The sequence below is a fragment of the Gavia stellata genome, chromosome 17 (genome assembly GCF_030936135.1).
Source record: "Gavia stellata isolate bGavSte3 chromosome 17, bGavSte3.hap2, whole genome shotgun sequence".
Lineage (NCBI taxonomy): Eukaryota > Metazoa > Chordata > Aves > Gaviiformes > Gaviidae > Gavia > Gavia stellata.
Window position 1 is genome coordinate 9,896,895 of NC_082610.1, and position 144,179 is coordinate 10,041,073.

The following is a 144,179-nucleotide window of genomic DNA, read 5'->3' on the forward strand; positions in this document are numbered from 1 at the left end:
AGAATAAAATTTTCACATGTCCTTTTTATCAGTTTCACTCTTAAGCGTTGCTAACCCAGATGATCTGAATAATGAAATGGAAGTCATGACAACAGAAATCTTCTGTGGTTGAAGATACCTTTGAGTTTATCTTTCGTAATGGCTCAAAAGTGGCAAAACAGTATTTCTCATCTGGCACGACAGTGTGAGGGAAGCTCTGGACAGTCATTTAGTTTCCTTCAGAAGAGTTGTAGACTGTTATTCAGTTGAGGTTCTCAAACTTTTTTTTAGCCTTTTTGTGGAGGGGAACGCTTGAATCCTGACTGGGTTTTTTTAATTGAGTTGGAGCTGAATTAATTTTGTGAGCATGTTAACAAACAGATACTCATCTATCCTGATAGAAGCTCTGCTGTTGGGGTCCTTCAGGCTTCTCTGTGGCTGCTCCTCTCGCTGGTTGGCCAGACAAGAGAGTACGTGCTGTGGCATCCACAGAATGCTCATGTTGCTCATTATAGATCTTCGCCTTCTTACGGCATAAAGCAAACAGGACCATGGTTTCAAATATCAGCAGCACACATAAGCAATTTGATCTCTTCATATACTGCACTGGTGCAGCCCCACCTCATGTACTGTGTGCAGTTTTGGGCACCTCAATGTAAGAAGGACGTCAAACTATTGGAGTGTGTCCAGAGGAGGGTGACAAAGATGGTGAAAGGGCAAGAGGGCAAGACTTGCCCTTGAAGGCAAGGCTTACCAGGAGTGGCTGAGGTCATTTGTCGTCTTCAGCTTGGAGAAGCGAAGGCTGAGGTGTGACCTTGTTGCAGTTTACAACTTCCTCAGGGGGACAGTAGCGGGGGGGGGAGGTGTGCTGATCTTTCTCTGGTGACCAGTGATAGGACGCGAGGAAATGGAATAAAGCTGCATTAGAGGAAGTTCAGACTGGACATTAGGAAAAGGTTCTTCACTGGGAGGTTGGTTGGCCAGTGGAACAGGCTCCCCAGGGAAGTGATCATGGCACCAAGCCTGGCAGAGTTTAAGGAGCGTCTGGATGACGCTCTTAGTTTATGGTTTAGTTCAGGTAGTCCTGCTAGGAGCAGGTATTTGGTCTCAATGTTCCTTATGGGTCCCTTCCAACTTGAGATATTCTATAATTCTATGAAATACAGATCTTCTGGGCATGGCAAATAGACAGGTATTTTTAATTGGCCACTACTTTTTCCAGGGGAGATTTGCTTGCTAACTAATTGTCTCACTAGAAAGAACCAAACCTGTGTGAAGAATAACATGCAACTGTGGTGTCTCAGGAGCAGTGGCAGAAGTTGGACAATAACTGAGACCTCTTGCTCCAGAGGTGCATAACTTCATCATCTTTATTTACTGTCAGATATTAGTTAGATGTATGCATCATCTTCAATCTTTGGACAGGCACAGGGTGCATATGCTAATGTGCTCCCCATTGCTATTGCTTTTACTTTAGTAGGAGGGGGTGGGAGGAGATGTTGGTCTTCCTCTTGGTCACCTCTGTGCTCTTCTTTAGTCCCTATTACTCCTTTAGGCATGGACAAGAGGGCTCAGAAATGATAAAGCCATGACTTTCTCTAAACTGGATCAATTTTTAACTTCCTGCTGTGGTGTATTGGAAGCGTTTCTCATTATTGCAAATGGAAAGATCCCTAATCAGTGACGGTTGTTGTAATTAGGTTACTGCTAAATGGGTTTTAGGATTGTTGGAGGTGATGGTTACTCAATAGCCTCAAGTATGAAAGAATAACAGATAATCTCGAGACATGAGAAACAGCTACCGGTATGTACAAGCAATGGCTCAGTGCACAATGCATGTGGGACGGAGTTCTCATTGTGACTTTCATGTTGGTTTGAATTGGTTGTCTTCTCCTTTCATCAAGTTTTTTCAGCTGTTGATAGATGTAGAAGTGAAATATTTCTCCATGTCTGCCCTTTTTCCATGATATAGTCTTTGTTTGCACAGTATTTGATAAAGATCTGTAGTTGTTAATATCATCCTACTAATTATCAAGTAAAGAGTATGTACTTCAGTTTAAACTCCATGTATTGGGAAGATAATTTCGCCTTTTGCATGCTGTGTCCAGTCACTACCAGGATGTTGAATTTATGGCGGAAGTTTGAAATAGATACTGATAGTCAGTATCTTTCCGTAAAGGTAGAGTCAAAGAAAACTTGCTGCAGTGGAATGCCAGCATTGTATACCAGTTGCAGAATGTATAATTTTTTTAACTCCTCAGTAAATAGAGCTTTACTTCATTAATGGACGTAAACAGGAAAGTTGCCAGTTGGTATGGAATGGAAGAAACAAGAACTGAAGGACTAGCATTAAGCAGTGGTTAGGGGACATTTTTAGTCAATGTTTTATCTTTGTGTTATTTGAGCTTTTTTTTTACTTCTTGTCAAAATGTGGTAATGTCGATTCAACACTTTTTTTTAGGTTTATATTGTCTCTCTGCTCGTAATCATTCTCGTTAAACCAAAGTGTGAAGAAATATGAGGAATGGTGCAGACTGTGTGTGGATTGACATTGACAGGTTTTGCTAATTTAGAAAGCAAGAAAACATTGACTTGTTTAATTCCCCTTTAGGACTCGTGTTTGCTAAGTGCTAGATGAAATCCCACGTGAAGGCTTTACATTCCCTTTTCAGCTCAGAGGTGAAACAAGACAGTCTGAGATGTAAAAGATTGGGTAAAGATGACTTCATCAGCAGAGATGACCTCACAGAAATTTAAACTGCAGGTTGCCTAAGGCCTGATTTTGCAAAGCAAATCATCTACCTCTTAATTTCAAGCATATGTTTGAATCCATTCTAGTTGAGCAAAATGACATGTCATCTTCTTTCCTACCTTCTGTTACAAAGCTGCCTGTCTGTAACAGGGAAGGAAAAGCCACCAAAACACAGCATAAATCACAATGTGCCTCCCAACATATGGTGGAACATGTAGAATATCAGAAATCGGGCCACACCAGTCATTTAAGTCTCCTGTCCCCCAATGACAGGTCAGCAGCCACAGCACAAATACAAAAGCATTACTTTTTTCCTGCAAACCTCTCCCAGTGGGTCAGGTTCCCCAGTGGAGTCTGCAGCCTCCTCTCCAACCTGCTGATCATCTGGTGCAGCTTCATAAAGGCTGATTGGGTTTCCCCTTAGCCTGCTTATCTCTCATTGCTGTAGGTAGCCCTGTGTCTGTCTACCTTTGCTTTTCTTCAAAATACTAGTCTGCAAGCTATCACATGTTAAAAGAAAGGTCTGAGGACTTTTGTAGTTGCTAGAATGGCAGAGCTCTGTTCTGTTACCCATCCTGGAGCTGCTCCCCTAAAACAACTTGTTTCTGGATTCTGTATCCATTCTTGCGTTTCAGTGGAAAGATTCTTCGCCATGCCTTAATAACGCTCTTAAAAACAGGGATAAATGGGAAGATCTGTGGTTTATTTGTCTGCGGTTTTTTTTGTGGGTTATTTTTGTTTATAGAGTGAAAATGCCACACTAAACATAATTCCAGCACGTTCCTGTTGAATGCACACAGGAGCCCGAAGGAGCTAGTCTAATCATCTACTTTGGCCTGCGCATATGGATGATAGGCGGTATAGCACAAGGGCATCACAAGACAGAAACTTAGCTTTAAATAGGTGCAGTATGACCCATTTTCCTCTCTTACACTGTATGGTGTTCTGCTGCTGGCTCCTGTTTGTGCGGGCTGATCCCCTTCGGTGGTGTTGGCTCTGTTGACCTGTGGGTTTGTTGGTGGCTGGAACTAACGTCCAGTCTGTTTTATAACCATGTATCTTAAGGTCTGCCCTTCCTTACTCTTCCATGCCATTACGGGTATGGAGGAGGTTGTCATCCTCTGTGTCTGATCCAGATGCGCTGGAGTTGGAGGGCAGGGACCGGCTCCGTATTGTGCCTCTGTTTAGCTATGCAAGGGGCGCAGCTTGGCATGGTAGCAAGTGCCAGTACTGAGTTTTCATCTATTATCTTGGCTGTGGGGAGGGGGAAAAAAAACTCCTTAAAGTTTACTCTTAAGTGAATATTAATCTTTTAATTAGTAGGAATGTGTGATTTCCCATGCTACGCTTTTAGAATAACTGTAATAATGTTCCTAGGCTTTGTTTTTTTAAGATTATGGTGATAAACGTAGAGTAAACTGGTGTTTGAAATGCTGCATTGTACATCTGCACATATCAAAAAAGGAGTTTAATTTCCTAATTTATTTTGGATCTTACTCCCCTTTCCTCGTGTTCATCCCTGTTTTATTTTCTTCCTTTTGTGTCTATAATTGCATGCACTATTAGAACTGGCAAGATGAGCACCTCCAGATGCATCCTACAGGAACCCAGCCAATGCTGACTCTATTCCCATGTCAGACTGCATGCCAAGTCATTGAAGCTTGGTTGTCAAAATCTATTCCCTTTCTACACTGCTTCTAAACCCATCTTCTCACATAATATTTTGACACAGTGTGACTGATGATAACCTCAAGAATTGTCCCAGGCTTAAGAAGGTGTCTTTTAGTATGTTGAACCATCCTAGATAAATGTAGTATTTTGAAATAGTATGGTCTAGGAAGCTTTCCTTCTTCTTCTGTCAGATGAAACGACTTGAGGGGTTTATAATCTGTCACACTGTACCTTTCACTGGTTTTTGTGGTGTTTTTTTAACTTTCTCTGAATTTTTATGCCCTTTGAATTAAAAAAAAGTTCACTAATTTTAGTAAATACAATGCATTTTGTGTTGTGATTTGTTGCAACAAGGCAACAACTCTTCCTTTTGGGGAAAAATATATTCATTTTACTTATTATTTTACAGGTATCAGGCAACAGCATATCAATGTTGCTCCTTCTACAGGATCTTTTCCTAATTGGAGATCTATACTATCACCAACACGGCCTTCCACAGAAACGAAGACTTCCTCAGTAGCTGATGTTTCTATGGGACAGACTTTGGAGAATGCAAACTTGCTTCAGATGATAAAAACGACACTGACTGGCACACGTAGCAGGGCTTTGGATCAAACCCATCTGTCGCCCACCCTTTATCAAGGGAGTGGGAACAGTGCGTCCCAGGAACCTGCTGAAGTTTCAGCTGAGTTGCCTCTGAGGACATCATCTCAAGATGCGGATGAAACAGCTGCTGTATCAGGTTTGCCTCACCTTGGTATGTTTGCCACATTGTCCACTACACCATCAGAGACACATTCGAGTACAGCTGTGCCATTTCAGCTAATACTGTTAGAAACACCCTCCATTTCAAAAGAAATCACATCAGGATCAGACATGCTTGCTGCTGTTCCATCACCATCATTCTCATTGGTAATTCAGTCACCTCATACCATTAACTTTTCTAAACCAGCTGTACTGCCCATCAAAGTGCCTTTGTCTGCAGATCCTGAAGGTTTCTTCAACACAGATTCAGCCAGCTTGCAGTTTAGTGAAAGCAGAAATAGTCCTCTAAGCATGGTCACTGTAGTGCATTCTAGTACGGTGAATCACAGAAAGGGTTCCCAGTTGTTTACAGGTACCGTGCCTGTCAATCTCTTTGGATCGACAACAGTGCATTTCACAGAAATAGTGGGAAAAGGGTCTCCTTCAGGAAGGACGTCTCTTTTGTCTGTGTACTCTGATAATCCTGTGTCAAAACCATATCAGTCTTCCCTGCCAGTAACTTCTAGAAGCCTGTCACGGTTTCCTAATGAGAGGATGTATAATGTATCTTCTACTGGAGTAAAACCACACAGTCTGCCATTTAAGGCAGCACTGACTGATGGAAACAGTGATATCACTTCTCTGTCATCACCAGCTTTTCAAGATAAAGCAGAGGTTACTACATCAGTCTTCTATCCTGTGGGTACTCCACATCTAATAGCCCAAATGAGTCATCCTCAGTCTTCCACAGCACTGACTAATTGCACTACAGGATCTACCAGTGCATCTTTCATGTCATCAGCTTCTGAGAGCCTGGCTGAGGTCTCCAGCTCAACAGAGAGCACGTCTTCCCTTTCATTGCCAAAATCACTTACTCCAGATGCAGAGCACACTCGCAATGCATTGCTGCCAATACAAGCATTTAGAAGTGAAACAGATTTTCTCTTTAGAAATGCAACACACTCCTCTTCAACAAGCACAAGGCCTCCCTTGCTAACTGAGACAAATGACACCTTTATTAGGATAGTACACACAAAGAGTCCCAGTGCAGCAGCAGCTGATGAGGATACTTTGCGAATCCCTTTGACTGTTTCCTCGCAGCACTCGGTGGTGGCTCTGAATCAGACTTTTGCAGAAGACCTGACCGATGGAGCTTATCAGGCAAACGGCATGCGATGGCCAACTGCTTCTGCACGTACTCTCCCAACTTCTGATGGCTTTCCCGTAGCAAGAACAGCTCAACAGCCTTTCACAAGAGGGGTGACAGCAAAGATGTCCATGAACTTTAATGCCAATAGTGTTCTTCCTTATGGATCTCAGCTTTCCGAAGTTTCTCCAGATACCCGTACTCGTAAACTCCCCAAAGGATCAAAGATACTAGGCACTGTTTTGGAAACAGCCATGACTAGTCCTGATCTAGCTGCAGTGCCATTAATTACTTTCACTACAGGCCTTTCAACACCTGAACCTGCTATCACAAATGCATCTGATACTAATATCTTTGTGACTGCACATCTTCCACCTGGAGATGAAAAAGGTCCAGACGTGACTGCATATGAAGACAGAAGTCTGAGAGTACCTACTGTTGTGACCCCACATGCAGAATATTCACCTCCAAGAGCTTTAAATCCTATTACCTCTGACCAGACTTCACGTTCAGTTGCTATAAAGCCGCTCGCCTCTGTTGTGCCTCCAGTGTGGGGTACACTGCCATCACTTGTTTCCATGACAACGGTGACGGACAGCCACGGCTCTGGCTTTTCTGGGATTTCGAATGAGGACTCTGAAAGCAATTTAGATCCTGTCAGCTCTCCTGAAGTCACAACTTCAGCTTCTACATGGACCAATACAGCATTGCTGTCTTCAGCTGGCATTAGTATTCCTTCTGTAAAACCTTCAGTCAAAACAGCAGTAAGAGAAGTTCCTCCAAGTATTTCTTCATTGGAAACTGAGTACCATGCACCATACTTGGTAGTTTCAACTCTGCAAAAGAAAATTAATACAAATAAGCAGCCACACTTCTCCACCCCTTCAGCAAACTATATGTATGCAAACTCTAGTCAAAACGTTTCAAATTCACCCTTTGCTGGAACGAAGTCAAACAGTTTTCAAGAATTTGATGTAGATGCATTTGCACTGAAAATATCTCCTGTTCAGTATTCATCCCTTGCTACCACTTTGACAGTGCCTGACCCCCTGCAAAAAAAGCACGGAAGCACAGCTGAAAACGTTGCTAACTTCTCTACTGTTGGAGAGGTTAATATCAGCATACGCTATGAAGCACCTCTCCGTTTACATGTGCCTTTTGTTAATGATGCAGGTGCTTTCCCTACCTCTTTAGAACCACAAACAACGGATGCTGGAAAGATTACTTTACCGAGAAAAACCTTAGGCACACCACCAACGTTGGCTTTTCAGCTCGCTGACAACTTGACGTTTACGGCCAGCTATGAAAACGGTGCCATCCACAGCATACTGCCAACCGAGTCCCCCTTTCCCATAACCAAGCCTTCTAGCTCAACTTCCTTGCATAGTTTTATTACAGAAGAAGACATTGGTTCTGGAAATTTGCCAGCATTTGCAGATGACCAAGTAGAGCCCTCTGGTTATTTGGTTACAGCTGATAAAAATCCAGCTACATTTAGTGTGGAGGAGTGGGACACAAGTGCTACAAGACATAGTCTAGTTCCCAGTAATATACCTGATAAAGCTACCAGGGGCATCCCATTGCAAACCCCTACCACCAGTGCTCTGCAGTCAGTCATCATAACTTCTGTCCATGCATCACCGACACCACTAACTTCTCATTTTTTGTCAACAACCAACTTTACCCATTCTGTCATTACAGTGTTATCTGGAGTATCTTCTGGTGCAATACCTACAGTAGGAACTTCAGAAGCAAAACCACTAACAAGAAAATCATCTCCAGCTTCACCAGTGCCAGCTGCTTCTTTCTTTTCTCTGGGCACTGAAAACACACCTTTGCCATCTGTGATGGCTTTAAGCACACCCATACTGACACTAACAAAAAATAACACTGCCACGAAATTGGCATCAGATCTAAGCTCAGTAGGAACACACACAGATTTTCCTTTTGCAACAAGAAACACAACTGCATCACCTGTGGACGTGACAGCTATGCTCATAACCCCTAAAAGCAGCACGGTCACAGCTTCCACACTTGCACCCACAGCACACGTACCAAGGCAGATAGAAACAACAGTAACTGACACCCAGAAGTTCCCAAGCTCAGAAATCACCAAAACGTCAACTCCGTATCCACTGACAATTACAGCAGCTTTGACATCTATTACAGCATCAGCGAAAACAACTAGGCTTCCCCCTACTCCAGTGGAAAACACCTCTGCTTCTCCCGAAACCACGGCAGCAGCCGCTTTCGCTAACATGACAGCAGCTCCTACCCTGGATTGCCGGCTCTCCAGGAACCTTATGGTTAAAACAGGTACGTGGGGCCACTGAATTTGCTGAAAGGACCTTGCTTGTCTGTGAGGGGCAGCTGGTGATGAGTAGGAAATGCACTCAAGTGTCAAAGAACGTAGGGGCATTAGTGACTAATCTGGGGACGAGGCTGCTGCGCTGACAAACCAGACAGATAAGAGCAGGGTTGCTAGTATAGGGGTGGCATTGGCTTTATTTGTAGCTTGGATTTTACAATGAACGTGTCGAATGAAGTAGTGAGATCAGGTGCTCTGAAGTTCAGTGGGGCGCTGCAGGGATCTAGCACAACCACCTATGTGGAGGGGCAACCCCGTATGACATGGTGGTTTGGCCTCTGCTTTGCAAAGGAGTCTGTCTCAGTGAAGAAGACAGTGCAGTAACCTGCCTCAGCCTTTGGCCCTGTTTACATACCAGTACCTAATTCTGTTTTTATATGAACACCTAATTCTATCACTAAAGATTCATTTGGAAATAACGTTTAGTAGAGTTGTACATTTCAAAATGGGAGGATTTTGAGCTTTCTACGTAAACAGTACCACTTCTGGCTCTAGCTGGTTTTTTCACAGACAGCTTTTCCTTAGCTGTGAGAACTCTGAACTAAAGGGGTCTGGAGGGGTCCCTTGCCCAGGCTTCATGTGGACTCCTTTTGGTAGCATAGCGCAGCACCAGAAGATGTGTGTATCTTGGTGATCTCAGCAAAGAAGAATAGCTATGTAAAAGGGTTTATGACCTTGTATAGACCTGAATGATACTCGGGACAATGAAAGAAACAGCTTTTGGACCTAATGTGTGTTTAGTAGCTGCTAAATATCTACATTGGTAGCATGATGAGCACAACAACTATTTCTAAAGATAGAAGTAGCTTGTACACAGTATAAGATTGAAAGGACTTAAGTGCGGCTATAAAACTTTCTGCAAATTATAAGAGAAAAAGAAAAAGCTGGTGATAATGTTAATAAAGAAAATGTACAGACACTTCTTAAATGGAAAATAATTGTAGCAGCGGAGTAACACATCTTTGCTTATTTAACTCTGGCCATGAAGGTATGAAGCACACGCCCTTTACGTAGGCCTGCCTGTGCAGCACCAGCTCAGTCCCCTGGGACTGCCGCACCAGTCTGTCCGCAGGCACTCGAGTGGCGTCATGCCTCGCTCGGAACGGCAGCGTGGCAAAGACTTTTTGTTGTTGCTAAAGAAATTGTATTTGTTAGACCTCACTCTGGAAACAATGGGCTATTGCCATGGGATGAATAGGGAACTCAGGGACACTGCTGAGTCCCTGCAATTCTCGCTGCCTTTGGAGCTGCTGCAAATCCTAGCTCCTTTGATGATCTCCACCCAGCTAGCCCAACGAAAAACAATGAAAAAAGCAAACAGTAGCGTGGTAATGTCTCAAACCAACATGTGGCTTTTGTTGTTCCACAGTTTTGTTTCTGAACACGAGGAGGATGCTGATCAGCAATCCCTTCAAGGAGAGCGTGAGAAAAGGACTCAATCAAGTGCTGAGACAAGCTTTCAACCAAAATGTCAGTGCTCAGGTAAGCACGCTCGGCTTGCCCGTGTGATCTCCCCGAAACAGCTCTCCCACCAAGAGAGTCCCAGCTGGCTGCAGCTCCAGTGGTGTCTCTGGATGCAGGAAGCCTCTCGGAGGGGAGCACCGAGCCTTTCCTATGGAAAGCAGGCATAGGTGGCACCCACTCTGGGCTTTGGAAATAGAAAGGATGGCTCCAAAGCTTTTACCACTTTGTTTGATGAAGCAGAAGGGAGAAATGCTAATCTCTTTTTGGTTCTGGGAACCGACTGCCGACAGCAGTTTCCTTCTCCCCCCGCAGCTCAGGAATGACTCCTCTTCTCCGTCAGCCAGGTGCTGCCGTGCTCAGCCTGGATCAATTGCAAGAGCAGGGCTGGTAAATGGGGTGTCACTGCTGTCAGCCCGCTCCTGGTTGGAAAACCCAGTACCTGACAAGTGCAATTCCACAGGGACAAAAATCCCAAGCAGGGAGAAAGCTCGTTTTATTGAAAATAAATGAGGGAGATGTGTTCATCAATTTGCAGTGAAATTGCACAAGCCTCTGCATTGCTGCGTGTAAGAGCAGGCTTAGGTGGATGGCTGGGGCACTCTTCTCTGCAACGCAGGTGCCCGTGCACTTAGGCAGGGGTTTGTGCGGAGTCCAAGGCTGTTATGAGTTATACTCACCAAGCCACTGGGAAGGAAAAAAAGTAATTTTGCCCCAAATAGAGGGCATCAGGTTGACTTTTGTCCCCATGCTCTGTTACTGCAAGTTTGGATGATGTTAGTCAGTTAGGGAACTGTATGTGTCTGAGTCTTAGCAGCAGCAGTAAAAACTGTCGGGTTTAGTCCCCCACCTTCTTGTAAACCTGAGAGCAGCTGCCTTTTTCTAACAGAGGAAACCAGCTAAAACTTAGGGTGGAGGACCAGTTCCAGGGCTTAAACTTTTTTGACAATACAGAATTTTGAGGTAAAACTCAACTCATGTTTTAGCTCACAGTGTGTTCATTCTTGTGGTTTGTCATTTCTACTCATATAGGTGATAGCTTAACCATCTGGGAGAATATAAGAAAATAGTATAAAAGAGGCAGTTGAGGTTGAAGAATCAAATATTGGAAACTTTTGTCTTTCAAAAAATCTGTCTCCAAAGTTGCAATGACAGACACATGCACAGTCAGTGAACTTCAGGTATGAAGTAGGAGCTGGAAGTTCTCTGGTTTCTCTGTATTTTTACATTCGTAAGTAAAATGTCCCAGTATCTATAAGTGAATGAGGCCCCAGCCTAAATTAGAGGTGTGTGAGCTGTGGTAGCAATACTGCACTGCTTCGATTTGGAGCACATGCTGCATGGGCTGTGTCTAAAGCTCTCTGAGCAGTTCTGCTAATACCATATCTGATGTGACATTAACTGATCCTGTAGGTTTTATAGGGGATTACAGGATAAAAACCCTGCAAGGGAGCCATAGTCAGGATGGGAAGTCCCATCAAATAATGGTTGAACTGCAAACAAAATAAAATGTTTCCCTGCATGTTTTAGGTTGAAATCCTGGAGCAATCAAATAACCTAACAGTTGGTTACTACGTTACACTGGGGAGACTGGTTTTTATGCCAGCTGCTGTAATTGAAAGGCTTCTTGCGTACGGCATTAGCAACGCCACAGCAGACATAAAGCAGCATGTACCACATCTCCAGTCCGTGGCGGCCCTGGCCTTGCCGTGGAAGCCCCTTCCCGCGTACCACTTCCAGCTGAAAACAGGTGAGTGAGGTCCTGCCTGTCCCCGCCCGGGGCTCTGTGTGTGTGTGTGTGTGTGTGTGTGTGTGTGTTAAGGGTTCGGTGCAGAGGGACGATGCTCCTCCTCCCTTTGCTGTCCTGCCTCAGCCCTGCTCTCCGGCGCGGCAGCAGGACAAGCTGTGGTTTCAGCGATGGTGTTCCTGGCGCAGGCGGGACGGCTGGTGTGTACCTCCCTGTCCTGCGTGGTGCTCTGCTGTCACCCCGCTGGCACCGCTGTGAAATGAAGTGGCATTGCATTGGGGCTGAGTCACGCCTATATGCTTGACTAAGACTTGGCGTTTGATTTAAATGGACTTTAATTGATGGCTTGTGCAGCAACCTGTGCATTCTTCTGAGGACGATCAGATGAGAAACGTGACTGTATGATAGATGTATATATTGTTCTGGCTGGACCCATTGGATTTGACTTAGGTCCCAGCCATCCGACCCAGGGTCGCTGTGTAACCCCTCTGTACAAGCACTGGTGCAGAGCATGTGCAGTGCAGCAGAACAGTATAAGCTACGAGAGGGCAGAGTGTGCTGTAAAACAATGTATTCAGCTGTAAAAAGATCTCTTATGTGTGTGCTTACATGTTTATATACACGTACTTGTTGCAATTACCCAGTTAAGTATATTTTTCCTAGCACAAACAGAATGAGAATCAATATTATGATTGATTATGTTTTGCAAGAGCAAATGACCTGCAAGATTTAAGAGTGTAACTTGTGTTTTAGAATGATTTCACTTACTGCCTGGCTCTGAGTAAGTATTTGTACAGTGAACTGGTCTTACCATTTCATATATCACTGCAGAACAATCTCCATTTGTTTGTAGAGAGTATCAGAGTATCTAATAATGCAATTTATTTCTTACATTTTGTCTTAATTAAGGCTAGTTTAGTGCAATACTTGAATGACATAAACAGATCTTATGTGGCATTATTTTCACCTGCTTAATTTGTAAAATTGATCACCTTGTCGGACATTACAAGAATTATGCAACCAAGAATATTTTTCCACATACAAATTTGTTGTTTCTTTTCCAGAGCTGCAGTTTGTGGGTCAAACAGACAACATACAGTCATGCAAATTTGTTCAGACCATGGAGCAACGGTTACAGAGAGCGTTTCAGGATGCTGAAAGAAAGGTCTTAAACACCAGCAACAACTTAACAGTTCAGGTACAACTTTGTGTGCTTTGCCAGTGCCTGTTGCCAAACTCTCTGGGTTATTTCCTATGTGTCTGCTTGTATTGCAACATAATGTCTTTGACAGCCACTATGGAAGTAAGTTTATGCTTTCATCTGAAATAAGATTGTTTTATTTATTGCAGGAAAACTTATAAATGCATGATTTATAGAAGACTGTTACTGCTATTTTAATGAATTTGAATTTTACTGTTTGCAGTTAAGTAATTTAAGTGAAATTCAAATAAAAATAAATATATAAAAATATTCTTCCAAATTTGTATTTTTACTGAATATGTTATTCTGACACATTAGCTGCTCTTAGTGAGGCTATTCAGGTATAAAGATAATGTTACGGATAGCTGTTTGTAAGATCTAAGCTACTGGAATATATTTCTTTCTTTTTTTTGTGTGCATTCCAGTTCTACACTCAGACCCAAATTCACTATTAAGGGTCTGATTTTTGCAGAACTTCGTATGTTTAGTGGGCCAACACCCTTATGTGCTGTGCCATACTTCAGGAATAAATAAATTATCCTCTGGGTGATATCATAATATGTATTTGATGTGTGATAAAACTCTGTGCATTGACTTGCAATCTGCAGAATAGTTTGCATGTAGCTTACCAGAAGGAGAAAATTGGTCATCAGAGCTCTGCTTAGCTACTTTGGTACTGTCTCTTGTGAACTTGTGGTCAAACTGGAGGAGCTCAGAGAGGCAGAAAAGTGCATGCCAAGAGATGGCCTACAGCAGTAGGTAAAGTGAATATCAAGCTTTTCAATAGTTGGACCCGTGATGCTGAGGGGACCTTCATGGTGGCTAATTTGCCCACAGAAGAAGTCGTAGATCTTACAAAGCACTGAGGCAATTTTTAAAAAAGCCCTGGTGGTAGTTGTGGTTTTTGTGGATATTGCCAACTTAGGAAGTGATAGGACGGAGGTCTTGGAGGCAAGATACAAACTGGGAAGTAAGAGGCTCAAGGGTGTGATCTTCATAATAATTTTTTCTGAAATTATTCCAGTACCATGCAAAGGACTAAGTCAGTGCAACAGAAAATATACGAGGGTTTTACTTTAATTACAAACTGAGGAAGAGTTCTGGAGCAGGGACGATTCAGAAAAGGTGTTGCTGCACTACGAGAGTAGAGAGAATGGCAGCAACTCGCGTAAAAGGCATGAAACAACTTCCATGCAAGGAGAAATTAAATCGGCCATGGCTCTCCAAGCATGATTGGTGTAGTGAATCAGGAGTGATCATTTAGAGTTTCCCATAACTGAACTACTCAGGTTTAAAAAAAAAGAAAAATCCTTTCACACAGTGGGTAATAAGATCGTGAAGATGGCTGGATGTAACTGGAGAAAAAGTATGGAAGATAGTTACAAAAAGCAACTGGCCAAACATATAGAATAAAAAATCATCAACCCTTTTTAAACCCAGGCATATAATTTATGGCTCAGGCCATAGCTGTGGGCTAACCTTATGCTGCGGAAAAGAGTCCTCTCCTCTTGCCCTGTGCTCTTTCTCCAACCATCTGCTCCCGGCCATTTGTAAGTGGACGTCAGCTGGGCAGGCCTTTGGTCTGACCTCGAACTCTTCTTCTGATGCTTTTGTCATGCCATATTTTATGTTTTTACTTAGTGATCCAAATCATAAAAATGGGGGATTTAAATAACATTCATGAATGCTGAATGCTGTTGGCCCTACCTTACAGTATCAGTAGCCAAAAACCCAACCCTCTTGTCCTAGGGCATGAGTTTTCTAAGAAAACATGTGTTTTCCATTCCTGCCCCACCTTCCCCTCTCTGCTTCCTGCATAAACCTGGTGGTTCGGGATCTGATCCAGTACTCACTGAATAGAATTGGTACTTAAATGCAGACATCAGGTTTGGGCTCAGAAAGAGACTGGCATAGAGCTAAAAGTGGGAAGGAGAGCCGGTAATTGTGTGACGCTAGGAACAGAAGAGACACGGTGCCCCTTAATTTCATATGGAAAAGGTGTACGTCTAGATGGCTGCACTAGCAGGGCAGCAAAGAGAGCAAGACATACAGGCCTAATTCCTCTGGTAATTTCCTGGTAAAAAACAGGGAAAAATATTTTCAGTCCTGACTACACCTTTTCTGCCTGCTGCCGTCCTCCAGTAACTCTGCGTGTGCTAAAGTAGGAACTAAAGTATCGCAAACTTTTTTACACAGTCATGTTGAGTGAGCTGTATCTAATCAAGTTAACTTCTTCCCAGTTTGCACTGGTTTTGGGGGGGGGGTGTTGTTTTTTTCTTTTTTCCAACTGAGCTGAAGCACAGCTGCACATTATTTCTTTACCTCTGTTTCAGATTTTGAACACCTCCAATGTCTCCCAAGCTGTCACTCTGTTTTATGTAGTGAACAATCAAAGCACAACTCTAAATGGCACTATTTCCAGCAACCTTCTTAATCAGCTGTCCGCTGAGCTGGTGGGTTTCTATCTAACCTACCCGCCTCTCACCATTGCAGAATGTAAGTATGTGCTTCCCAGCACACAGCTCCTTAAGGTTAGCCGGTGTTGGGCTTTTGCTTTGCAAGCACCATCAGCTTTGTCATCAAGCTCACAGATTGTAGGTGGTTTTGCTCACTGCTTTTTAAACTTTTTTTTAATAAAAAAAAATAGCGGGGGGGACTAGGGGGGATGGGGTGGTTCTGAGTTCAGTGTTTACTTCAGCTGTTAGAAACATTAGCAGATAATTAAGAAAAACACATATATGCTGAAATAAATTAAAAAATGCCTGTGCCAGGTTCCAAACAAAATAAAAATGTAGTTTTATATAAAACAAACCACAGAATTTCCCCAGTTCTCCACCTCAGGAAAACTTAGCGCAGCACATAAGGTTCATCTTCAGCATAGCTCTTCCTCCAGTATAGCTCTTCCCCTTCAGTGGAAGCCTCAGCCCCCGGTGCTTGCTGCAGTCGCAGGGCTGGGCTGCACGCTTTGAGGGTCTGTTTGAGTAGTGGGTGAGCTCTGTCTGTGCTTCTCCGTTTAAAAAGTTGTTGGTGTATTTGCTGAACGTCACCCTCAGTTTAAAATGTGGTTTAAGCACTTCAGCATCAGTAATTTGCTTGCATTTCAATTGTTATGAAGAGTCAGAGGTACAGAGAGCGGAAGTTGTGTTTCTGGGCAGCCTGTGCGGCATATACGCTCTCTGACTCTGCGTGCTGATTTCTCAAAAATGAATAAAGGGACAAGACATTTGGTTATGGGGATTTCTGTTTAATCTGCTTGTTCAACTTGGTATGTGAAATTAAGCTCACTGTCGAGCCGGGTTATCCGCTCACTGGAGGAGATCGGTGTTCACTGGAAGTCAGAGGAGATGGGGACACGCTGGGTACGTCAGCGCACGGTAATGGGCTCTGGTTAAGGAAGGGCAGGTTTCAGCTGGTCTCACCATGTGTAACTCTTAGAGATGCTTGTTTAATTTGAAATACTGTGCTCAAATACCAGTAAAGATCTGGTTAAGATTCTGGTAGCTATCAAACTCAGTGGTAAAGCTAAACCAGTGATGCAGTAGTTTGTAATTCTTCATTTCACAAGTATTGAAATAATGGGGCACGTAAGGATAGAGCCAAATATATCTTTATGATCAGAACACTGAACTGAGTGGATTCGTGGCTTAAGGTAAAATTATTAAGGTGCTTGTTCATTTTCTGATTCTAAGAAAAAGCAGAACCAGGCTGCTGGAAAGTGAGCACTGGGGAAAACACAAGTTACTTTTTTTGTCAGTCCATTTGATTTGCAAACAGCCCAACAGCAGAGTGATTATCTTGTGCACTTCTTCAGTTACTTGCACAACAAGCGCTCTGCTGTCTGTGGGGTGAGTGGTCGCTCTCCGGTGCGAGGCAGTCAGGAATCACAGCCAACTCTGGTGATTGTGCAAAGCCTTGAAAAAGAAGGAGCGTATATTATTCTTGAGGCATTACCTATATAAATCAGGTATTTGCAAACAAATAGGTGAAAGTGCCCAACGACGAGTTCTTGCACTGCGTTGGTGCGCTTTTGAATCAGACTTTCCATCACAGGGTGAGAGACGTGTCTCAGGGTAGGCTTGCATTTTCATCAAGTCTTCCCCCAGGGAAGGGGAAGTGGCGGGAGGCTGTTGACAAAAGGTGTGCCTGGGGACCTGGAAAGGGTCATTCATCGTGAGACAGGCTCCTTCCTTGTCCTGGCTGGTGGGCGAGCCTGTCCAGAGTGCCCTGTGTGCAGGGCTTGTCTCCACGGGGCATCTGGGAGCGCAAGGAGAAAGCCTGAGGAAGTTTTGATGATGGCTGTGCTCAGTTCAAGTGTTTGGCCTCCAAAACAGGCCTGTTGCGTAGAAAAAGGATTATGGTGCTTCTCACAAAGGCAATACAGGCGTACGCTTGGTATTCAGGAGCTGTGAAAGCCATTTGTCACACAGTAAGAGTCTCATGTGGTATTGCAGTTCTCTGCTGATCCCTGCACATGATGAACTGACCCGATAAAGTCTTTAGCTAGTGCTCCTTTAACAACTAATGGCTTATAATTCATTTTGGAGTTCTTGGTTTTATTCCCAGCACAGCAGGTATACAGCAAACTCACGAACTTAATGCGCACATAGTGTTTATTGCTTCAGATTGATAGCGTGTCTTGTGAAAATGTTTACTTTGAAAAGTGTTTGATGCTTATTCATGTGGCAGTGCAGTTGTTTCAGTTTATGAAACAAATACTGCTGCTGTTCTCAGAGTGTGTTATTTCCCAGTAGACTCCGGCGGCTCCTCCAGAGCCTTCGCAGTCTGTCATGGAAATGCATAGCTCAAGACAGGCCATGAAATCCCTCCTCAAAAGCAGTTACTGTGTGTAATCAGATGCTTTACAATGTTTACTATTTCAAGCCACTGTGGAGTTTAAATATCAAGGTAACTCAACAGCAGTGCATCAACATGCAAGGCATGGATATTTTCTGAATTAAGTTCCAAGTGTTAATGCTCTCCATGTTGCATAAATCTATTGAAAAAATGCTAAGCTGTATAATGAATTAACAGCGTACTGAACTTCACAGCCTAATGCACTTTGGAGATGGAAAAGCTAACAAAAGGCATCAAAATGGCAAACATCAGTTTCTCACAGATGTAAGCACATATGGTATTAATACCTTAAATGGTGCAGAGTGAGAGTACCACACTCTAAGGTGTGTTCCCGGTTTTATTAGTCTCGTTTGTAATTCATGTGGAACTGCACGCTATGAATGGTGCAATCCGATCCTTGTTAATTTTGATATTATTTTAGGTTAAAATTGTGGTCCGGGTTAAGTAAGGATTAAATCATAGAATCTCATCTTGTTTTCCCAAGGGGATTACTCACAGAGAGAAGGCAGCAGAAATGTATAGAACAGACACATGCATATTACCTATCATTCTTAGTAATGGGCAATCCTGGGCTTTGCCCCAGCCAATGTACCAGCCAGTATTTTGGCAACAGAAGATGTATGCTCCACTTCGTATGGCAGCGCTCGTACTGTTTGCACTTGATGTCCTTTTTAAGCAGAAGAGAAATTGTCACCCTAAAAACTTTGACTCTAGATCTCTTCCTGGGCCATAGTTCAATTCTATTTATCACTGTGTGGTTACCCAAATAGTTTTGGGACATATAGTGTGTAGGATGTTGGAATACTATGACATAATTTCAACTTTTATTTTAAAGCTTTGGAGTATCCAAACCTTGATGTCTCAGAGTCAACTAGAGACTACTGGGTGATAACAGGTACTTTTTAATTTCCTTCCCTCCCCCATGCATTCCAGATAATAATTTTTAGTGCTTGATTATATAAACACATTGGTGCAGTAATTTTACACAGAAATAAGTGGCTGCCCACTGAACCTGCCTCTTGCATTCAACTGCACAAATATATTTAACGCTACTCTGGGGCATAACTGTGATTTGTCATCTTGAACAGAGATGTCTCCTGCATCCAACGCTCACCTCAGAATTTATGCCACTTTGGTTTAAGCACTTCTGAGAGCAGCATTATCTTCTCAGAGTTTAAAAACACAAATAGGCTTCTCTTTTTTTTTTCTTTTTTTTTTTTTCTCCCGGGACTTGGAATTAAACCTGAAATCAAAAGAGGCTTGTAGACATAACCCGGGAAGAAAGGTGATCTGTTAAAGCAAAGAAGTTTGTTATGATTTGCTGACTCTGTCTGGGTCCAGGAACTTTTGCATCTTTCACCTGAAGCATTAAGCACATAACCTTCTGCTCGTGGAAAAGAAGGGGCAGAGAAGGCTATTAGGCTTCAAAATACTTGTTTTATCACAGACATTTCACTGGTATCACATTCTCATTCACAATCATTTTGACTTTAGAAGTGATTACCGGGCAAGAAGAGACCCTTTCCCCCAGACATCTTTGAGTGAGTAGATACCAAAGCCTTTCTAATCGGTGTGTCTGTAGCTGGAATTGTTTGATGCTCAGGAGAGCAAGAGAAAAGGACCCTGACATGAAATGGATTAAATTCTACACTTTGCTTCCAAAAGGCGGTGTGGTTTGGTGCCTGTTATATCTAGTCATAATTTTGAGAGAAAAAATAAGTTTATGTAGAGATTACGATCCTCTGAAGGGAGTGGTATGGTTCGTCCCCATCTGGATCCCATGTACCTGAAACTCCATTTCTTGCCTTTGTGCACTTACTGCAATGGAGTATTATTGATATTACAATGGAAATGCTGTTTTCAAAAAAATCATGACAGTCCCAAAAGATTTTTTTCAAAATAATATTGAAAAAACATACATTTGTATGAATTAAATTAGCATACTATATCATTTATTTGAACTTTACGTAAATTCAGTGTGTTTTTAACTTTGCATTAATTTTTACTTAGGAAATGTTTATTCAGTTTTCAGTGCTCTCAAACATATAGTGTTTTGTTTCGAACAGGGTGGTACAAATTTCTAACTTCAGATTTCAAAACTGCTGGGGAAAAAAGTCTTTTAGTTAACAGGAGCATCTGGTAATAAGCATAAAAACCGGCAGCTCTTGAACAGGTTTTCACTTTTTACATTGAAGATTGTAGATCAGGTGTGCTTCCCAGAGCCATTTTGGTCAACTGAAGGCCTAAGAAAGTTTTTGGAGGTTTTTATTCTCTGAAAGGTCATTGACATTATCTGAGAAGAACAGTGCAGGGGCTGAAACAGAAGCACATTATATCCCTATTGGGAATCATTGAGAGGGTGTAACAGTGGCCAGTTATTTTTCTTCTAAGCTAGGTAGTACTCCCCTGTCCCAAACTGCCCTGCAGACCACGTGTTTCTTAATCTGTCCATCTAAAATGTGCTGATATGTGATTTTCTCCATTCCCACAGTTATTCAAGGGGTTGATATTGCATTACTGGGACTGAACAATCAGAGCTTTGCAAGATTAATGGAGCAGCGTTTGGCCCCACTGTTTATGATGTCCCATCAGCAAGGAAGACGATTCAAACGTGCCACTACTGTGGGCAGCTACACTGTGCAGGTGGTCAATGCCACACCGGTTGCGCCTAGTTATGTGTTGAAAAAAGGGCTTTGTTTGCGTGTGTACTGCCTCAATTTGTGTGAAAAAGTGTTTAACTGGATTGAGATGTCCTGTCTTGTTTCATGAATACCAAAGCAGCGAGCGCAATATGCATGGCATTACCGATGGGTTTCTTTTTCTGCAGTCAGCCGTGTTTGCATGCCTCGCATCTTCTAGCAGTTGTCATTAGTTGATAAACTTTTTCTCTTTGGTTGCTATGAGGGTTGGTACAAAGTACATATTTTAGTGTAAAGTCTCGTGTTCAGCATAATGAAGAGTTCCAGGCTTTTGTTCTTAAATTAAAAAAAAAGTTTCCTAGGTTTTCTTTTCCTAGGTAACTCAATAAAGCTAGAACTTTTTTTTCTTTTTGTTGAAAAAAAAAAAAAAAACCAACCACAAACCCATATGAAGCAGTCTTTATACAGTTAGTCATCAAATCTTGTAGCCACAGATCATGTTACGAAATGGTGATTTCAGTCCTGACTAATTTATTAATCATCTTTCTCTTATTTAGCAACATTTCCCATTCAGTTTTTTGAAATTATCTTATTTTGTTTTCTCAGTAATTTAGCCAACTGATGCTGGTTGTTGGGGATTCAAAGATGATCTGTCCTCAAAAATTGCATGACAAGTTATTGCTTTTTTTTAATTATAAGTTCCTCAAGAATTGCTTGTTGTGAGAGATAAAAACAAATTACTACTTTTCTCATTTGCCCACAATTCTGTGTGTTTTCCCACTGAAAGAATTTAAAAGGAGGAACATGTTTTTACTTGCCGAAAGTGTGAACCTTTGTAAAATTTTCCATGAAGACATGACGTATTTTAAACCAAAACATAATAGAGAAGAACCACAAAACTCCTTTTTCCTCTCATCTTTAGAGGTGTTTGACACTTCCTCTGCTCTCAGGAAAGACAAAGGTACAATGTAAAAAGTCTGCCAGTGTTCTGCGGAATAAAATGGAAAAATGGTTCTCTTTACTGTCAGCCTGGAATCAGAAATAATGAGTATGGAAGTAAAATGTGAGGGAATTTTTCAACTGCAATACGCCAGCAAAGTATAATTTTCAATATTAGGACAGATTTTAAGAATTCCCTCTTTACAGAGTAATGTAATGTCCAAACATTTGATCCTTTCCTCCTTTTTTACTGCAATCTTTTCTTAGTATAGGGTTTTACCTTAGGATTATCTTTAAAAAATGTTAAGAAGGCAGTCAGTCCTTGCTAATCTTAATAGCCTAGGCTATGAAGAGGGGAAGTCCTGATCCTATGAGAATATTTGCATGGAGCTTATGCTTATATGGGGTCTTGGAGGGGTTCCTTCTGTGCACTGCCTTCAAGTAGCTTCTGGCAGGTTTTGCAATGGAATAACACAAACACAGTTTATTTCTCTTTCTCTCATTTTCTTTTTTTTTTTTTTTCCTGAAAGATGGTAAAAATCCAACGTATTCCAGGACCCAAGGAGCCAGCTGAACTGACATACTATACTTTATACAACGGGAAACCTTTGCTGGGCACTGCAGCTGCCAAAATTTTGAGTACCGTTGACTCCCAGCGGATGGCCTTGACACTAGGTTATGTTATTCAAGTTCAAGCTGATCGTAAGAGTTCTTTTCAAAATTCTCTGGTTTAGTCCTTTTTTCTTTTTTTCTTTCTTTGTGAAAACACTGGTGTAGGTTTGGGGAGCCTCCATTGATCACAGAAATTTCAGCTGCACCTTTCTGAGCAGCTGCTTAAGTCAGGCTGCTCTTTTTCATATGGAAGACAGACTAATCTTTTATTGTAGAAAATCAAAGCTATATACTGACTGTTATCTAGCCAATCACTGTAAACTCTACTGTACAACTAATCTTACATATAGTTCTATGAACTGAACGACTTTATGGAACTGTGAAGTCAGAACTAATTCTGATGCTAATGAAAACATGACACCACAAGCTAATGACTGCTACGGCTAAAGTGCTATTCAAATAACTTGGCCCAAAGTAAAATGTGGGGGCTGTCAAGACGCCCCTTATTTTTGACTTGTTTAAAATGTAGATTATTTCTATCTCAAAGGGATTATTTTTTTCAAATAATTTTCACCAAGAACTTTGTAAAGTGCACCCCATGGTTGTTAAAGATATTGTTTAGACATGATCAGAAAAGTGAAGTTGGATGGAACTACTTACATGTATGGGCAATTTTCAGATTCAAGATATGGTAGCATCATTCAGAACAGTGTGGCCAAAAAAGTGTTTTCGAATTTCTCTTTTAAGACTTGCATCAGTTACTGAGTGATTTTTGGGCACAGGTGTTTCCTTAAAATTTTTTTTTTTATATTCCTGTATAGTTGACCCACAGTCATAAACCTGTGGTGGAGCTCAGAGGGTTTTTTGTGCAATAAAAGCTTAATGTATGAATTGATGCCTTTTAGCTAACTAATCTCTTCACTTTGCCAAGGTTCTTTATCCAGCTGGAATTAAAATTATATAGTGAACTTCTGTACTGGATCTCCTTACTGGCTAAAGAGCATATAAAATGGGACTCCCTGGTGCCATTATTTTTGCCTGAAGGAGCAGTGATATTGAAATAATGACATGTAATGGTGATAGGAAAAGAAGGAACCACTGAAATAAGTAATTGACGTATCATCCATGAACGTATGATTGAGTTAGAAGAATGAAGTATGATGTAATTTCCAGAGAATGCACTATATACTGTACCTGATCCTTGATTTGATCATGGTCTGTTACTGACTTTAATTGGACTAAAACCAGGGATCTCCATTCCTGCTTCCATAAAGTCTAGTATTTAAATTCTGAACGACTTTGTTTTCCATGAGATTTCTTTAATGTAATTATTACTAAAGCAGCTATACAGAATACACAGCAGTTTCCTAGCTCTTTGTGCAGTTTTGTGTTTTATATGGGTATTTAAATAGTTATGACATCTGCTGCTCATGATCTAACTTTGTACTTCCATGGGCTGGTAAGGCAGCCTTGTTCACCTATAGATTTTTATACAAGTAAAATATGCACAGAATACTGTAAGAAGAGAATATACAGAAATTGAAATTATGACTCTGGGTAACGGAGATTCTGAAGCTAGAGTATTAGAAATGTAGGAGGTAGAACTATCTTTATACCTTATTACAGAAAAAAATCCATTTCTTTCATTTTGGACATGGTATTTGTAGTACGTCTTTGTATTCCCAAAGAAAATACTTTGCGTGTGCTTCATTTTTACTTGTTATAATTTCTGTTTATAGCAGAATGAAAAGTTCTGTACCAAAATGCAGTAAGAAAAGAAATCTACCCTCAGGAGCTCACAGTCTGGTTAGACAAGACAGATGGATAATAACAAAAAAATGTGGATGTTCCTGTTTTATAAGCGAGGGACTGAGTTACGGCAAAATGAAAGGCTTGCTTCAAAATCCACTGAAGTCTTACTGAGTTGAATGAACAATGAATTGACTTAGTCAAGGTCACATTGGAAGCTGGTAACTGAATTAAAGATGTAAACCAGGATTCCTAAATGTCTGTCCTACTAGCCATAAGGTCATAGTTTCCTCTGCGTTCCCTAGAAAAAATAATTATACTTTTTCAGCAATTGTTTGCCCCCACAATGGCAATCTATAATTATAATTATCTGTTACCTGATAAAATTCAGATTCAGTTTCCTTCCCCACAGCCCCTTCATCCCCAAACTAAATGTCCAAAGTCAATAATCTAGAATTATGCAAGTCCATTGAAAAGTGAACCTTGAAAGGCTTCAACCTGGCTTTTTGGACAGCCTTTAAGCATGCGGTTACTGTTAGACTGTGCGCAAGGTACGTACCTAATGGTGCTATTCCTACAGCACCCAACAAACTACATTGGCTTTGCAAAAAGTTGTAGATCTACAAAGAAAACTGGCTCAAGCTTCAGACAGACTTTCAGTGGCTTTTGTAACTGCTGCTGAACAAGAGGGTATGCATTTGAATTTTGATCCTGAAAGATGCTGAGTGCCTCTGACAGCTAATAAGCTCAATGGCATTTGAAAGCGCTAGTCCCCTAGGGAATCGGAAAGGCTGCTTTACACTGCTATTCTCACAACTGCCTGTCCACGCCAGCAACCAGTGGCACAGGAAAATAAACAGATAGCATGGTGAAGTCCACAAAATATTTCACTAAAACAAAATTCAACATCATAAAGAGATTATCTGGTGTTTTTCCAGAAAGAAATTAAATGAGAGAACCAGGGATGTGTCACAGGAGGATCTCTTATGTTGAGAAGGTTCATACTAAGAGACCTTATTCTGATAAAATGGAATGTAAAACGTTTTAGCATCACTGCATTTCTGAAATGTACCCTTTTCCTGGTGCCATTATTAATGTATCTGCAAGTAGTTCTTTCCAACCTCATCACTTCTCCTCCTTCAGAAATGATGGATTCATTTTGAACTTAACTATGATAAAGTATTTCTAGAGCACAAGAGAAGCATTTTCTTATTGCCCTGTTGATATCAATAATAACTATTAGTGTGCCTGGCTTCATTGTTTTTGAAAAAGCTCTCCCAGTATACTCCTGCTGATCCAGTCTTTGACACCAGGTATGGACTCCATGTGTATACTTTTAACACACATGCTACCTTACTATAAGCTGGTTTTGTGTTTGAAGAATAATTAAGGATGTATTCCTCTCTTCTTTTTTTTTTGTTTATTCTGTAAATGGACCATTGGAGTGATATCTAACATGGCATCTAATTTGGCTTGGGAGTTGATGGCTGCTTTTGCAGCTGGCTATAACTAAATAAGAGAAGAGAGCCCAGGGATTTATGAATTGAATAGTGTTGCTGATTCTTTTTTTTTTTTTTTCTTAAGGAATACAAAGATATAGCTAGATAACTAGTATAAAAGGATTGTTAGTAATTATATGGAGACAGTTGAAGGCTGTTGGAAGCAATTTCAATCTTGCATTTGCACAGTGAAACTTATCAATGTTGGTTTGCAATTTTCCGTAGCTGTGGTGAAGAACCCCCCGAACAACCTGTGGATCATTGCAGCGGTGCTGGCTCCCATTGCTGTGGTTACCGTTATCATCATCATCATCACAGCGGTTCTGTGCAGAAAGAACAAGAACGACTTCAAACCAGACACCATGATGAACCTGCCTCAGAGAGCTAAAGTGAGTGACCAATCTCCAGATCCAAGACATCCTTTTGCTTTCTGAGGTTTTAATTGTGTTTCTCTGCTAGATGTAGTTGAAGGATGTTTGGAATTGAAATGGTTGTTACTCACAGGTTGGATCTTTGCAATTCCACAATACCACTGGTCATAGCAATTACCCTTCTGTTTCACTCAGGACTCATCAACTTCCTTCGCAGGTCGTCCCTTGCTGCACAGGTAGCGGTGACAAAGAGCCATTACACAGTGATGTAAGGCAGTGGGCCATTAGGGCTGAGTAGGCTTTAGTCAGGGCAGTTGCTTCCTTCACAAAGTTGAGGAAATGGGATATCATGCCTAGGCCTCATCAGCAGCACGTCTCCCGTAGGACCTCGTTCTCAAACCCATGGCCGGAGCTGCTCCTACCTACTGCAAGTGGCAATGGCTGAAGCTCTGGGCTGTGGCAGCAGTTCAGACCTGGTCTTAACCAGAAGTTCTCTATCCAACTGCTAATTCGGAAAAGACATTCTTTGAAGTTTTTTCAGAAAATTTCTCCCACTGCTATTTTTTTAGATGTTTTGAACTTTCTAATTTATTTGTAGATAGCGTTGATTGCGTTCAAACAATAATATTTTCCTTAAATTTAGTAACCCATATCAATTACAAGATGGTTTTTTTCCCAACTCAAATGTCTTTCCAGTTTGATATTCTATGTCTAAGAGAAAAATGTCACAGAATACTGATTTGTCTCAGTAGTGAAAAAAGTCTGCCTTCTCAATGCTGCTAGTAAATGGCTCTTCAACAGGGCTACCCAAAGTTAGGAGGTTTTAGCCTACAAAGCGTGTGTGTAAGTCACACTGTTCCTTCGCCCTTTTAAGCTGGCTTTGTTCTTCTCCGTTGGCATAGGATTGAAATGATAATTTTTTTCTTTGGTTTCTTCATGCTACAGACAGGATTATTGTGATTTCGGCTCTGTTGCTTCTGCTGAAAAATGTAGATTGGGGGAGAGTTGAAGGAAGGCATGATGCATATGACAGCTCTTTTCTCCTCATCTTAGGTTAGTTGCAGATGGGTGCAGGTGGTGCCAGCTGGAAAAAGATATTTGTATCAAAAATGATACAAGAAAGACATTTCTATTTTGGTTCCAGTATGCTCATCCATTTATCTGGTGTTACCAAATGAAAATACAAATCACGCTTTATTAGGGACTGTTGCAAATACTATGCACTACTTGATTTTTCTTATGTGCAATCTTAGTCCCAGCTAAAGGACAAAGTGAGACTAAATTTGTACGTTGTTTTGAGCTGGCCATCATTATGGGATGCTTTACAGCTGAAGAAAGTTGCTATTTAAAAAAAAAAAGACTGCTGGTTGAAGCTACAGCACAGAAAAACTTGGAAGTATTTTAATATTCCATAGTTGTCATTCCAAAAAGTAAGAGAAAGTTGAATTTTTACTTTTCCTGAGGAAATCAGCTTTAATCAGGCTGTAAAGATACACGGTCAGGTTATGACCTATTCGGTCAGGTTACGTTTGTATCAGCAGCCAACGTGGTCAGACAAGAGCTGGATCTGCAGAAGAAAACATTTGGTGCTGAGCTCCCGGCATCCAGACACATACTGCAGGAGATTTTCCTGCAGACTTGCTCACATTTGCAATTGGAGTGCAGTAGTCCACTTCTAGAGTGCATTTCCCCTTTCGGGGTATATTTTGAGACTCCATAGAATTTAATTTAATTAATTGTATAGGAAGTGATGCATTTCAAAATGAAAGCTACATTGATTTCCACTTAGTTTCACAATGACGGTTCCATCAAAAAGGTTCAGCCAGGTCTAGTTTAGGGTATACGCTGGTATATGGACCATGGAAGATAAATTCTGCAGTACCATTAGAATGGACTGGCTTTGTCATTCCTGATTTCAGCATCTTTAATTAAAATAAGGATAAGAACCGTATTTTGGGAAGATAATGAAATAAGGTCATTTTGAAAAGAACAGTTTTATTTTTTATTTTTAATTCCAGCATTAGGGATATCAGGAATAGTGGTAATTACTTGAACTGTAATTGCTACATTTCATGCAGTTTGGCAATACAAATAGCTGACGAGCAGATATCTATATCACATTTAAAATGAATAAATTATATTTCATGGCTTAGGAAAGTGCCTGAGACTGCTCGATTAATGCTGACTCTGTTCTGTAAGTGAAGTCACAGCAGAGTGATTTTTAGTTTAAGAAGCAGCTTTAATATTTTGTTTCTGTGTGTCTGAGACTTGCTGTTGAATCACTGGAGCAATTTTTGGATACCTTTTGAATATCCTGCAAGCAGTATAGCGAGGAAAAGAGAATATTATGGGATACCCCTAGCCTTGGATTTCAGCCAGTCTTGTTTTCAGTGGTGCCATTTTCTGTGTTTGGATTTCGAAAGCCCTGTACCCAGGGGCCTGGCGGCGCGGAGCTGCAGCCCTATTGCTGCTGGGAGCAGCGGGAGGCTGGAGGTCCTCGCGGAGCAGAGCTGCCTGCCACGTCCCTCCAGAGCCTCAGTCCCGTGCCAGCGGGATAGGAGGCACGGACACAGCACGGAGGGACAATGAAACGTCTAGTGTTAAATATCCTTCTGTAGCCGCGGGAGGTGATGTAACAGCAGGATTGCTGCCTGAGCCTGGTAATTTAGGAATTATTTTTTTGTTGTAACAGACTGAAGGCTAAATAAATGAAGTTTAAAAAGGATTTCTCATACATAGTGTAGTCTATAGTATCTTTCTGAGGAATCATGTTGCTGTTCTGAATTGCCTTAGCAGTCAGGGACATCTGGACTAAGTTGTAGGGAAAAGGGGCTGTTACCATTTTTTTCAATTGACTCTCCAATAAAATTAAAAGAAGTATAAATTCAAATCAGTGAAATTCTGATTGGAATTTATTTGAATGTTCTTTCAATGCTGTTCTTATTTTAAGCAACTGTTTTTACTTTGAGGTTTTGGATAAATGTTAGCTTTTACCTCCCTTGCTTTCTAATTCACAGCATGCTTTTTGAAAGGCTGTAATCTGATTTGTCACTTTTCCTTTCTTTTAAAGCATGAAAGAATAAGCTTGCAGGTAAACAGAGATAAGTTCTGCAGCATAAGACCCACAAGCAAAAGCAAATACTGCAGGCCATGAGAAAACAACCACTATCAGTTTGATAAAGGGCATGGAAAAAAAAAGATTAGAGAAACTGTCTGTGTACATGGGTATATATGTAGAGGGGAAGGGCTGATCATCCTTTTTAGTTTTCTTTTTTCTTCTTTTCTTTCTTTTTTAAAAAAATCAGTGGTTTTTTCATGATATTACAAGGAAAAAAGTCCCAGAAACAATTCCCTATATTCAATCTGCCCTTTTCCAGGCAATGTAATTTAATGGTCTTATCATTCATTCATTATTTCAAAAGGAATATTCAAATCCCAGTCTTTGGGTCTTTCTCAGTATTGTGGCTGCATTGGACATCTCTGCTTGCAGTGCTTCAGCAGTGCCTGATCGTGATTTAGTCTTGCCAGTTCCTTTCAGGGGTGGTAAAGCCATCTGCTCCTGTGGGCTTTTACAGAGCAGGGTTCCAAGATCAAATTTTATTTAACGCAATATGTCTGCTGATGAGGATGGCTTTTTCAGCTCTTCCTTAAATGCAGTTTCTAGACATGATGGTAAGTAGAACTCAGATTAAAATAATCCTTCATTTTCTTCCTTTGGCAGGTCCGAGCTGGGACTCTGCAGAGTTCTTTAGTATTTCTCATGTTCTGCTATTTCTGGCTTGGTTTGTTGTTGTTATTATTTATTTATTTATTTATTTATTTTAAAAACAAGATATGAAGTAGAAGTTGTAACAACTTTTACTCTTTCAAAGGCATGGAGGGAGAAATAACCAATTTAATCTGCTGTTCTCTTTTGTTACCTTTTTTGCAGAATATCTAGGAGGGTCTTAACTAACACTTTATAGGTAATAATGATGAAAAATATTATTTTGGTTAAAAATATTATTGTCTAGGAGGGTGTGCAGTAGTTCTTCCCAGCTGTCCTTCACTCAGCTTCTCCTACCCCTTTCTTCATTCCCTCCCCTTTCTTGATTTCCTCCCTTCATGGCTAATGTGGTGGCTGCTTTTGTGGTACCCTACCTTCAGAGGAGGGCAAGCAGAAGGCTCTGTCAAGGGCGATATCGTCATGACTTGCCATGGGGTGGTGATGGTGAATTGGCATTTCTCTGATATGTTGCAAGTTCCATCGTGGTAATGTGCGGAGACATCTGCTCTCCCAAATCAGCTTTAGCCCAGTTAGTGTCTTCTTAATGCACTGGAGCTACTCATCAGAGGAATATTGAAGTATGTGAGCACATTAGAAATCACCAGCCTCAGTTCAAACAGGAGATTGGGAATGTGATATAGATCCCCATAAACAAAAAGCAAGTTTTGTTTTGTTTTAAAAAATAGAAGACAGCCCCATTTTTTTCAGACTGAGATTGCCTATGAACTTTATCTGTATTTATAGCTATAGCCCAGATGTAGTAAGGGACAGAACATGAGAAAATGTTTTTTTCAGAGCTCATCATTTTTCTGTGCCATCAGCAAATTTTTTTATCCAGCTGATTTTCTTCTGTAAGTAAAAAATTCAATGACAACATGACAGGAACCTGAGAGAGACTTTTCAGTTATTACCTGTCTAATTCTGAAGTGTTTCCCAAAGTATGTTTGAGGGTTAAAATCGCCATTGCTCACCTTTGAAGTGTTTTATGGTGCTATTTTAGCTTTCTGTCAATAGTCTTTGTACTTCAGGAAGGGCATCCTTCCAGTTTTTGGTAAATTAATTCAATTTAGTGTAGCAAGAACTTTTTTTTTATGTTACATGTTTTTTCCAGAGGTGATGAGGAATTTCTTTGAGTGATTTGGTTTTTAATTTTTTTTCCTTCTCTTTTTTTCCCAATAGAAAATGCAGTTTGGAAAGTTAAGTTTTGCTTAAATGCTTTAATTTTTCCATTAAAAGAATCCACCTTTTGGTGGCTGCTTTGCCCAGAAGGCTTGTGTCAGTTCTGCTTGTAGCTTGCAGAGGCAGCAGGGAAAGCCCGGCCGGGCTTCGGGGCAGGAGAGGCTGGGCACACGGGCACACGGCCCCCAGCTGCCTTGCCGCAAGGCTCTTGCGAATGCCGCTTCCCGAGAGAAACAAGTGAAGTCAATAACAACCTTCCCAGCAGGCAACTGGCAAGCCAGGGGAAATATGATTTCACCGATCTGAAAAGGATCCTTTTCTGGAAAATGTTGCCTATGAAACTTTTATGTGTACCTTTTTTACTTTGTCTTGATTTGGAACAAATTACTCCCACCCCCCTTGGAAATGCAAGGTTTTTTTCATGGAGAAAGTTTTTCCATTTTCTGTATGGGCTTATTTTTCTCCCTCCTAATTTTTTCTTCTCTATGTTCATTCTTCCATTGTCTGTTAAAGGAATTTCTGGGGGTGTTACAGCAGGGTAAGAAAGGTTAGCCAAGATCAATTTTATACTAGTTAATAATCTATAAAATACGTGGAATGGAGTTCTTATCAGAAAATTGCTTTGTTGGGCATTCATATGGCAATCTACATATTTTTACCTGTCGCTTATATAACTAAAGATGTTAAGGGGTAGTGAAAATTTTATATTGCAGTGGAAATTTCACATTAATATATGATGCATGCTGGAAATTTCTTCTTTCTCTCACTTCTTTTGCAGCCAGTACAAGGCTTTGACTATGCCAAGCAACACTTAGGTCAGCAGGGAGCTGAAGATGAGGTTTTACCTGTAACTCAGGAGACTGTCATACTTCCACTTCCAGTTAGAGATGCTCCTGCCTCCCAGGAAAGAGAAATTACTCAGGATGGGAGCACCATTAAAACTGCCAAATCCAATGAAACAAGGAAAAGGTATGGCCTGGCATGTTTCTGCAGAGGAGGGGAATGGGGTACAGGCTGCTGCTTGCTTAGGAAAAAAATGTAAGGTTTGGCACCCAGGGTCTGTGTGTGGCAGATGGTTCCTCCATAATATATTCTTGGCATAATGCTGGTCTGCGCTGGATGCGTAAGATTGCTGCAAAATACAAGGTAAAATAAAGTGAAGTCTTCAGAGATTGTACATGCATAGAGGAGGTAAATGGGAAGCGGCTTTCATATGCACCCTGGTGTTGTACAATAATTGAACTCAAACAAAACATGGGATGTGGAGCATGAACACTGGTCATTTCTCAAATGAACGAAAAGACAGGACCTCAGCAACTGTAAGTTGCTGTAGCTCCACTGACAGACTCTGTCACTCCAGAATTGGACCTAATATCTTCCGTAGCAGAAGGGCACAAGCACAATGATATTTGCCCCTTTGGAGTAATGGCAAAGCTTGTAAAATTTGGTGCAATATTGCTGTACGCAGTGACAGGGACACACTGGAGCCATCTGCAGCCGCGGGAGGTGCCACACGAGAAGGTGTCAGCCCGCACGGTGCGGGGCTGGAGGAGCTGGCACTGCTGCTCTTCGTGGGGGACAGACCTCCCCATTGGTCATAAGCTGAGGTTTTCCCTACAGAAAAATGGAAACAGAAGGATCCTGAGCTGGTGTCTGGTTTGGCGTACTTCTCTGGTTGTATAGTACCTCACCTGGAATATGGAGAGAGCTGTCTGCGGGGAGTGCCAATAGAGAAGAGTAAGACAGCTGACAGCTCCCCCGGTTCCTGCCATTGCTTTGCTGGGTTTGGGGGTAAACTGTTATTCCGCCCTTTAAAGTCAACTAAGTGGTGTTCACACCAAAAAATCACTTAAACAATGAGGATTAGGTTATATAGTCTATGTGAGCCAAACAGTACTTATCCCTTTTGAAATCTTCTGTCCTCTGATGAAATGACAAATGGAAGATGACCATGACATCGGCTGTGGCTGCTGACGCTGGGCCACTACAGGTTAAGTCTTTGCAGGAACTGTTCTTTAAAATGTGTTGAAGCCTCTACAAAGCCATGTGTAAATACACACAAAAACCGTAAACCAACCCTATTAATTAATCCTCTAACAAAAGTGATTAAGCACTTCACTCAGTCCTTTGAATGAGCGCAGAAATCCCCCTCTACTTAATCTGCACAATTTTAAACAAATGTTGATAAGCAAACTTGAGCCAGGAATTCACAGGAAAGTTATTCTCATTATAAAATATGTTGAACCTTTGTGCCTTTTTAAGCAAATAACTAAGACTTAGTTTTGCCTCCTTCAGGGTGATTACCGGAGTACGTGAGAACATGCAGAATTTTAGCCTTTTTTCATTCCCAGGAGCTGCATCTGGGGATGGAATTTAATGGTTTCTGAAGATGAAGAAATATTTCTTAACCTTTATGTATTTGCTCTTTCATCCAGGCTACTTAGCAGCCTGGAAAGGTCAATTTAAATCAGACTGCCATGAAGCGGCTGGTAACTGATCAGAATATCTTCTCTGATATTGCCACTGAAGGAAACTTCACAGTTATTAATACAACGGCCACTTAAAAAGGATGAATATTTAGATTAGTGGCAGCAGAAATCATTGTGCAAGCTATCCCTGTTTGCTGCTTTTCCTTGTTCCCAAGTGGAGCAGGTTTTCTTCAGGTCTTGGTCTGTCCCTGGATGAATTTTTTTACTGGGCTGGGATTATTCATTAGCAGTGACAGACAGGCTTATAGGGGAGAAAAGCTACTTTTCAAGAATATTTATTCTCAATAGAGTTTCATAAGAAAATCCCCAAGCTGGGCTGGGCTGGGCTGTGTTGCATGCTGAGTTCTCCTAAAGTCCTGTGGCTGGCAAGAGCCTGTCTCAAATCGGGTATATTTCCACGCAGGCTCTCTTCAAAAGAGAGTCCCTAAGAATTATTTTTCCTCATACTTGTCCATTCCTGTTCTGATCACAGTAAATGCTCTCTGCTTACACCAGACAGGGCAGTCGGAGGTAAATGAATGTTCCAAGCTGGCCATATAGTACTGGCAATAATTTACAGGATGGTTTTTACTGTTGTTTTGCTTCGCTACCATTTTCTGCATATAAAGCCATTGTGACAGCAATAGAACTTGATTTGATTTTTTTTCTCTGTAAATCAAAGTCCTTTTGACTAAGTCCATTATTTTTTCTCCGATGCAACCTCTTTACATTATCCTGTCATTGGCCACAACAACTCAGTGATAGATTGCAGATAGGTGCATGACCTGTACGGGTCTTGTGGATTGTTTTCGTTCCCGTTGTGGCAAGTTTCATATGTAGAAACAACGTGACACCGTGTTTGGCTGTGCAGTAGCACCAGATTTAACATGTTCTACTTTGGCCTGCTTTTCCCAACTTGTGCATTAGGATTTGAGTAATTTGCCTACCCCAAAAAGAAGAGAACTTCTGCTGAGAGCTTGCTCCCAATGCAGCCTAGACTTACTCATTGCTCATTTCTGTTCTTGCTCCTTGTTGGAACTGAACGCTCGCAGGGGTTCTGCTCTGCCCTTCCTCCTCACCCTGTGCAGGGACCGGTTTCAGGGCAAGGATATGCAATAGCTGAGTAAAACAAGCATTTTCTTGGGAGTTTCAGCAAATAATGGTGCTGGCTAAACCATGTTATGTGAAAAAAAGGAGAATTTTCTTATCCCGTTGCTTGTGCGTACATGTAAAGTGAGTGGGTGAATCTTGCTTTGTGGCTGACAAAATAGCTAAGTGTAAATGCAGGCTAAATAATAAAGGAATTAGTTTAGCCATATATGTAAAAACAAAGGTCTGCTTTATTTTAGCTGTATAAATGACACTGAATTGATAACAGGCTTTTTTGTCCTCTGCAGTGCTGCTTCTGTCATTGTGGGGGTTGTGCATGAGAAGTGTTTACTTTCGATGCCACTAAGATGCTTATCAGCCCTCAGCTAATCGAGAAGTCGTGTTGTCCAACCGCCGCTCTGTTCCTGCCCTTACTGTGTTTCTGTGTGCAGTTTATATTCTGTCTCCTTTTGGTACAAAATCAGACTTGTAAACTCAGTGATGCAAACTGTGTGAATGAAATAACCTTGAAACGAGGTTTATAAGGCAGAACTCACAGCCTCCCTTGTTGCTATGGTTACTTGCAGCCGGTCCCCAAGTCAGAACGGCTCCATCATCAGCAACGGGTCGGGAAAGCCCAGCTCCGGCCGGAGCTCCCTCCAGAAAGTCATGGCACCGCAAAAAGTGACAAAAGACGAAGGAAGGAAAAGAAACGGTGAGAAGCGGTTCTTGATGAAAGCTGCGCGCCGTTGCCCCTGTAGCTGTACACACACAGGCCCTAGCTATGTTGAAACCATCTTCCTGTACCTTCGGCAGTATTTAGGCATTTTCTGTTCATAGCTGTCAGTTGTTTTCTTTTTTTCCCCCTTTACTGCTAGAACTATTTCTCAACCTCACACAAAACAGTATGGTGTTTATGTGTGGGCCTTTGCAAGTTTTCTTTCTTTCTTTTTTTTTCTTCTTTAAATACCAGTAAACTAATGAAGACATGGTGCTGTGTAGTAGGTGGACATGGTTTACAGCTTTTTTTTTTTTCTGTGTGGAGCTCTAAGACTTTAATTTTCATTACTGCTGTTGCTGAGCTGGCCCAGATCTGATGAAGATGAATTAATTAGGTAAAAATTAATTTGAGAAAGCGTGAGACGTCCAGCGCTTTAACTTTGTCTCTTATCATCCTCATCACACCTTTTTGTTATTAACACTTACTGACAGCTGTTCCTGATGCACCTAGGATGTCAGCTTTTCCTGGTGCACCTCGGATGTTACGCTGGATGTTTTTTACAAGCCCTGGGTTGATGGTGGTGACCTTGTGACCTGGGATGTATCAGGAACATCTGATGAGAGTAGAATGCAATCCCCTTTCTTCCTTGCTTTTCTTTTATCTGTCTCTCTGCTTATTTCTCTTGAGTTATAGCTTTGCTTCCATAGCTACATTTTCCATACGAATAGAAAACACTTTTGTTGAACCAATTGATCATTTCCCTCTAAAGGGAGGGAATTAAACTGGATATGGTCTCATCGGATTCTGTTGTGAACACAAGTCTGTAATTCTTCTTTGTTAAAATGTAAATGTGGAAAAGAGGACTCAGATAAAGAGAAAATCTTAGTGCAGATGTATTCTACTTTCTCCAGTAAATCACCAGAGTAACCTCCGTGGAGGCAATCCTGGTATCAAATCATATCATCCCTTGATGATCATTATGCCTAATACTGAAGTGTCACGCAAAGGCTTTGCTGCTTTAGCAGGAATACAGTGTGATATAGAGACAGATACATAGCACCAGAGATGGCCTTTGTTCTGTACAGCAAAATCATACTGTGTTTTTTAAGTGTCCTCTGTTCTTTCCATACACGTACCATAGAGCATTGCATCTTGTGGGGACTGTATAATTGATATAACTGTAGGACTCTGTTTTTAAATCAGCTTCACTGAGATTTATGCACATTTGCACATTCACACAGAGAACTGAAGTTGATAATTTTCTTTTGTTATGTGTTTGTCACCTGTACTGCTTTCTTCTGACAGACCTGTGACTTTACTGATTACTCCAGACCTGTAATAATAAGTATTCTGACTGGTCTTTCTCAAAGTGGTCGTGGTTTTTATTTTTTTCATAGACAGCACAACCGTTTTTCATGGTTCTAAGTTTCAAGGGTTGTAATTATTTTTTCACTGTTTCAAATGTAGCTCATTTTACTAGACAACAATGTTTATGGTTTCCGGTGTTAAAAGCTGTAATTTATGCTTGGTTTTTTTTCTTCCCTACCCAGGAAAGCCAATATTCAAAACCAGGGTCGGGTAATGGTTACACATGTAGGCAAAATAACTTAGTGAAGGTATTTTTTTGTTTTGTTAGGTTTTAAATCTTCAAAGAAAATTGGTAAGAACTTCCAGTTTCTTTATTAAAGAATTGACTAACACCTAACATCCTCTCTTCTGATCTGGACTGTAGTGCATTTCTAGAACATACACACGCTGCTTAAAGAAACCTTTCAATGTAGTATAAGGGAATACTGACCTTTTATTTAAAATCTTAATTTCATTATAATGCTAGCTTCAACTTTATTTGATAACAATAACTAGGCACTTTTCAACTTAGTGGGAAACTAACAACTGCTTTATTCACGTGTTTATTTTACCCTCTCTCTTCTGTCTTCTGAAAAAAAGCCTGAATAATGTTGTTGTTTAATATGGGCAAGGTGCTCCTTGTTAGGAGCAGCAAAGGAGCTAAATGATTTCTAGGAAAACATCTCTAGTGTATAATCCATTCATAGTATGGTTACTGGTCGTTTGTTCCTACCATATGCTGGCAGCAAGATCTTGAGCTTCTGTGGCAGAAAGGAAAAGCTATGTTTGGCTGTTTAAAAAGTAATAGTGTAGCATATATACAAAATATGAAATGGATGGGCTGTTTCCATCTGACTATTATGGCTTTGAAGGAATGTGTGCGTGACACACCTCTTCTGCAGAGCCCTCCTTCTGGTAGAGACTTCAGCTACTTCTAGAGGAACTTCCTTCACTCAACAGCCACGGCCCTACAAAGGGTCGCCTGGTAGTTTCCAGGCACAGATATGAAGGGGAACAAATACGTTGTTCCCTAGTAAAGAGATGCGGAATTTTTAGCTGTGCGTATATCTTTTAAGATATGTTTAAGAGTGTCCTCACACAACCCTTTCAGAACAGCTTCTGAGAAGGAAGATGTGGCCATGGGAAATGAAATGGCCTCCCCCTTACCAGAATTATGGAGCTGGCCCCATATTTATTTTTATATGCATGTGCAGATGTGTTTTTGACTTTTGAGTAGTGTGATCCCAAATGCCTATTGAAGTTGAAATTAAAAAACAAAAATCAAGGCACCCGTTCCTTTTCATGATGGAGCTTCCACTTTGTTCCCCAGTGCTATGATTACAAACACTGTTGTCATCTCGGGCGTTTTGTTCTTTTTGCAGGGTTTTATCTTTATCCAGCGTGATTAGCTTCAACAGAGTTTGTTGACTGTTTTTCCTTCCAGTTTAAGAAAGAATCTGCGTTTCTTCTAGTTCTTTGTCTGAACCTGCTTCAGCTCTCTAGCCTGGCTGTAGGCTGATGCCGCTAATGCGCATGTCAGCAAAAGCAGCAGCATATTTTCTTCTTTGAAAAGCAGCATCTTAAAACTGGAATGAATCCCTGGATGGTCACATGTTTGATTTGGGGGCTCCAAGTTAGAATGGCTCATTAGTTGCCATAGTTACAGACCAATTTTAGATTCTATTTCTTGCTGACATTTAGTTACATGGAAAAATGACAGCACTGGATGTTACCTCGGTACATAAACTCTACATGGCTTGTATCAAAATTGACTCCAAATGGAATGTGTCAGGGCTGAGAGTGAACAATGTGAAACCAGCATAGACTGACAGGCTTGGCTTAAGGACCTGATGTTTTGAAGGGTCAGGAGAACTCTTTAGCTGAGCCTTATTTCTACAGAAAGCATGAATAAAGTATCTATTTGTATTACAATAGTGATACATTTTGGTAAGATAATAGCATTTTTTCCTTTTGTTTTTCTTGGAAACCATTTATTAGTATTCTAATAGGAAGTTTCCTTTCTAAAAGTTGATGAGTTGGGCTTTCATTTACTTTGGGCGCTTAATTATTTTTTTTAAAACCTTTTTTTAAAAGTGCTCATTTGCATATACTAGAGGACTGAGAGATGAATGAATCGGCCAACAGAGGTATTGGCAATTTCCGAGTTGGGTTTGTAAGAGAGCGTGGAAGAGAACAACAGGATATTAGCACTTTCGCCCACCGTTTTATCAGGCCTAACATCATGCAGGGAGAAGCAAATCGCTGAACTCACACATACTACAATAAAAGGTTTTCTTTCACCACCTCCTCACAAAATGAAGCCAGTGAAAGTTATAGAGGTCATTTTTCCAAACTTTGAGTGCTTGATCTTGCAACCTTCCAGTTAGCGTCTTTGTGAGGGTGTGATTGCTTGTTTGTTTTGAGAAAAATGAAATCTTTAGTTTGCTAGCTGTTCTTCATGAAGCATATGACTCCATACCTTTGGGCCGAGAACTCAGTTGAGCCCAGTTTTGTACTTGAACCTCATCATCACAAAAGGACACGCATCACAGGTGAATATTGGCAAAGAGTCAATCTTGTGTAAGAAATCTTCCTTTCCTCCTCCTAGGAATCCCAGCTGGAACACTTCTTCTCATCTTCCAAGCATTTGGACATTGTCTTTAAAAATAGATGCAACTTTTCAGAAGCAGTTCAGTCAGGGGTCTCACTCCTTTTTTAAGTATCAGTCTCTAAGACTATCATTTTCTCTGTCCAGGCAGAAGCTGTCATATAAATTTTTAATTATTTTTTCCTTCTATTCTTTGTAGGGGTATCTGAAAATCAGGTGTCTGCAGGAACAAAGAGGAAGAAAACATGGCTGTATTATTGACTTAGCTAAAATCAAAGGGATTTCTGGATATAACTCAGCTATGATAACTCCAAACTATGATACACTGCCTCTTTTATTCTATGGAAGTGTGGGCCACCAGTTTTCACACTGTCTGATGTGGCAGCTCAGCGTCAGAGCCAGCTTTTCTGAATTTCTGAGCAGTTGTCTGTAGTGACTCAAATGAAAATGAAATACGGCTACAGCAATTGAATCCAGTAGCGGCGATGTAGCAGTCTGCTTTGACACAGAGTTAGCTGGCATATCCTAGAAAACATCCAGCACCCTTTGTCTGCCTTTTCTGTGCTGGGGGGGTGTGAAATAGAAATTAGGGTGGAAAGGGCTTCATCTTGCCAAATTTTGGTCCTTTAAAGTTGGCCTCCTAATCTAACCTAACCAGGTAGGCTCTCTAGTGACTCCAGAGAGTCATAGCTAATTGGGAGAGATCTCTGTGCTCTGGAGGTACTCGCCTTTCTCTTTCCAGTATGGAAGGAGCCCAGACAGCTGCATTAGAGCATATGCACAGATTTGAAGTGAGATGATTCCCTTTCATGATGCCTGTCTCTCTGAAAGGCTGAGAAATCAGAGTGCTAGGAAGAATTTATGGTGTAGAGAGAGGAGTCTATACTTTTCATCATTCATTCCCTCACCCTGAAGCATTAGCTTCATTTGCCCCAGAAACAGTGTTAGTGTGGGGACCTTTATCCAACTTTTCACCCCCTCACAGTAAACTCCTAGGCTTTTCTGGAGTAATTTCCTGACATTTAACCATAGCGGGGTAAAAAAAACCCCAAAAAACAAAAACAAAACACCCCCCCCCCAAAAAAAAAAAAAAAAAGAAAATCCACTTGTTCAGCTGAAATCCCTCACATTGGCACCAGTTACTATTCTTCTTGAGCCTCCCAGGAGCTTACGTGTTGATTATTTTTTTTCTCCAAAGATTTGAGCTTGTGTGACATAGCCTAATATTTCCCCATACCATTTCTTCCAGTGCCTTTTTGTGTGTGTGTTTTTTTTTTTAAATATAGAGAGTGCTGTGACCCTGCTAGCATCCTGCTGATGACAGTGAACCCTTTGTTTCTTCAGATGTAGCCAATACCATTTCCCGCTGCTTTCTCCACTTGATTTTGGTTTGCAAGAGGCAGCCAAGTGTTATAACCTATTCTATGAACTCCTGAGCCATGTTTCTGAGCCTCTTCACACTCTTACAAAAGCAAAAGGTGTCACTGCTCCACCACCTCTTTCCCCGGAGAGAGAGAGGGAGAACAAACAGCACCTCTGAGTTGTCCGTACTGCATGACCGGCGCCATCCAGGTGCTGTATTCACAGGCGTGGTAGAACATGCATAAATAAATGAAAAATACCTTCTGTTTGACATCTTTTAGGTCAGCATGGCTAATCCAGCTTGTTTTTTTTTCTTTTTGAGCCAGTCTTTTTGATTGCTTTTCTCATGGCAAGAAAATACCTTAGCCTATGTTGCTAAGGTGCACGTTGCAGCAGACCCCTGAAGGAACTGGGATCTGCAGGTGGTTGTGCGTTAAGTATTTCTTAATTCATGTTTGCCTTCCCCTCCAGATGAGCTTTACTCTGCCACTAATTGAGTCTGACAGCAGTTCTCATCCAAGCAACGGTGCGTAGAGTGTGTAGACGTTCATGCCATCGGAGCCAGTGGCAGTCTAGACGGTGGTGATCTTTCACTGATGTGTCAGCATTGAAGAAGACAAATGCACTGTTTTATTGTGCAAAGAGAAAACTATTTCTGCAAAGCTTTTTAAAACTCGGAGCACTACTTTCTTAAAGAAGTGGCTTCTGTTGTAGGTTCTCATGCCTTCCGTATCTTCTTTCCATAGTCATCATCCTTGTCAGTTAAATAATTTTATTTTAATTATTGAACATGCCTAGGATGGTATTATAGAAGTGCCAGCCAAGAAAAGGCGCCGATGGATTCTCTACAAACATTATGAAATACATGGTCTCTTTTTGAAAGACTTTGATATTTAAATAGATGAGGTTGGAGGAGAAGACATAACCACAGAGAGAAATATCCTTGCTTCTGCTTGTAAGGACAAGAAACCTTCATAGAAAGTGAGCGAAGCAAGCAGCTAATAGAAGAGTAGACACCCCATGTACACAGCTTCATAAAAAACCTGCAAGTGTCAGTTTAGAGGCCTCAAGTGACCTGCTCAGGTAAGTCCTCTTTCACGATCCCAGGCAAACGCAGGACTGCCACACCTCAGACACGTGGCCTGGCATTTAGCAGACTTTGCATATGAGAAAAAAATATCCAGGAGGAATCATGAGCTGCTTCCATTAGTCTGTAAGCCGTCTGCTTCTCTGAAAATATAATATTTGTGCTGTTCATGAAAGGATTAGAATTGCACTGTCTCACAGTTGGGTGTATTTTGGAAAGGGTGTGTGTATGTGTACACAAGTATGTTCTCTGTTACACTGCCGTATCTTATAGGGAGGTATTTCAGTCCTGAATACGTTCAGACGCTGATGTTAGGAAACTTGTATTTTACTTATAGGCTTACAAGCTCCTTCAGAAGCATGGGCTTCTTTATTGTAAAGAGCTCTTGTTCATACCTTTCTGGAGATAGTCAGCTGACGAATTATTTAGATGATGTAGAAAATTTCCGATTTTTTCTATATAGAGAGATTTTCTCTAAAATGAAAATGATTTCCCCATTATTAATTTACATTCAGGAGTGAGGATTTCTGTTTGACATACTCATACACAGGCTCTCTCCTAAGGAGACAGTCTTTTAGATCTATGGCATAGTTTGCTTTTTGTTAAACTTAGGATTTTCATTTAATATAATCTATTTGCTTTCCTGTTATTTTAAGTCCTTCTGGTACTCCGAGAATTCATTGCACACTATGGGTATGGTTATAATGTTTGCATTCCCTTCATACAAAATAAATCTTTGAAAATTTTTAATACTTCATTGAAAGACCTAAGAAAAGGCAGAGCACATCCACCTGCTTGCGAGTGTTTCCCATGTTTTGGCTTCACATGTTTTTCTCCATCTATGTCATTCTTTTTCTGAGGACTTCCAAAATCGGTCAAATGGTTGCTTCTGAGCAGGACAGCACATATCTTTGTTTCAAGTATTTTGCTGTAAGGTTACCTGATCCGCATGTAATTTTGATTTCCTTACCTTTTTTTTTTAATACAGGTAAGTATTTCAGTCCTTCTTTTCTTCCTTCCAACATATTTTGATTTGGGAGAGGGGAGGAAAGACAAGGTGGAGGGAAAGAGAGGAGAGAAGAAATCTTGTGGCCTTCATATTGCAATCTTAGGCTGACAAAAGTATAACTTTTTAATATAAATTAATAACTAGATAAAACCAGACTATTCCAGCTGTCTAACTGTTTTTTAACCGTTCAGAGCTATAGTCCCCCAGCCCCTCTCCACTGGCTGGGGGACCCGGGCACGAGTGGGCAGCACCAGCTGCAGGCATCGCCGGCTGGAAATAGTGGAGAGCTGCACCCAAACTGGAGGCTAGCATCCCTGAAGCAGCTTGAACCCAGCAAATCTTGAGTCCTAATACCTCCAGCGATGTGGTGATAAAGCTTCAGCGATGGTCCCGCTCTTCAAAAGCCCAGTGCCACGCTGATCCTTCACTGCAATTGGCACTAAACCTGAATAAATGATTGCTTTGGATATATCTTCATGTACTTCAGTCATAGGAAGATTAGGAGGAGTAATTAAATCTCAATGGATCATGTGGTATGAGATATCCAGCACAAGCTGTTTCAGAGATAGGAAATTACTGTTAAGTAGGTGATTAAGTAGGTTTTTTGCCCTTTTCTGCTGCTGAACTTCTAAGTCTCACTACGTGTGCACCCAGAGAGCGCAAGCCAAGAGTAGAAGAACAATGAATCCATAAAAACGTTGGTATGCACCTGATTAAAAACAGAAATTAAAAGCATCGCTTTAAATCTGTGTTGCTAATTATAATAAGCAAGTGTGCTTATTGTGTGTGACTATAGAGAACAATTGGGCAGTTTTCTGAAGTTCCCTGTGCCTGTCGGTCGCTTGCCCAGCTGAGGCGGCGTTCAGATGGGTGGGCTGGCCTGGGGCAGGGACACATGGCAGAAACAAACGCTCCAGGAGTCCCACTTTTCTCTGAGCTCCCTTTGGTTTGTTTTTTAAAGTTTAGAGGTTGCTGTGGTTCAATCGTGTTATAAACGCTTGCTGTAAATTCTGTCGGAAAGGGATGGATAGGAGCAAATATTAGAATACCCACAGTACTTGCTTATGGTTCACTGCCAGTGCAAACTACAGCAGCGTGTCAGTAACTGCAGATCACAGACTCTCTTCATCACTCATTGGTGAAAAAAGAGCAATGGAAAAAACTACTTTTATATTATAAATGCCAATTAATGTACAAATGCTAAGCTAAGGTGCAATAGACTTCCGATTTCTAGTCCCATTTGGCTATTATTTCCATGCCAATAGCACTGCAGTAGATGCAGGACATGTGCTCACAAGTGTGAGTGCTGATACATCGAGGGTGCTCTTCGGTGTTAACGTACCACATCAGAAGTAGCTGCTGTCTGTGGTTCCTGATTCTCTTTACCCTTAATTTTTCTTTTCTTTAATGAGTCTTTGAACCAGAGGAATTCTGTTTAATTAAGCAAAACTCTTGGTTTCTAATCCCAAAATGAGTTCTGAGGAGACAACCAATGCATCTGTAGCTAGTCATGCTCTCTGTGGGTGCCTGGAGCTCACTGCTGAGGTCTCAGCAAGTGCAGTCCTGAAACGCTGGGGTGGAAATGCAGCTGCACTTCTTAGTGCTTTCTGCTTGAAGTAGGGTACACAGAGCATGTTTGGAAAGAATCGTGTTTTGCAAGTTGATGCTTAGCCAGGGTTTTCAGGCATGCCTGGTTCAGGTAAATGCTGAGACAGGCAGCCAAGGGAAGTGATTCCACAACTTCTTGGTAGTTGGACCGCTGGCCAGATACTATCCAGGCTTACCTGAGCTGTAATCATCATGAGAGACCGTCTTTGTTGGTGAAAAATACACTTCAGACAAACTTTTTCTCTCTTGGAGATAGTCGTTTCACAAGGGAGGTACCTTATTAGGGTAGTGTGGAAGTTTCAGCTGTGAATTACAAACACCCGTGTACCAGAACTGCATCTGGTGACTTATGTAAGAATTGAACTGATTGAAAACGCCCCGAGGGAAGAATGTCCATGCTTCACTTTTGTAGTCATTGTCATGTAAATGCCCTCCTGTTCAAGTGCAGTCTGTGACAGGCAAGTATCTCTTCGTTCATCTGATCTTGCTGGTGCAGTGTCCTGGCGTGGTCCTCAGTGGGAGTTTGGCAGTTCCTTTCAGTGAGCCAGGCTTGTGCTCTGCTCGCTCCAGCGAGCATGCAAACTCAGAGTGTTTGAACAACCCCAGGAGGGACGAGGGGATTTCAGACCCACTAAAGACTCCTCTATCATATTTGGATGGTTCTGTGGAGCCGCAGGGACAACATTTAATGACAGAGTGATTTAACCCATCTATTTCTCAAAAGCTCAAGCAGTGTCAACTCCAGTCCACACTGAGTACAGACAGAAAGATGATAAGCTTACTCAGTGGGTTCATATTTTTTTACCACTGTCAAATATTTTCTTACCAAAATCACTGGCTGTCTAAACTGCTGAGTTTATACAAGTCCGTTGTAATTTGTGCAGTGATTAAATATTAAAACAAAGTGTATTTTCAGAGGAAATAAATTTAGAGCAGACCACTTTGTTCTTTAGCAGAGGATCTCTGCTCCTGTCAGTTAGGAGATGGAACAAACATTCTTCCCTCTAATAGCATAATTATTAAAAAATACTTGCAAGAATTTCTTTGTAGAATTTGTGCTCATGCTTTCGAGACATTCTTTTATTCCAAAATGAGGATAAAAGGTTTAAGATTCAACAGCTGACAAGGTGATGCAGGTTTAAGAACAAAATCTGGAGGAGAAAGGGCCCAATTGTATGTGAAAGAGTTATCCATGTCTATGGAAAGCTAAAACTAAAGATGCTTTGCCATGCCATTTAATTTTAAAGATTTTCAGAAGCCTTCTCCTCTCTCTTAAATTTTAATGGTTTAACTTTACAGCCACCTGAGGTGCTGCTTTGCAAAGCAAAAAAAAATAACATGAACTTGGACACCATCAGTTTCTTAAGCATGTTTTAACACACAACAGTAATGCTTTCGTTTTAACAGATGGCATTTTTAGCATTAGTAACTTCTGCTAAAATTAGTAGGTTTATTTTTCAAATTTTGAGAATGCCCCTGCTCTTGCAGTATAAGACACACAAAAAAGCTGCACTCTTGCATTAGATTGGGTGTAACTACTGATGCCTTGGCATGTGGAGAGGTGTGTGTGTGTGTGCATGTAACGTCTTCTCTATGTGAAACCTAGGAAAAGATGTACTTTGACTTTCATTGTCATTTTCATATAATTTTCTGTGTCATTCTTTTTCTCCTTTTCTTTCCATCTTAGTAGTGCAGATTGGAAATCAACCTTCTTTGGGGGAGTGCCAGATAATCCATCGAATACATAATGTTATCTGTAATCTAATGGGATTTTTTTCCAGTGTGAAGGTCTCCCAGGTCTGCTCCTCAAGTGTACTGAGCACATCATTAATCTAAAGCATGTGCTCACTGAATTTCACCTTGAACATGCAGTAAAAATATCTGTGTCTTTATGCTGAATAAGTTTGATGTGCTTTAGTGCCTGTAAGTGATGAAGAGGAAGGAGGCGTTCTCTTTGATAACATTGCCAAATCTGCCATTGACCCCTTCGACACCTCTTCTGGATCTGTACAGCTGATAGCTATCAAACCTGTGGCACTACCTGCTGTTCATGCTGCATCAGATAGGAGCCAGGAATCTGCCATCATTAATGGAGAGGTAAGGACTGCCTGATAATGTCTCCAACTGTTTCCTTGGCTACATCTGCAGGTGGAACAATCTTAAGCCTGTCAGAGTTGAGGACTGGTAGGAGCTTTTCAACCTGACGCTATATAAAGTCCCATTAACATTGTGGGCTCTGAGGTCTGAGAATTTAAGATCTGTGCAATGCACCTGTGAATGCACGTGACCTTGGAAAAAGCAATTGTCTATATTCCTACCTTCTCAATATCTTTCTCTCCTATCATATTAGTTTTAACAAGATGAGTAATGAAGGCAGAGAGCAGAATAAGATCTTTGTCTACATGAATTCTGTGGCTGAACATGGAAATGTATATAGACCATCTGGGTCCCAAGCTGATCTTTGTATACTGAGCAATACATCGCATTCAGAGCAAGAAGGGGTGGAACAGTACCATGGCTTTGCTCAGTCTGCACTCCCACCTGGGCACAGAGGGTGCAGTTGCTTCCTGGCAACAAAGTGGGGTGGCACAATTGTCTGATCCAGGCGCTGGCCAAAAACTATACTTTGGCTCCAACACTTGTATGATTATTCATGGTTTTATGTAGATTTAATCAAGACCGGTCCATTTATAAAGGACTGAGGCTTTTAGATAGTTGTTAAATATGATGGGGACAAGCCAGAGGTGTGTCTTGTTTGCAAACTTGCACTGCAGCAGTCATTTAAAGATCAGCCAGAAGCTCCTTGATGCTGTTTAAAAGCAACAGGGAGGGCTGGTGCCAGAGACATGGTAAAAGACGGTGTCATCAGGCTTTCCATGTGGGCCTGCATTAGAACAGTTGGTTGTGCTCCATTTCGTCCTTGTATTTTATGCCCTGATGTGCGACTTAGTTTCCAAGCTCAGAGAAAGGCTTAGTTAGATTTCAGCATCAATTTTCTGTAAGTCAACAGGATGGCACTCCCGGTGCTGTGTGCACTCTTGTACATAAATTTCTTGAAATTAGTGAGAGGACTGTAGAATTTGACTCTGGAAGCACAAAGCCCAAGTAAATTGCTCATTTCCATGTAACTGGCAATTTGAAGCAGGAGGGAAATTTTCTCAATACTTAGGAGCATCCGTGGGACCTGACCTGTACCAGGTCAGACCAAACACCCATTTATTTAAGGATCCTGTCTCTGACAAGGGTCTGTAACAGATTTGTAAGGAAGCATATAAGAGGAACGTATGATGATATTTCACCGGAATTCTTCCCCAGCCACCAGTGATGACTTATTTAAGGTTTTGTGTAAGTGAGGGGCGATGTCTCTGTACTTATGGGACCCTACAAGCATTTTCATGGGTGAGTTCTCCCTGTGGTGCCCAAAAGCAAGCGTGGCGTTGGGTCATGACAATTGGCTAACATCATCAGTGTTTTTCTTCAGTGGGTGTATCTGAGTCACTGTTGTGATGGTACATAGGTTTTAGGCTAAAATTATTTAACCATCTGCCAAGCCATAAAAATGCAGCAACTCTGTTCACTTGCAGTTCCTCGCTGCTTACAGATGGCACGGTGTGGTACAAAAAGCGCTCTGTAAAATGACACACGCAGCACATCAAACACGCTCCAACGATACCGTTTGGAAGTAGCCAGCCCAGCACCATCCTTTAAGCATCTTTTTGCCTTTTAGGTAAACAAGGCTTTGAAGCAGAAGTCTGATATAGAACATTACCGCAACAAGCTGCGCTTGAAAGCCAAGAGGAAGGGGTACTATGATTTCCCACAGGTTGATAACAACAAGGGGCTGACAGACAGAAAAAGGATGTATGAAAAAAACCAGAAAGAACTTGACCACATTTTGGATCCAGATGCAGATGTCTCGTCTCCATTTGCTGAGCCTAAGAACAGGTGAGACTTTTTATATGCAGTTCTTCATCTGAGAGGAAAGTTGATGTCCAGGGGTTGTAGGGAATCAAAGGGGCAGTTCTTAATGAACCAACTGTTTGCTGTATGGTCAGCTGGTCCCTCCTACTTTATGAAGAAAATTCATATAACCCATGATTATTTATGAAAGTATGTTATCTGGTAAAACTGCAATGTGGTTAAAAAGAAAGAAAGGGAAAGACAAAAAAATAAGGGAAGGGACTGTTGAAAGTTCTTGTGAGTAATTTTCCAAGTAAGGTAAATAGAAAAGGTGGTAGAAATTTTGTTGGTAATACTGAGAGTGGACTTAAGCCAGGAAGTTGGTATCTCAATTCATTCTTTTCCAAAGTTCAGTGGTGTTATTAATTTGTCATCATTTTTATCTGAATGTAACTATTGCAGTAGGCATAAGATAACACAACTAGCAGGTTGTCCATGTATTTCAGTAAGTCCTGCAGGGCTGGTATCTGTAAGGATGTGTTATTGGTGATCTTCCTGTGCCTTTAACAGAGAAAATCATAATTTGCTCATCTGTGATGTGAGGCTGGCATATTGTATAACAGTACTAATGTTTTATTTACACTTCCCTGTCTCTTGAAGATGGTGCACCAGTAGTATTCATCTCCCCATTTTAGAAACAAGGGGGGATTTTACATACTGATTCTGCCTGAGCCTCGTGTGGGTGGGTGGGTGGACCTGCTCCCTTGCTGGTGCTCTCTGAAGCACAAGCTGACACATTAAAAAGAGGAGGCCACACCAGTCCTACCCCAGGAATGACACAGTATGCGGATTTCTCTTCCTTAGGGGTGGTGGAGGTGTGAAGGATTAGAAGAGAGTGTGTTTGTCATTGCACTTAGCACCACGAGGGCTCTGGTTCCTACTATAATCAGGGACCAGCAGCAGTTGATCCATGAGAGACAAAGGGATACTGAAGTACAGTTCCTCTGGAAATGGTTTCATGTCTGGAGGTGCAATCTTGCGTCCCATCTTCTGGAAAGCTCAGACCAAAGTTTTCCTGTGAGCATAAATCATGACTGCAATCAAAGCATCGGTGGTGACAGGCTTTGCACACAGGGCAACTTCAGAAATTACCCTTGGGGCACAGAGATGAAAAAGACTGTAATGGGAGTTATAAAAGCAGCATTGGCTCAGAACCTGGGCAAAAACTGTGATTAATGAACTTCTATAGGTCTAGAGTTAAATGACTGAGGGATACTTCCCTTGATGAGCCGTTTCCCAGGGTTGCACTGGTCAATAAAGAAAAAAGATGCTGACTTAACGGTATGTTATGTCCTTGCTGGAGGGTCTGGGGCATCATTTCCTTGTGTGGTTTTCCAGCGAAGGAGGGATAAATTGCTCCAAATGCACTGAAAAGGTAAGATACTGAACCCTCAGTACACAGGAGTCCTGCTTTGTCTGCACAGTCTGTCCAGAAGACATAAACGACACAGTAGAAACATTGATATGACTGTGTGCTGTACGTATAGTGAAGGACTGAGGCATTACTTTGATAATTTATTATGTGTCACATGCCATGTAGGAGATTTTTAAAACATTACGCATGAAGCTTTAATGCTAACCATCTGCTTTTTGTTAAATATACTGATGTTTGTTAATGTGCCAATGTGCTGAAAGGTCCCAGAATACACTTTTTTCTGCGTGTTTTCTAATGTGTTGTGTAAACCTGTCATAGTCTATTTGAGATAGTGATCACTGGCATGATCTAAACTGCTTGAAGGCAGGTATACTGCTGTAGAGGAATGATTTCATTGTGTAGCTGAACCATAAAAAGGCTGACTGCTGGATTTACTTGTTAAATATATAGTCTGTATCCCTACATAGGAAGAGAGAAGAACCATTTCTCATGCACTTTCTGTAAAGAGACAAAGCATTTAGAGAACTTTGTAGATGTTGCAGATGTTTGCAAACAAACCAATTCCAAAGCCTATTCTAAAATTTCCAGACTAAGACCTGGAACTGAACTTAATAAGCTGCAACACACATGACAGCATTATTGTCTTAATTTTTCTAACTAAAAATAAGATGGCTAAAATGGCATACTGCTGGAGGAAAACCTTGAATAATACTGCAAGGTGATGTGTGTTTTAGTTATTGTTAAATTAATCAATACAGTTGTATTTCCATAATGAAATAAAATTGCTTTTAAAGCAATCTAGGTTGCATAAAATTGAAAAGATTTGATTTCTAACTTTTTCTGCTTTGTATCATTGTTTGTATCATTATATTTACAGCAATTAAAAACTGAAAACTTGAATTTACTTTTTTGTTGTTTTTTTAAATAATGTCACTTAGGAATAAGTCAAAGATTTAAAAGTTCCTAGGGAAAAGGTCTATTCCACTCTTTTCTGTTTTGTGTATATTCCACTAACTTAAATCACATTATTACGGCATTTCCAAAATATATCAGAAAATAAAGATGCAATTGATGACATTAGTCAAGATCACCTTTACATTTTGGATTTGTTGTAAATTGCATTTAAAAGTGATTTATGAAACATCGTCACTAAATAATTTGATTTGTTCAAGAACAAACAGTTTTGTGCTTTTAGTACCTTTGAGTCTTCTGTACCATAAAATTCATGTTTTAAAATGTTCCAGTTGTGTTCCCAGAAGGCACTTGCTAATCCATTTGAATGCCAGTTGCTAGCATTCATACCTCCTTTCTCATTAGTAAAACTTTCTTAAATGAGCTAATTGGCAATCTCAAGGCAATTTTTAGGAGCCTACTGATGATATGCACTATTCTGGGTTTTTCTTTAATAGTTTGTAATCAGGTCAGGAATCTGCATGTGTTAAGAGAGCCATATATTTGAATCCCATAGAAAATATATCACAACTGCATCAACTAAGTATTTATGGACCTATTGTAAAATATGTATGAAATATTAGAGACCTTTAATGTAGGAACATAAAGATTGTCAGGTCTGATCAGCCTTAGCATAACCTAGTTCCCCATGTTTTCTGGTAATACCGACAGTACAGTCTTGGAAGAAACAAGACAAGGCACTGTAATTTATTCAATATTATATTTATAGGGGAAATTTATTCCAAAACCTCTACTTGTCTTCTGCTTTGGCAGTGCGTTTGGGACTTTCAAACACGCGCATGGAGATTTGTGATTAAAAGTCACACAGAAGTTTTTGAAAGTTGCCTTAAAATTAAGTATGTGCTTGAGTACTTAGTTTAATCAAAGTGTGAAATTGATACCTTTTTGTCCTACCTTTTATCCTATCTAATCATGTAAATGTCTGTCTTTCTGGATTTCTGCAAAGCAGCTTCTGCTGCTCTAATCTGTCAAGAAAAAAATTTTCTTATCCAAATCTGTAATATCTGAAGAACTATTTATTTTTATCAGTGAGTTCATTTGGACTGTCTTGTCTTTTCATTTCATTGATGGTTCTTGAGAGGTTAAACTATGGAGTCTTTGTAATTGCTGAATGGAACAGAGGCTACTTAACGTGGTTTCCTCTTATGTCACTTACAGAAATGGTTCTAGGCTTTTCAATATCTCAAATATTGTAGTAGATCTCTTTGTTACCAGTTCAGGCAGTCCCAAACATTTAAAACTCTGGAGACCTTATTTTTACCGCGCTTACTAACTCAAACAGAGGTCTTGGCCACACGTTACCTGGCAAGCATAGGAGAATGACAGAAAAGTCACCGAAGCCTTCTCCCTTCACTAGCCCCCTTCCAAATTTCTGGTTTCAACTCTTCAAGAAAATGACTAATGGCCAGATACACTAGGAGAAAGGCATCTCCTAAACTTACTTTGTTTAGAGGTAGCCTTCTTGAAAGATGCAGCTTGATGAGGCATGAAGTTCCTGTATCACGATTTGGCAACCATTCCTGAAGAGTTTATGTACAGATATGCTTTGTATCTTACAGAGAAATGCTATATTTGTTTTTGTATAACCAGTAACAAGGAAAGAAATGGCTGTGTTGGAAAGATTGCAGGATATTTTGGGTATTGAGTTATATGCTGTCTTTCTAGTACCGTTGTTTCCCCTTGCTTCTGAGCACGCAGTGGTGAAAGCTCAATGTCTAGGGATGCCTTTGCATCAGTGCTGCTCAGAGCTATACTAGAAGTGGTTTAATCCCAGGGAGTACAGCTCTCTGATAAAGTTGTGGCCAGCTACCAAACTGGCTATTTAAAAACAGCATCTTGCAAGCAGTTCCCTCCCACTCCTGTCTCTCTTCCCGTTCACTTTGCTGGGTGTTTTTTTTCGGTGGAGTGTTATTCCACTTCTTTCTCGTTGCTCAGGATCTGCAACCAAAATCTCTGCTCCCCACCTGAGTGTGTGGGAGGTCCCATTATTTTTTGATAATAGCACCTATTTATTTTTTATGAATTTGAATCTTAGCAGCTGAGGTTAAAAGGGTTCTGGTATCTTCTTGGGACATATTTCATCTGATAAGCTCCCACATATGATGTCCAGGTCTTTTATGTAGCTTTATTTTCTTTAACAGTAAACAAATTAATGATCTCTTAGTGACGTTACTGATTTCTAGCACTTCCATATACATAGAAAGAAATATCCTGTAATAAAGTGGCGTTTTTATGAACCTCATCATTTTAGAATACAGCTAAGTATTGAAAACTGCTGCCTGTAATTTTTTTCTTTTTGTTTTACTGTTTTCTTCTTTCATGTTTTCTAGGCAACCAATGAAGAACTCAGTATACAGAAGCAGGCAGTCTTTGAACAGTCCTAGCCCAGGAGAAACTGAGATGGATCTTCTTGTGACTCGAGAAAGACCTAGACGTGGAATCCGTAACAGTGGATATGATGTAAGTTTATCAGACATATGCAGGGAAATTTGCTCAGCAAAATCTTATCTTACTCCCCAAAACAGGAAACTGTTGATAAGCTACAAGCCAGAGTGCCATTAGGTATTTAAAATTACAGTATGTTATGTGCACTCAGCATCCTGAAAAAGGCTCAGGACAGTCAGAGCACAGACTCTTTCATGTACTTTATGGCTGTACGTAATTTGAAATGCAAACAAACTATTTGCCCTGAAACTCATTATTTGCCAAAGTACTAAATTTTGAATTTAGATGCTGCTTTTAAGTATGCAGCCACCTAGCTGATACTGAGCTTATTTTCAGTGCAATTAAAATCCTCTGTTCTGTACCCCTGATGCTGCTCTCTTGAATCAGAAGAATGGACAATGAACTTCTGGGCATTTCACTTAAGTCCAGATGTCAGTGTTTTGTGGAAATCCCCTAGCTACAGGCATTGTCCTCTTACTACATCAGAACTGGGAGAGTTTTGAATAGGTAAATGTCAAAACCAGCCAGAGGAGATGCTGATTTATGGTCTAAGGAACTCACACAGCCAACATAAGTCTAGGTTAGTTGCCTTGTGCAGTCTGAACATACAGTGGGTGCAAGTTGACACTGTGTGCACCAGAATGAGGATGAAAATAGTCCCCACACTGGGGCAACATAGAATTTTTCAATCCTTCGCCACGTGTACAAAATGCTGTAGCTCAGCCATCCCTGATGATCAGTCCCTGGAAAAGGTCTAAACCATTCTGGAAAATAAGGAAGTTCATCTGGTGGTTGTTCGTCTTCTAAACTCTGTAGATGACAAGCATTTCGTGTGGGGCTTAATTGTCAACTCCCTCAGCTGCCAGCGATGTGTTTTTGGCAAGGTGAAGGAATGTGCCAGGGTCAGGGGCTGTGTTCAGGGAAGTTTAAATCTTTTTCAGAGTTCTGTGGGGCATGCTGTAGGTGTCAGATTTCTAAAATGATTTCCTGCATTTGGACGCTTCCCATCAGATTGCACGAGTCGTGTTGTGCCCTGTAAATGGGATGACTGGTTCACTCCTTTCTGAGGCATTACAATACATCACTATAGCCTGGAAAAAGAACAGGTATATCCTGTTAAAATAGGTATTACATTTTGCGAAAAGATATACTTTTTTTTTTTTACTCCACTTAAATGTTTCCTTTATTATTGGAGCTTTCTTAGATAACAAAGCCATTGTCAAGCCAGGCTTCCCTCAGTATCCTGAAAAACATATGTTTCAAGAAAGCAAGAGGTTTTTTTTTAATCTGCTAATAAAAGGTATTTTTTTCATAGGTGATATCTTCCAGAAATGAATGTTGAAAACATTATGGGAGCAGGCATGGCCTCCTGCTATTAGTTCAAAATTAGTATGCCATAAGTAGTTAGCAGAAGATTTGTAAAATATATTTCAATATATTGTGTATACTAGATATAAAATACATTTTAAAGAAAATTTGTTAAAAACCCTGAAAGTAGATTAATGAGCTCATGCAGATTCTGAAATGTCCTAAAGGTAATGATTAATCATAGAATCGTTTAGGTTGGAAAAGACCTTTAAGATCATCAAGTCCAACCGTAAACCTAACACTGCCAAGTCCACCACTAAACCATGTCCCTAAGCGCCTCATCCACATGTCTTTTAAATACCTCAGGGGGTGGTGACTCAACCACCTCCCTGGGCAGCCTGTTCCATTGTCTGACAACCCTTTCAGTGAAGAAGTTGTTCCCAATATCCAATCTAAACCTCCCCTGGTGCAACTTGAGGCCGTTTCCTCTTGTCCTATCACTTGTCACTTGGGAGAAGAGACCAGCACCCGCCTCTCTGCAGCCTCCTTTCAGGTAGTTGTAGAGAACAATATGGTCTCGCCTCAGCCTCCTCTTCTCCAGACTGAACAAACCCAGTTCCCTCAGCCGCTCCTCATAAGACTTGTGCTCCAGACCCCTCACCAGCCTTGTTGCCCTTCTCTGGACACACTCCAGCCCCTCAGTGTCCTTCTTGGAGTGAGGGGCCCAAAACTGAACACAGGATTCGAGGTGTGGCCTCACCAGTGCCGAGTACAAGGGGACAATCATGTCCCTAGTCCTGCTGGCTACATTGGTTCTGAAGCTGTTGGCCTTCTTGGCCACCTGGGCACACTGCTGGCTCATATTCAGATGGCTGTCGACCAACACCCCCAGGTCCTTTTCTGCGGGGGAGCCCTCCAGCCACTCTTCCCCAAGCCTGTAGCGTTGCATGGGGTTGTTGTGACCCAAGTGCAGGACCCGACACTTGGCCTTGTTGAACCTCATACAGTTGCCCTCAGCCCATCAATCCAGCCTGTCCTGATCCCTCTGCAGAGGCTTCCGACCCTCGAGCAGATCAACGCTCCCACCCAACTTGGTGTCATCTGCAAACTTACTCAGGGTGCACTCAATCCCCTCGTACTGAGCGCTTGGGAAGACCACTTATGACCGGTCGCCAACAGGATTTAACTCCATTCACCACCACTCTTTGGGCCTGGCCATCCAGCCAGTTTTTTACCAAGCGAAGAGTGCACCAGTCCAAGCCAAGAGCATTCAGTTTCTCCAGGAGAATGCTGTGGGAAACGGTGTCAAAGGCTTTAGTAAAGTCTAAGTAGACAACATCCACAGCCTTTCCTTCATCCACTAAGCGGGTCACTTTGTCATAAAAGGAGATCAGTTAGTCAGGCAGGACCTGCCTTTCATAAACCCATGCTGACTGGGCCTGATCGCCTGGTTGTCCCATACATGTCGCGTGGTGGCACTCCAGATGATCTGCTCCATAATCTTCCCCGGCACCAAGGTCAGGCTGACAGGCCTGTAGTTCCCTGGATCCTGCTTCTGGTCCTTCTTGAAGGTGGGTGTCACGTTTGCTAACCTCCAGTCAGCTGGGACCTCCAGCGGACTCAGATCTGTGCACATCATGCACAAGTTTGCTTTCGCCTTTCTTTTCAGGTTGTGGTTGGGTGAGCTGTCCGTGGCACAGTCTTTTTTTACTGATAAGTTACATAAAATTCCTTTTGCCTGATGCGCTGCAGATTCACTGCAGTGCACCTCTTCTAACTCTGAATGTATTCCCCATCTGAAAGCAGAAAAATGCCACGGGAAAATGGGACAGGATATTGAAATTTAGTTCCCAAGCCTCAGCTTGCAGCGTGGGTTGGTTTCCCTCACTCCTGTTTGAGGTTCCTCAGAGCTGTACCGAGCGTCTGACAGGCTTGGTCTCCCAGGATACCCACGGGCGGGCACTTACATCTATATTTATGCATGGAATTCATATGGATCTCACCAGTAGTGCAACTAAACACCTCTGTAAATCTGTCTGCAAAAATGGGTGAAAAAGGGCTCTGAAAAAGGGTTGGTTTGTATGCTGAATCTTGTCCTTTCTTTTTTATCTAGTAACATCTTGTATCATTTTTTGACATCTGCTTTGTCATTCTAAAGGTTCCAGCTTTCTTGGACTCCTGCTAACCTCTTCCTCCCAGATTATTTAGCAACAAGTCTCACCAATGAATGGTGAAATTTTTCTTTCATAAGCAGTTCCAAATGATCAAATTAATGAGGCAAATAGCCCATATTATCTTCAAGTCATGAGATTTTTTTACAGGTTAACGAGTTGCTTTCTATTTTGTTTCGAGCTGTTACCGGTATGCCCAGGTTATTTGTTGAGGTTTATCTTCCCAACCACGCTAAATGCTTTGCGCTCTTTTTTTTTTTTTTTTTTAAGAAAAGAGACAAAGATTCCCCATATTCTTGAAGAAAACTCCTTAAGAACCGCTAGAGCGATATGCACAACCAAAAGCTGAGAGTTTATGATCTGCCTGAATTTGCCTTGTCCTTTAAATAGGAGAGGGAAGTAAGAGCTCAGAAATCTGCCATTCCATACTACTGTTTTTTTATATGGTTCCCCTTTCTAATATTTCAATTATGTTTTTCTAAAAATATTTCATTCCCTATAATGATATTTTTGTGATATTTCTCTGAATCATGGTTCTGTTTCTCAGAGCTAAAAACTGGTCAGGATATGAGGTCAATAGTTACACACCTGTCTATATAGAATATGTAGCTTTTTGTATTATTTTTGAGCGTACATTCTACTGTTTGATGTTCTGAGTATATTATTTGCCTTTATAGCATCTTTTATAAATGGATCATTATTCAACAGTACCTATCTTTCAATTTTAAATAATCCCAACACGGTTTAGTATCATCAACTAGCACGTAGGTTAAGGAGACTTTATTAACATGTATTTCCAACGCATTAACAGACAACTGTGAGTACAGCAAATGCTATAATGAAAGAGTCTAGAACCTCTAGACTGCTAATGAGCTTTATACTAGGGCAGAAAATATTTAGGCTGTTTTTGATGTAAAAGAAAGAAAGTGACATTATTATACATATCTAAGAGATCAATATACAAAAGAATTTACTGGTATAATTTTATTGATATATTTAAATTAATGCAACTCCTCAAAAAGCTTATGGATTAATGTTCACATGAAGAATTTTACTGATAGAGTTGCAGCAGCAGAGTTATGCCAGAAGTGTATAAAATCTGTCTCTTAGTACAGGACTTTCTTTTCCTTCTTCATGTAATTCCAGTTCCTTGTATTATACAGTAATGGTGTATCAACAATATCTGGATTTTTATAATGGTAACTTTAACTTATAATGGCATCTGTTTGTGATACTTATGTATTTCAATTGATAGGAAAGCAAATGACATACATCAGAAAGTGATAGGATGAATTCAAATAAATTTTAAAACTTGAGGAAAAGTAATGGTCACCACTCTCCTCCAAAATCTTCATGCCGACTTTTATATTGATAAATCGAAACTGACTTAACGTTGACTGGTAATATGCATCCTTTATTCATATGATATATGTTAGACATTCTGTAGAGGTCTAAAGACTTCCCCAAGGGGGTTGTAGCAGAGAACTGATTTATTTCAGCATTGGGTACTAATAGATCTCTTGTGGGATTCCACTCACTGACATTTTTACAGTCATGAGGAAATAGTAGAGCCATGGTTATAAATCACCCAGTTGGGACAGTAAGATTTCAGAGGCTCTCTGGTTGCACTTATACATACAAACTATTATTGCATTTTATAGTCAGGCTTCTAAAATTTACCTGATTTTTCTTTATCCTACCCTGTAACAACACAGAATCAAAATGCAGGAAGAAAATGAAGGGAAGCTATTTAGTTGAAGATTTCCTATACAGTTTTTCAGTTTATAACTTTGTGCCGTTACGTTGTTCCTCCCCCAATCCGATGTGTGTACCACTTAGGAAGCCTAAACCTGGGTTTGTGGTTTTGAATTTGGATAATATATACCGTATAAATACAAATGTATAAATTATGGTTAAATTCTAATATTCAAATGATTAATTATTGTTTTCATTTTCCTTTTTTATTGCTGTATTGTCATAAAATACAAAATAAAACTTTATTTATAACAGCTAAGAGAGAAAACAAATTAGGATCTTCTATTTAAATTTATTGTCAGTTTTTTAAGCTAACCATGTAACTCTTCTCTGAATGGCTGATAACAGAAGAGGAAAGTCAGTTTGATATTTGACTCTACAGATAAAGAAATATGTACTATGGTTGTCCTATAATATATGTGACCATACATAGCTTGCAAAAGGTTGAGGGCACAGTTGCTTATCTGGCCAGGTATATAGAAAGCTATTGCACTATTACATGGAAAAAAAAAGTATGCCACAGCAGGAGCTACAGAGCACTCTAGTAAATTATTAGGGCAGTGCTGGAATTTTTAATAAGAACATCCTGTTGTATTCTTTTATTTGTGGCTATTTTAAATGCTAACATAATTCCAACCACATGCTATATGTAGAAGGAGGTACATATCCTATTCCCTATACATAACATTCCAGTTATCCTAGCATCTTGAATTTATTTTACTGATAATTAAAGAATTAGAAATGGGTTGCTTTTTCAGATTGCCTGTTTAACATGTATTTTTTAGAACTCTAGCCTGTAAAACTAATCTTACAGAAGATAGACGAAGTTAGGCATTTCACTGTCAAGTTCTTATAAGATGATGTTTTTGTCTGTCTTGAAGTTACAAGCAAAAATATCGGGGTGTGTGTGATTTCTGTTCATACTTATCCGTACAGAAGGAATTACCCTAGCAGTAACCCTTCAAGTTAAGCTGCACAAGTACCATCTGCTCATTAGAATACATGCTTCATTCACTGTTCCCACGTTAGTTTTAGATGAATTTCTGTGTAACTACTGTTCAGTGGCTCGGTAAGATGGCCGAGCTGGGTTGGGATATTTTCTGCAAGGGACAGGACCTCGTTTGTGGCGTCGTTGTTAGTGGTCCTCACTGGGTTAGAAAGTTCAGGAAAACTCCTAAACTTTAATTCTTCTGAAATCTTAACATGTGAGAATGGACAAAAGAATTTCAGTTCCTTTAGCTGTAACAAGTGGTCCCTTGTAAGGGGTCCTTCATAGTGATGGTACTATTTAGGGAGCCATACTCCTCCTGGCACAGTTGTATCCTGTTGATACTAACAACTAAGAAAAGAATTTAAACATTAATTCTAATTGTTTTTAAGTAAATCATTGACACTTAAAATCTGCTCCAGAGTGTCCCTGCTAGTTTTTGCAGCCAACAGTGGAGAATACAAATGGGTCTTTGAGTCCCTGGCTATTATACTCGCTTGCATCATATCACTCCTTTCTAATATTTGTCATGTGTGTATATTGTCACAATTCCTGACTTTGTGTATGTTACATCTGTGTTTGAGAATGTTGTGTGTGAAGCACCACAAAGACTGTCTTGTAAAGCTTTTTACATATACGTGCTTTTATTCCATCCAACAGACTGAGCCTGAAATTATAGAAGAAACAAATGTTGACCGTGTCAACGAGCCTCGGAGTTACACCAGGTCCCGTCAGGCCAAAGGCCACTCGGAGACCTCAACTTTAAGTTCTCAGCCCTCCATTGATGAGGTTCGACAGCAGATGCATATGCTCTTGGAAGAGGCTTTCAGCCTGGCCTCTGCGGGCCACGGAGGACAGAGCAGGCAGGAGGCGTACAGCTCAGCACCGCACTTGCCCTACTCGGAGGTTGTGACCAGTGCTCCTGGTACCATGACCCGACCTAGAGGGGGGGTACAGTGGGTACCCACATACAGACCAGAAATGTATCAGTACAGTTTACCACGACCAGTAAGTGAAACTTCTCTTTAGTAATATCATAAAGATATTTCTACTCTGAGACACGTTTTTTAAAGATGGAGCCCCATTTACAGGCTTACCACCAGATGTAAAGCCATGCTTACAGTAAAGAAGTACGGCTAGTGGGGTGTATGTATGTATGCTTACCCATACCCATCTCTTGCATGAAGACTCTTAGTATCCATTTTAGCAGCAAAGTTGTCTTGTCTAAATTGTGCTTTAAAGAATGGGCTGCACTAAGCTCCAGGCTGTTCAACAGACCAAAAACTCGTTTGCATGTCTCCTCCTATTCACTGAAGGCACATTAGGAAGCACTCTGGTTTTGTAGAACAGCTGTGTAGGCAGCTGGGTATGAAACATTCAACACTTCTCCATGAGGTCCAGCACTGAAGAGCATCATTGCAAGAGACGGAACCACGTGTAATAATCAGAGTGACCTGAAATGTGGGCTGTTATTGACAATCTTGCAGTTATAACTATTGACTTGGGACTCCAGAAATAGTTTAATTCCAGAGGTTTCTTGGTTGACCTTATGTAAGTGGCTCTTTATCCCTCATTTTCTAGCCTCAAATCGTGGCTAACATGTCCTTACCTCACGAAAGTCATAAATACATTAAGAACTGAAATCTATGGATGGAAATTGTTAATGAAATTTTGTAGGTATCTAGACAGCAGTTCGCAGTAGCACTGTGCACACCACTGGCATGTTAAATCACCCCTGAATTCCCACACATGGTATTGTGAAACTCAACAAAATATTTTCCTTCTCATATGTCAAGTACAAATCTAAACAACAGATGATTGCTTTCAGATGAGAAATAGCCCATCTATCAATGAGTGTGAAAAGTTGTTCATTTTAAGGCTTTTTTTTGGTCAGAAACAAATATTTTTTTGAAAGAATGCATTTCAAATGGAGTCCCTTACTCTGGCTGGAATAAGAGAATAATGCAGAAAAATGTCCTCAGTTCAAAATAACTATTACTATGACTTCCTTCCATGATAATAAAAAAAATAAATTAGGAGATGCTGCTTCTCAACTATTCTGAACATATTTGAAAGCCAATGGCACTGCCTGCAAAGGTTCACGCTGGTGCTGTTTAGATCATGCTAAAGGTTATTTCTGGCACTTTGAAATTGGTCTGATGAACTTAATACAGCATATAATCGTATTTTCTGGTTGGAATTCGATTACAAGCTTAAAAGACATCTAATGGGTAGTCAAATTATCTTGACACTTCAGAGAGTCTTTCTAAAATGAAATTAAAAATATTATATGGTGCCAGATTTTTTAAAAATGTAATAGGCGTACTTTTTTGGTGAATGCTTCACTATTTTCTTTCTAAGACTCATTACTCTTCTAAATCATCTGCATGTTTAGGACCTTTAAGCATTTGCTTTTCTTTCTGGTGTTTTGAAGACAGTGTCTAAAAGTTCCCTGAAGATAATTGATCACCACAGGTTAGGATAGGCACAGGCTACTGGACTTTGGATAAGGGCTGTTAATTCATAGTTTTTTCAGTATTAGTTTCACAGATATGAGCTGTACTTTAACTAAGCCGTTTCCTGGTTTGTTCTCAAATGGGGATGGAGGATTGGACTTGAAAATATCCAGCTGAGACATGTGTGGGAGGTGACCTGTGGGTAGGAAAAACATGGAATAATGGCTGCTCTCAGCACCTTGGCAGCGGTTTGCCTGCCCAGGATACCTCCGTTCAGCAGCTCTGGGGGAGATGCTGCAAAGGGGAGGACGGGGAGTCGTTGGCTGACAGGTAGAGAAGGTGTCCAGAGTGAGTGAGCTGAGGGGTGAGTGAGCGGGCTCCGGCAGCTTTTGAGGGTGAGAGGTATCTGAGCACTGGGATGTTTGTTATGTGCGGGAGGACGCAAACCAGCAACTACTTATTTTTGCTCTTTCTTAAAATTCAGTTCTTAGTGGCAACTAAAAGTCAACATTAACAATGCTATTATAATTCAAAATCCGGATTGAAAAACATTTTGCCTGCTTAGATAGAACAAATGCAGACATTGCCTTTACCATTGGGTCTCTATATACAATGCAAATATAAAGATCTCCAGCCCATCAATCTCTTCTGAGATTTGGCTCTTCACAGTCCAGTTACACTAGACCTTCAACTTTTTACAAGATCCCACAAACTTTCCAATAACTTCAGTGCAACTTTAGGTTTTATTATCGCAAAGGCATTTCAGAGGTGAGGCAAGTGCTGCATAAGATTTCTAGCACAGTTGTTCTCTACCTTTATAAAACAGAAATGGTAAGCAGATTGAGGCAAACCAGCAAAAATCTGCATGCAAATCTCCATCTCAGTGTTTCCCTCTGTGCCATATGCTTTCAGGGAACCAGAACCACTCTTCAAGTCTATGTTTCTTCAGGTCTCCTCCAAGTTATGGATCTTTGATTTTTTGCAGTCAACTTCTTGGCTAGTCCCACCATCAAACAGTTTTGTATCTCTCCATAGTGTGCGTGCATCTTTTTTTTTTCCTTTTTCTTTTTCCTTTTGAGACCTTCTGGGTTTTTTAAATATGCTGGCATTAATACATAGATTCTCCCTAGCTCTTGTGAGGGAATGCCTGTCTGTCAAACTGCTCATGGGTGACCTGTGATAACAGGATTCCTTCACCTGGGGCTCGTGCCTTCTCCTGACAGAGAGGCAAACAGAGTAAAATGCAAACTCGTAGTGTTGTTCTGGAGTCTCCAAAAATGGGATGAGCAACACTTGGCTGGGTCCTTGTCATCCAGCTGGTATGCTACGACTGGAGGATGGAGTTACAGCCTTGTGTGTAACACAAGCCTGACCGCCAGCGTTGTGCCTCGGCAGATCACGTTACTGCTTGGGAAATTCACGCAGCTGAGTCGAGCAGAGACCTATGGCCAAAGAAGAAAAACTTCTTTATTACAAGGCTGGACCAGTTCCCTTCTGTCCTCTTTAGTGGAGAGAGTAACAGAGTTTTTTAGAGTGAGAGTAACAGAGCTCTGGGTCCCAAGATGAGACCTAGCACTGTACAGCAGGCACTGATGGACAGACTTGCAGGCTGAGTAACTGGTAATGTATACAAGTCCTCAGAGCTTCTCTTCATTTAACAGAGGTAAAGTGAGAGTATTTTACCAAAGTTCAGCCACTTTCAATAACAGTTACTAAACTAACTAAAACAGGACAGCTAGCAAAACAAACCCAAATCCAGCTGGAATCAATGTTTGCAGTATTCCTGGATTGCAATTTAATAATTAAATTAGTTAAATCATTCAATAAGTGAACAAAGACACTGCCCTTTTAATTCCTATAGTGAGATGCAAGGAGATGGATATTTCTGTAATTAGAAGGCAATATTGGATAACTTCACCCAAGACAAATACATCTGTAAGTTGGAGGTGGTAAAAATATTTCAATACTGCAACCAGGGAAATGTAGTCTTAAAGCTAACTGCAAAGTTTCTCCTTTAGACTTTAGTTATTGTGTGCTGATTTAACCTTTCTTTCCTGTATCCTGACAGGCAGTACCTTAGACTTCTGTGAGTTGTAGAAGACACTGGTGCAGGTGTCTGCTGGTGGCTGGACTCCACCTTCCAGGGGGTTGTGTTGTATGTCTCCTGGGCCCAAAGGCTGAAGTTTCTCTGCTGAACTCCACTTATTACTTTTTAAAATTCTTCACTGGTTTGCTTTTTAAATTGTCAGTGTTTTGGCCACAACAGACTCCTTCACTGGCATAGGGTCTGCAGTCTGGTACCTGTGCAGTCTGTCCAAAATTTGATTACTTCTCCCAGTGATTGTTATAGCCTTGGTATTACACAAGTCCTCATTTTTCAACAAAAGAGAGTTGGGAATCCATGCAGCATGTTTCTCTTAAGTTGTTTTGGTTTTGGGGGTTTTTTTTGGTGAACACCAAAAGTGATGCAACTTTCTTTTTCAAAGGATCAACTCATTTTGAAGAATAAAATTAGGGAAAATTTCTGTGATATCAGCTGTTGTTTTTTTTCTGATTGGATTTACAACAGTGTATGAATTTCAGTGAAGTGACTTTATATCTACACTGATGCCAGTTAGCCTAGAATCTAAGGGCTCATCTAAATCTTTGACAGGCCTCTTTAGTAAAACTGTGGTTTAGTTTAGCCTCTGAACATTTTTTCCCATTTATGTGTTGCATGTAGGAAAACACTAATGCCTTGACCCATTGCAGAAATTCTAGAAAATTTATTGGAGTTCCATCTCATAATGCTTTTGGTGTCTGTGGAAGCTCAGCACAAAGAGGACTGACTGCTGTCCCCCAGGACAGACTGTTCCTCGGCATGGCATAGCAGATCTCATAACGGGTTTTTAACTTTAACAGGGTTTCCTCTGGCCAGCCATTAGCAAAATATTGCCACTCACTCAGAATTGTTCATCTCCTATGTAAGCAGCAAAATAAGTGCTTTGACTTTCTATTTTACTTTTTTCCCCAAAATTTTCAGTGCAAGTCACAGCACGTTTGTGAACTGTTCTTTGCGATCCCTTAAAGTGCCTCCTTTGATGTCCATATTCCAAAGCACGTCCACTAACACACAAGAGAAAACCCAAAGCTACCTCTGTCTCTCTGTCTACCCTGTTATACTCAGATAGTATCTGGACTCACCGACCACTCTGAAACATTAGCTAATATGCTGTTCCTTTAAAATGCGGGTGAAAAAAACAAAGAATTTCATACTTGGTACAAATGCATGCTGAGAGCAAGATGTGGGATGAAAGGCTTGTGGAGCCAGAAGGAAGAGTGTTCGGTTCAGCCTGTGAGAGCACTGCCAGCTTTTGAGATGCAGAAGAGGCATTGCGGACCATTTCAAGTCCAGCGCTATTAAGAGAGATCTAATTGAGGTTTTCTTTGATGCAAATAGCATTTGTTTTTTCTACACAGTTCTTTCATTAAAAAACAGTATTGCCAAGCCCCTGGCTAGGAAACGTACCGTTGCCTTTTTAAATTTTTTTTTCTACCTAAATATAGAAAAACTTGAAATATTATTGCAGCATGGTGAAAGTAAATATTAAGAGACTTTGTAGGTGGCATGAAAGGAAAAATGATTTTCATAGACATGCCTTTGAGGGACTCTACCCTGCTTTAAAAGGGGTGGCAGTAAGAGGTTGGAGAAAGGTGCTTGGTCTGTATTGCTTTTCACTTAGAGGCACTGACATCAAAAGTCAGTATTTGATGTTACCTTTCCTCTGTGTTAACCCAGTTTTGCAGCTACTGGAGAAAGAAAGTACTGGAACACTGTCTAAATATGTAATTTTTAAAGATGATTACTGAAAGACAGTGGTTTTGGATATTTAGTGTGGGATTTATATTGCCAAATTCAAACCTAAACGTAGGTGTTAAGTCTGAGCTAATCATGTAAATCCTTTAGGCTCTTTCTACAGGCAGGAGATAGAGAGTGACTCATCCCATGGTAATGGTGTTTTTAGCTTTCTCTGCTGTTTGTGGAGGGAATTTATCTGGCTAAACCAGATACCTCTTGTCTAGAGGGCCAAAGTCCCACCATTGGATTTTGGACTCTAGTTTTGTCAAAATGCCTGTGTCTTGAAACTGGACAGCCTCCCCATAGTTTGTTATTTGCTCTGATCTTATCTTTAATCCTGTGCATTGCTCTGAAGCGTCATCAATGAAAGCCTAATTAAAAAAAACAAACACAAACCCCACAATACGTTGAAGAAAAGTGTCAATGAAGTGCTAGGGAGATATCATCTGTCTGTCTTTAAGTATATTTAGCAAAATTATGACCTTTAATCTATAGCAGGACAAAGAATTTAGAAGAGAAATTTTGTCCTACACCTCATTACTTGGGTGCCATGAGTTTCATGCACACAATCACTCGTCCTTCACATGTATTAGTGAGGAAATCCAGAATTACTATCGGCAAGATCTTAATTTTGTGACTTAGTGGGTTGGTTCTGTGTTCCTCTGAATTACTCTGCTTTTGCAGAACTGTTTGAGACCTTCATTATTGCTTTAGAAATTTACAGAGCTTGGGGGTTTTTTGAAGAATTTTCTTTTCATCTCTTCAAGGCTGAAAGGAAGAGGTTGAAATATGCATTGCTCACAGGCAGCTTCGCTTCACTAGATGCTGCTCTGAGGATGCTTTCTGAATCTTTAAAATGTTTTGTTTCTGGAGGAAGTGAAAATACTGAGATCTTTTTCCTGTGGGTCCAAAGCAGCTGTTGAGTCTCACATATTCATAACAGATCTGCTTTGCCAGCAAGGTTACAAATGTCACAGAGACAGTGTTTAATACATTTTATTTTAATTAGACTTCATCTTGGCTCTGAACTCATTTGTTCATGTTTTCTTCCACATCCTAAAACCACCCAAGCACTGTAAATTCTGAAATAAAAGGCAATTACTATTGTCAGCGCAGTAAGTTAACTTCCTTTTGGTCGGCACACGAAGCAGGTATTTAATTTCTGACTTTCTTTTGGGTTTTTAATTTGACTGAGATCTATTGGTGTTTAAGAAAATATTTATTTTTCTCCTTTACAGGCTTACAGATTTTCTCAGCTTCCTGAGATGGTAATGGGTTCTCCTCCTCCTCCTGTCCCTCCCAGAACAGGTCCTGTGGCTGTTGCCTCTCTCAGGAGGTATTTATCTGTTTTATTTTAGGTATGATCTCTAAAAAACACTGTTGTAATAAGAACTGGGGCAAACCCTGAAGGGGCACTTACAAGCCACTTACAAGGCATTTATAAAGACACATTCATGAAATTAGAAACATGTTGGTTTTACTTCATTTCAATATGAAGAGAAAAAGAACAACAATGAAGTTTCTCCCCTATTAGCTAATCAGTTTCAATAAAATTAGGAAATCCAGGCTCCGATTTCTTTTAAAACATGCTTTGCCTCAACTCGCATAATGGTGGACTGTATTGCAGATGTATGGTAGATAATTCACCTTGTCATTCTCCCTGCTTTTCTCTATTGTAAGGACTTGCAACAGGTTATGGATGAATTGTAAGATGTTTCTCAGTACCCCGGGTCCAGGGATTTCTGCCTAGCTTTCCGATATCTCATACCTGCGTTTCTGAAACCAAATACGTGCAAAAACCTGATTGCCTTAGCTCAGTGCATACATGTTGCCTCTTCCTCACAGTGAGGCACTCTAGAAACTGCATTTCAAGGAATTTTTACACTTCTGTGGTGGATGAACTCATTTAGCCTTCAGTGCTGTACTGTCAGGTAGTGCCTGGTGCCAACTGCAATTCGAGGCCCCGCAGACCTGCTGAGAGTTGCTGTGGAGCACCAAGGCCAAAGGAAACTTTTCAGAGTGGCTGCTAATGATATAGTAACTGCGTCCAAATATTCAGGATACAGACACTGTCTGCTGACATATTCTTGTCCGTCCATTACATTTTAGCCCTAAAGCAACTGGGACATGCCATTTCAAAAGATGTAAGTACTTCCCAAGTGCAGTTAATGTTGCTTACCATAGTAGTCTCCTACTATACGATACCCTGTCAATATGGTATTGTCTACAGTCTTGTGTTGATTAACTATGGTAAAGCTCTGGTTTTTGTGTTGCGTGTCAGAGGCATTTGTTTGAAGGACTGAGCAAAGGCTCTACGCAATGCTAATAACCTGCTTTGGCAAAGTAGTGACCAGGCTAAAGAAGTTGTTCTTGGACTTCTCCAGACTTATTGTTCTCTAGATGTTCTCCAAACTTCTGTCATGCCAGAGCAAAACAGCTTGTTCCTAGCTGGCTTGTAGCTGATAGGCAGGTATGTGGCTATGAATCTCATTTGTCAGTCAGAATGACAAAAGTTTCTGTTTTTTTTTCTTTCTTTCTTGATGCACAGGTCTACATCAGATATTGGCAGCAAAGTGAGAATACCTGAGTCCAGTGGGGCAGATCAGGCCCAGCATCATGATCAGGCCTCTTTTGCACCTGGTTCGAGAGCTCCGATGTCTGTTGGTCCACTTGATCAATCAGCTTTTCACTCAGGTGAAAAAATAGTGCAGACCCAACTTGCAGCTTTGAAAGCCTCACAATTTATTTTACATATAGATTAATATATGGGATATAGCAAATACAGGTGATTATTTGGAGAAAGACTGTATTAGGTGGTTTTTTTCTGGTGCAACTGAAGGAGACCTACAAAGGATTGCTCCTTTGTAAATGCAGCATCAGCTGCATTGTAAAACACTACTCATCCTGCAGAAGCACCAGGAAATGGTCATTTCAGAAAGTAAGATCCAGCAGTAATGTGCCAGATGTTCAAGTATGCCATTCTGCTGGCTCACTGATAAGGACTCTGAATTGTTAAAGCCCAGTAAAACAGTTCATCTGTACCACAAAGTCCAGTGGAATTTTTAGGGCTGGTACAGAGGGCATTGGCTGGCAAAAGCAGAAGTTGCAGTATTGGGACTGTGGCGTAACCCACGTATTGTGTTTGCACCATTAACAGAAACAACCATAGTGGGAGAGACGGGTAACGGGGTTCTGAGGGGCATGGAGAAATGAGGTGGATCCTTCCATAATTTTATCAGTCAAGAATATCGGGCCAAGTGCTTGAAAACAGAGTATGTACAATGGAGCTGTAAGTAGTACTGCAGAAGGAGGCTGACGGCATTCAGCTCTCCTTGGTTTGTAAGGAAAGGGAGGAAAAACAAGTGGATATGAAGAATAGCATGTGCGAGACTAAGCTTTTCCAACCTGAGTGTGGGAGGAGTTTTATGACTCCCTATTTCCTCTTGAGAAACTCAAGCCCTAGCCTTGTCACATGAGTGGGCTGCTGAGAGGGGTAAGTTGAAGATACGTGCCCCCATTCCTTCAAAACACAAGGCAGCAGTGCTTTTGCATAGTCAAAGGTAATCCATTAGTTCATCTTTCCTCCTATTTTGGAGAAGGTAGTCCCTGCTCAAGTGCAGAACTTGTTTTGGGTCTAAATGTCCCAGTTTTAAAGGCCTAGTGAGTTCCTGGTCTTTTCAATATGAATTTTGTTTATGAATGAATTGATTTAATCATGAGATTAAGCTGACACACTGTTTTGCTGGTATCTGGATACCATTTATCTGGGAAAATATTTGAAATAGCTTCCTATTGGCAAAATATGTTTTCTTGAAGAGCTATAGAAAAGAGCTTACAAGATTAAAAAAATTTCACATTGTCACTTCAAAGTTTTGAAATTAGTAGGTTTATCAGACATCGCTCAAAATCTGCCAGAAAAATTTTCTTTCTGAGCTTCCTCAGAAGTTATCTGCATTGTATTCAACATCTTCTACTGAGAATAATAATGTGGATATGCAAATCTGTTGTCAATTAATTAGATACAGTAGGTTTGAAAGATCCATTCTACTCTCACTTCTTGTCATACCTTTTGCAAACGGTGCACGTAAGTCTGAAAAGAGCAGATGCTCACCCTTTCATTTTAAAGCATTTCAAGCTATAAAATATGCCACACTACCAAGAGCTCTTTCTTCATGTCCACAGTAATGTGCTCTGTGTGATATACTTTTTTATAATTTCCAGTGATGTGGGGGTTTTATTGCTGTATGTTAAAAACAGGTATGTTGCGTTACCACTGAAGAGCGGCTGTGTTTCAGAAGAGACAAAGTGACCTCTGCGTACGTTGTGGAGCTTGCCAGAATTATTCTGGGGGTAGCTGGAGAAAACGTTCATCTATGATAGATGCTACAAATGGCTATAATACAGGGAAAGACAAGGAGGCTTGTGAGAAACCTGCACAACTGTAATACAAACAAGGACTTCTCAAGTTCTGATAGGAAAATAAATTTTTATTGCCTCAATAGGTGAAGAAACATTGCTGCAGGGGCTGATTTGGCATGAAACTGCCTAATGTTGGCTCATGCAGCCCATCAACATTACCTTTAAGATAATGATGTTGCAGTAAGAATTGGGATAAGGTATTACATCACCTGATTGAGTGTTTATTTTGAATAGTAGCTCATTTTCCTGTGGTTAAATTAAAAGAGCATTTTGGTGTAAAGCCATGTGTCATCTACAGGAGCAGCACTTTCTTCTCTGTGCGCGTCCGAAGAATACTTATTTCCAGCCTTGCTAACACATTTAGAATAGCAACCCTTGCGCTGTCTGTGACCTGGGAAGAACAAAGATTTCTCACACTTCTTCTCTTAGCCCACCTCCTTGCAAACCAAGAGGCTGGAGGAACTGGGAGAGAGGTCCTGTGAGGTACCCTGTGGCACATCGTAGATCCCACTGGTCCATAGCAATTCCACAGTGACTGCTTCTCTGAGGGCCGGGTGACTCCAGCATCCTCCCTGACATAGTGCCTTTTCACCCACAACCCGACGTCAAAATGAAAGCTAGGACTTAGTCCCTAACAGTAGCAAACACTGTGTAACTGTAAAGAGCTTTTAGTCCATATTTTGGATGACACATCCCTCATTTTTCTTCAAATTTTTTTCTGATTTTTTTTTTTTTGAGACAGTGTTGAAACATATGATATATTTCTGTTCTGGAGACAATTGTGCTACAAAATATATTTTTCTCCTCTTTGCACACCCTGATTGCATCTATAGCCCTTCTGGCCTAGGACTGCATGGGAGGTCGTTGAGAACCTATAAATTGCTGCTTTTGTGGTCATTGCTTTGGGGACGGGTGTCACTGTTCAAGTCTTTCTATCTCTATGTATGAGCCCATGCAGCGTTCCCAGTATCTATCAGAGTAGGCAGCATCACCCTCTCGCAGAGTGTTCAGAAGTGAGGATGGGCCAGGTCTGTAAATTAAATTCTGGGGGACAGATCTTTGAAGCAGCCAGTAAGTGATGATGATTTCTATCAATTATTCTCTGTTTAAAGTTTGGGGAAATGCCCATGTCTTGCCATTTTGTCGACACCTCTCTTACACAGTGGTATATCTACTGAGGGCAATTAGTGATGATGGGCAGTTGGAGGGGAGAGGGATTGCCTTTTCTCTGCATTGACTGTAGTACAGAGCCAATGCCCATCTATGCAACATTACTGTACTTCGATTCCTCAGTGAAACGGAGTTGTACCTTATTGTGTTCTTGTGGGGTTTACTGGCTTGTCTGCTTTCACAGAAATTATGTTATTTTTGCTATATTCTGCGAATCTGAAAAGTAAAATACATGTCCACGTATTATAACTGAGTACTCAAAGCATACCATCCACATGCTTTATTTACTACCTGATAAAGATGATAGAGAGCTTTTCCACTCAGGATTCAGGAATGAGGATTTTATGACCATAGTGTAGCAGTGGTACACGGCTGCTATCTGTCTTCAAATGTAAATAGACACTAGAGGAAGGAAGTCTTACTGGACAAGCAAGTTTGTATTTTATTCTAAACTTCACAAATACATGGAGTTATGATGGCTTCTCTCAAGGGAAATAGTGGGAGCACGCGGTAAGATGCTGGTGTTCTAGACAGCCTAGTTATATCCTGTGGATAATGTGAGTAATTGCAGCAAGAACCACATTGTTCCATGCATCTTTCTGAGCCCCAGGAATAAACCCTACCTGAAAGAGCAGATGTAAGCATAACCAGAGATTTGACTGAACCTCATACTAGGGAGGCTGGTTTCTCCCACCCAACTTGGAGTCTGATAGTGGAATTTTAGTAGAAGGCTTCCTGGACATCCCTATGCATACACCTTGATCAAAACATGATAAAACAGATTTGGTGTCAGCAGGTTTCCTTGGAAATACTTAAGTCATAGCTGCATAATTTATTGCAGTCATAGACTGTTCCTGGAAAAGGAATTGAGCAGGTAAAGCCTTTGTATTTTTTATGGAAGCATTGAAGTTTTATGATGGGGTTGTTGAGATTAAAGCCTTTTAAATGTATTGCTCACTCATTTTTGTAGGTTTTGTGCCTAGAGATATTAAAGACAGTTTTACTGTGTAAACTGAATGCTCTATAACCTGCTGCTGAAAAGGTGCACTACTGGATTTCAAATCCATAGTAACAACAGCTAAAAATTGAATACAAGGAAACAAATGTAAGACCAAAAAAAGCCTTTTATTTTCTAATGATTCAAAGTTTAGATGAAGATCAGCTGTTAAAAGGATCAAGTTCTAAGGACTAAGTCCTCATATCTTTATCTGAAGGCTGTGCATGATTATACAGACAACTTCAAATCTTGCCTTCTCCAGTACTTCCCAGCATTATAGAGATGTTCTACTCAGATGGTGGGAGCCTTACATCCAATCGATGGTGATCACATTCTCACCAATAAAAAAAAAAAAGGAAAAAAAGGCTGAGGCCAGTTACTTCATAAGCATTATCGTCTAATTTATAACTGAAAATGTCAGCTATTAATTAAACCTACTCTCTTTCTTAATAGGAAATACTGTACCAGCAGTGTTTGCCATACCAGCAGCGAACCGACCTGGCTTCACAGGCTATTTTATCCCAACACCACCCACCGCATACAGGAACCAAGCCTGGATGCCCTATGCTGGAGAGAATGAATTACCAGGGCAGTGGGCAGACTCAGTAAGTATCCTTGATTTTCTAACTACATAGATTGTCTGTGATTTGCAGAGGAGGGGTTTTAAGCAATGCTAAGTGATCAGCAAAGAATCTGAGCAAGATAATTCTTCCTTGAATGGTAATAAACTCTAGTAGTGAAAAGTTATGAGAGGAGGCATAGATACTTTAGCTGTCCATCGCATGAACTCTAAGGTCTTTTAGAGAGTTAAATCATTCACTAGGTTAGGGGTTGGCACCCATTCAAAGTTGGTGGGTTAGGTACCTTTTTTTTTCCCAAGACAGAGGTTAAATATTTGGGTAGGCGTGTGGCAGAAGTAGGTGATGCTGCCTCTCAAGGTGGCCTTGTGCTGTTTGGAAGCTGGGTAGCATCCCTCCCCCCTGGAGGCTCCTCTCAAGACAGCCTGGCTCCTGAATCCAAACTCCCGTCTCTGCCGCAGCCCTGCTGTGAAGTGTTTCAAGTCCTCCTGCAGGCTGCAGTGACAGATCATAAATTAAATAATTAATTGCACAATTCTAGTCTGGGGTAGATGTAATTTTTAGCCCAAAGTATACCTACATTTCAAAGAAATAAAATTGAGAGACCCTAAAATGAATTGCAGTAGTTCATCATATTTGAAACAATTTCTAAAATTTAGGGCTTTTTTTTCCACTAGGAAAAAAAAAAAAATCAGTTCTGCTGCTTGAGCTCACATCTGGTATTCATGCAGAACCAATTCAGCTAAACAAACTGGGAGATGGGTTCTATTTCCTTGTGCATATCATCAACAGAATATTTTAGTGAATTGCAGTTGGAGTGTAATAGTTGGTTTTGAGCAGCTAAGCAAGAGACAACACAGTCATATAAATGTTCCTGGGGGCGGCTTTTTGTTGCCAAATCTTTATTACTGCTCCTGATGCCTGCGAGGAAAGGAATTCAGTTTGACTCTCAGATGCAAGTCGGAATTTGTAGGCTGACCTGTCAAGAAAAAAGAAGTATGTTCATCTGTAAGCTGAGCACATCTGCTGATGTGCCCCGACACCTGGAGGCTTTTGATGCTGTTGTACAGATTCCCTTCCCAGAGCTGTCCTTTAAAGCATAGAAACCTTTTTTCTTTTCATTGTTTTATTTATTTGTTTGTTAGGGGGTTTTTTGGTTGTTTTTAACCCTACTGACATTTTAAATCCAGGAGGCTCGTTGTGTCTAAGCAATCATTTTAAACTTTTTCTTTAAGAAGAAGAAGAAAAAAAAAAAACAAAACAAAACAGGAAAAGTATTTGCCTTGTTTTCCACTCTTTTTCCCTTTTGTATCCCTACTCCTTGGCTGCAGTCCCATGGAAAAGGACGCAGATATCACTTGTCAAAAGGGGACACTGAAAACAAATTGGACAAAACTGGAACGCAAGTCTCCAGCCCCCCATTCCTTTCTCTGGAAGGAGAAGAGTGTAACCCGGTTGTGGGTTTCCCTGTCTTCAGGGAAAGAGGTGGGAAGAGCAGTCAGTGCCAGTGGACTGTACGCAGAGGAATGGAGAGGGATACGAGACACCGTCTGAAAAATAACTGTGGCACTATAGAATTCGAAGGAAACAAATATTCCTTTTAACTTCACTTACCCATTACAGAGCTTTAACAACAACTTGTTACTCAGACTTTCAGCCCTCCTGTGACTTTGCAGGAGAAGAGGAAAAAATGTAAAACCAAAACACTTCAGTTTCTACAATGAATTTGCACCTCCCAATGATTGCAAATGTGTCAAGAATTTATCTTTATTTGAAAATCATTACTAGAGGAACTAGCAATAGTGTTAGCAACACAATACGGTCAGAAAGCCTGAATAAAACTGCAAAAAATAAAGATCTAAAGTAATACTCAAGAGTTTGAGTTTCTGGATGCTTTCTGGTTTCTGAGCCTCTAGGTTATATATAGCTCGATCATGCTTCCGAGGTTTTCTTGACAATTAGTAAGAACAGAGGCTGAATATCTATAAGGTGAAAATTTACTTCTCATGCATTTCCACTAGCTGGACTGTAAACAAGGGGACATAGGAAACAGGAGATTTGACAGCAAAGAATTACCTTATAAGCTCAATTTACTGTAATGTACTATTTTCTCAGTTAAAAGGTAAGTATTAAAGCGCTAAGTTTTGTGGGAGAAGGGAACTGTATCCGACAAAGCATTTACCTTCCAATTGCTAGATGCTGCTTAGTTAAAGTAGTAACCTGGTGGCCTCCAGTGGCGTGTTCACATGTTGCACTACTAAAATGTTTGTCTTTTGAATAATCTATTGTAAACTAAACAGAGATGACTGCATTTAATGATCACTTTCATATCATGCCTGCTTCCTATGTTTGCCTCGTCACACCATACTGAATGTGTTTGACATTCTCTTCATTGCTTGATAGATATCCAAGATTGTATAGAGCATGGGTAAATCCTAGTGGTCAGGTTTTCATAGGTTCTTAGATGCCTGAAGTGGCAAAATTTTCAAAGGCACCCAAGGGATTGTTAAACTCTCACAGGGCCAGAGCCAAAATGGGATTTAAGCAAACGTCCAAAGCTGTCATTCTGAAGTCCATGCTGAGGTCCCACATTCCCCAGAAGGTATATAAAATTGGCAGATGTTTCACATCTTGACATTTCAATCTGCTTGCAGACACCTAAAATTCTGAAATTCTGCTTCTGGCATACCCACCAAAGCCTCAGCCCTGGTGGGTGAAGCAGCTTACACCTCAGCCTGACTGAAATTCAAAAATTAGCTGAGATATCTGCCTGGCTGCCTGTATTATGTGCTTATATAAGACCTTAAAGTATTTGGCAAGTCAAAACCATGTGTTTTTCCCATTTAAAGCAAAAGGAATTACAAAGTTAACTTTTTAGTGATTAAACGTTGTGGAAACTTATTGGTTAACTTATAAGTGTAGTATTCTGAGCATAGTGTAGATAAGTGCAGTTTTCTGAGTCACTCAGTTCATAAAAAAGCATCACTGAACTTTACTTACTTGTCATTGGCATGGACTAGAATGATCAGCTGGTAAGCTTTTTCTCAAGAAGAAATTAGCTTGTCCTAGTAATAGGCTCTGGGTTGCCTTCTGTAACAACATAAAGCCTTCTTCAAAATGAAGGGCTGTAGATTCCTGTTTTATAGGCTTTTGTAAAACGTTAATAAATACTATTTTTATTTGATGCATTAAAAACTTCTGAGGACCATACAGACTGGTATTGTGGTTCATGAATTTGTGAAGAAAATTTAGTATCTCACAGTGACTAAAGGGCCTACATGATTATTTTAGTTTTAGCCAGTGTGAAGTAGGACTGAAATCAGTGAAGTTACAACAGAGTAAAACTGTGACCCCCCCCCATGTAATTCTGTTAAATGTGGCCAGAAATCCTGATACTTCTAAGAAGTCAAACCTTCTTTTCAGTGTTGAGTTTCCAGGTTGGCATACCTGAGCTTATTCCCGTTGTCTGGATCTACTGAGTTTTTGTTAGGAACAGTAAGTCCAGAGACTTGCCTGACTTGGATTAGACAGTGGCTGCAAATCAGCAAACTCTGCTTTTCTGTTCTAGGCTTTTTGGTGTCCTGAAACGTAGTGGTGCTGTCTGTTTAAAACTAAAATGTTTAGGAGGAATGGTAAGCAGAGAACACCCTTTGAGAAAAGCCTTCTCCCTTTGCCTTTTTGTAGTGATGATAAATTAGGACATGCGATGTTTCTCCTGCTAGGTGTTTTTGCTGCCACAGTCTGGGGAGTAGCCGGTACACCGACATATGTGTATAAATGGCACATGCCAAAATAGACATTTCTAAATGGACGCTTAGGCGTATGAGGTTTACATTCTCTTCATATGGTCCTATCTGTTACATCTTATTCTGCCTTGGGGAGGTTTGTGTTACCTGGCAGGTGGCATTGCGGATCAACTGTTCTGTATAATTTTGTGTCATTACAATGCTCTACAGGTTCCACTACCTGGATACATCGAGGCTTATCCGAGGCCCCGCTACCAACATAATTCTCCTTCGCGACTTCCTCGCCAATACAGCCAACAAGCGAGCATGCATCCCAGCCTGGAACAAGCTCCTTTGCCGTCCACCGCAGCTTCTCAGCAGAGCCTGACAGAAAATGACCCGTCTGATGCTCCTCTCACCAACATTTCTACAGCTGCCCTTGTAAAGGCAATAAGAGAAGAAGTTGCTAAACTGGCAAAGAAGCAAACAGATATGTTTGAGTTCCAGGTCTAATATCTTTTGTGCACAGTACTTGTATCATGCAACCTGGGGTAGCCAAGAAAGTGACTCCTTTAATTTTCAGTTACAAACTTGCTGTAAATTGTGCCAAAGTGATGGCATTTTTCTCTGTCTGAAAAGCCAACACTATGAAATGACTTAAAGTAGAGCAACAGGACTCTGAAGATACGTAATTCTGCTTGCCAGCTAAGGAAATGCTGCCAGGTAACTGTTTAATACGCATAAGACTGATCATATGCAACTGTTTGTCACTTAGCTCTCGTATTATGACCCATCATCACTAGAGATGCTGCTGAACACGTCTGCACCACATGATGTTTCATTTGCAGGCCCAAAGGTAGAGCTGCTGAAAATATCTTCTGCATGTCAAAACTTTGATTAAAGAAGAAAATACAGTAGAACGCGGTTAGCTAAAGGCCATGGTAGGTGTGGCAGTGGCCACGTTAATTGTTTGCTGCGGGACATTGTGTAAGGGATGCTGATTTCAGCAATGCAGAGTCATTCAGCCTTTTCATTCTAGAGACTGTATTCAAACCAAAAGAATTTGAGATGAGTAAGTAATACAAATAAATGTCCTGTAAATAGCCCCAATTCTCCTCATCCTATTAACAGTACAAAGAAGTGAAAGAAGAGAAGACTGTGAAGAAGGTTAATGTTATTTTGATAATCGGTGGCTACCTTGTCCCTGAATGCCACTGATGAGTTATGGAGAAGATTATTTTTCAGCGTGAGAGAATACGATGCACGAAGAGCCAACAAAGGATATTGGTGCTAGAAGCTTCCAGGAGAAATGAAAAAAGGTTGTTCGCATTTGCTCTATATTCAGGCTTTTCACTCTGAATGCATGTGAAGCTGGTAAACCTGAGACCTTTGAGCAAGTCTTTCCAACCTGGAATAATGAATACACCTGCTAGGACAAGAAAACCTCTGTTTAACACAGTGCTTTTTTCTCTTTCTTAAACAATGATATCTACTAAAGTGATGCCAGAAAGTGCTACCTGAAGCTGCAGTTGATTTTGATTACACTGGAATAATGAATGCACACCTAGGAAGTTCTGAATGTAGAGGACCTGATTATTATATTAACATGTAAATAAGTAAACGATTACATGGATTAACAAAAATACTAATGTTCTGTGAAAAAGAGAGCATTTCCAGAAATTATGCTGACTTTATATTGTGCAAGATAGAGGTCACTAATTGTTAAACTGCATTGTTGTACGAATCCAATCCCAAAAGAAAATCAAACCAATTGAATGGGACAATAGTTCATCTTTTGCAGTTGTACAAAACAATTGGAGATCATGAACAATTGTTTTCAGTTCCTTCGGCAATTAGCTTCAGGAACTGAAGTTGTTGCAAAATACGTTGTGTTGGGCATGTTTGATGTCAACTGGAGTTAAAGGTAATGATGTCCTTCATTTCAGTAAGTTATTTAGTTATCCTCAATTGCTTATGCTATTTTGTCTGATCATTTCATTTCCCTGAGTTTCTTTGGTCTTTACTGAGGTGAGAAAGGGAACTTGGTTTAGCTTTTTGGCCATCAGTAAAATGAGAGGAGAAGGAGAGAGGAGACTAGAATAGGGGATAGAAGAAGAAATTGATGAAGCACAAACTTTTAAAGCAGAGCTATTTTTTTCCCCAAATAATTATATTATAAACCCTGACTGAGATTGTGATACACAGGTATCCTAGGATATACAGCTATCTTCTGCTCCAATACCTTAAAATGTTGCAGAAGCTTTTGGAATGCTAGCTAATGTTTCAACAATTGTGAAATTTCATTTTTATTATTTAGAAATCAGATATAAATAAAATGTATTTTTGTAGTTGCTATGTATATATGTGCTGCATATTTATATGTGACTAGTCTGCTATAGTCAGAAAATTTCCATAAACCAAGTGCAAAAAAAAGAAAAAAACCCAAACCCCTAGCAATTCTAATGATCAATATGAACATGCTATGTCTGGAGTACACAAATATACATTTGAGTGACTTGGATACTAAACAACCAAAGAAACTCAATCTTTCATATAAATATAAGTCTAGTAAAGACAGACTGCCGTCTCAGTTACCTGTGAGCTAACTAATACTGAGCTTATCAGTGTAATACAATACATCCAAATGTGCTTTTGTGTTGAATGAATAGCTACCTAAGAGTATTACACTTTAAAAGAACAACTTAAAAATACCGCGCCAAACTCGGTGTGCCATAAAAAGATTAGTTCTGGTTGGCTTCAGTGGGAACTTCACTTGCTGAGAGAAAGGCTGAGTTTCTCTATTAGGATTCGTCTATATGTGCAAGTTTCACTAGAATCCCTTGAACGCTATTCCGCTTATTTTTCAGTCTTTTAAATCACTGTAACATAAGTGCAGACATAAGTGAAGAGCAGTTTACTTTTATTTAGCCTAAGCTGGTTTATAACTGACTGAAGCTAACTTGGTAAGTGAAATCTACACTAAATTGTGCCAGCCACCTTTTGCATCAGCTTTATTACCTCAGTTTTTGAATGATTCCTCTGTTTAGCCCAGTGAAATTTTGCAAGCAGATAGGCCCTTCTATGCAACAGGAGTGAAATGGGCTGTAAAGTAAATTTCTGTGTCTTAGAGTCCAGTTTTGCAGAGTTATCCTAAAGCTGCAAGTATGGAAGCAGCAGCAATCACATGGATGGGAGTGCTGAAACAATACAGCTGGGAAGGGTAATGTTACGACGTATTCCCAAAAGAGTCACAGGAGGTAGGATGTACCAGATTTAAACAGCATCTCTGGGACACTTAGTTCTGCACCAATTCTTAAATTTAAGTGATTTAGTAGTTCTATTGAAAAATGTGTGAACATAAAGCCAAGCCATATCTTGCCATACTGGAAATTAAAAAATTTGGAAATTATGTGGGAGTACAGGGTTTGAATGCCTACATGCAAACAAAATGAACAAATAGAAAACCCCCAAATAAAACCTTTTAAATAGCCTTCTAGAAAGACAAACCATTTCAGTAAAGTTAAACAAAGTACTCTTCATACTACTGAGGAAGACCTGTTAGACTTTCAAAATTAATTTTGTTTGGTATTGTATCGACCATGTGCAGTCTATTGAATATTCCCTCAACCATCACTCTAAAACCATTGTGGTGCACTTTATTCACAAAGACATTTTACATTCTTCATTTATAATGGCTTTTTATCTCGTTTGTAATATGTTTCTGTATTTTTTTTTAAGTACTAAGTAAGATTATACCAAGAGAGTAAGGACATTCCTGGGAAAGAAAAATCACGCTGTAATATTTATACTGTCAGAGCACAAAGCAATGATAAAGTGAAAATATAGTGTACAAATAATTTGTAATATAATAAACATTTTGTATGGCTACAATTACAATATAGTTTTTCAATATTGATTTCAAAGAAGAAAGTATACTTGTTTGAAGTTATAACCTCATCAAAATATATTCATGCCATTTTTACTGATAAAAATTTAGTCATTAAGGTTTTCTACTAAATTGCCCAATTTTCTTTAAAATGATGTTAAATGTTTAGGTGAAAATACTGTTTTCTGGATACAAAAATGTTGATGTTCTGACCACTATTTGTCTTCAGACTTGTAAAACATCAGTAGAAACATCTGCAAATGAAATGCACGTAAAATTACTTCTCGGTATGTGTGTCATGATCACTTTCAGTAGGTATGCTATGTGTGACATTTGTTAACATCAGTAGAACAGTAACTTTAAGAGGATAAAAGTGTGCTCTTTGGCAGTCATTTTTTGAGAAAAACATATTATGTGGATTTGAGAGATGCTCTAGCACTCAGTGTAGAAATATGAATAATATTTGTATCTAATAATATCATGGCTAGAACTTGGTAGAGGTGCATGTAAATCCTCTATATAGACATGGGGAAATTATCATAAGTAATGATCATTTCTTTATCAGACTAACTTTGAAAAGGTGAGACACGGAGGAAAGAAAATGTAAGATAAAAATGTGAAGCAGGTAGAAAGAGCAGCATTGGATTGAGGGGCAGAACTGAAGTGAGACCTCTGTCTTGTTTAAGGGACAACACATACAAACTAACTACAGTTTTCGTTATATTTCAAGATGTCTGACTGTAAAGAATTAATTACATTTTAATGAACATTTTTAGTCCCACATTGCAATAGAAGCTGGCAGTTAGCTCTTGTAAAAGTGTGACGGAGCTTGAAAGCAGCAAGTTTTCTGAGCTAGCAGGAGAAGTCACTTCATTTTGCTAACCTTGTTCATCTTGTACACATGCGAGCAGCTCTGAGTACTGTGTCCAAGGATGCTGTAAATCAGTTACAGTCCTGACCTTGCATTTCTCGTACCTAAACAAATATCAGTGTGTGTGGGGGGGAAATATGATCGTACAGTATGTTAGTATATTAATACCATTAGCCTTTTTTTTAAAGGCTTTGTGAAAAAGGGGAAGTTTGGCCTGCTAAGATCAGGACTGCTCATTAGTCGGAGTGCATGCAGGGCAACAGCCCCCTTCTGCTCAGTATGCTGCTGTGGCTGGTGGAGCAGATCTCTCCTCTCGCCACTTACTGCCCTTCCGTAAAAGGGTACAAGCACACAGCTTTTTTGAGTAAGACAGATGTAATTTTGAAAATAAGTAGAAGGGGTAAATAACATCTGCCTAGTTCTCTGTGAGCACTCCAGATGCATTACTGGTCTGCTAAGCAATTTTCAAAAAGCAGTGTGTGTTCAAAGAGAAATTAATTAGTTCAAGCTTGTTTACTATAATGTTACTTAGACATAGCACTGTAGACTTTGTAACAATGCTATATAGAATCAGTATGTCAAAGGGTAACTTACACTTTCTGTGCTAGACTTTTCTTTTCATGGGTTAATTTTTTGGCCATAACTCCAGGACTAAGTAAGATTTTTATTTTTTTTTGCTTAGCAAATTATTTCAAAGTTATATTTTTCCATTCGAAAATGTAGGCATGCAAAATGGGGATAAGAGTACTCATTTAGAATGCTTGTTTTTTGAACTCTTGCCTTTCTCTCACAAATAAATAATGCAAAACTTGACCTGTGGAAATGAGATTTATATAGGTCAGTAAATGAATTGGGTACTGACTTGCTCGTTAAAAGAAAGTTTCAAGATGGCTAAGTCATAAAGGCATACCTGGTTAATACCACAGAATCTCTATTAAGAATAACTGCATTGCACATCCTCGATCAAAAATGTTTTGCCATGCCCAATGAGTGAAAAGCAATCAGAAAACTGCACATCTGGGGATTCCTGTTATCCAGGAAAATTTTTGCTTGGGCTGTATACAAGACATGGGAGATGGGACAGGGATTTCAATGGATTTCTGGAGTGGGTAGACTACCCTATGTAACACATTTACCCTTTGAGTGGCCCTTAATACCAACAGATGTAAAAACTGCAGCCACCAAAGTGGTATGGCAGAAAGGTGGTTTAGGTCCTGATTTTTTTAAACTGTTGAGATGCCCCGAAATCATATAGTATTTCATGCTTTTAAAATCACCTTGATACCATATTCCTATTGAATATATACTCATATCTATCTATATATAGGTCCAAAAATATTTTTTGAAAACTAGTTCTTCGATCCATCTATTTGTCTCCATACATTTCAGGTTCCTTAAGGAGTACAGAGGCAGTAATGAAGAGTTAGTTCCCAGTTTTCCTGTTATGAAGCTCATGAAAGATGAGAAATGGGTTTTAAACAGTTAGGTGGTCAAATGTATAGCAGATGTCTCAAAAATAATTACAAATACCACAAAGAGATGTTTCAGGAATTTGATTTTTTTGCATTTGTTAAAAATAATTCTTGTTTTAAGAAGTGCCTGACTTTTCATGACTTTCCATGCTTGATTCATTCCCAAGGAGTAGCTTGAAACTATATTACATTCTGTAAATAATTTTGTAACTTTTTGAATACACATTTACATACTAGGCAATAATGGGTCCAAAGGATTGTAAATTATACAGAAAGTTGATTCCACTGAGTACAATATTTAGAGAGGAGGTGATTTTTTTTTTTCCAAAGCATGTCCCTCTTCACTGCGGCTCAATGCATTTCTATGCTTTGAAAACCAGTGTCTAAACACCATAACATACATTGGCATCAGTTAAAATCTCATATATCTGGCAAGCAGCACTGACTTTTGCAGCCTCCAGTGGGACCTTATAAAGAGTGCCTGTGTATAAGATTATTTTTTTAAACTATTAGAACAGAAATTTTTGGGTCCTTAACTCTTGCTTTTTGCAGGAATCAGTGGCTTTTAGGTCTTGCATCACCAGCAAACTTGACCAATAGATACCTTGAGATGTGATGCAGCAGAATACAGCAGCCTATGCCAGGGATTCACAAGGATCTAAAAAGCAAGTGACTGTAGTAGAAGAACAGGTGGTAAACCTTTTATTTCAGCAGTGGATGGACACTAAGAAATTATTAATTGATTACTATGGCAGGTCAAAGAGTCTTGAAGTTAACTGCTTGGAATCAATTCTATGTATTTGGTTAGCTTTTGATTTCTTCATTTGTTTAAACAGTGCAAAAATAGCAACATTAACAGCATATTCTATTTCAGAGCTATAAACATGGGAGATCTGAATGTAAGTAAACTTGAGGTTTATACCTTGTCCTTGCCTTTATCTACTACTTTCAACACTGCAAGTAGGAAAAAAAACAATTTACCCTCCATCAAATTAATTTTAGTATTTCTTTCTATGATAGAAAGACTGGGAAGGATTTTTTCATTTCATGTTGGTGTTGGGTTCTTCAAACTGTATTCAAGGTCATATTTGATAGAAAAAAAAGACGGTGAAGACAAAAATTTTTGAAAATAAGATAGAACCCATCTTACTGAGGCTTGAATTTTGTTTTAGGCTTTAGCAACCCAGCGGAAACAGCTCAGACCCAACCAAGGGTCTGTTCTGGGCAGTTTTTTGGGTCTTGGTAGAAAGGACATGCGTACAGCGCAGATATTCCTATGTTCTTTGACTTTTTATTTTTATTTAATGTCTTTCTTGCCATAGCTGTGCATTTTGAATTTGACTTTTATATTGGTGTACACAATCAGGTACACTCTTTAGCTCGCTGATATACTGCTGGTGTGATAGAAGTAGTAAGCAACATACGTGATATAATTTTTAATTAGCTATGGCACTGTGTGGCTTTGGCCCATGTTCTGCTTTGTGATACTTACAGATGTCATATTAGTATTATGGTAGACATGAATATAGATAACATCTTCCATTGAAGTTATTGGCAAAACACAGGCTCACTTCAAGGAGAGCAGGACTGATACAGTATTCTCTCAGTGAATTAACTATCACAGGTATCTTTAAATTGTGCAAAGATAGGAAGGACGCTATCTAGTTATGGGCAGCTGGAAATTAGGAGATAAGAGTTTGGTTGTCCCTTCTTCATAACTTCGGATTGGTCCTGGGCAAGGCGCGTAATCTGACTATCCATCAGTGTCCCTGTCCGTAAAGTGGGGTGAAGGGACTGTCTCTCCTCACACCCCTGGTGAGAAGCTGAACTAACTGATAATGTTAGAAAAACTGAAACCCTGAAGTGGAAGTGGATACTTTAGTATGAAGCACTATTTATTATTTCATGGAGCTTGGTAATTGTTCAAGACTATAAATTACCTGTTCCTCTGGTAGCATTTAAATATACATGAATTTGTAAGAAAAAAAACCCCAGTTCCTGATACTATTTCAGTATGTTATAGGAAGACTTTCCAATAACAGCTGCTACACTTTTTTACATAAATGTTATATCAATAAATTGTCCCACTTCCCATGCAACAGATCTCACTTTCTAGTGAAATGAACTTTTCATATGTCTTTGAATTATGGAGAGGACTAGCTCTGCATGATTACAAATATCCGTGTTATCTTTGTTGTTCACAGCTTGATTCAACTAAGGTGTAACGGCTGTGTCTGTGAAAATTGCTCAAAATTTATAAGTGTTTCAGCTGTAAATGGGAAAATTAGTTTTCTGAAGCCAGTTAGAGCTGCAAAATTGAGAGTGATTTGTAAAGCCAAGTGTAGGGATTAAACCGAAAGAGGAAGAAAATAATTCATTAGAAATTTATACTATGCAATCAGAAGGGAAATCTCCAAGAACTGGTTCCTTTTGCAATTACAAACATAAAACCATACCAATGGTAGAATTTTACATATCACTGAAAAGGAGGCATTTAAAATGTTCTGGGTCATTATCAAACGGCTGTGTTTTTACGCTGAACTGTAGGGTGATTCTAGGAATGAAGCTTATGAGTTCATAGAATAGTTTCTTTCATGTTAGTGGCTATAGCTTAGTTGAAGTTGTACATGTTTTTTTCTTGGCAATTTTGCACATTAAATAAAATATGTCTTAAAATCTACGTTGCTACTTATTGGTTGTTCCTGCTGTGTCCTTTTCTGTAGATCAGCTGCTTTAAAGCATGAGCATGCCTTTCCCTTGGAGCTGCCAGGCTTCTGGGCTGTGTAGGGGTCCCGCTGCTCATGTTCTTGAGACAGAACCCGGCAAAGAACAGGAAAGGAGTTTTAAGAACCCCACAAGTTAAACCCATGTATTTCAGCAGTGGCGTTGCTGCTGAAGGAAGGCGTTTGCCTGCCTTACAGAGGTGAGCAGGAGAGTAACCAGCAAGCCCGTGGGTTTTGAGGACATCTTGTGATCCTGTGTTTCCTTTCTGAATTTTTGTTTTCACCTTAATGTCCTCTACGCCTTCCCCTATTATTCAGCCAGTTACTGTGGTTTTTATTGGTATTTACTCAGGCCTAAGTTTTCTGCTATCAGTCTCAAGTGAAATGAAAAGAAAAAGGAAAACGCAGGTACGTGCTTTTGACAGTACTGTTTTTGTGTAATTTGAGATGCAAGTAATTTGGAATAAAAAGTTCATTTTACTACAAGGAACACATCTAACCCTTCCTCCCTCTCTTTGTAGTTTCAGAGAAAAAAAAAGAGGCAGGAAAGGATCTTCCCAAAATAGAGAATAAATGAAGTTCCTAGAGTACTTATCACTACTAAGGTTCTGGACAGATGGTATACTTAAGGTACAGTTACATATATAATAAGTTGTGACTGTGAGTGCTTAAATTGCCTCAAGGAGTTGTTCTGGCTTTTCTCAAGATATACCAAAATCTCAGCCTATTTCGCAAATGTATGTTTTTAGTGTGTAACATCAAACAACTGACTAGTGTTATTAATAAGTATGTATTTCCTTAGAAAGGCCAAATGCACCACTTACCGACTGCTTCCTTGATTAGCACCTCTTTGATTCAGTATCTAGATGTCAGTGATCTTAAGAAACTCTACCTCCCAAACAAACAAAAGTTTCCTAGAGTTAAGTGCTGCTCTTGATTTCCCTACTTTATGTTGAGATATTAGCTCTGAATATTCAGGACAGGTGAATCTATCATGCAGCATTCACTGCTGAAAACAGAAAAATCATTTTATGATAGCTTACTGCTTTTGGATTTCCTCTGTCATCTGTCCCTGAGCTAATTAAGGCAGCTTTACTTGAACATTAATTTACATTCTAAGGATCCATTGTAATAAGGCTGAGTATCTATTTGGAGAATTTTAACACAGCAAACTCTAAAATAAAGCAGTCTGAAATTTGATGGACCCAATTGTTTGTTATAAAATACTTTAAAGCTTAAATGCATTCTTGTTTTCAAATGGCTTTGTAACTAATTTTTCCCATCATAAAGCAGCCAAGGCTGCTTCAGGTATCAAAAATGAAAGACCTGAGGGCAATCCTTGGGGAACACATGAGTATCGCTGTAGGTATAGGCATGGCTCTTTCAGCGAGACAGCTGTCATTGCTCAGCCCTCAGGTTGGCTGAGAAGATGTGACACTCTGCTTTTTGAGAAGCCTTCTTTGTTAAGAGTTGGAAATGGGAAAAACCTAGTGATGTTTTCAGATCTCTGCCCATGAATCAAAATTGTAGCCTAATGTTTCTTTCTTGAATGCAATAGAGAGAGAGTTGTTGAGTCACAAGGCAGCTGTATGAAAGAGATCTGAGCTGTGCCAGCATCTAAATGTCAGGTTTAGCCTTCCCTAAGCAGTCTAAGAGAACAGAAACAATTAAAAAAATTAATGACATATACTTTGTGAATAAAAAAAACTGCAGGAAGAATGCTCATTCTATTTTGTTTAATATCTGTTTAATTTTTACAAAGGAAACAATAAATAGATCTGTTTTGAGATGAAGCCATAAGCCTACAGAGATGAAAGCAAATTACTGGATGTAACCAGGTCAGGTGGAAACAGAGAAGAAAAATAAATATAATATAAAAATATTATATAAAAAAATATATATTATTAAAATATATATATAAAAAAAATAAAAATATAAAAATAAAATGTTCACGGACAAATGGGAATCAACATATGCACCCTTATGTTTAACTGGTTGCTTGTCCAGGCTATTAATACAAGCTTATTGCTCTCTCGCCAAATTCATGCACATGCATGTGTTTTGTATTTCCATCTGAAAATACAAACAGGCAGAAATATTTCATCCTATGTCCCATGTTTCCCCTACAGTCTCTAAGTTACTTTTGTAGGTGCTGCTTCACACACAGAAGACCAAACTGGCTTTCCAGTGAAGACAGCCACCATCCTTTCATGGTCGTCTCGGAACGCTGAGATGCCTCAGGGAAAGGAGTTCGACCAAAGCACAGCAGATTGCCATGGCTGATGCTGGCCAAGGGAAACCATTCTGCCTTGTTTTGACATGAGAAGCAAATGATTTTTTTCAGTAGATGTGTCCCCCAGACAACTTAATTGAGATTACGTATTAACTGATGTTATTCCTTGCATTATCACCTGGTAGTTAAACATGAAGTGTTGTTTTAGCATACAGGCCATATGACAGAAACTGAACAACAGATGGAAAAAGATTTAAACTGTGTGCTGGGAAAAGGAGCGTTGTTTAAGCCAAGAAAACCTGAGTGAGTAATGGCTGATGAGAGCTGGATGCAAAATGAAAGAGTCAGTAAAAGGCGAGGGGAAGTAATAGTTACGGAGCAGTGACCGTATGTAATGGAAATCCTTGTAGGCCCTTGCAATAACCATAGGAAAGTTAGAGTGGTTTAGGAGTGAAATTATTCCGGAGATTTGGGAAAATGAAGATAGTTCCTCTGCTATCTAACTTGATTTAAAAGCTCTTACTTCTGTGCGAAGCCTTTGAATGGCCCTGTATATTGGCCCTTTTTGTCCCGTCCAGGTTTGTCTTGCGGTATTTAGTTAAGCACTAATACGGTTCCCATTTTCATAGCAATTAACCATTGCAGTATCTGTTCATAGGTTTAGCCTCCAAACTCTTTGAGAGACCTTTTTATCCTCATTCTGCAGAGGGAGCTGTAAAACACCAAAGCCCAGATTTCCAAGGTATTTCAGCAATAATTTGGTTCTTTAGGTACCTAGATCTACCTTTTGTGTATTTACCGCCTCAGACTCCAAGATGTGGTTGGAGAGAGAGAGAAATTATCCGTGGTTATGTGAGAGTTTCCCGACCAGGTGTAAAAATACTCTGTTTAAGAAGCCCACTTTGGAAGTTACTTGTGGTGTGCTCTCTGGAGTAAAATAGCTTAAAAGATGCCACCCAGTGAAAACAGAACTGTTTAGCCAGAAGCACAATGTCATTAATTAGGCTCTAAAGAGCTAAGCAGCAATTAAACGGTGCCAAGGTGGGCCTAAAGAGGAGATGTAAGAAAGCTGAGGAGAGAGGGTGGTTATATTGGAGTAAATAATGCATTTGTAGCGCAAAGTGGGAGGCTCGCGGTAGCTACTCTTGCTCTGTGAACGCTGGACCCGCGCGCAGGCGGCGGTCAGGAGGCCGCAGGCGCCCTGAGCAGCCTCCTCCGGGCCCTCCGCCCCCTGCTCTCTGCCCCACAGGCCCAGGAGCCCCATTTAAGCTCAGGCCCCGGCTCCCACTCTGGCCTGGGCTGCATCGCAGGCGTGCCTGCGGGTGGGCTTCGAGGTTTTAGGGCGGCCTTGGTGAGACCATCCGTGGGCCTGTGTTACAGGTAGTCTTGTCTCCAGTCCTGCCCCTGGGCTTCCTGCACGGGCCCGGGCCTGGTGCCTCCCCTTGCCCTGCCTGAGGCACACCGGGGCATTGGGCAAAACCTGGCCTTGCCATGCTCCCCCCAGCCCTGCTTAGGCTTTGTTTCATTAAAAAACATATTTATTAGCAGACGAAACCGTGAATTGCCATATTGGTGGAGACACCCGGCTGACGACCACAGTTGCGGATGGTAAGATCCTGTTGAAGATCTCCTAGCTGCTCTGACAAAATGTGACTATTATAGTTTGCTGATTGACAAGTGGGACTTATAAACTAGATTTTTTTTAATGTAAACTCTGTGTAGGGCAGATCAAAATCTGGCTGAAAGATTAAGATAGTGAAAGAGTGAATGCTGTAATAAGCAGCAATAGGAAATAAAATTCTGATATCATAGTGCGTTAAAATGCTGCACAGTCGAGCAACTTGAACGCAGTGTTAAAAAAACAGATTAAAATATTACTCTTTTTAAAAAAAAAAAAGCTGCTTGCCAAAATATGATAGCTTCAGGGTTGGTAACTTTATTATTTCATGCTGCCACCTACTGCTCTTGAGTTAGAACAGGAAAAAGTAATTGCTATCTTTTTAACAGTCTGATGAGCCTATTTACTACTTTGTTAGGTTATTCGCAATGCCCTATATGGCATTACTTCTTTAATGGCAGATGTTCTCCAGATCTTCAATCTGTCATCACTGCCTCTGTCCATTTTTTTCTCATGAAAGGACATGCCTTCCGAACATAAGGATGTTGTCACTCCAAAAACTGCCACAGGCTTTAGGCTAAGCACTATTAGCCCTAAAATAACAGTAAAATGTTAGTTGAAAGTCAATGTTATATGACTATTCTGTTAAAAACTAACTCAAGCCATAATTTCTGTAATTTTGTGGTTCACTAAAGACAGTAAAAGAATACACTGTAATTGTTTGTTACAAAGATTTTTATGCTAACATGAAAGTAGTTTTCTAAAGCTTGCTCAGAGGTATAGGACTTTTGACCATATCTGTTTACACTCACTTGCACTTACTTAACGTACTTAGAATTAAAACCAAAAATCCCCCTGTATTTTGTATTGGAATTACTGTGTTTCTCTGCTACATGTATCTTGAACATCATCAATGGACTGCTAGGAATCCTGACATGAGCAGTGTTAATTTCTTAGTGTTTTTGAAGAAAATATTATCCATCCTATTTACCTATGGTAACTGGAGAAAAAATGTTAAAATATATAGTAGTATTATCAGTAACTAGTACCAGACAAATAATACACAAAAAAAGTCAACAAGAAAATATACTGTATTTTTTAATTTGGAGAAGAATAGCATATAATAAATAGAAAAATAATGTCAAAGATCCATTAAAATACTCTATAGTGATACAGTGACAGAATATCCAGCTGAAATAATCATCATCTTGTTGGTGGCTATTTCTTCAGCTTCTGCCTTGCTTTCATGCCTTGTATCTTTTCTTCTTTCAGTGTGTTCAAAAGTTTATCTAAACAGGAATGAAACATAATTTGTCATTAATTTTGTCATTGATACTTCACAATACTTTTAAGAAAATCAAATAATGTGTTAAGCAAACTAGTAATATTCCTTACAATTTCTTGTCTAGCAAATATCTGAAAACTAGTTTCTCACATGTAGTGAGAATAATAGGTATTAAAATGGAAAAAAACTATGTACTGCTATGACAAAGGAAAAAAACTATTAATTTCCTGTTCTGAAAAGCAAATGTATGCAAACTACCTATCACAATTTCTTTTGAGATCTTCCTTTCAATGTGTATATCTGACGGACATTTTTTCTGTGTTCTTGTAACCTTTGCACTCCTGAGTTTCCTGAGTGGCAGCCTGTGGCCTTGAAGGAAATGATGAGCATCACATCCTTACAGTTGTTGGCCTCCCTACTGGAACTCTCAGTAGTCACTATCTGCTGAACTACTTTATTTCCTGTATTTCCTTCCTGGCCAGTAGGTTTTAATTTTAAAATGTCAAATTAATTTTTCTTTTTTTTTTAACACCTCCTACTATCTGCGGTCATCAGTGGCCTTTATTTTACATCAATGCTGATATACAACTGCAGGATCTCAGTAGTAGTAGATACATTTTGTATGTACAGACTCCCTCTGATTTCAGCAGCGTCTAAATTGGGGTTTTTTTGCTAACACTTAGTGCCTTTGGGGGTTTTATGACTTTGGGGGTTTTGTTTCTTTGTGCAGAAGTAACCACATCCATAATCCTTGTCCCTCCTTTAATTTGTGTCCCCAGCTGCTTGCCAGTGACCAGTGACTGGGGTAGATGCTACCCGATAACGGCTTTGCTCCCTGCACCCCATGTGCTCCCGCAGGCACCTGCTGCTGCGAACAGCCAGGTGCTGCGCACCAGACCTGGGCAGCCTCGCACCTAAGCCCGCAGGAGCACTGCTGCGTCCCCCTGGCTGGCTTATGGCGCTGTGGCTGCCTGTTCACGTCAGGTTTCGGGGTTATCGATGGAGAAACCTGCTGCCTTTGAGGCCGAGGTGTGGGCGGAGGCGGCAGGGGAGGCTCCTGCCCCGCTGCCCAGCGGAGCCCCGCTCCACAGGCCGGGGCAGGCAGCGGTGGGGCGGCCCCGGAGCGAGGGGAGCCGCGGCTGGCCCCGGGCCCCTGCCCGCCCCCCGGCCGCGGCGGGACGCACACTGCTGCGCGTCGAAGCCGTCGCCGACGAGCGCCAGCAGCTCCAGCTCCTTCAGGCGGATGCCCAGCTCGCAGATCTCGCCCTCCAGCTGCGGCTGCTCCCCGGGCCGCTGCGCCGCGGCCCCGCCCTCCTCCGCAGCCGCCGCCGGGCTGAAGAAGCGCAGCGGCTCGTAGGCGATGGGCGCCAGCCCCGCGGCCCAGCGGGGCACCTCGGCAGCAGCGGGCGCCGGCTGCCGCGGCCCGCATACGGCTGCGAAGGACGTCCACAGGCCGCCGCCGTCGGCCGGGGGTGGGACGGGCTCGGTGCGGTCGTGGAAGTGGGGGAAGTAGAGGGGCCGGGGCGGGCGCTGCTCGGTCATGGCGCCGCCCGCCAGCCCCCGGCCGCCAACGGCCGTTGTCCTGGAGACGGGCCGGCCTCGAGTCGGCTGGGCTGGGCTCGGGCCTCGCCATGCCGGGCGTCGGGGGCCGCTCGCAGCGCCGGCGGCAAGCACCGGGGCAGCCCGGTCCAGGGCAGCCCGGTCCGGGGCGGGCCCGTTTCCTCCCTCCCCTTCTCCCGCTGCGCCCCGACCTGGCCGCGGGCCTGCAGCCGGGCAGCCACCTCCCCTCGGCGCGCCCGGGGGCGGGCACGGGGCCGGCGGCCTCCCCGGGGGCGGGCCGGCGGGTAACTTTTCAAGCTCCCAAGGTCTCGCACAGTCGGTACAGAGCCGAAGTGTGGGTGATGTTTCCAGCACTGCTGAGTTTTTTCTGGGAAAGGGCAGGCGTTTCACCCAGCAGGTTTATTTCTGGGCTGGGGACGTGGTATTTCAGGGGTGCATTAGGCTCTGAAAGTAACATTTGTTAAAAGAAGTGAGGAAGGCGTTGTCCTAAAAATCGTCTTTTAGCAGTTTATCCTCGGGTTATGTGTGAAATAAGGGAACCAGATACTGAGGATGGAATGACGTTCGTTGATGATGAGATTAGGGAAAATTTCATCTTTAGGTGCTAACGCTCAGCATATCTCATGTTTGGGATTATAGGCTGGGGGGTTTTTCTGGGGGGGTGGGTGTTCCCTCCCTGAAAACCTTCCCTGATTTTATTTGGATTTGAGGCTGAGACCTGACATTGATGCTGGCTGGTTCCTATTTCTTTTAGCTTTAGCGGTTTCCATTCAATGTGACAATCCCCTTCAGCCCTAGGCAGCTATCGTGGGCATTGCGGATTACTTCTGTGGAGCTCAAAACATATCAAAAAGACCCTCTCAGGCTTCCAACAGGAGGACTTTGGGATGGATTTAAGCTGAGCTGAGGTGTTCTGGACAACCCTAATAAGAGAGGTGCTGTACCAGTGCTGTTGGTAAAGGATTGATGACTGCAGGGGCTGTGGAGATTAGTTACGATCAGTAAATTCACTTACGAGATGAAAAGCCCACTGCAGTACTAATGCAGGCTTGAGCAGACTTCAAGAATACACAGCCCCTAAGGGACTGCTATGTGCTCTGGAGTAAGTTGCATTTTTAGAGTTCTCCCTTGAATAGAATGAGAAGTTTAGTATTACCTTTTTCTAGAAGCAGACTTCTGTCTACTTAGGTGTAGTGCTCTGTGCTGTGAGCCAATACGGATGTGAATGTTTTTTTTGAAATTTAGCAGATCTACAGACATTAGCTGTCAGAACAGTCAGTGCCCTGAAAAGTGGTAGGAGCAGAGAGATAGTGGCAGGAGTCATTCAGTATTTTATGTTCATGTGCACTGTTTAGGGAGTGCGCTCTGACTTAAAAGTCAAAACCGCTTGTGTTATATGCAGTGTGCTTACATTATTAAAATTCCAGTACCAGTATAATACCAGTACAGGTTGCATATTTTGTGAGTGGAACACATGTATTTAAAATAAGCACTGATCAGATGAGAAGTCTGATAATAAGATTTTTTTCCCCACGGTTCTTAGTAGGTTAAACAAGAACCACCAGTATTGTTGATTCTTCATGACAATATGAGGAGAGAGTCCAAGCATTAGGTGGACACAGAACCTGCAAGTGTCTCTTTTTTTTGTTTCCATGATAATTTGGGAATGTATAGTAAAAGTCAGTAACTCTTGCTTAACTAGGTCTTTGTGGGTTGTTTTTGAAAGCAAAACAGTGCTTGTACAGAATTTGCAGGGAGCTCTACTTTTGAAAGCAGCAGGAGGCCCGGTGCTTCCACTTACCTGTCCTAAAATAAGTTTCTGTTTATCTGTGAACATGCAGAACAAACAGACACATTGCTATTTTATTTGGATCTGATTGAATCTGTCTTTGTTTATGCCCTAATTTAGCTTCCCTTTTATTGGTACAATTCACTTTGTCATTGGGGTAATATTGGCATACTTTTTAATTAGTAATACTTTGAATAACTGGATTTGGACTTTTTTTTCTCTGAGCCTTTTTTATCACCACGGTAAAGTAACTACTGTCTTGCCGTTGCACTGTCAAGCACACCCTTGCTTCCCCACCTCTTAGCTAATAAAGACGATTAGGTAAAATATTATTAGTATTCAGTAGGGAAAACCAAAATGCAAGTATATCAAGGTGTGTGTAAGTATATATGTAGGTGGAAGAGAAGGGGTGTGAGAAAAACAGTAAGGTTGTCATGACTTTAAAGCCCAATCTTAAATTTGTATGGTGAAAAGGAAAAACATCTGCTTTCAAAAGAATTGAGAAATAGAAAAAGAGTAGATCTTTAATAAAAGCATTTCTTTTACGAAATAGCACTTATGACTGACATATATATTTTTAGCGAAATGGTGTTAACAGTCCTAGCCATTATTTGTTCTTCGGTAGTGGCATGCTTCATACTATCCTAGAATGTCCTAGAGATACTCTAAGTAATGTTTTGGTATCTAGGTGATGCACAAGGATTTCTGCCATATAACTTACAGTTTTAAGGATGCTTGTATGGAAAACAAGGATAGCCTATTGATAAACATTTTGATAGGGTCATTAATGCAATTTTTCAGAGTTAAAGCCAGTATAGGTCCTTAATTTGTGAGGGATAAAATGTGGATATTATGAAGTTTTGGTCATTTATTACTACTAGCAGGGATAGGATGCCAAGAGATGTCAAGGTCGAACTTGGCCCTGATCCATTGCAGCAATTCTAAGTTTCTGGAGATCGATCTTAGTGGAAAGAGAAAGATAATTCTTCTGGAACACAGAGAATGGAGATTTTCAGCTGAAAGGGGCAAAATGGGAAAAAAATGTGCAGAGAAGTAAGAGCAAGGTACCTGCATTCACCAAAGAGGAAAATTTTTGAACGAGAGAGCATAATACAAGTGTTGTAATTTCACAGGTACTGATAATGCTTTTTCTAGCATTTTTCTTCCGTCATTTGGTATCAGTCAAACATACAGTTTATAAACATTTCTCTTTTCCTAAAACATGTGGTCTAGTGAATCACAGTGATGCATGGTTTTATATGCTAGATGCTAAAATCATGAACCTGAAGGTTCCTTTTTTTAATCCTTCCAGCAAAAAAAGTGTGCCACACTAATGCTGAAGTAGTGGGTCATGCTGTCTTTAGGTGCCATCTGGTGGAGTTTTTACAGCATGTTGAAAGTGCTGCTTTTTCTGGTCATGCAGATAAGTATGTGCTGAGCACAGAAGGGATTGCTGCAAGAATCCGAAGTTAGAGATGCAGAGATTAGATGAAGATGATGACTAGGAGTGTAAAGGCTGCAGCAGGGAGAGTTAGTCAGATTATAATGCACATCTTTATAGTATGGGTTTCAGAGATTTCCAGTTCTCATAACTCTTACAATTTTCTCTTTCATTTAATGTATAATTAGTGATAGCCTATTTACTGTGAAGCAAATAATGTTCTTGGTAACGATATTTTTGAAATTAAGATGAAGATATTCTGGAGTTAGTCTAACCTTTTTTGAAGGGAACACTGTCAAGCTATTTTAGGGTTTATTTTTGTAATAGTTCAGGCATCTTGAGGTGATGCATTGCTATTAATAAAAGCCCAAAGATCATATTAAATAGCAGAAGGGTTTATGTACATTTTATAGTAGAATAGTCACTATATACATTGTTGTTAGACGTCTTCAGCACTTAAAAGTCAATTATATGAGTTACAGCAGGACTTGTCCCATGGGAGAACGTACTGTCGTTTTGCTTAATCGAAGACTTTAGAAACATATTATTTTCTGCTCAGGAATAGGGTCCTTTTCACATGTCCATGCAGGTCCTACCTAAAGCACGAGCTAGTGCACGATAAAGCAGGATTGCATTTTGGATGCTGACTCCTGCAAGCAGGTGAGACATCTGGGAAAAGGCAGGGAAGGGAAAGGGAATACTTCTGTCTATCTGCCAGGAAGGCTAGTTGCGCAAGATGGAGAAAGGATGTCATGCTGTGAGATGTGAGAAAAAAATCAGCTTTTAAGAAAAATATGTTCAGTTGCTGTATTCATACAGTGTTACACATTGGTCAGACATGTGCCGTCATCTTTGGCATGCAAAATTTGTTTCCAAAGTTGGGATCCTTTAGTCCTGGGTTATGCAAATGGATGCATCATGTAGACAGAAATTTTGTGTAGCGAAACTGACAATAAATGATATAAAGATCAGAGTTTTGAGACAAAAAAATGTATATATGTGCTTTGTGGGCCAGCAATTGCAGTATGGTTAATAACTATACAGATTTGATTCAACAGAGGGAGTAATATACACACACTTGGTAGTGTGTTATAATTTGATAAATTTAGCACATTCATCTCTGAGTATTTAAGTGTTGATATTTGAAGTGCTTATGAAAATGTTAATTTTGGAGAAGCAAGTCTCTTACTTTTCTAGCCAACAAAGACAGTAGTGACAGTATTCCAGCCACCACTCCTCTACAGTACTTAAAAACTTTCTGAAAGGCTTTTCTGATGAGAGAAGTTAAGGATAGTCAATTAAAGTTATGAAGTCTGAGGGCAGCTAAAATATTCTCATGTTAGTGGCAGCAGGCAATGCAGTCTGCAGTGTCAGTGACAATATTAACATTTAAAAAGTTGGGAATGGTAAACTATGCTGTTAACTGTTTGTGTTAAACAATCTAAGCTATATAGACTTTTTGTTTTGCATTTTGTATGCACATTCATTTGTACTTGCATTCAGTGATACCTAGGAGAGTGTCTTCCGTTGGCTTGATAATTACAGTTGAAAAGTTACAGCTGCTGGCAACATATACAGTTTAAATACTGATACTCAGGAGTGTTGTGACCCTGTGGGGGACCCACGCTGGAGCAGTCTGTTCCTGAAGGACTGCACTCCATGGAAAAGGCCCACGCTGGAGCAGTTTGTGAAGAACTCCAGCCCGTGGGAAGGACCCACATTGGACAAGTTTGTGAAGGACTGTCTCCTGTGGGTGGGACCCCATGCTGGAGTAGGGGAAGAGCGTGAGGAGGAAGGAGCAGCAGAAACAATGCGTAATGAAACGACTGCAACCCCCATTCCCTGGCCCCCTGTGCTGCTTGGCGGGGAGGAGATAGAGAAATCAGGAGTGAAGCTGAGCCCAGGAGGAAGGGAGGGGTGGGGGGAAGGTGCTTTAAGACTTGGTTTTAATTCTCATTATCCTACTCTGATTTAGGTTGGCAATAAACTAAATTATTTTCCCCAAGTCGAGTCTGTTTTGCCCGTGACAGTAATTGTTGAGTGCTCTCTCCCTGTCCTTATCTCAACCCACAAGCCTTTCATCATATTTTCTCTCCCCTGTTCAGCTGAGGATGGGGAGTGATAGAGCGGCTTGGTAGGTGCCTGGCAGCCAGCCAAGGTCAACCCACCTAAATAAATTAATCTATATTATTTGCTATTAAGAAAATACAATTATTTTCACTGAGTTCACACTGGTTTCAGTTTATAATCTGTAGGATTTATTAGTGAAATTGATTTCAGAAATATGCCACTCCTGTCCCTGATGTGTGTGTCTGGTCCACTAGATTTGTCACAATAATACAAACCAATATGCAGAGGACTATTTATAAAGTCTCAAAGCACTGTGCCAGCAAACTTAAAATTAACAGTGAGCAACTAATTAACAATTACACAACTTGAAAGAAGTGCTAATTAAAAAGTTTTTAAGAGATGAGTTTTCAATTGAAATACAAAATTAGCCAGAGACTTAGTGCCTGAAATAGAAATTTGGACTGATTAGCAGAAATGCAAAAAGCAATAGCTGTGTAAGAAATGAATTTTTAATTTTCTCTTCAGGTAAGTCTCTGCCAATCTTTAGGATTAGAAGAAGATACGCTGTTTTGGATAGAAAGTATAAACCAAACTATTTTTCAGTGTTGGTGTTTCAGTCTTACACATGTTTATGGTGTGTTCAATCACAGAAGTTGGAGATTTTGGCAGAGAGACCATGACTCTCTGCATCTTTCTGATGATTTCTGTGCTACTGAGTTCAGAATGCCTGCCATATTCCAAGAACACAAAATGAGGTAAGAAACAAGATAGAAGTTGTCTGAAAGACTTGGAGTTGCTTGTTTAAAGGCATTCAAGTCTGGTAACTGGGGGAGCTTTGTATGTTTTGACATTTTTCTCCTCTTTGCCATTATGTCCTGTTCTTCTATGGAATGTCAGGAATGGGAATCCAGTGGCTTCAGAAGTGGTTTAGGTGCTACGTTTTTACAAGACAAAGTGGTGAAGGGTGCATAAATGGAATAAAAGCAGCGTTGAAAACCGATTCACCTGCAGACTCTCTGAAAAGATCTTTTGAAGTTGCCTGTTTTTATGCATTGTATCTTGTGTAGGGTGATGGAGAAGGAATGAGATTATTTTGATAGAGCAGAGTAATGTCTGCATGTTAATTCAGCAGATAAGTACTTTGATTAGCTGTGTTTGCGTCTGAGTTAATGACGGGTGCTTTTTCTTTAAACATGAATCTTTCTCAAACCCTGCTTCTTGCCACCAAGTATGTCTAGGATGACCTCATTTTTGAAATGTTATTTTTGATAGTCTGTTTCTTTTCTGGAAATCATATTGTTTCAGGAGTATACTTGGCAATCTAAAGGGAAGTAATGAGACCTCCTGTGGAGTGGGAAAGCCGAATTCCACTGAGCATTAGACTAGAGATCTGGGTTCGGTGCTACCTCACATATACATGAAATGAGTCATCATAGCAGATAAGGTTGGACAAAAAGGGCATAGTTCACCACATAAAAAATTAAAGAGATTCCAACCCATGCCAGCTTTGAAATAATAGAGCTCATGAATAACCCTGAAGGCAGTCTTTTGCCTTGCTCCTGGCTGTTCATATCCTGTACTCCAAATACTTCTTAAAATTCCTATTGCAGAACCATTTCATCTCAGCTCAATAAACACTAATAGGTTTGGCAATAATAAAGTTTATTTAATAGTAATGGAATGGGTTGCATGTTTTGGTTTTTCCTGTTGTGAAATGAGAGAGATTGGAAGAGAATCTACATGTCACTCAAATATTTTTCTTTATGTGTTGGGAATTGGCACCATCATAAATCCATGCATTTTCAGATGATGACGTAGTCTATAGATCTCAAAATTTATTTGGGAGATTTTATGCAAAGCCTCTAAAATTCAGATGGATTTTACTGTGAAATATGCATATGCTCATAACTTAATTCAAATAGGCATTAATAGAAAAAGCCTTTGTATGGATCTGTAAGATTTGTTCTTTATTAGTTTACATTATACTTAGGGGCTAAGCACTGTGCTAAAAACCTGTTATGTCATTAGGGGCTAGCATTGTGTAAGATTATATTTTCAGAACCGTGTAAATATTATTGGCATATAAAGTGAGTTTTTATTCATACTTGCCAATAGTTACTGTAAAAGATAGGTTCCAGTTATCCTCAGGATTAGAATTGCCACAGTTTAGAGATGTAGATGGTTTCTAATTATAGCAGCATTGGAATGTGAGTGGTCTCTGACTCACTAATAATTTTCTTCAGAGCTGCAGCCCATCCTATCAAGGAATGTGAAATCATATCAGCGAGTGCAATCTGCACTACTTACATTAACTACTTAGAATAATGGAGACTGGCTCATGCCAAACATAAAAGTACAATGATTGCAGTGAAACTGTATTATAATGGTACATTGAGTTTCATTAAGAGGTATTTTCATCATACAGCATAGCTGATTCAGAGCAAAGATGTCATTCAAGTATTTCAGTACAATATGCCTTTGTTCACCGTTACTACGTGCACTGATGAACAGAAATTATGATAAAGGTAGCATTTTCTCTGAAGCTACTTAAGGCCGATTTTTTTAAATGTACAAACAAGATATATGTTTCATAAACAGAAATAGCAACTGACGTATGTTGACTGATTATTTAACTTTCCTCTTTTATTTTGAACAGCTTAAATTAGATGAACCTTAAACAAATTTACAGTTAGGCCATTATTTTTCTCAGGAAAAATCATGACCTCATGTTTTAGCCATGTCTTAGGCTTTTGGGATGATCATGGTCTGTTGCTGAATTTCTTTCTTTTTTTCTTTGCAAGATCCATCAATTTAAGTATTTGGAAGACTTATGGACTATAGTAGTAGTATATCATGGTTTAAATGGATTCTGTGCAGTTCCATCTTCAGCTGCTGTGACCTCATTCCCTCTACTGGAAGGTAACTTTACAGCTAGCTGTTTGCCATGGCAGTGCTTTTGGCAGTTCTTTCTGTATATTTCTTTCTGTAGATTATCATGAAAAACCAAATGATCCAGCAAAGAGGTTAACCCTGTGTATAAAGAACCTGGAGGAGAAAACAGAATACACTAAATCAATAACAAAATAACTTTTTTTTTTTAAAGCTGTGTCCATCCAGCATCATGTCAAGCCAATTCTGATTAATAAACATAGGAGTTTGAAAAGATCACCAAGTACCGCTGTCCATAAGAGCAGGTGTAAGATGACCTTAATCATTAGCTCCCTGAGAACCACCTACATGCTTGATTGAAGCTTCAGTCTCTGCGTAGTGGGCAGATTGTAATCCATGCATTTAAAGTTAGTGTGTTTCAGACAATACCAGTGCCTCTAGGCATAGACATGCTCAAAAATACAGATTATGTAAAGTGATGAGTATTCCTCTCAGAAATACTAATTCTGGTGGATAGCCTGTTGTCATATAAAATGTTCACTTCTGAAAAACAACTTTTAGATAAGCCTGGTTCCTGTAGTTATGATGATGATGTGGACCATGGTGGATGGAAAGAACTGGAGTAAAGCTGTGGAAATCAATAGAATAGAGCCAATTAGGACTTAAAGCATCTCCTAACCTGGGAGAGATATTATGAGAAGTAGGACTAGGCTTTTTAGGATAAGAAGACTGAATTAGAAAGGAAGCCTAGAAGGAATCTTGCAGTTATATACATAGAAGTGATTTTTTTATTATGTAGCTGAAATTATTAAAACAATTTGAAAACAGTTTAAAGCTCCTAAAGGGAAATGGTTGGGTACTTTTTTCCCCCTTGCTTTAACTTTGGTTAAAATGTATTTTCCCTGAAGCATTAGTATTCTTTCTAGGGCTTCTTACTGTTTAGGCAGGTCTGTCACTGTCCATTTTCTGCTGCCTCTTGGAAAATTGTTTTCCCATGTCTTCAGTTGACTCATTTGAACAATAGTTCAATGTCCTAATGCAATGAAAGACGAGCCTTCAATTAATTCTGGGGCACCTCTGCTGTTTTCTTACTTTAAGGAATAAATTGTAGCAAGAATGCAAAAAGGGCGTCTAATTTAAGCACACGTTTGGGGGTAGAGGGAGGGCAAATACAGCGAAGACTTGCTGGCTATTGCCACCTGGTCACAAAAATATCAAAGGAGGCAATTGTCTGTGTAAATGACCTAGATGAAAAAATAAGAGGGGGAAAGGCACAAGAAGGAGGACCATGTGAATAGGCGGACTGTTAGGAGCATAAGATATGCCTTCAGAGTGTTGTTTTTTAAAAATAAGTTATTATGTGCAATCTGGTGTATTCCAAAAGAAAATGGCAAGTCTGGTCACAAGTGTCTTCCTAAGACCCAAGGATTAGATCCTGGAGAGGGAACAGCATGGTTGTTGCTTACGGATACCTTTTCCCATCTTGCAGAGGGGAGGTAGAACAGTGGTCTCCTTCCTGAGCAGGGCTGAAAGAAATTGCTTCATAGCTGGGAAAAGAAGGCTGGAAAATCTAAAAAGTATGTGGAATAAAATATGAGGCAGCTGCATCAGCAATATTGCACTAGCAATGGCTAATTCTGTGCCTCCCTGTTTCTTTGAAATGTCCTCCGCTGGACACTTGTAAATGTTTTGACACCTGCGGCACATTTTCCTCCTTGGCTCTTGACAAAGTTCAAAATATAAATACTAAAACACCAGCTACAACAAACCAAGCTAACAAGGCTGTGGCTAAGCGTCATTTTAAGACGTTGGCTAAGGAGGTTTTTTCCTTTATAGCCCACATGAAAGTCATCTAAAAATAATCATTGGCCTGCTTATAGCAAAATAGCTTCAGCACTGGAAAGCTGTCCGGAGCCTCATCTCACTGGTGCGGTGCTAATGATCATACTTCCTCTGGCTCCAGTGCCATTGCTGTGGATGACATTAGCTAAGGTATCATCAAAGCTTGATCCTTTACTATTAATTGATACCTATTAATTAGTTATTGGATGGCATCCTGTCATTGATTTGTTAAAATTACAGGACTTGTATCTATAAAATACCTTGCACTCGGAGCACGTATTCAAACTTTAAACCAGATGTACAATCCTTTTAGTAAATAAATGCCTCTCGTATTAAGCTGCATCCGTCCCACCGACAGCGTTTGTGAAGCGGTGTAATGTAGCAAATCATATCCAACATAAACAGACGAAATGCACCATAAATGAAACAGGATGCACCTGGAAAATGGTGTAATGAAAGTAAATGTATGATTTCAGCAGATTGGGTATTGCTAATTAGCCCCGACAGTTCATTTTCGTGGGTAGGTGTGCGCCTGCCCCACCAAACGCGGTGCTCGCGGGCCGGTTCGCGGCGGCGCTCTTCCCCGCCGTGGCCAGCAGAGGTCTCTCTTGGCTGAGGCACGGCGTGACGCGGGCGGCGCGGGGGCTTCCGCCCCCCGCGGAGGTTGCGCGGCCGTCCGGCACCTCGCTCCGGCGGGCTCCCGACGGCCCGGCGCTCTCTTCTGCCCTGTGCAGCAGTGCGGCTTTGCGCACAGACATCTACAGATGTGCCGAGTTAATGGTATCCAAGAATGAATCTGCACAAATGTCATCCAACTGTGCTTCGGTTCCATAAAAAATCATACTGGAATGAGGCACTGCGGGAAAGACAATTTGAAAAATATCTCGTTTGATTTTGCGAGGGAAGAACATTACAAGAAAGTGAGGGCTCAGACAAGGCTTGAATAATCTAGCAGAAAAAACCTCTTACCTAAAGCTTAGAGAAAACGTCTTTGCTATAATCATGAAATCACTCAAGTGTCACTTTAGATCCTATTCTCCAATTCATATCCTGAGCTCAAATAAGAAAGTAGTCTAAGTAGGGGTGACAAATAGGTAGTATAACCTTTTTTATTTTACCCTTAGTAATACCGAAGTAAGATTTTGAATGAGAAGGTGGAATTTGAGGAGAAGTTTGAGCAGGGTGGACTTGGAGTAAGTCCAGTGTACAAGTAATGGGAGAGGCTTACAGGGGCAGCTGCTGCTGTACGGAACAAAGTGGTGGAATTTTTGGGGCAGGAAACTGAATGTTGTTGAGATGTAGAAAAGACGAAAGCAACACTTAAGTTGTCTTGTTACCAGTAGAGGGATGGGTCAAAGATGTAATGTGGTTGAAATACCAGCTGCTGTGCTGGGTGGCAGAAATTTAGACGTGCTAAAAATGGACAGGTACGTCATATAGAAGTCCACAGAGAAAGAGAGAGAAGTCGCAGTGGAGGTTCACTTGTTATGGAATAGAGTTTGGCAAGTAAATGTGGAAATTAATTAATTAGTATATGTTGCAGAATAAGTGGGCTGAAAAGGAGGATTAAACCAGATGTAGATTCACCAGGGACTTTCTCCTTATTAGCACAGCCTGGTGCTTCAGCCTGCTTCTTAGATAAAGGTTCACAAGAAGGATAAGAAACTTCAGAAACAGAAGGGGTTTTGGAGTAATGAAAACGGGATAATGGAAAGCTTCCAATTTTAACATGCCGAATGTAAATGGAGGTGTGTGTCCGAGCAAGCATGTGCAGCGTTAACATGCACTTAAAAATACACGTCACTGAAATGCAAATACATTTTACACACAGGTCACTCAATAATGATTGAGATGGGGGGGGGGGGGGGGGGTGCGAGGGCAGAGATTAATTTGTCTAACAGTTGAGCCAAGTCATTTTCCCCACTGAATACTCTTCAGGTGCAACATGAGTGGAGTGCTGAGAGTGGAGGATCTCGTCTGCTGCCTGACATTAATGTTTAGTGTAGCAGGATTTCTTCTATTAAAATACACACTTCTGGAAAATCAGTTAGAAATGAAGTCTGATAGAATCCCTAAAGAAATCTGCTGTGTATTTTTCAAGTGTTTTTTAATACAAACCCTTTAGGAAACTGTGACACATCTCCAAAAGGATAGATACTTCAGAAATGCAGTACTAGAAATAAATTCTTTTATTGTGTTTTGTATTACTTTTCAAGTTCTTTTAGTTTCTTTTATGAAAAGCTATTTCTCTTTCACTGTGAGAGTGTTTCTGTGGGAAATACGTATCTGATATCAACAGATTCCACATAGGGTTGTTTCAGGGATGTGTGTAGCTTCTGAGGGCACAGATTCCATTGTAAGGAAAATGAAAGTTCTCCTTTTTTAATGAACCACACAATGTAAGAACAAAGAGGCCCTTGGTAACTTTGCAACAAAGACAAGGGAAGAGAGCCTTATTTCCAAGCCTGCAAGCAGCAATTTTATGAGTGTAGAATTCTAGATATGCAGAAGGAAGAAAATTACCTTTAAAATGAATGGAAAATGGGTGTCCATTTTTCTAGTTGGCTTTGCAAATGTCAGCCGTGAAGTTTTCCTTATGAATCTAACCTTTAAGACAGGCTGCTTAGGGCTGCTGTCCTGCTGCATCCTGCTGCTCTGCATATTCCAGGAAGTCGTGGAACATCTCTCTCTAGATAAACACAAATTAATTTGTTGGAAGCTGTATTTCTGCACAGCTGGTCAGACCTTATTCTGCTTGTGTGTGTGTATATATATAGTGAATATTGCACAAAATACTGACTGTGGGTTTTGTTGATAGGAAAGGACAAGTAATTACTGATGAGGAATCTCATTAAATTGCTGATCATAACATTAACATTGAATCACAGAATCCCTAAGGTTGGAAAAGACCTGTAAGATCATCAAGTCCAACCACCAACCCAACACCACCATGCCTATTAGACCATGTCCCACAATGCCATATCTACATGCTCCTTGAATACCTCCAGGGAGGGTGACTCCACCACTGCCCTGGGCAGCCTCTTCCAGTGTTTCACCACTCTCTCAGTAAAGAAATTTTTCCTAATATCCAGCCTGAACCTCCCCTGGCACAACTTGAGGCCATTTCCTCTTGTCCTGTCGCTAGTCATAATCACATTGATTTACTGAATTACCGTGCTTTACTTGGAAGGGATTGGAAAGTGCTGCAGGGAGAAACGTCTTGCTTTCACCATGTACTGTGGAAATCCAAGTCATTTGACTTTAAGTAGTAATCTGTCTCTGGAATTAGGGCAAGAGTATAAGGACACTTCAGTCATAACATCCCTGTTGCGTCAACCTCGCCCCAATCTCATATCGTTTTTCCCTCTCTGAATAGAAGTAATATAGATCAACACATGTTCATTACTGCTGGGGATCTTAAGACGCGGGAAGTGATGTCTGGGCTTTAAAAGATGGATGGTCAATTAGTTTATGACTGTTAACAGCACTGCAGTTTGCAAAGACTGCGAAAATGTTAATCAAATAATGCTCAGATTTTCTGCTGGTTGTGTCTAATTGGCAAAGGGAATTTTTTTGCTTTTATGTAGCGCTGCACCACAGGTGCCACACATAAATCTTTTGTTTAATCTTCTGATGCATTCAGTATTGGATAGAGGAAAGGTTTGCTCTGATTCACGCACTTTTTACTCTGTGCACCCTGCTCTGAGCAGGCAGTTGGACTAGGTGGCCTCTGGTGATCTCTTCCCACCTGAATTGTTCTGTGAGTATATTCTGTGAGTAGAAACAACTTTCTGTACCATTTCTAGTGATGACAACTGTGCAAACAAGTTATGCAACATTGGTGGTCCTTTACTACTTCATTTGTTGACAAATAAAAATTAAAAACCAACTTAGATAATCAGTCCAAGTATTCTATTACATGGACCTTTTGAAGTGTTTTTATTGGTGGCACTAAAGGTTAGGTCAGACTTTTTACACACAAATTTTCACTTACTGTAAACTTGGTAAAATTTTCTTAATTTTTATGTACATGCACTCTTTAACAACAAATCCTTTTCTAGAATTACCTTTTTCTAGTGGAAAAAAAAACTGCTGGAAAATCGTATAAAACCTGCATATAATGTGAAAAGTCTAATAAAATCAGGTTTAAAAGCTATTTAAGACAGTTTAAGTTATTAATACTGGTTGATATTAGGAATCAGTATATTTTTCACGATAGGAGATTATTTCTTCCTTTTATATTTCATTTATGAAGTTAAAGTAGATATGTATCTGGGTATAGACACTTTTTTATTATTTTTAAGACCACGGTATATTTTTTGGTTTCAGCATTGCAGAAAAATATCAAGTTAAAATCAGCCCCATTTAAAAAGCCTTGTAGTATTACTTATATAAATGGCGTCATTAGAAAGATAGAAATAATTTTTGTAATGTTTTGTCAAATCTATTGTGTAGTATGTAAAATTTGCCTTTGAATTATGTGATAATCTGATTCCTAAATGATACTAGAAGCATGATACAAAACAAGAGCCAAGAAATTCCAAACTAAGGATGCCATTATTCAAGGTTTCATTCACATTAAGATGAATCAAAGTGAACATTATTTCTTTGACCTTCATCATTCTGTGTTATATTGCTAATATATTATTTTAATAAGATTTTTGTCAGTATATATGAACTTCATGTGATACTGTATTCCAGTAACCATTGCCTTAATACTTCTGTAAAATTTAGCGAGTATATACTGCATTCACAGTTTATCCCGGTTCCTAATTATTGATCTGAACTTTCTTTGTCACTTTTGGCTAAAATAACCAAAGCTCCTTGTCAGAAACTTTTTTTAAGGTGACTATGAAAATTGATTTGGTAATTGAAAAATGATTGAAATAAACACAATTGCTCACAATGCCTGAATATACAATTAATGCAATGTTTAGAATTTACAGCAATTATGACGATCAAAGCAAACAGCTTGGTTATTTTTGTAGTTATAATTAGATATTCTACAGGGAAACATATTTTAGGCTTGTTGCTTCTTATATGAAAGATCATAGCAGTTGTAAAGAAGTCTTTCCAGGAAAAAAGAAATCCGTGTAGTTAATGTTGTGGTTTCCTTTCTGGAAATACCCAGTCCACAGCAAAAGTCACGTGTATGTTTGGAAGCGTTAAAGGAAAGCTGAAGAAGCAGTGGGAGCTGTGTGTTTTGAAGGTATGTGGATGGGAGATGGCCCTGTCTGTCTGCTTGATCTGTTCCTTCAGGCAGAGGCTGGATGAGAAAGAGCTGCCCAGGATAAGAAAGAAGTAACCTTGCTTTTTCAAAACAGCAGTAAGACATGGTAGGAATAGCCTCGCAATATGGGAGTTTTGATTCGGATTTGGAGCTTATTGTTCTGCTTTATTGTAAGATGCTCCTGATCATCTAGAGATGAACAGGGGCTCTGTTTTCTCATATGCCACTGTTGGGCTGTTTTAGGCTTCTTGGACCAGTTTTGCTGCAGTAATGCTTTGTCACAGCAAAATTTTACTTCTCTGGTGCTTGGGAATACTACGCTTAGAGATGACTCTGAATATTCAGTTATAACCAATGCAAGTTTCTGTCTCTGTTGATTCATATATGTTTCAGTTAGTTTGTAGTAGCTGTGCTGACTCCCGGGTTGTTGCTAGATGCAATTTAAGCAGTTACCTTTTTTTGAGTGTTATTAATGTGAGGAGCCATTTGTCTTTTTTTACTGCGATTAGGAGCAAATGAGGCAATTTAATTCAGCAGCACAAAGTATGGAGGAAACCTAATACTGCTCTGTTTTGATGTGACATAAGTGTATTTCATTTGAAAATCAATTGTTAAAATGTGTTAAATTTTCAAGAGCAGAGCCAAGGCCCATCCCTCTCACAATGCAGTTACCTTGGCTTCTTGCCTGGCTAGAGCTGGAATCTATAGTCATTTCACAGTACATCAAGTTACTAAATCAGAATTTAGCCTAATAGGAATTTGCAAGAATCAAAAGCAAAGGATGGGACAGCATCAGCTACTGCTTCCTGTCTGAAAATCACTGTGTGTAAATCTTGAGAAAAAGATGAAAAAAATCTAAGGACTAAATTCCTGCCCTGTGCTACATATTCTCCCTTTCACTCTACTGCAGCCTTTATACACGCTGTTGTTTCAGCTGAATGGAAATAATGTACATCAAAGTACAGAATACAGCCATTGTCGTCAAAGAACCTCCTTTCCTTCAAGCATGGCTCATTTCTTCCTGCGGAGAACTGAGCTCCAATTGACATCCTGAGGAGTATTATATCCACTGCGCTGTGGACCACAGATGCCTTTTGTGTGCTTTCCTAGGCCATGACCTCCAGGGTCACGGAGTCCTTGCACGTCTGGTACTGGGTCCATCTGTAGCACTGGGGGCTGAGATGCTGTCCAAGTATTTGGAATGATCTGCAACCCTTCTTGGTCTGACTTCCTTCCCAAACAGCATTTCTACAGACTCAGTGGGATCCAAGGCCACTTCATTGGCATTTTGTGAGGATCACCTTGGATTTAAGGAGGATGCATGCCTTTATTTACCAGCTCTTTTTCAGGAGGGGGCTGCTAGTCTGTCATTGTGGTGGGAGACCAGTTTTCCATTTTCAGCTTGCTTTGTAGTATGGTTCACCCCTTGCACAGGGAGTGTCTCTGATTCATGGTGGAAGACTCTGGTAAGCATGGAGACTAACCCCGTCTCATCTCCCTGCAGTTTTTGTTTCCGTCCAACAGTGCTATCCTGGTCTCTCCTTGCCAAAGTTTATCTTTCCCTGGAGAGCTTTTAGGTGCCAAGGAAGCTCCTAAAAAACTGACACCGGCTCAGTGCAGTAAGGTTTATGAGCTGTGCTGGAACGCATGAAGTTAACGCACCTACCTAATTTTCCATTCCAACTTTCCACGGATGATGTACGATAGTAATGTCAGAGTAGTGCGTCACTGGCTTTTAAAAGTCCTGCATGTGTTTTGGAACACGTAACTCCGCACAGCCCAGTAGACAACCTGGCTCCCAACTGGGAGGTCCAGTGCCCCTGTCATGGCCCAATTGCAGTGTAGATGCACTCAAGGTGGTGGAATTGCCTCTCTTCCCAGCTGACAAGACATAGTCAGGAGACTTAATCTGATGATTTATTTAATGCACTTGGATGAAATTTTACAATAAAAGCTTGAAAAAAATTTTGGAAGATCTAATCCTGTACACATTAAAGAAGGTATTTTCTTTTAGTTCAGTGACAGGTTTGCAAGCTAGCTTGGTTACCTTCTGTCTGGGCTTGAGACCCCCCTTGTAACCAGGGTTTTGCATGATTAAAATATTTTTAACCAGCATTTCTTGTTCTAATGTTTAACTTATTCTCCACTTTTGAAAACTTACGATGTTTTTTGTCCTGGTTTTCTTTAATCTGGGTTTCCATAAATTGTTTCTAGATTATAGTCTTGAACTCTAAGAGGTGTCCCCAATTTGTGTATTAATTTGTAAGATACCTCCCACTGAGAGTGTTTCCTGCAGAATCAGAACTCTTTCTTAATATGACAGAGACTAAAACCTTCAAATGAAGCTCTGATGAAAGGAGAGCTATAAAATAAGGATTTTTCTTTTAAAGGATGTGAATTATTTCCCCTGTCTCCTGCTATCTAAATGCTCGGTGCCTGATTTCCAAAATACAGAGACTTTGCAATCTCTACTACTTCATAACAACTGCAGGTTCCAAAAGATCAATAATAAGCAAACGTTTATAGTCAGTGCTGACACTTTCACTTTTAGAAGGAACTCTTTTGAGTGTAGAGAATGAATCTCTGCTGTTTAATATTTATTGTCTAATTGTCTGTCTCCCTTTGCTTTGGTGATGCTAAGAACAATGAGGTTTACTGATATTCTTGTCTTTTCCTCTGCTTCTTGATGCTTTTAAAGTAACAAAATACGGAAGGTGGGCACTGGGCTGTGCTAGAGATGCATTGGTTGTTACAGTCAGGTTTATATTCATTAGCCTAAAGTCAAGTGACATAGGGTGAGGAAGGGCACATACCCTCAGAATTTTTTTGTTCTAAATAGTGGAAATGCTAATAAATTGTAAGTGTGAGCCTTTCTTTGTGGAGGTTTACCAAATGGGCGTTTTTTCTTACAGTGTTCACATAGCTGCTATAACATAGCATATCCTAATGCTACAGGAGACGCATCGCCTTACGCATTTCCTTCTCCATTTGCTAATTTGTCTGTTCAGATTGGCAGTTCTTGTGGTCTGTGTGTTTGTGCAGCATCTAGCACAACTTGATTTTGATATCAGAATGGGGCCATAGTATTTATTATTGCTAACTATAATACCGTGTTCAAGAATATAACGCATAAGAATCAAATAAATTTTTAACTTCTATTTAAAGATCCTGTTTTATTTCCTCTCAGATATGCAAACATTTCAAGACATTCAATGTTATGTGTTATTAAAAATTCCAGGGCACAGAATTACCATCATCCGCTTAATGATTCTAGATTTATCTAAAAATAAGTGGATTCTTAAAAAAAAAGTGAAATGGATATTTGTTGAAACATAAATTTAGTAAAGAGTGGACTGTTGGAATACTGATGATGTAGCTCTAGATGTACAGTTGTTAGGACTTTACTAAAACGTATAACTTGTATGGGTTCTTTCTGTTTAATAGAGATATTAAATTATTAATTTGGAAGCAGGGCTCCGCTGAATTAAAGGATGAAACAACAATTTTATTTGGTGCCAAAATTAGTCACTTAAACCAATTATGAATACGTTTCCATGACTTTAGCTGTTCAAAGTCATTGCGAGAAAACTGCTCTTCATTTTAAAGACCCAAGAGATTACCGGTCTTTCTGGGCGTGTACTGCACTCATATGTATTAAGAGCTACCTTTGAATATGGAGATTGGAGCCCATATTGTTTCATACCCTAAAGGATGTATGATAAATGTTGCCCTGTGTATAAATGACCCAGGGGATTAACGGTTGTCTATGAAGACTTTCAATTTTAGAATCTAGCCTCTTCACTGGTACTATGGTGAATAATGCTTTAGAAATGCTTAAAACAGAGTCAAGAGCTGAAAATTATTTTCTTTCCAGTTGTCTATATGAAATGGATTGTGAGTCATACTTGCTGTCACGCGATCACAGACACTTAGGCCCCAGTAATCAGTAATTATTGCACCTGTTCTAGCAGGTGCCCTCTAGAAAACCAAAGGATCATAGGATTTGTACTGTTTTAATACCTAGATTTCGCGCTTGTTTCTGAAGCACACTGATGGAACTGTACCAAAAAGTGGGATGAAATGCCTCGTTCTGCCATTTACTTCACTGAAGTCAGCTTCGAACCTTGTTTTTTGAGATTGGTATTAAATATTATTCATAAAAACATTATTTTTGTTCAGCTCGTGCCATCAACTCTTCTTTTTACTGCTTCATTTGTAATTCATATTTGTGTGTTATAACATTAAGCATTGAATGTAATGAGATATTTCAAAAGGCAACAGCAGAGAACAGTCAAACAATTAACAGATAGTTAGTGGCAGGAGAAATGTAGGAAGTGGAATAATCATCCCAGGTATCTTGGAAAAGATCAGAGAATTCTCTCATCCGTTCAGGGTGATATTTATAGACTTTGTCTCTGACTTAGTACACGTGATACTGTGGGTTTTTTCTTCCTTATTTTAGTTCACCTGAAACCCCTTTTTTCCAGGAGGGAACAAACTTCAAGTAAAACATGACTTTGTACTTGACCCTTTCACTATAGAGGATTAACAGGGTTGGTGGATTCCTTGTATTCTCCCTGGGAAATGAGCCTAGGTCACATATATCTGGTTTTTTGAGTGAGCTTTTGAATCTGCTGGACAAGAAGGTCAGTCTATGAAATTTTAGAAATGACAGACTGGCTGAGGCCAGGACAATACCTTCAAAACCTTTTATTGTCCTAGTCACATTCACACTGATGTTTGCAATTAGTTTGTGATAGAGGGAGTACAAAAGCGTCTTGAACAGTGCGCCAAACCCAAAAATGCCTTGCATTGAAAACCGAGTTCATTAGTTTTATTGAATATTGATTCAGAAATTTTCATTCTGATTACTCAGTTATTAAATTTCTCAGTCAAGATGGTTAAAAAGGAGGAGGAGGTGTAGGTGTAGCAAACCTTTTCCCCTACTGTATGGATTCTCCTCACCTTTTCTCTCTCTCTGTATTGGAGACAAGGTCTTTATATGTCTCAAATTTTGTATTACTGTCTTCTTTATTTTTTTTTAAATTTATTTGGACCATAATAGTATGTAGCAGGCCTGATTATGGATAGTGCTAAGTACTGTACAAACATACAAGAAGCCAGTTCTTTCCCAAGAAAACTTTGTCCTAGTGGTTATCACTTGTGTGACAATTATTACTTTATTCCACGTACTTTGCCATGAGGATTTTTCTTGTGTTGTGTTAGAGCTTACTGCTCTGCACCAGAATAATTTTGTATATTCCACATAATTTATTCATACCTCAGCACATTATTAATAATTATCATAATCTGCATTACAGTAATGCATTATCAGTCATAGGCCAGCAAGCTGTTGTGCTCAGTGCTGTTAAAACACATCACAAAAGCAGTCCTAGGCAAGACAAGGCTTGCATGTGAAATCATTATGGTTCAACGGAAAATGGGTAGAACTGGGAGCCAGTAATTCTTGATTTCTAATTCTGCTTCTACCACTGATTCACTGGATGGCTGGTGCCAGTGGAGCTGCTGCTGAGCCAGACACAAGTTTGCAGATGACTGTGTCTGTTTTCCTTGACATAAAATGGGATTAATTCCCTGCCACGTTTGGATGGAGAAGAAGGGCAAATAATGCATTATATGTATAAGATAGCTTTGCTGTGAGCTTGTTGGAAGACAGAATGATACAGAAAGGCTGTAGGGTTCCAGACTACAGAAAGGCTGGGGGGTTCAAGCGAGAGGGCATTGACTCATCCATCAGGACCCCGAGGTTATTTTCTGCAGAGCTGCGGCCCAGCTAGTCAGTCCTCTCTCTGTAGGGATTCACAGGGTTGATCCATCCCACAATCAGGGCTTTGCATCTGTTTTTTCTTGACTTCATGAAGTTTTTGATGGTCTTAGCTCCAGCTTGTTGAGTTCCCTCTGAATGGTAGCCCTGCCCTCCAGCTCCCCCCACTTTGGTGTCATTAGCAAGCTTGTAGGGAGCTCAGTCCATCCTATCAACCACGTGTAGGTGTGAAAGCCCATCTCCTTTCTCAGCATGGGTAAGGCTCTTTTCCAGCAGTAATGTAAACTTCTTACCCCGAACACTTAGAAGTTACGAAAATTAATAAAAAAACCTTACACACATTTGTACAGATTCCGTATGTGCATTGTTTTTATTCCAGCACTTTGGAGTTGGCAGGTCTATTTTAAGGATGGGAGACAGCCCCAGCCCACAGGTTTGGATTGGAGCAGGGCTGCGGCATTTGTGTGTGGGCATCTAGTCTGTTTAAAGCTGACCATCCTCTGAAAGAACTTAAGTGACCAAGGAAAACCTGTTACAGCAGGTAACAAGAGCTTGGTGGGGTATGAAATGACCCCACAGGAAGGGTTTCATTTAAGAAATGCTGGTACCCGCCGTAGGACTGTGGAGTCCCCGATGGTTTGCACTGGCCACAGGCTGCTGCAACTCGTTCTTGTAAGAGGTGAAGGGTGACTTTAGAGAGGGAGAGCAGCTTACTTCCCCTTGCTAACAGCCTGGCTACACAAGTCCAAAGGTGATTTACCCATGGTTACAAAGTGAAAAACATCAGAGCTTGCAGTGGTACCCCTTTGCTCTGACTGTTAACCATGCTAAAGTAAAGTAAAAGCTTGATTTAAACCAATGAAGGCAAAGGAAATGCACAATTATATACAGCGTGCCTGAGCCTCCCTCCCTCCTTGTGCTCAAATGTTGTAGATTTCTTGAAAATGTGTTTGTGAGGGAGAAGGGGAAGAGGAATGTTGTGAGGCTTGCTGTCTGCACACAATGGGAAGAATTAGAAATCATGTTGCTGCCTTGACTCTGCCAGTTTAAGCCAAACCCACGGGGATATTATTTTCGACACTGTGCACAGTGGATTATAACTTCAGCTCCCATTACCTCTAATGGGATCTTTGCTTGCAATCTGCCACTGCTGTAGCAGTGAAAATCTGTCCCTTAATGGTATTTTACTATTGCAGGTTTTTGTGTTTAATTATATTATATAATAATTTGTTGCAGCATCTACATGATTCCTTTAGGAGTGCACTTGAAATGCTTATGAATTTTTATAAACACAAGCTGTGTACCACTTTAAGTCTCTTGTTGCTTTTGTAAACTATTCTGCCTTCAGCAGAATCATTTTACAGCATCATTTTTTCTCCCTTGCTGGGTGAGCACCATCTTTTACAGTGTGGCCATTTTGCAAACCACAAGGATACTAATACTGAGAAGCCCAAACCTCTCATTATTGCATTGATGACTTGTGAGAAACACTCAGGTGTTACAGCCTGCTTCCACTAGAGCCAGACGCAGAAAAAAACCCCAAGACACTAGTAGGTAGAAGGTTTATCTTTAGTGGTGAAATGCATTATAATTGTTACAAAGTTACTGACATGAGAAAATAGATATATTGCCCGCATACATTTTTTTCATGGATGTGCTTTCAAACTTTTATGTGAATTGGTTTACGTTTTGGAACTTTTTTCTCAGACATACAAGTACATTTACCTGATCTGCAAAATGATGAAGTTGTGAGATATAGCTAGAAATTACTGGGTCTGAATTATTCACCAAGTTCTGTCCTTGTGTAGGCTGTCGTCAGCTCTGCAGCCCTACAAAGCTAATTTCTCAGAAAGATAAGAAATGAGCACGATGGCTGTTGCTCTGTTTTCCTCCTGGAACTTCATTTTCACAGAATCACAGAGTCATTAAGGTTGGAAAAGACCTGTAAGATCATCAAGTCCAACCATCACCCCAACACCACCATGCCCACTAAACCATGTCCCGCAATGCCACCTCCACACGTTCCTTGAACACCTCCAGTGATGGTGACTCCACCACACCCCTGGGCAGCCTGGTCCAGTGCTTCACCGCTCTCTCAGTAAAGAAATTTTTCCTAATATCCAGTCTAAACCTCTGCTGGTGCAACTTGAGGCCATTTCCTCATTTTTTTACCTTCTCTCTCTCCCGACGTATACATACATATTTGTGTACATATGTGTAGAGAGAGATTTGTATGTCTGGAGAGAGAGCAAGATTTATTATGCTGCTTTTAATTTGCCTTGGAGGCATTGCTTACTGGGGACACAGTATGTACTGAACAGAGAGTGCTAATTAAGTACCAGAAGGCAGACCAACCTTTTTACTTGAGGCTTTGCCACAGATGCATTAATTGTTTACACATTACTTCCCCCCTCCCCCCCTTCCTTTTTGAAGCCTCTGTGTCATCTATGTATTGCCTGCCAGCAAGTTGATCAGCACTACCCTCCCACCTTGTCAAAGACAGGAAACATTCCCACTTCTTCTGGCCAAGGCATTATTTCTCCAGCTACTTGTCTTTTTGGCAGTGACTTTAGCGCTGGGTTGATGGTTTGCACTAGGTGTCAGTTGTGCTATGGGTACGCTGTGCGTTCGACTTGCTTCATGCTGGGGGGGGCAGCAAGAAGTTTTCTCCATGCTACTATTAAGGAAAAATATTCTAATTTGAGCACTGATTAAAGGAGTTCTCATTCAAATGTGTAATTTTACCCAGGGAAGAGGTTACTCGTGGGAAACTTCCTCTGGAGCTGTATCCTGTGAGGTGGGATGTGCTGCAGTCCTTTTCTGCTGTGGGCCTCGAGAGCGCTAGAGGGGACTGCATTAAGCTAATACACGTGAGAGAAGGGATGCTGGAATTTCTCGATGGCTGTATGTGAAATAACGTTGTGACTATTTGCTGAAACTGGGAGCTGTGTGCAAGACTTTCATCCTTTGCCTCCCACTGGTGACACCAGCTGACGCCTCCTGAAGAAGGGTGTGTGATATGCCTGTTTTATCCAGCCTCGGGCAAAACATACAGAGGTGTATGTATGCTAACGTGGAAATAACACGGTCCAGTGTATATGATCTGCAGTAAACCGGATTGATGCTTTTTATGATCTAAATTGCTTGTTTAACTCCCTCAGCTCAACATTTACATTCATGTTTTAAAGAACTATTGAAATAATGGAAAGAAGGTCTCCTAAAAGCAATGCTTCTGACAAGAAGAGGGGCAAATTTCTCATGAAAGAATCTAATTTTGGTATGTTTTCTATCCGAGTTTAACAGGATGGAGAGGTTTGGAGAGGATGGCTCCATCTGATTTCACTTAGTCCATCCTTATGCCTCTCTAATTGCATTGTTTTAACTAGAAGCATTTCTAATTAACAACGGAGCACTAACTCAACAGGGCACTACCTAAAGTGAACTGGGGCTTTGACCGTTTGGGAGTGTTCTCAAAATAAAGGGCCTAACTCTGCTATCTGGTGCCAAGTAATTAATTTCTTCCAGGGAAAGAAGCAAAATAGTAAACTGCCATACTGTGTGAGTAAGTGTGGTATGATTTGTTCCTGCATTTTGAAATTTGATAGATTTTTTCATATAACTCCCTTCAAAGAGGAAGGTAACTGTATTTATATAATTGAGGTAGAGATGGTCATAGCAGGTTTTGGGGGAAGTCAAGAAAGAAGATGCTGCTTTACTTGCTTTACATTTATTACTTAGAACATCATAAAAACAATTGTATTTTTCTGTTGTTTATTATTTTATGTATTTGTGTATGACAAAAACCATTGTATGTCCACATTCAAACATCCATTAAAAAAATCCTGTACAATATTATGTCAACACAAGAGGACAACTGATTTTAACCATAGGAAAAATGTCTCCTCTAAATGCTAGTAATTAAAGTGCGTTTACACAGTTTCTATATATTATTTAAAGGTAATATACTGCTGTTGCACAGGCAGATGTCTGCACTACATCAATATCTCTTTATATCTGCTTTGCTTTGAAAGCTATTTTTCTCCTTTTTCAGAAACCTACATTTCTGTGTATTGCTTACATACCTAACTTTGAAGATTTCTTTTAAAATAGTTACAAGTGACATTAATAAAACTCTGTCTTCAGGGGGTTGATACTTTTCTTAGTAGCACTCCTTTTCAATAGTTTGTCTTTGGATGGTAACCTTAAATTGCAAATTAAATATTAAAGATATTTCAGGGATTGGCAAGAATTCTGAATCATAATTTATTAAGCGTGACTTGATCACAGGCCCTGATATTTTCGGTGTTCTCAGGAGTATATAAATTAGTGAAAGGAAACAAAATGTAAGGAAATCCTAGCCAGCCAAACTCAGAAAGGTAAGCAAATTCATGATTATCACAGCTCAAGTAAAGCATTTTTAATTCCCTTACAGATGACCGAAGAACTGATTTTCTGGTCGTATCTTGTCACTTCGGTTGCAGTTATCACTATGTCTAAGATGAACTACTGAGGACATCTATTAAAATGATGATTTGTAATTCAGATCTGGAATTATTGGAGCTTTGGGGAATGAAAAGGCAAGATTTTTACAAGGTGAATCCACCCGTTTCTAATTCCAGCATTCTCAAGAATAAAAGTAGTTATATTTAAGCACCAGAGAATAAAAATAGTTAAATTTAAGCACCAGAGAAAAATACCATTAATAATTTAAATAGTTGTTGCTTAAAAGTGAAAAAATAGAAGTAAGCACTTTGCCAGCAGAAGGCAGTTTCTGGACTGCAGGAGGTGAAATGTAGACCACAGCTCTTCCTCTTCAGCACTAAAACCCCCCACATTTGAAGGTCTGCAAGATGATGGGTATTTCATGAAATATGCAGTATGAGAAGAAGCATTAGTAAGAAAAATAAAACAACAGGTAAGGGTAGTATATTTTAATACAACTAAATGTTTCTTGACAACTGAGGAATTGGAGGGCATAGTAGATAATTTACTAGCTCTTTTCCAACTTAGATGTCTCTGACGCTGTAGTTTCACTGTGACTAATTTGTTAGAACAAAACCCAAATGGACGAATTCATCTGAACTTTATTTTTAGTTTTTAAGATGGTTTCTTTTCTGCCTGTTTTCTCTAATTAAGACATTTAAAGGAAGAAAAAGAAACACAGTGCTAAGAATGGCCAATTTTAATTGAAAAGAACCTGGAACAGTAATTCATCTAAAATCAGCGTAAAGAAGGACTTCATGATTCATTCCATTATCTGTGAGCTTAATAGATCTATACCCTGCATCAGAAGGCATTCTAGATTGATAACAATGCATGGTCATTACTTATTAATCATAGAGAAATATTTCATGGAAGAGCTTTTCAGAGGAAATTCAGTCATTCAACTAGGTTAAAGACTTCTGTACTGAAGACCTATTTTCTATGGTTAATGGTTTTGATTTTCCTGTCTGTCCATTGTCAAAAAACTGAACTTGGGGAATCTCAACAACTGAGAAGGTTTTAATATTTGCAAATTTTCCTTGCACAGATTTTCTTCAAATTTTGTAGTCTGCAGTTATTCACCAACCACTTTCTTGGTCTTTAAATTGTGTGCTCTAGAATCCATGTGAGAATTTGATACAAGGAAATAAAATAGAATTTTCAGTATACAGATGGGAGACACAGATCATGTCTCCTTTGGGATTTCAGTCCCTGGTGTAGTTTTGATTATGCAAATAACTGATGTAGCTCTGATTGACATTAATGGCAATTGCACGAGACTGACGTAGGTTGGTTGGATTTATTCTATCCTGTTGAAGTGCTGTAAGTGATACCTGAGTGATGGGATTTGCTAACTTCCTGTGCTGTGTTGGCTTTGGAGCACAGCTAGGAAGGTGTAATGGATGAGAAATACTGAGAACAACCCGTTGGCCTGTCGAAGAAATATTTTTTGGACTCAATCTGTTACTGCTCTTTAGGTTTTTGGGTTGCATGGGTACCTGTGTTTGTTTCTGCCTGTGGCTGCTCAAGGTGACTGTATGGTGCACAGGACCGTGCAACATGGCCTGCAGCATCTCCTCTCCTCCAGGTCTCTGGAGCATAGCGTCCTCCTTCAAAAACATAGAGGGAAGCTGCTCAGCCCTGTCCCTAGCTGAGAGGGTTACACACTCAGCAGCAGCAGAACGCCTGCCGGGAGGGGGATGCATCAGAGGCGTCTCAGCGCAGCCCTGGCTTAGCAGGTACTGTGTAGATGCAGAGCCACATGGACTAAATCTGTCAGAAACCAGGCACCGCTAGTCCATGCCAGGGGGCTGCACCTGGCCCCTGGCAACCACGGCACACCCCTGCGAGTCCTGGTTACTCAAGCAAACCCTCCTTCCCTCTCCAAACAACTCTCGTGCCGACCTGAGCCCGTTCTGGCTGGCCGCTAGCCACTGCCGATGGGCAGTAGCGTCACCAGCCACTGCCGTTGGCTCTGCAGGAATTGGAGTTGGTTGTAGCGGGTCACCTTGGGGAGATGTTGTGTTCACATGGAGGGCCAGCTCCTTGGCAGTAACACACTGAGATGTGTATCTGGTGACAGGAGAAGAGGGGACTGACAACGAGAGAACAAAATGTTTCACAAGAGACTCCTGGGTTCAGGCAGGGATGTCCTTGCCCCTCTGAAAAGTTTGGAGGCAAATCCCTCTGGTTTGGGATTAGTTGCATTCAAAGAGTCTGGGGGTGACATTGCCATTTCTAAACTGAGTTGTTTGGTACACCTGATCTCCTGATATTCAGGAGCTCAAGAAGACAAAGAAATGGTGGAAAGCAGAAATGGGCTGACAGACTGCAGGAAAGGCTTGGTAGCGTTGTTTTAGATTTTGGGTTTCCTTGTTGAGAGATACGTTGCTTTCTAGGTTAGGTGCTGCAGGGCTGCGTAGGAGCTCCACCTGGCAAACTCCAGCTGAGGTGGCAGTGCAGATGGGGGCAAGAGATACTCCATTCTTCAATAATAGGAACCTATTTTGGCTTTTGCTGTGGCGAGAGAGTTGAAAATGTGTGACTTGTTTTCTCTGTATATAGGAACCGTGCACGTTTTGTCTGTTGAGTGGGAAAAAATGAAGTGTAAGATAGCTCTGTCTCCTGGAGGTACCAGTCGTACCGTCCTCGCTCGGCAGCACACGCAGATTGTCCTGCCGCAGTGAGGAACAGCCGGAGCAGGCGTGCCCCTGGGGCCTTGTTGACTGTTTATCAGAAATAATTTCACAAGTGTTGAGCAAAACAGATGATTTGAGAGGCATATACATTGTGTGATAGAGTAACATTTCTGAAATGCTAGAAATTGTTTAAATTGCTAGTTCTGGGAAGAATAATCAACATTTTTTCTCTAGCACTGAAAATGTGATTTAAACATTTACTGTCTAGATAAGAAAACATCATTAATTGTGACTAAAATCAGGCTATGCAAGATAGCCACTTCTGTTTTTTGTGTGCTAAAGCCATCTTTGAATAATGGCTCCTATAAAGACTGCTGCAAATCTTTCCCTTAACAGTGTTTGTTCACATTGTACATCCGGGCTTAGTTGATTTTTCTCCTCTCTTCCAAGATTTGCTATATGTGTACTTGTATTTGGTGGCACAAAATGAGAATTTAGGGGCTATGTATTTTTTCCTTATTTATTCCAATTCAAAATTTGGACAGCATTAAATGAAAAAGATCTTGTTTCTTTAATGGGCAGAGACACAGATTTCAGCCAGAGTCTGAAAGTCAGTTTGAGTTTTATGCAGTGAATAACATCACTAATAACAGAGATTTGGCAGGTCAGATTCTGTCCTGATTTACACATCTGTTCAACCCCATTATCATCAGATTCAATGTGATGGCAGGTACAGATAAGCGGGTAGGTTTTTGGTCCTGTAATTGGAACTTGGTTAACAAATTCTGTTTATGCAGCAGAGAGAGCTCCTCCGCTGTTTCCCAGAGCTGTTTGTGACTCTACAGAGCTGAGAATAGTGAAAATTGTGAAAAATGTTATTTTCATTACTTGGGGACTGCTAGTCGTATCATGCTAGGACTGTGGGTCAGGAGTAGCTTGCAGAGAGAAGAATTTTCTTCCTTCTGTTGGTGAGAGGTGGTCTGGTCGGCCCTGAGCTCCTGAGGAATTTTAAGTATCTGCCTAAAACTTCTGATCCTCTGATTCTCCAGGATGCTGTGGCCTGTCTCTGCACATTTATTGTAGGCATCGTGTCTTTGTACCGTGGGACTGTATTGTTTTGTGTGGCAACTACATATTGCCTGTCGTGGGGATCCTGTTGGCATCAAAGTGGGAGAATCCAGGAGGTACAGAAGTTATTTTCCTTTATTTGGTCTTCTTAAGCATATCTCAAGGCCCTGGATTCATCCCACTGAAGTCTTACAATACTCTCTGTCTATGCCTGTTACTCTACAACAGTAACAAAAGACATCTAGAGGAAAACTTTTTGGCACCTAAAGTTAGACAAAATGGATTTGGTGGTACATTTTGACACTTAGAAATTCAATATTTGGTATTCTTTATAAACATGTACATAAGCAAATTTTGGCTTCAAAGAAGAGGAAAAATAATTTGTTTTCAAAAGTGAGGAGGACTGGGAATTTCATTGCTGGCCAGTCTTCCTGTGGGAGACGGGATGCTGTAAAAACTTTGCAAACTGAAATCATTGTCATAGATAGGGCATGTGAGAGCCATCTCACCTAAGCTTTTGTGTCCGATATCCTTAAAAGAACTGAGCTGTGCAGTTTATGCTCCAAGTGGCTTGTCAGTTAAGGCTGCCTTGGATCCCAGTGTGTATTTTACCTGGTAAATTGACTCAAAAAGCTGTGACCTACTGCACTATATTAAGCGTGCCTGCGTTACCTGCTGCTGAGTCTACCCTGGTTCCACCAAGCGGGGAAGCGCTCAGGGCTGCCTGCAGCACGCACCACAAGGCTCCAAGTACAGGTGGAGGACAGATTGCACCCAAAAGAACCTTTTCACACTGTAATTTGCTAATATAGACCACAACTAGAGTCCTTCCTTATACCTTTTAAAATCACTCGCCTATCTAGATTGTCAGGATATATGGCTCCGAATGAAGTGAATATGCTGTTTGAGTAACAGATACTCTGTAGGTTTTCAGATTAGAATCATGTTTTATAAAAGGGTAAGGTATGGCAATTGGTTTTATTAACTGTCATTTCTTGAAGTGAAAATATCTAGCACCAGAGCATACCACTAAATTTGCTGAAGCTACAGAAAAAAGTTCAAATGTAAAATAAAAAGGTTGAATTGCTCCTTGTACCACTGATGAAGCTGTAAGAGGTGGCTAAGCAGGATCAAGCGTCTCTCTCTGTGTTCCCATTGTGCTCTGCTGAGGTGTTGGACTTATTTTAACCTCTGTGCAATTTGGAAGGGAATCAGGACTACGCTAGTTTATGTCTGGCTGCAGCACTTCTGCGTGTGCCATTCTGGTAGCAGTAGTGACTTGTGCTGCCTAAGTGTATCTTTCTAATACAACAGAAATGACGTTAAGGTCCATGTGCTGTTTTCTGTGCTCCAGAGTAGATCCAATGTGCAAAAAGTGAAGAATGAGAAAGAAATCCTGCAAAACTATGCAGCTTCTCATACGAAGGTCTCCTACAGAGTATTATGGCATGGGAGAATCACCAGTGCTCGACCAAACTCATCGGAGTCTCTGAGTGCCAGAGCCGGAGAGCAGAGGTGGAATAATCCTGTAAGCAGAGCTATCCTCTTCTGGTTTGTTACCCCTGCACTACAGGGCATGTTAGATCAGCTCCTGGGCTCAGAAGTATCAACTTAGTGCCTCTGAATTATCAGTTCTTTGTGCTAGGATCTAGTTCTCAGCTAAGACAATATGATCTGAGCATTTTTTAAAATTACCTGTTTCTTTCGTAGAATAATGAGAAACAAAAAGACCCGTATTAATAAAAAAGAAAATGATCACACAGGAGCCTAAAAAAGAAATGCATAAGCTAGAAAGTGAAGCTTGGGAAGGAGAAGTGATGGGTTAGTATTTTTCACGTGATCAACTTGGAAATTACATGAAAATCCCCACCCTATCAAGAAAACCCCAAAACCAGCAAGTTCAGGAATTTAAAAAGAAGCAATTGTTCAGGACAACCACCTCCAGCTATCAACTGGGTGGAAAATCTGAAAACTAATAATTTTTGTAGCTTTCCTGTGGAAGATGCTTTCTCAAAAACCCAAAGTTTTATCTTCCATCTTTACCTTTCTTTTATCAAATTCAGGTTGTGTTAGAAGAGCAGCTGACTGGGAACAAAGGAAGACGATTAAAAAGGGCTACCAGCAAGTAACTTTTCAAGGAAAAAAGGGCTTTATTTTTAGATTTGCTTCCCTGCTTGTGAAAGAGTCATAGAAAAAGGAAACAATAGATAAAAGAGAAATGGATGGTAATGTTGACAATAATGTCTGTCTGTATTCACCCTCAAGCCATGTGTGGGTTAATCTGTCCATGTGGGAGTTTTTTGGTTATTTTTCTGAGAAGGAACTTATGCCCATGCTGTGTGGTTCCCATCGCCATGTCTATACCAACAAATTAAACAGGGCTAGAGAACAGATTTGAGAATTGGCACGTGATCAGCTATAATATTTAAATGCTTGTATGCTCTTTGGCAGGGTTGGGACACTTGCAGCTCCCTGGCCGTGTAAACGGATGATTTGGGGAATTGTGTAAATGCTGATGGTCAGCTACCCACAGCAGGATGGATGAGACCTGGTTTGGGGATAAAAACAACATAGATGCACGAATGCAAACTGTGCTGAGCCATATGCTCTCAGGGGCAGAGAGCAGGCCTGTTTAATTTAGTACTATATACATAACCTTTACATTTGGGTCTGCGTGATGTGAGACGAGTGAGAAAGGTGGGAGATCCTGTTATAGCACAGCCTAACCTAATTCTCCAGGTTATTAGGAAATGGAGTTCCGAGATTGCCACGCGTTGTCTGTAGCACAGAAAAGGATCTGAGCGACACGATTGTGTCTCGGACTGTCGAGGTGCTTTTGAGGTGCTTTCCCGAGCCCTCTGTTAACCTGTCTTCCTCCTGCAAGGCAGCAGCGGTGGCCACCTCCCTGTCCCCAGCCTTTTGCACGGGCTCCTCAGGCCCCTCTGCCCCGGGGCCGTACTACAGCTGCCAGGATTTGCATGTGCATTTTAATTCTTCAGAGGAAAAAAGAAGAAGTTTACAAGTAGATTATGTCTGAATATTCTTGCTTTTTTTTGAAGAAGGTAAACCAGGATGAATTAAAATAAAGTCGCAAAATAGCGTGAATGCTGCTTTCTAGCTGATCTCTTTGGAGGACTCCACTGCATTAGGATGACCGGCTTTCCTCTGACCTCATTAAGATTCTTCATTTCCCTCATCACACTGGCACATTCTCTAGCAGAGGTCAGGTTCATTGAGGAGGTCACGATCATTTTCTGCTACAGTGCTATTTTCTTCTCCATCATGGAAACTTCCAGTGTGGCAAAAGCAGGCTGAAAATAGACCCTTTCTGCCCTGCAAAAGCATGTTCACATTCTTCCGTCCTTGTTCAAAACATCTAGTTCTTTATCTCATTTTCCTGTCAGTTCCTGAGTTGTCCCCTCTGCCTCTATAGCCTGCTACTGATAATCCACCTCTGTCCCCACTGCATTTTTGGGTCTGTCTTCTTACCACCCTCTTCCTCTTCCAGAGTACAAAACGTCTGTGTCCTCCAGTCCCAGCCGTCTCCTGTAGGGATGTAGGGAACGCTGAAAATTATTTCTTGGAATGGTCTTTTGTAGGAACTCTTTATTCCAATTTATTGATAAAACTAAGATTTCAACAAAATTTCAGCTGAAATAGCTGCTTGCCTCACTAAACGAGCATTTCAAATGTATAACAAGATAATATATATTATAATGGGCTTAAGATATTCTTGTGACCTGCTGTGCCAAGATTATAAAAGGATTAATTCTGCAGAATCTCCTCTTTCATTGTTCGTTCTTCTGCCTACTGGTGCACTTTCAGTGCCATTGTAAAGAAGTTCTAAAATGAAATAAAATAAATTTCATTGGAATACTGACCTGAAGAGGACCTTTTGTTCAAGTGAATATATTACATGCTTTCTTCACAAGAGATTTTTAGTATTTCTGAGTTTGCTTAAATGAAAACCTGCAAAAGGCAATAGCAACAAGCATATACCACAACCCTTGTATGAAAGGCTTGAAACATATGTTCTTATTCTGATTCTGCATTTTTGTATATCTTGTGAAAGTTGCCATGCTGAGATTTGTGGTTGTGAAAATCTTCCTTTTGTCTCAGTGTAAATGTAATGTAGACTGCAGTACAGCATTCCTTTTCATACTACTTAGCAAAGGGCTCTTTGACCTTCAGGGGTCATCTTTGTAGTTAAGGGGTTAGTTGTCGCTGGCTATGCCTATTGAAGACTAAGACTGTTAACTTGCGAACATCCTGCGGAAGCTTAGTTACTGAGGAGGCCTGAACCCCCGTCTCAAAACTGAGTCTGGTACTGTACTAAATTAAAGGTAGGTAGGTGTGTGAATACTCCTGTGGGCTCAGATGTAGAGTAAAATTCTACTAAGGATTCAGCATCCGCACCGCACACTTTTTTGGTGGTTTTACTTCAGGCTGGCTCTGGTCTGAGTGCCGATTCATGGCCGGGGTGCACTTCCCAATGTAGTTTCTCTGGCAGGAGTTCAGATCTCGTGCTCTGGAGCGGCTCGCCGAAGCAAGTCGGAGCGCTGGGAGCAGAGGCCATCACAAGGTTTGTGTCAAGTGTCTACTCCTCAGCCAAATTAAATGCTTATGCAGATCCACCCTCTAATTTCTCTTTGTGTCATTCTAATCTTTCTGAGAAGCTTTAGCCTGTGGAAAATCAGTTCTGCAAGACATGAAGATATTTCACAAATCAATATCTCAACTGCAAAAAAAGAATAACTGCTGCGGAAATGTGTTTTATTCAGTTGCGTCTAGGCTGAAGTGCATCTCCAGATAGGGTATCTTTCAACTTCTGTTGAAAGCAATGAAATGTAGACTTCTGTGTCAGACAGAACATTTTTGGACAAGATTCTTACCAGTGATATGGAAAAGGAGCTTAGTGCTGCTTATTGACCCTATGCAGCCAGGCTAAGCAGACTCTTCCTTTACTGACTGGGTCTGGAGGTCTCAGGGTTTTTGCAGAGGATTTGCTTTTCCTTCAATTTATACAAACACCACTCAGGAGACAGTATTTTACCCTTGTCATGCTAACTTGGATGCAAAATGACTTCCCACTCACTCCCCCCTGCCTCTTGATCTCTGCAAGGTGCCAGCTGTGACAATGCCATTGCAGGCACCCCTGTGTGATCAATTTGGCTCACAGCTGTACTCAGTGTCAGTAGTAATTATAAGGGCTAATGTGATTAGTTTAACTTGTAGTATTGGTAAGTATTTGTTGTTGTTGCCCTTGGCAATAAATTTCCCTGTCTAAGTTCTTCGGTATACTGTTTTATGGTACCAGTTGCAATCACGGTAGGTAAGGGAGCAGCTATGAGTGGCAAGTTGGAAATAAAGGCAAAGGAGAGTGGGTGGGTAAAATCTCTTTTATATGAAGTAAAATACATAATGATTGCTCACTGTGAAAGTATAAAGAATCCCCATAGAAAAGATCTTTACCCTCTGATGTTTCTTCCATCTCAAGATTGTGGAAAAATATGGTTTATTTCACTCTAATTACTGACTAGTGGTACCATCTGGGTAATACCAAAACTCATATAAGAATATATTTGCTGTTGACACTTTCTGTCTTATTCGGGCACTGGTGGCAAAAGTATTCTCTTCTGCACAGTAATCTGGAATGTATTTAAGTCTGTTTCATTTGTCATTTTAGAAGGAATAAGCAAGAAGTGGTAGGTGAAATGTCTCTTTCCCTCTTGCTTTTATGAACTGAGCAGGAAAGTGAGATGAATTGAAGTCAAATGTGTGAAATCTTTTCAACCTTAATTTGCCATCTGAGAAGGATATGATTTAAGCACAATAAATAATGTGTGTGAATGTGCATTGTTGAGGGAGAGAATCAGCAATTTAAATGAGTTTATTCACACAGGGGGAGACATACAAAATTAAAAAGACTCAGTTTGTTCTGCTGTTGTAGCTTAACAGGAATGTGTGGAGTCTTTCAGATGTCCGAGGTTTTAAGGATTAGCATTACTGCTGGAAAGGGGATTTGTTCCATTGAACATGGCTTGTCATATTTCCATTTAGCACAAAATACTACAGAGCTTATTATATATGTATGGTTTTTATCTTTACCTGAACTGTGTGTCTAGCGTATGTATGGGCACATCCGTCTCTCTTCCTTTCTGCTTTTGGTCTCCTTCCTTTTCCTCCCTCTCTTCAGGTACTTGGCTCTCTCCAATGATTTTTCAGCCTTTTGCCAATGCCTTCATCTTTGCACCAAGCATGCACATTTCTCTCAAGCTGCTGAAATTGATTTAAAGCTGAAAAGATAAGAGAAATGGACAAGAAATATTTTCAAATCACAAATGAAGATAAGAAGGGAAACCCTCTTCCTAAGATAATGGGGGTTTTGGAGCGCTGGCAAACTGGAAATATGTATATAGCTGTTGATATGGACATTTTGCAGAAAGGACGTGTATGAAAAGAGGTGGATTTTACTAGCACAAAGAAGTCTTTTAACATAAAGATAAGAAAAGTGAAGTCCAGCCTACAAAATTTAGTCTTTCATCCATCTGAGTGCGTGTAATTTCTATCAAAGTGCCATTCTCTCTAGTATGGAAATGAGAAGGATATTAGGTTTACGTATAGATTTTGGATTAAACTGTCACAAGCAGGGAGATTTGTTTTTAATGTACATGTCTGCACGCAGAAATTGCAGGTAGCCATAGTGTCTTAGGTACTTTTAAATTCCCATCCCCAAACAGAGATTTTATTGGAAAGCTTATAAATAGAAACTCTGTGAGAAGAGCGGAGAGAAGGACTTGATGTCCTCTCACCCTCTTTCCCAATCTTATTTTTTAAATTTTGTGATTACGTTCTGTTCAGCTGTCACAGAATGGTGAATTATTACTTGCAATTTAGCATGCTCAAGTTCCCCTCGCAGCCATCGCGGTGCATATAAATTGCTATCAATAGCTTCTTTTAATTTCCGAGCTAAGCAAGCGGCGGATACAAAAGGACCTTGTGCGTACTTCAACACAAGTGCCAATTACGCCTCTCTTGGGCAGTGTGGAGCAGAGGTGGGGGGATTGTGAGCAGATCCCTCTGTTATCCAGCACCTAGACTCCTGTGCTCGTCTCCCTTTTTGGCAGCTGGAGGAGCTGGAATGGCCGGGCTGGCCCCAGCAGGCAGGGACACAATGCTGCAGGGCTCTCTTGGCAGGATGGAGTTCATTTATCTTTATGCTTCAGCTCGCGTTTCTGGGAGCTGGCGTACCTTCCCAAGAGTGGGAATGGTAAAGCGATGTTTTCAGTCCCAGTTCAGCTGTAATTTAAGCTTTCTATAAAGCAAGGTTTTCCAAGGCCTCACACGATGTGCCTCCCCTCTGCCCCCCCGTTTTTTTTTTTATTTTCAGGAAAATACCGTCTATTTTCAAAGGAATAACCTTCTGCCTGTCTGCAGGACTGTAACAATGAGCAAATGTAGCCAAGTCAGGAGTGTCATGGGCTTCTAAAAACATTTCAGTCAAAACCAAATGAAAGAGAAGAAAATATTTCTCTCCCATGTTTGCTACATTGCAACAAGAAAAAGACGCTTTCTGCATTGTATTTGGACAGCTGCATGGCAGTCGAGGCCAGTGGCTGCAGAGCTCTGCTCTGCCCGACATGAACGCAGGACATAGGTATTACTCCCCTGAAAGGTTTGTTGGAAAACTTAGTTAAAACTACATGCTTTATCCTTTTTTCCCCCTAAGTAAATGTTATTTCTCATTGCATATAATTTTTTAAAAGTTTATTTGCAACCAAGTACTCAGCTTAAAGTTATGCTGCTTCCTTGGAGAGTGCTGAGTTACGTAGCATTATCCAGAGCCTTCATTTTTGTATTTTCATTATGTGGGTCACTTTTTTTTCTTAATTTATCTACTTGGAATTCATCCAACTGTATGCTTGCAAATGGACATTCAACCTTAATTAACTAGAAATAGTTTAAAAAAAAAATTGACTTTTTTTACTTAAACTTAGTGAACAAAGGGAAATCACCAAAGCTAGTGAATGAAATGTTTCTGGTCACTGTGTCCCTAATATTTAAAGCTACTTTTTCAGGTAAGTTCCCACTCAAATTTTGAAAAGTGAGAGGCAGGTGCTTTGACAGTGAATTTTAATTTTAGGTGTGTAATTATCTTAAAATCTGACCCAAACCCCAAAGTTTGGAAAAACATATATGTCCTGGTTTGTATTCATAGATTGGAAAGGTAAAATAATTTATCTTGCTTTTTACATTTCCATTGAAATTCTAACTTTTAATGAATACTAGCACCTGCTGTCTAAATTGAACCCAAACATAATCAAGGAAAGATTTTCTAAACAACAGGAACTAGTTACCACCAGTTGAAAAAAAGAGTTATCTTAGCATTTGTTTCATTGTTATATTGTATAGGTATTAATATAACGCGGAACACTGAAAAGTGTGTAATGGTTGTGTTGACATGAGAACAGATATTTGCCTTGAGGTTTTACTTGTAATTAGAAAGAAACACCTTTAATTCTTTCTAAATTGCTTTGTTAATAAGTATGTTAGCCTAACTTCATACATTTAGGCCTTTACATTGGTTGCCATAATGTCAAGTTTAATTTTTAGCAAGTTTTCTTTTTAAAGAACCTTTACTGCAAATATTTATGCTTGTATTATTTTTTCGTGCTTTTAATGAAAACAGAAAGACAGAAAAAGAAATAAAGTCATTGGATGGCACACAACTAATTTCAATACTAGGTTGCTTTTTAGTTTTTTTAACGTAGTTTGACTTGTGATCACCAAAAGAATAAAGTTGAATTTCCAGTGAACTTTATTAAGAAATTCTATTGGAACAGAAAACAAAATGGATATTGAAATGTAGAGCATTATGACTTCATTGAGATTTAAACTAATAAGGTACAATAAGCAGGAAGTTCTTCAGCTGCAAATCTGTACGTTTTGTAAAGTCGTTTCACCAAGCCACTGGCTGAGCACATAAAGTGCAGTACGGTTTCCCTATTTGAAGTCACTGAAAAGCAGATTTCCTCAGTGATTTGTAGAGTTAACAGCACATACTTTAACTTTTAAGTTTATTAATTATATTTGTTTACATAAATGATACATTTTTTAAATTATAGATTTATAATGCCAATGAAGAAAATGAATTTTAAAGCACATATAATGTATTTTGATGGTCCCATGGTAACTGTAGAATTTTCTCCGAATTATTACCATGCTTTTATTCACCATACTAATATGAAATGTAGGTAAAAAATAATTCTTGCAAACTGAAACTGTACTAATTCACTCTTGCATGTACCAGTCATGGCCAAGAACAGTTTTGGTTTGGCACTCCATTGTGCTTAAGTACGTACTGGATGAAATAGCTCAATCTTTGAGGTAGGACGTTTGGGGTCTTGGTACTGAGTTTCTCTTTTTGATTCTGCCGGTGCACAGGAACACGTAGTCCACTTATCGTTTTACATATGTAAAACTTTTAGTTTTAAGTGTATTGCTTAGTGATTTGGGGGTAAAGCCATTTTCAGCATGCTGTACCCAAGCTTCTCACGTGTAGAAAAGGATACAGTGGTCATACATATTAAATGATTCTTGTTCAGCTTCATGGTGTCAAGCTTCTACAGAGCCCTTGAATGGGAAGCGAGTATAAAATGCTAATAGAGTATAGCCTATAGAGTTATTGGATTTTAGTGAGTTGTTGTGCTCGGGGGACTCCTGGCAGAGACACTTTTGTCATGGTTGCTATAGAATGAACTCCGCAGCCCTCCAAAATGGTAGTAGCTAAATATCAAGAGACATTTCAAGGATGCCTGGTGTTATCAATTTGACTATGCGGTGATTAATGCAGCTTGTTGTACTCATTAAATTGAGAGATGCAGCAGGCTGAAGTTTACAGTATTGATCCAGTTTCAGTCCTAGTAAAAAGATATATGGAGGAAATATTAATTGTGATATTATTGCTCATCGTAAAGCCATGTGCAAAGTGAACAGAAGATCTCTTAAGCTTTAGTGTTCAATAAACTATATAAATTGTTCCAAAAACAAAGGTACATTTATGCTTAAAAGCAGGGCAGATGTTCTATACTGAAAACAAATTCTACAGTACAAATAATTACATTGTAAGTCACAGCTGTGATTGTTTCCTTTATACTGGGTGTAAGTGATTCTAAACTTCCAAAGAAGACATAAACCATAGAAACAAACTGTAGTTCTGTTGCAAATCGCAGGTGCAATGAGAAATAATGAAGCTCAAAAAGAAGTATTGAATTAAAAGCTTTTTCGTTTCCTTTCCATCTGGCCTACAAAGGTACACATCAGCTGGCTGCCACCTGACGTGACATTTCTTCTCATCCCCTGCCAATGCCTGGCCTCACTGTGGAGCAGCCCGGTGACTAGAAAAGGCCAGTCATTTTCTTTCCCAGAGCTGGTGTCACTTTTCCCCTGCGCAGTGTCTGGGTTGACACCGTGCCTCGGGAAGCCCGGCCGGGATGTGCGCTGCTGGGAGGTTTGACTCCCTGCTGTGCAGCCATGCAACATCACAGAAATAGTCAAACTCATGAAACATAGCAGGAGTTCAATATTTCCAGATGGCTGTCTGAGTCCTTTAGAGTTTACACTGTTGTAACTGTACTGTATTTCAATTATTTCCCGGTCATTAGTATGCAAAGCTTAGCATTTCTGGTTAACATTTGATTCCCAACGAAGGAAGCAAAGGAAGTGCCTGCTACGAGGAAATACTTTCAGTGGGGCCTAAAAATATTGCCATGAAAATTTACTTGCTCAAATACAGTATGTTTTTCTGGCACTTGCCGGTGATTATGAAACTAATGAAAATGGAAGCTGTTACATCCATCTGTCAAAAATATTACTTGCTTTGGAAAGAGAGCATTGAGAATTGTTTGTCTATCGTGTCCTTAGGAGGAATATACGGCAGCTCGGCAGCAAGGGGACGGTTTGATAATATCCCCTGTGCCAGAGCACGTAGTGTGGGGCAAGAGGTGTAACAGGAAAAAAGTGAAATCTGTTTTCCTCTAGGTTTCATTTTTGCAGCCGGAAGAAGACACAAGAGCGGGTGCTGATGTCCCGGTTTATCCCACTCATTGAGGCTGTTAACTTCCATGTTTTCCTAAATGAATGCCACAATTTGCAGACTGCCTATCAGTGGTCACAAATTCGGAGTTGTAACATTGGATGTTTAAAGTCCCATATTCTAGATATTACCAGTGTCGCAGGCAAGTGTCGTGTTATATTGCTGCAATTTGCCTTTTGTTGTAAAACTTCTCATTCTCCCGTGCCAAGAGGGAGTTTGCTCTCTGTATCCAGTCCCTTCATGTTTCATGCCTTAACTCTGACTGCTTTGTTGCCACGGCAACTCTGCTGTGCAGCATCCTTTTACTGCATTATTGCTATTCCTATAACTAAGAAGTACATCAAATAAATGAAACATGTCAATCACCTCTAAAAAAAGATATCAAAGGTGTTTCATGTCTCTTTCCAATATCATAGCAGACAGCCAAAGCACTGGTTCTGGACTGCAATCCCTGCCTTGTTTTCTTGGTCCTTATTACATATAACAGATGCACTGAACCTGGTGGGGAATACTTGGTGGCTGAAAATAGTAACTTCCTCTGGATATTAAAAATGCTGTCATTCTTACACGCTTTACTGGCAAAAATGTCCTTTTTTTTTTTTAATTTATTCCTAATCACGGAAGTAAATATGTTCATCAGTTTTCAATTTTTAGTGCTTAAACTGTCATGTAAAAACAGTCATCTTCCTTAGGTGCCTGGGCCCTAATTTGAAAATCAGATATAGAACAAGACTTCTCAGTCGCTTGCAACTTGTGCTCTATCTACTTGCTGCAAATATTAATTTTATTTTTTAAGGTGTCTGTCAAAACCTGTAAACATTATTCCAGTTTGGCAGTCAGTAGAAAAGAAAAAAACCCCAATTATCCTTTCAGGGAGCTGTCTAGAAAATATCTGGTCAGTGAATGTGGCTGACATATCACAGTTAAATATTTAGATATTTTGTATACAGCAGGAAGTGCCAAAAATAGCAAATGTGTTATTTCTCTAAGACTCTGTTGCAGATAACTGCTTGTCACCATTTTATATATACTTCATTTGCTCAGTGAACCATTTATTTGACTTTTGTCATACTACATAAAATAAGAAAAATGAAAAAAGATTTTGCACACGTCATTCTTTAGCTAAAAATATAATTTTAGAAAATTGTAATCTGCTGCAAATTATATTTACTATGATAAGCCTGATAGCTGGAGGCTTTTGGGGTATTGTTTGTAATTCCCAATCTGAGGCTGTGCTGAACACTATGTAATTTACTAGAAGTCTGTGTAACTCACAGGATGGTACACAAGGAATTCCAATATTCCCATCAACCCTAAATTGGTCTGAAACAATATTATTTGTTTCCATTTTCTTCTGGGGAAAAATAACAACTCTTAAGCAGATTTTTCCCTCATGCAAGCAAAGTCTACTGGCTTCCAAAGTTAGATTAATGTGTTTCTGGTATGATTTCAAAATAAAAATGAATAAAAGTGATTTTAGAATTCCATAAAAGTCAAAACCCATGTTTTTTTTAGAATAGCATTGGCTTTTGTTTGCAGTGGTTATGAAGCACTGCTGCTTCCTGCGCATTATAGTGTTTGGGCAGTGAAGCAGCGTGTTTCTGATGCATTAAGTAAATAAATACCTGTGTTACAAATTTAGTGAAGGAACATAAAAATTAATTTTTTGACTGTGAGGATTTTGCAAGTGATTAGCCTTTTAAATTTAGCCACTGGTGGAATTCAGCCATCTCCTGCCTTACAGGTTATGAAAATTTCCCCAGGTCTGAAAAGCCTATTGCTGAGTAACGTTGGAGATGCTTGCACTGGTAATTATTTCGATTTCTCTTTTGTTAACCATTGCAAGAAGGCAGGTGGGTGGAATATATTTTCTGGACATTTAAACATACTGCCTTCTCCACTAGGGACAAATACAACTGTCGAAAGACATCCTGAGTAATCTGTTTGTATAAGAGAATGACTCTTTAACAGGTAATGAGGATTTTCCTTTTATAGACTGGGCAGAACAGTGAAGTCAGCTCTGGCAGTTATTAAAGCAGCAGGAATGCAGCAATCCTCACAAATGTTGAATTTCTCCTCTGCAGAGAACTTTTTCTTCATTTTCTCCTGGCACTGGGGTTTGGTATTGTATGTGGGGTCAGTAAACCTTCCTCTAAGAACAAATCTCTGTTAACTGGAAGACACCAGTTAGGCTCTTCCATCACTCAGGATGGAGTTGTAGGCGATGGCAGGGCAAAATCTCAACTAATATTTTGAACTGATATGAATCTAATATTGCAGCAAAGTTTGTTCCTCTCACACCGCCAAGTACAACTTCAAGCATGGGTTTTGATGTACTCGTTTTGATTGCTCCTATTCCAAACAAGCCTGACAGAACCATGTTAACTGTGAAGTGCTAAATGTAGAACAGACACCAGTATATAACCTTCCCTTCCCCAGGGAACTGAAGAATGTCTTTGGGGCATTGAAGTTCTCAACTAAAATGCTGCATTAATATCAGTTTGTGACAATTAATAATATTCCTACTGATCTCTAGAGCCTCCGCCATCCCTGAAGAAGGGATTATGCACTCTATTCAATGCCACAGAAAGTTTATTCTAAAATAAGCTATTTTATCTTATCAAAGGAGGTGATAAGAAATACAATAAGCTGTGATATAGCCACTATCATAATAAGGAATCGTGCTCCTGGAACCCTGTCTTAAACCAAAGTGTTATAAAAATATTCTTCCCCCTAGACTAAACAAACAATTAACAAATTCTGTGAAGTAAGTGACAGCTCTGCAAGCTCTCATGGTGCTCCTGGGAAAAGGAATTTAGGTTTCCGTAGCTCAGAGCACGTATAAAAATAATTCAAGGCAAGGGATAGAAAAGTATGGGCAGAAGTTTCAAGACAAGTTATATCAAAGCAACTCCAGTCTCCCTAATGTAACTGGTATATCAGCAACAGCAGAAGTTGGAAGTTTCCTAATTCTGCATTGCTAGCATGGTTAAGTATATCCAGCATAAAAGAAAGAGTAGTTTCTTCCTGTTATCTCTCTTGTTTGTGTCTTTTTTATGGGAAAGGAAATGCTATTTTGGGGGAATTTGGAGAACACTTAGGAACCTTAAACTGATTACGATATATCATTGCATAGGGATGTTAAAGGTCCTTGGGGTCTTTGACAACAGGATCAAGCAGTATTTTTAACTCCTAGAATACTCAGGGGTACGTTGTAGAGGATATTTGTCCTACCTTAGGAGCCATTTGAGAAGCTGGGTCAATCTGTGACATAAAAAGTTATTTTTATACTATGTTGGTTCTATTGCAACTTTGCCCCATTTTCATAAACCTGTGTTTTTGAAAAAATGCATTAATTTAAATTTTACCTAGCGATAAGGCTGAACCATAGAAATCTGTCAAATTGCAAAATGCTCCATTCCTATATGTTTGTGACCCATTAATCTGTGACAATGAATCATTCATGTGGCACTTCAAGTAATTCAAGGATATGCAAAAGCCCCCCCTATAGTATATAATTTATTAAATTAAACAGCGGTAGGTTGCAGGGATGTAATGTTAAAGGTACTGTTAAATAGTTCTCTTGGTCCCTGACACAGCTTTGGCTTCACCCTCCCAGACAATTCCTGGGTGTATTTTGAGAGTTAACATGAGCATCCCCAACAGGCATATTAGATGTGACCAGCTCAGTGCTGGAGACTTGCTAACTTCTATATGGACCGTTCCACAGGACTTGGCCCCAGTGCTAGAGAACAGCTCAGAGTATTTTCAATTTATTAGTACAGATGTAGCCAAAGAGCAACCGGGGCCGTCGTGTGGACCTTACATTGCCAGGTGTTTTTCTGGAAGAAGCGTCTTCCCGTGACCAGTGTTAGTCAGGTAACTCTCCCAGACACAACGAGGTCCTGGAGAAAATACCAGAGGCTAAAAAGGTCCTGAGGGAGCATTAAAAAATGAGTTGATGAAAGATGTGGTTTTACATATTTTAGTAATTACTTTTACTGATGTTCGAATTACGACCCAGGTTGGTGAACTTTTTATACCACAGGCTAATCTGAATCAAGTCCTTTACCTATAGAGTGACCTAAGAAAACTTTACATTTTTGTATGGTTTTGTCCATTTTTAGAAACAACTTCAGAACCTTTTTAAGGCATCAGTTTGAATTTTTTTTTCTTTTTGCATATGTTTTTGTTCTGTTTTTAAAATATGTTTGTAGCTATTCTGTGTGTCTGTAAACCCTCATCCATTATGGCAGAAGTTTTTTCTGCTGTCCCCTGTGTTTTACAAATGTGGCCCCTCCCCACTGTAAGAAGGAAACCATTTGGCCTCAGGAGATTCTGTAATTAAATTTTCAGTCTGTTTATGTATTTCTTTTTACATCACACATTACTAGAACTGCTCAGGAATTATTATTTTCTATGAAAGTTGTTTTGTCAGAAATGTATTGAAACCAGACCTTTTCTTGGGAATGTTCCAGTTATGGGGGAAAAAAAAAATCATCAAAAAAGATATTTTGGACCAGATTTTGCAGTCAAAAAGAAAACAGGCAGAAGACAAGAAAAAGACCCTCCCTAAAATAACAGGCAATCTGACACCTAAGGCATTTTACTTGTGATGTAGGAAAAGTGGCACAGTAAGGACAGGAACCAGGTCACTCACAGCCACATGCAAATATCTTTTTGCTTGTAAAGGAATAATATATCTTTTCCTGTTTGGGGTTTGGTTTTGTTTCTGCTTTTGTTTTTTTTTTTGGTGCATGAAAATTTTAGGAGGTCTTTGTTTCATCTGAGCGGTCGTAGGAAAGTTTCTGAATTTTCAAGAAGTTTCTTGAAATGGCAGAGCAGCTTTCTTAAAGCTTTAATCGTTACACAATCTGTTAAAGGCGTTGTAGCTTAATGATCTATCTCTGCAGGAGTTGTAAAGTACTTTTAAAAATCAGATTTAGAATAGAAAATTGTTGCATTCTGTGCAAACTCATGGTTTTCACAGCCAAGAAAGCAGTTTTACTGTTAAAATAACAACTAATAGCCACTTTTGTATTACCTTGAGGTACTTGTAACATGTGTCTGACATCTGTCTTAGTAGCAGTGAGGCTATGCTCTTTCATATTTATCCTACTTCATTAGAACTAATGGGTGCTGTAAAGGTCTTTGTGTTTGATTAAAATAGGTGCAGATGATAATCAGCTGCAATACCAGAGTGGAATATTTGGGTTAATATCTTTAGTATGCATCCCATAGCACTAGTGAGTCCTCCTCGGAACGTGACTTCAGTCTTCCTTCTCTTGGTGTGTGTTACCCCAAAACATGGCAATGCTAGTTTGGAAGATGCTAAAGACATTGGACCCAGTAAAAGTAGATAATTACATGACCTTGATAACTCTCTAAGAAGCTCTAACCATAACTAAAACCACTGTCAGAAACTGAGAAGAGTGAGCAACCGCTGATGCCTTGCGTGTTCGTGCCTTGTACTCAAATCTCCCCTTCAAGTAAATCACACTAAATGATACACCAAAATATATTCTCTTTTAAAAGTGGCATAGGTGAGCTTCCGTGAAAATACTGAGAACAGGCTGTGTTAGAGAAACACGATATAAAGACGAAAGTCTTTTGTTTGGCTTGTTAGAGGAATTGGTTTATGCTTGCTGAAGCTGACCAACACTATGTACTATGGCAGGCACTTCGCTGTCTGCTGGGGTAAGGTTTCGCTGTAAGGATTTGGGAGGATGGAGGGAGAAGGAGGAAGAACCCAATGCTCTAGTGCAGCAGAGATTAGCTAGGCTGTAATCCAAAACCAACCTGACAATTGTTGGGTCAAAATAAGCAGACTGAAAAAAACATATGGGAACTAAAGCATGTGACCTTGTCCTTATCTGTAGCAAGGTAAACTAAGAGAACAGCTTCTTTTAGCAAGGGATTTAATAAATATTGTTTTGGCAGTTTTCTAAAAGTTATTCTTACCTAGAGGCAAAGAGTGTCGAAGGTACAAATCTTATTAAACCCTGAGTTTAGGAGGCTTAGCAGTTTTTAACAGGCTACAAAGATGTGCGCATGCAAGTAGTATCTTGTCCATTTGGTCAGTCTTGATCTGGAGAGCACGTATTGGAAATGTAGCTGAGGTCTGAGATAAAATTGCCAAAGGTGCAAAGTCACTTAGGGGTTGCCTTCCCTTAGATTTCACAGAGATTTGGGCACCCAGATTATGTCACAGACATTCAGAATTGTTCCAGTTTCATAAATAATACAATTTTAAATTAGTTTAACTAAACTAGTGGAAAAATCTGTGTTTAGTTTAAATGTGATTTTTCCTGAGTTAAGTGCATTCACTAAGAATTTAACTATAACTTTTTAAGCAAAACTAAATCAGTGTTTCAGAAGCTGATTTACAGTAAAATGTGACTGTAAACTAGAACTTAAAATTTATATACATTTGATGTTTTAAACTTCTTGCTAAGAGCAATAATGACACAAATGATGTAATAATGAGTAGAAGAGATTTTTAGTCTTAAAAATGTTAGAAAACTTGTAATGTGGAGCTGTGCTTGAATAACTAGAGCTTTTCTCAGCTCAGAGCTTCATTCTTCCAAAAGTCTCATTGCCCATTCAGCTTTTGGGTTGTTTTTTTTTTCCTTTCTTTTAGAGAATAGCAGAAAACCACTTTGTCCCCAGGCACTGGGAGGTCGTTAATGAAGATATTAAACAGCCCCAGAACTGATCCCATGGATTACCCCACTAGTGACTGGTCTCCAGCTGGACTTTGTGCCCCTGGTCACAACCCTTTAAACCTGTGGTCTGGCCAGTTACCAGTCCAGCTCAATGTCCATTTACCTGGTACATCATCAGTTTGACAGTGAGGATCTGCTGGTCAGCAACATCCACTGCTCTCCTCTTGCCCACCAAGCTAAACCCTTTGCTGTGGAAATAAGAGCAAAGTCACACTCACACAAGCTACTTGAACTTGGCTTTTTCAGTCCACTCAGTTGTATGCTCACAGGCTGACATGATTACAGGTGGCAGATAAGCACAATTTAAATTTGTTTACTGTAGTTTCTCAGATTGTTTCTAATCTTGCACTTTTTTTACCATGATAGTCACCACCTTAACAAATGTTGTTGGTTTTAGTAGAAAAAGTCTTTATTATGATAAGCAGTACGACTTTATGTAGATTATCTGTTACATATGCAGCTGTGTTTCAGACTGTTTTTAAAAGCTTACTGTCTTCTTGATGCTAATTACAATGCAATAATTTTAATGGATTTCAGGTTGAACTGCTGCTCTATTTTGAGCTTAACCCCATTGTCAGTTGTGTAAAATGTTGCCAAATGTTAACTGCTAAGGCTGTAGTTTTCTTCAGCAGGTGTTTGTGTATTTAACGAATCAAAATATTGTGGGGGAAAATAGCAGATCGTGTGTTTATAGATGGTATCAGAATGGATGGCTGAAAGGAGGGAATGAGTGGCAAATAAAATGTATGCTGACAATCATAGTTTTTTCATTTCATGTATGCTGAAAATCATGTTTTCATTTTGTAGCTCTTGAGTTTAGCTGTGCCAGCTTTACGTTCTTACAGTTTTTGTGTGTATTATGCATAAAGCATATGGACAAAAGCCAGGGCTTTTGGTGCAATATTGAAGGGTCATCCACGGTAAGGGGACTTTCCCAATATAGATATTGTGATGCAAAGAATTCCCAGTTACTATAAATTCTTCTAAATCTGTCAGCAAGGAATTATGCCCAAATATGTACATTTGGCTCTACATGGGGCCCTGTGAAAGATGGTTATTTAAATTTCATTTCAATTTCTAATGTCTTGAAATGTGTTAGAATCCAAGGCAATAGTTGTGATACCTCACAGGGAATGCCTTCCTCTCTTATGTTTATTTACTGCTGTTCCAAGTGTTTGTTACTGCAGAAATACTAAAATTCATTATTACCCAGTGCCTTAGTCTCGTGATTGCGGTGCACTGGTGCTGCAGTACTTAAGCTTCTTGTTTTGGATGTCAGATGATACAGATTTTTATTTTTTTTAATTCTGTTTAATTTGGGACTCCTGTGTCCTTGTGAAACTCCAGCTCGGATAATAGTATTAAGTTGGTTTTTACATTAACCTTCCCTTGTAGTTTCTGCTGAGTACAGCATTTTTTTCCTTGTTTGCTGGTGGTACTGTGTATTGCTGGAAACTTGCCAAATGTAAATGCAGTTTACAGTTGGTGTTTGTAAGCAGTCTTGGTTCTGCATGAGAGGAAGACATTAAACGCGTTCTGGATCATTTGCTCCTCCTTGTTAGGTAGGCAGATGCAGTGGGACACTTTGAAACATGAGCTTAGGGATGTAAAATGGAACGTAGAAGGTTGCTTATATAGGCAATGACACTTAGTTCAGATGGTACCTAAAACATTGAAAGATCTATCTAGCAATATCTGTCAGAGTGATGGAGAGGAACAATTTTCCCCTCCGCTTGTCTGTCACATATGACCCAAAACATACTCAGAGAATACACTGCATTATGAAATCTAGCTTTCATAATAGCTCATCGATGCTGGATAGTCTGACATTCAAAAATTCACCTCAGAATTGAAAATTAAACTCATCATCTTCTAACCTTTTGCTATAGTTTCCAAACTTGATGGAGAGTCTCAGCGAGCTCCTGTGTTTGGTGTATCTCTGTGAATGTAACATCTGAAATAAAATCAGCAACAATGAATGAGCCTTGGTAGCCTTTAATGAGCCATGTGACTGGGCAGCAGTGGCCGAAGTTTTAGGAAGATTGGCCCATGTCAGTGACCTGGTGGGATGAGACTGGTAATGCTCAGAGCAGGGCTGAAAATGACAAACCACATGGACAGCTCTTATTTCTAGGTTTTCTGGTGTTCAGCTCTAGCTGCGGAAACCTTCTCATGGGAGATATCTATGAGACTGGAAAAAACTCTCATGTATGTACCATGGTGAGGTGGTCCTTACACCTGCCTGTGGAAACTGAGCAAAGAAACCTTCTTTGAGACCTCTGCCCTACACAAGAGTGAAGAAAAAGTGCAGCGAGATCATAATAGAAGGTTTCCATTTCCTTAGGCAGCCTCTGTCGTAGCTACAGGGATGTTGGTATAGTCTTCAGGAGATCCCATGATAAAGCACCAGGTCAGATCCTGCATGTGCTATTTGATCAATTCTTCCTTAGATTAGTGGTTGTGTTTTCTTGAGTAGGACTCAGAATTAGGATGTGATGTACTGACGTAGATACCTGGGCAGAAGCTGGAAGCTACCAACGCTGTTAGCCGGTTGTGCCGCTGGGTGTTGACATGGCTGTGTCTCCAGAGACTGTGGTTCTGTAGCTGGGCAAGGAGATTTGCCCTTAGAGCTAGAGGATCGGAGTACTAAATCAGCTTTTTGTACTTTAAAAACCTATCTGAAAACCTTCCCCAGACGTGCTCTATCGTGTGCTTTCTGATTTCTTAGATTTTGCATTCCCTTTAGAACATACCTATAACCTGCTTAGGATTTTTCTGATGAGTTCTTCAAGTTCTGAACTTTTTTGAATGTCCAAAGGCATAGACCAGCAAATAGATTTTAAATGACCATCTCAAAACCGCAGGGGCTGTCAGTCTTTCCTAAAACTAAGGGAAGGTTTGAAAATACAGGGTAAAAAACAGCAATAAGAGAAATAATTTTCCTGCTCTTCAGGGCTTTTAAACTTATGTGTATGCAACCTTTTTCCCTTGCTATGAATTTCTGATGTCTCCCTAATTGCATAAAAGAGGCAGAATATTTTCTGCTCTAATCTTTACAAGTGCATCCTGATGAAGTCGATTAGGCACTGATTTTCAGTCATGCTAATGTTCTCTCTCTTTTTAAATTTTACTGTTTGCTATAAACTGCAAACACTGTACTTAGGGACACTAAAATCGGACATGTCAATTAAACTTTCCATTCAGAAGTTTAGCTCAGCAAAATCTCGGGTGAATCGCCTTAAAATTCCAGATATTTCCTCCATAGGGTTTTTCAAATGAATACATGAAAATGAATGTGCTCAGTTTCAAAAAACTTTTAATTGAGAAATGAGCTATCCACTACATTAACGCTGCTTAACTTTATATATTGATTTCTAACCTCAATGCCATTGGTTGACTAATGTATACTAAGGTTACAAAATGTGAAACATTATTCATTTTTAATAACAAAAGCATTACTTCTCAATAGCAAAAAGGACATAAAAGAATCACCCTTCATCCCCAGTATTTAGAAGTTAAGGCCTTTAAAGTGAGATATGTGATTATCAAAGGTGAAAACTGTTTGATTTTTTTTTTTTTTTTTTGCGTAAGACATCTAAAATATTCATTCAGTGCCAGAAATGCTATCCAGTGGAAACATCAAAGGGAGCAGGGCTCATTAGGAGAACTCTCCTGACTTTGACGCATGCCTCCAACATGCTGAGGAACTTTCAGAGCAATATGAAGGGATTTATCATCCTGACTCCCAGAAATGTCACTGCAAGCTGCACAGTTAAATCACTGCAAACTGCTTTGAAATTCCCCTGCGTATTTAGGGAAGTTTAATTGAGATGGAAATACAGTTACGGCAAACGTTGGGATAACGCTTTCCCTCAGTTACTTTGCGACACTGCTGTGTGACAAGCTGCTTTCTTTTTTCTGACGTCAAATATCTCTGATACCAGATATATCAAAGGCCGCTAGTAAGTGCCTCAATGCTAAGAGCAGGTATGCTGGCATACATAGCAGCCTCGGGGATTAGAATGCAGATTCCTGTGTATGGAGAAGTACTTAAAGAACTGCAGTCTGATATGACTTCTGCTGTATTTTGAGAAATGCTCCTCAGGAAGCAGTGAAAGCAATGTTTAGTTTGGATAAATTAGTTAAAACCATATTGTCTTTCTAAGGCGCTTATCTGGTCTTTATTATATTAGGTTTTGAGCACGTCAGACTTTTTCATAACACACTTGTCAGCTAGGGGCAAGTGGTGTTGTCACCATTTTAAAGAAAAAATACCCCAAGGAATAGAAGGATTAACGATGATTTTTTTTTTTAAAAAGAGACACAGTTTCTTATTCACAAGTGCCTTAGTAGAGCTCGTTAATTGATTCATTTGCCAAAAAACCCCAAATTTGTCCTAATGGGCACAAACTGAAATGCAGGGAATTCCATTTAAATGTAAGAAAAAGCCCCTTTTTTTCCCGTGAGGGTGGTTGGATGCTGGCACAGGTTACCCAGAGAGGATGTAGAGTCTTCCTCCTTGAAGATATTCAAAAGTCCTCTGGACATGGTCCTCAGGAACTGGCTCTAGGTAGCTCTGCTTGAGCAGGGGGGTTGGACCAGGTGACATCCAGGGGTCCCTTCCAACTTCAACCGCTCTGTGATTCTGTGAATAAAGGTATGTAGACCCTGTGCTGAAGGTGCCACCCATTTTAATGACAGAAAAAGTGATGTGAAGTTTGCTGCTAGCGAGGTAGCTCATTAACTCTAGGAGTGCTAAGGTAGTATCCAGTTGTCACTATAAGAACCCAAAGGTTTTACCGGGAATAAATGTGATAAATACACAGTCTTAGCAACATGAAGCTGCACATTTTTATATACGTATAGATATAAAAATTGGTCTGCACTACTACTCCCTCAAATACTACTAAATTAAATATTTTTTAATTAAAATAAGTCGTCCTATTTTTCTTTGCAAATCCTATTATGGAGGGATAGGGCAGAGTAATAATTGTCTGAAAATAATAGTTGAGAACTATCCACTACAAGAAGCCTTGATCTGTGAGGGGGACTCTCCCTTTTGAACATGGTCGTTCAATTCCTGCATTTTGGATGTTCCATGAAACCAAAATTTTTCCTGCTTGTGTCCATCAAAAATTTCTTGGAAAATTTCTCATACAACTAGTAATCTACTCCTAGAACACCTGAAACCATAGCTTTGTTAAATGTGTGCAACCACATTGTTAATTTGAGTTCTGTTTGGGTGAAAGCTGCTACATATATGCAAAAGCATTGTTGCTCTGAAAACTGGTTGTTTACCTGCTGGAGTCAGACTTCCTGTGTGTTATTCTATTTAAAACAGA

At 40.1% G+C, this 144,179-nt stretch overlaps 2 protein-coding genes across 2 annotated transcripts; one reads left to right on the forward strand and one right to left on the reverse strand.

Annotated features, from left to right (window-relative positions):
- The first annotated feature begins 2,313 nt into the window (after positions 1-2,313).
- On the forward strand, positions 2,314-76,647 carry KIAA1549L (KIAA1549 like). The gene is made up of 21 exons (XM_059826009.1): positions 2,314-2,338; positions 4,812-5,144; positions 7,995-8,609; positions 10,031-10,143; positions 11,653-11,872; positions 12,934-13,067; positions 15,404-15,566; positions 18,760-18,819; positions 20,416-20,567; positions 22,033-22,204; positions 25,588-25,751; positions 31,457-31,647; positions 34,823-34,950; positions 45,896-46,074; positions 47,705-47,922; positions 52,615-52,744; positions 59,612-59,959; positions 66,484-66,581; positions 67,794-67,939; positions 72,285-72,436; positions 76,366-76,647. Exons 2-21 carry the CDS (start codon positions 4,934-4,936, stop codon positions 76,645-76,647), a joined length of 3,876 nt encoding a protein of 1,291 aa, XP_059681992.1. The 5' UTR covers positions 2,314-2,338; positions 4,812-4,933.
- Positions 76,648-90,155: 13,508 nt separating this feature from the next.
- C17H11orf91 (chromosome 17 C11orf91 homolog) lies at positions 90,156-91,764 on the reverse strand. The gene is made up of 2 exons (XM_059826107.1): positions 91,407-91,764; positions 90,156-90,226 (listed from the first exon to the last, which is right to left on the reverse strand). The coding sequence occupies exons 1-2, from the start codon at positions 91,762-91,764 to the stop codon at positions 90,156-90,158; spliced, it is 429 nt and encodes a 142-aa protein (XP_059682090.1).
- Between the last annotated feature and the right edge of the window lie 52,415 nt (positions 91,765-144,179).

What these genes read in the sequence shown, in the direction of transcription:
- KIAA1549L (XM_059826009.1), top strand. Translation starts at nt 4,934, where the DNA reads ATGGGACAGACTTTGGAGAATGCAAACTTGCTTCAGATGATAAAAACG. An exon ending in TGAAACAGCTGCTGTATCAG is followed by an intron (nt 5,145 to 7,994) that starts GTTTGCCTCACC and finishes CTGTCATTACAG; the next exon opens with TGTTATCTGGAGTATCTTCT. An exon ending in CTGCCATCATTAATGGAGAG is followed by an intron (nt 46,075 to 47,704) that starts GTAAGGACTGCC and finishes TTTGCCTTTTAG; the next exon opens with GTAAACAAGGCTTTGAAGCA.
- C17H11orf91 (XM_059826107.1), bottom strand. Translation starts at nt 91,764, where the DNA reads ATGACCGAGCAGCGCCCGCCCCGGCCCCTCTACTTCCCCCACTTCCAC. An exon ending in CGGCTTCGACGCGCAGCAGT is followed by an intron (nt 90,227 to 91,406) that starts GTGCGTCCCGCC and finishes ATTCCTGTTTAG; the next exon opens with ATAAACTTTTGAACACACTG.